This window comes from Miniopterus schreibersii (genome assembly GCF_964146895.1).
Source record: "Miniopterus schreibersii genome assembly, chromosome: 11".
NCBI lineage: Eukaryota > Metazoa > Chordata > Mammalia > Chiroptera > Miniopteridae > Miniopterus > Miniopterus schreibersii.
In genome coordinates, this window is record NC_138111.1 from 29207983 (window position 1) to 29352161 (window position 144179).

General features: G+C 42.0%; 1 pseudogene across 1 annotated transcript; it reads left to right on the top strand.

Annotated features, from left to right (window-relative positions):
• The first annotated feature begins 18111 nt into the window (after positions 1-18111).
• LOC308564076 (alpha-ketoglutarate dehydrogenase component 4 pseudogene) lies at positions 18112-18415 on the top strand (annotated as a pseudogene). The gene has a single exon. The product of its transcript is annotated as an alpha-ketoglutarate dehydrogenase component 4 pseudogene (transcript).
• The last annotated feature ends 125764 nt before the right edge of the window (positions 18416-144179 follow it).

Consider the following 144179-nt stretch of genomic DNA (forward strand, 5'->3'; position numbering starts at 1 on the left):
ATTCCATTTCACCCTCAAGCTACCTAGACAATGTCCTTTCTGTGAGCATATGACTCTCTTGTATTTAATGTGATCTGCTCTTCCCTTTTCATTGTTCCCTTTCTTCTTGGAGACTTTCCCACTACTTAAAAAAGCTAGAGCACAAAATCGCTTCTTAAGTTGGGCCACTTAAAGCTGGTTCCAGCTGGAGAGCAATCACAGGATTCCTACCAACTGTGCTCAGCAGCCCTCTATCCGTATGTGAACATTCTAAGTACAGTGCTCTGTGACAAGGTATGTTATGGTTCATTCAATCCAACCATCCTGTTTTGTGTGCCAGGCATTGTACAGTGGGTGAGGGATGCAAAGCTGAATGGGACATGACGTCCACCCTTCTGGAGGTAAATTGCTCCAATGCCATGAGGTAATCTGGTGACAGTAAGTGGGAAATGGTACAACAGGGGTCCTGGAATTACTTAGCAGCAGACTTGGAGGAGTCACTTGGTAATGGATATTGAGAGTTGGCCTTTCTCTGCCAAAAAAACACACCTATATACACTTGGCTGTGTGGCCCCTGGAGCTCCAAGGTGTCTGCCTTCTGAGAATGCACCAGGATAAGACAGGAGGCTGGGGCAAAATCAATGCACACATCTTCCCGTGGAACCACGATCCCCATAGTTCTCTCTGGATCCCTCTGGGTTTTGTAATGTAAGAAGTTTCCTGCAATGTTCTAGGCATTTACCATGGCAAAAAGAGCATAGTCTTTGCTCCCAAGGCATGCTACAATTTAGAGAAAATGGGAAACATCTCAAACAAAGGCCTGGGAAGAGGCAGAATGTGCTGGAAGTGCTGAGAAATGGGAGGCAGGGCGCTGAGAACCAGTGAGAGCAGCCTGGGGACCTGCAGGAGCAGAGAGGCAGCCTGTAATTTTTTTTAGGTTGGGAAAAGGAATCGAGCTATTTCTTGGTTTGTGAGCTTTGCTATCTTTTGAATTTGCCCTTACAGGGCTGATGGTGTGGGTGGACGGTATTGTTTGATTGTAAAATGGGGCAGCTTTTGGTGAGTGGTTAATTTAAGGGGGAAGTGTTGGTCTGACAGAACGACCCGTGTGTCCTCTCCCATCTGTGGGAGGAGGAAAGGGAGCCAGCACTGCATTTACTATTTACTTATTTATTTACGCCTCACTAGAGGATAGATTTTCCATTGCTTTTCAGAGAGAGTGGAAGAGAGAGAGAGGGAGAGGGAGAGAGAGAGAGATTGATGTGAAAGAGACACATCAGTTGGTTGCCCTCCCGCATGCGCCCCTGACCAGGGCCTGGATCGAACTTGCAACTGAGGTATGTGTCCTTGACTGGAATCGAACCCAAGGTTCTTCAGTCTGCAGGCTGACACTCTAACCACTGAGCCAAACTGGCAAGGGCTGCATTTACTGTTTAAATGACTCCATGTAGCAGGTATTAGTAGCTCTATTTGGCAGATGACATAGATTTAGAGGGTTTGAAACAACAGAAGTTAAACTGAGGGCAGAGTTGGGATTTGAATTAAGCTTGGGTAGTGCACCTTCCACCAAAGAATGGGTTTTATTTTATTTATTATTATTATTTTTTAATGCTAAAGAGAAGAAACTCAATGGTGTCCAACGGGGGGGGGGGCACGGTAGATCAAAGTGAACCTGAGGCCCCGCAGCAGTGGGGTCTGTGACTGGGCCTAGGTTTCCCAGGGTCAGCCTCCTCCCTTGCCCTGGGTCCACTCCTTTCTGATGTATGGCTGGAGCAGAAGACTCCATGCTGGACCGCCTTTAGGGTGTCCGAGGCTCACAAAGGGTGTCTGGCCTTCTCAGAGGCTTTCCTCAGGGTAGGGAAGGCCGTGTGGAAAGATATTCAGTGGGCCTGGAATAACTATTGTTTGAGGACTATGCAGACAGGGTGTGAAAATTACAATTTCTGAGACATTGTCAAAGCAGTGGGATCCTCTTCCAAAGTATTAGCTGAGGGTGCCCCTGAGAGTCCCTGTTACCATATGCCCCTTCCCCACTGCTGCTTAATTTGAGAAATAGCCAGGGGCACCTCTACTCATCAACGCAAGGAAAAGTGAGGCAGCAGCAAGAGGGAAACTAGGAGATTCTTTTCCCTTGGTTTTATGTTTTAAAAGAGTAGGCTCTTGGAGTGACACAAAATGTAAAATTGAAAGCACTCTTCTGTATCTTAGACAATAAAATAGATAAGGAGGGCAATGCAAATAATATGAGAACAAAGCTTTCCTCCCCTTCTTTTGACTAGAAAAAACTTCCTGGACCAAAGGAGTGTGGGGAAAGACAGGGAGGAACGGTAAAGGGGCAGAGGCTTGTAAGGTTCTACATGAGAGCATGGGGCCCCAGGGGGTCCAAAGAGGAGGAGTGTGGTCAGTACTCAGAGATCACTAGCCTGCCCTGGACCCAGCACCATCAGTTACCAGCATCCAGGGCCCATGTGGGAGGCACCTGACACATCTGTGCCGGGGGATAGCACGATCACTCTTCCCGTCGGCTTCATTTTGACAGCATTCACCGCTCGTTTTGACATCAGTCCAACAGGAGTGTTATCTGTTTGGGCTCTGGGTCTTTTCTCAGTCTTCATTTCACTTAACGCACATGTAAAATCCCTTCTTCTGTTTCCCCCCGATGGAGAGTGGGTCCTAGAAACCTAGAGGGGGTCGTGGTGGAGGAAGTAAGAGCCCCTCTCTGGGATTTGGATGAGCTGAGAGACACCAAGTTCAAAGGTCAGTCAGCCTCACTCCCAGGCCCTGTGTCACCTGCCTCAGCACGGAGTTTCCGTGGGTGCTTGCTAAGGAGCCATGTTTCTCCAGGTACGAGAAAAGACAGACATTTGTCTTGCTGAGACGTCGGCTCATTTATCCCCGTTGCCCTCCCAGGACTAGCCGAAGTCTACTGTTAAAGCTGGCTTTGGGGCGCAAGTGCTCCAGTGTTTGATGTACTTAAAATTCCATCTGCGCAAGTTCAGATATAACCTGGGTGCCTGTCAGTTCAGGTTCAGCTCAGCTCTCTCAGGTCTCAGATTCGGAAGAATGAAACTTTCTTCCCTGTCCCCTCATATATTAACCCTGCTGAACTAGCAGGTTGACCAGCCCCTGGCCATGTAGCCTGGGACTCATTGCTGACAACCTTGGGTGATTTTGTTATCCCCACCCAGTATTTACTGAGATGAGTCAGGAGATGCTGAAGGAGCCCTGCTGGCCTCTGGGAAAAGATGGCCTCTGGAAGCTCTAAGAAAAGGCCAAGTGTAAAAGTCTGAAGATGTCCTTGGTACCTTAATAAAAGGTCTCATCTCCTGTAGTGGGAAGGCAATGAAAGCTGAGGCTGGGGCCCAGGATTTGGTCATCAGAGTCCAGAGCTCCAAAGAAGTTAAATTCCAATGGAGGCAGCCCTGCTCTGCCAAGGTCAGGGTCCTGGCTGGGAAAGAATGGGACCCTGACACATGGGATGGGACATCTGGGTTTATGCTCTTGAAAATCTTGAATTTGCAGATTCTCTCAAAACTCCTGAGCCTGGAAAGGGGAGTTATCCCTCCTTGAAGAGCCAGCACCACTATTCTAGCTTGTCCATCAACACAGGGTCAACTGTAACATTGTCAAACTGGGGGACACACTTTACATCAAAGGAGATGCAGGAGCAGGCCCATGACCGTGGGGTCCACTGGTGATGTCATACACCCACCGCCCAAAGTTGTTGGCATGGTTGAGGATTACACAGCAGCAGCACCAACTTTGAGGCAATACTCTCTGAGGATGAGGTGTCCTCTTCCAGCTGCTGTACATGCCTTGAATCAAAGACCTTATGTGATTCTGCATCTCCAGTAAGAAGAGCACATGGGTCCATGAACCAAGGAGTGGAAGCAGGGTGTCCTGATTCCATCATGCCCAGTGACTCCCTGAGAAAAGTATGTTTCCCATCCTACAGCTCTGAGCAGGCCAGAGTTAGATGCGTTCGTCCCAAAGGGAAAACTCTTCTGCCAGGGGAGGGGACACAGCAGCAAGATTCTCATTGAACTGTGGGGGAGCTAAAAAAAAAAAATTATACTTTTTCTCCTACCATCTAAGTTCTTCTAGCTGGGTTAATCATCACATTAACAGAGACAGATTAACAGGAGAAAATAAAAAATTTAATCCGTGAACAAGAGGAATTCACATTAAGCATGAAAAGTCCAAAACAATGAGGCAACGTTGGGTATATATGAGATTTTTGGACAAAGAAGAAAGGCAGAGGTGTGTGTGTGTGGGGGGGGGGGGGAAGGACAGAGTATTAGATTTCAGAAGTGACAAGGGGCCATTTACAGGTAGCTGAGGGAGAGGGGAACATCCATGGCAGGCACATTCTTGGTAGGCAACCCAGAAACAATGGGACACGGGATATGGAGCTAACAGGCTTGGAGGCTTCCTGACTAATGCCAGCGTGAAGATTCTTCAGGTGATTTAGCTAAGCTCCCTCCTACCGCAGGTTTCTCTGTCTGAATCTCTTGGGCAGGAAAGGGGGGTGAGGGTTAAAGTTTCTTTAAATCTTGCTTCTTAATAAACAGCTTAAAATCAATATCAAGGTGGTAAAACTTTGGCTCCCTTCAAACTGTAAGCTTGAGCTGCTCGCTGAGCTCTACGGGCCCCTTGTGTTCAGAGACCAGTGGGCGAGAAGAGGACTTGGTGTCTTGGCAGAGGGGACTGGCTGTGGCCACCAGTTAGCAAGGCTGCTGTTATCAGCCGGGCAGGCAGGAACCGTGGTGAGAGGGCACTGGTGAGGCCAGAGAGGAGACAGGTCACCCAAAGCGTGGCCGAGGAGGAGCAGGAGGAGGGCCGCGAGGACTGCGCATGGGTGGAGGTGGGGCTGGAGGGCCTAAGCTATGCTCATGGTGGCCCCAAAGGTCCAGACCTGCAAAAGGTCAGCCATGTCCTCGGCACACCCTCTCCCCTGAGCTCTGCCTGCTGCCTGCGTTTGCTGCCTCGGGCTGCTTTCCAAATAACCTCATGCCTACTCTTTTCTCCACTTTCTCAGAGTCCTGTGACCAGGATTCATCCTCTTGTGCCCAGGCCTTCACCTTCTGCTCTTTTCTATGCACTTATTCCTTGGGGGCTCTGAGGCAGCCTGGAGGAGTCCCATCCCAGTCCCCCACCTGCATACCTACTGTCACCCTTACTCCTGGTCTGCATTTCTAACTGTATAGACACACTGCAGCTCAGACCGCCAGCGTCTCAAAATCAAATTCACCTTTTTCTCTAAAATGAACCTTCAGACCCTCATGATCCCATTTTTTCCCCAGTCTTTCAAGCTAGAAGCCTTGGTCTTCCCTTTTTCCCCCCGTGTCTTATCCAAACTGTTACAAAAATCCTATGGCTTCTTCTTTAGAGGTGTTTTGGGGATGTTTTTTCATTTCCTTTTATACTGGACACACCAGGGCCCAGGTCGCCTGCCCCAAACACAGTCTCCCTCCCCATTTCCTCAGAATCTCAGGGAGTGGATCCAGGAATCTCTATTTCCAATAACTTTCCAGGTAATTAGTTTGCCTTGCATGGAAGCAGGACGAACACCCCTGTTGCAGAGGGAATACGAGCATATAGTCAGGATAGATTAGGTTCTGCTCTTGTAACAAATTAATCCTGAAATCCCAGTGTCTTGACATTATATTTGCTTCTTACACAAATTCCGATATGGTAGGGCAGCCTCTTCTTTTTATAGTTATACCATCTGAAACATGTGGTCCCAATATGTTGAGACCAGGGAGGACAGACTTGAAGGGATACTTCTGAGGGACAGGCCTGGAATTGGCTAGAACTTAGTTACATGGTCCTGCACTGAGCTGCAAGGGAGTCTGGGAAGTACCCGTGAAGTTCCCAGGAGGAGGAAAGAGTCTTGGCCATAGCTGGTCTCCAGGAGTTATTTCTTTTCCATGAGCGTGGTTGTTGCCAAGTCCCTGTCAGCCCAGGTGGTGGAAACGACCCCGTTTACACAGGTGTCCTTCAGTGCTTTCAGCCACCTGCACCAACTCTAATATGTCCCTGTTCTTAAAGCTAAAAGGGGGGGACCCAGCTGCACCCGGGCCTGGCTGCACCCACTTTGCATTTGCTTATTAGAGTAGTCTCCTGGTTCTCTGTTTCAGCTACTTTTATTGCAGGATGCTCAGGATTTCCTCCCAGTTCCAAGTTCTCTGGAATTTGTAGCTGAGCAAAGAATAGAACTTTTTAGGAGTTCCCTGAAGGGAAGATCGTCCTACACCAACTTCAGTGTTGGAAGATAAATTGAGACGAAACGAAGAGGAGCTTAGCAATATTGAGGCATAAACAATTATTTCTGAACTGTGTTCTCCACCTTGGCTGTTAAAATGAAACAATCTCTAAATATCCAGAAACATTATTCATGCTCTTCAGGAAAGCAGTTCGACGTATGGGTTAGGATGGGGGTGGGGGGTTTCTGTAAATAAGATCTCCTGGGTTTGAATCTCCGGCTGCTTCTTTCTAGGGGTGAGTCTTGGGTAAGTCACTTCACCTCGCTGAGCCTCAGTGTTCTTGCCTGTAAAAGGGGGAACATATTCATTTTCATACTCATCTCCTTAAATGTGGTGACTGTTGAATGCAGCGGTCTCTGTGCCTGGCTAATTGTGGGGCAATGAAAGGAAGCTCTAACACATATTGTTATTAACTCTGTTTATTTTTGATATGTTGTAGATTTCAACAACAGATTTAGGACATTTACCCTAACAAATGCACATTATTATGAAACTTCTACCACAAAGGAATATGTTTACTGCAGACAAGAAGGAGACCTGCACGGCTGGTGGGAGAATGTGACACTGTCCAAGGCCTAAAGTGCTTATGTGAGGGGACTCTGTTTCGCAGATTGTCCTCTGCTTCTGCTTGATTCAGGGATCAGGGCCTAGACCCGCTGCCGCCTCTGCTTTTGAGAAACAGACGGGAAGTAATTGAGGGGGTGGGAGGTGGAGCACTCCAGGGATCCAGTCCTTGTTGCTGTGCCAGTTCGCTTTCTTCCTTTCTTCTCTGAGACCCCAGGTATTGGGAACAGGAAAGGTGGAATTAAGAAAATTAAGGTGCGTGTACCAGATCTGTAAAGTTCATTGCTTGACAGCGGGGCTCCCAGTCCTTGCAGGGCACGGTGGGGCTTTTCTTTCAGGCTTTGTTTGTATATAAAGGTAATGTGGGCAGAGGGTGGAAGTGGGGGTGTCATACATGGGCCATAAAGAAAGAGAACTGGAGATTGGGTGCAGCAATGGGGAGGATCATGAGTAGATTTTTGCTATAAAACAAAGAAAACACTGGCTCAATTATTTTCCTTCCAAGGGCTAGAATAGAACATGGTATGCAAAGATGCTTCTGATGGGCCCTTAAAACAATCTTTTCAGATCACTAGCTCATTTTTTCTCTTAATTTTTTTGATGTTGTTGTTAATCAAAGGTGTTCTAAGACTTTATTTGTGAATTAACTTTCCAGTTGTACAACTCACATTTCTTAATATTTGAAAATTAAAGTTAGCCTAGGACAGTTCTGCATTTAGAAATAGCAGAATTTACAAGCTTAATTCAACTACACCTAATTCCAAATAGCTGCAGTTATATTTTCCCCTTTCAATTATGATTTCCTCTCCATCCTGATTATTGCAAGTTATGCAAATCAAGCTAGAGAAGAGATTTAATTTAATCAGTGGTGGGTTTGCTTGCACCAATTTGAATATTAGCTGTCGTCTATATGTAAATGATTAGAGAGAAGAAAACTTGCTGCTATGCACTGTGACCAATTCTTGACACCATTCTTACTGGCTAACCATGAGTCAGATCTCAAGGTCAGGCTCAAAGTCAAATTGGTTGTGGGAGGTTGTTTGTAGACCCTGGAGGAAGACACTCCACCTCCCAGGTCTGTGCTTTGGGCGATTCTAAAAACCAGCTGTTTTTTGTTTGTTTTTAAATAAGATCTCCATCTTGCCTGTTATTTACAATTTATGAGGGAAAGCTGGGAGGAGAGACAGAGAGAGACGGATTGTTTCTCTTTACCAAGAATTCTCAATTCACTCAAACGAAGGGGCATTCTTTGCATTGCAGGCCTAGGAAGTCAGCTAAGGTATCTATCCCCTGAGGAAAAATAGGGGTCTAGGCTATTTGGAGCTGTTAGTAATCTAGGAGGAGAGAGCAACTGTTCCTCCAAATCATCCAAGAACAGAGAAATTACCAGCACAGGGTGAATTCTTAGCCAAGGGGGGAGCAGAGGACAACTAAGAAAGCAGCTTTCTCAGGAACCACCCTTCTAGCTGCCCACAAACACAGCGCTCACCTCTTTGAAGTGCTAACATTATTTTGGATGGAGGGGGGAGGAGGAAGGAGAGGGGAAGACAGAGTTGTAAACTCACCATCTCTTTCTCCTGAAGGCGCAAGGCCAGTTTCCAGGCTCCGACGTGTTGCCTTAGAAAGCGAGAGATGCATTTTTCATAGGAAAGCTGACCGATTCCTAAAATTGATCCCCTTCCCCCCCCACTAAACTGGGTCAGGGAGTTTCATATTTTTGTTGTTGTTACCCTGCCAGCTCAGAAGTAAGATGATTGGCTGAGACTTCGAGCTTCACGATTAGTGTTAAATACAGGCAGCTGGCTGTGTTTTGATTAAAAGCCACAATCAAGAAATCTGGCAATCTGGAATTTTGTGATGGCTGAAGCCTGCCTTTTTTTTTTTTAACCCCATTTGCACAGTTGCTAGTCTTTCAGGGCCTTTTCCTTTATTGTCACTACATTTTTTTATGTTTAAAAAATCGGCAGAAATCCTTCGAACTCATGCAAGGTCCGGTGGTTTCTGAAGAGCCCAGGTTTGCCGTGTTGCTGCCCACGTGGTTTGTTTCCACTCCCTGAAGACGCCAATCGGTTTGTTTAATTATTCTTTCCCCCTACTCAATTAACGGCTCGGGAATGGGAATGGGAAAGAAAAATCAACTCCCTTCAGTGGCAGGGCTGTTCTGGAGGCTGTATTTTGTTGCTTTCAGGGCCACCTTGTGGACGACAACTGTATTTAGAATTTGGAAATCAAGGATGAATTCGTTTGGAAAGTGTCATATGTCAATGCAACTTGAGTCTTTTTGGTAATAAAATCGAAGTGTAGTGACCACTACTTAGTTTCCATTAGGGAAACATTTCAGAACATACGCGGTAATAGGAAAAGCCAAGTATGATGCGTATGGAAATTTACGCACCGCTATGAAATGTATGAGGGAAAGCCAGATTTTGTACTTATATGCATCACCTGCATCTCTGCAAGTCCCCAAGTGTTGGGGTTTGGGAAAGACAAGGGCGACCTTAGTTTACAGACTGTCTCAGTATTTCAGATTTCTTCTCCCTGCTGCCACCTGGATGGCATCTGGCTGTATAAGAGAGCTACTGTGCAGCTGGGTGGTGGGGAGAGAGAACTTGTGACCCTGGGCACCGGCGCCTTATACACTAGTTGCCCTGGGCTGGGCCATTCTCTGGGCCTCTGTGTGGAGTTTGCCATGGAGCTGGTCCCTTCTGGGTGTCATGCTGGAGATGCGTCATGACTCACCATGCTCATGGCCCCTGTTTGTGACCTTTGACTGGTACAGGTCCTTTCATAACTTCTGAGTTTCTCTATTGAAGAAGGGACAAGATTCTGGATCTTCTATAGACCAGGCATGGGCTCTGGGACACCAGTAATATGTTCTCAGGCTACCTACACAAACATACATCCACCAGTGTTAGTCCTGCCATATTGGATGTGGTACCACACTGATGGCCACTCCATAAAGGCCTGCCTGGGTATTGTCAGGTTTCCCACATCTGTCCATCCAGGTTGGGAGTGAAGGCTAGACATTGAGAACACAGGCAATTGACCCCTTCACTCTTTTTAATCTCTTCCTCTCCATGTTCCATCAAGGCTAGAAGAAGAAGGGTCTTCCCCTTTCTGCATATCAGGACCATTGAATCAGGTGTGACTCTTGCGGAGGAGACAGAACTCACTTTTCTAGAACCTCCCAATCATTTTTTCCTTGTGAGTCATCCCACACTGAAGGCATATTAATCCTTGCTGTTCTCACAACTGACATTTTACTCTCTATCTCCTGAGAACCCAGTGCAAGAAAAATGCATGTGATGTTTCCTTCTGTTGGGCAGCGAATCTTGGTGAAAAGTTGTAAAAATAGGGATTAAGGCATGAAGCAGAGTCTTACTTTAGCATCCATGTGCAATATAAGGAGTCACCACAGCATTCCTTTTTTTTTTTTTAATTGTTATGAATTCTCCAGCTGATTATGATCTGGATACTGGAACACCAATGAGGAGTGTAGTCCTCCCTAAAGAGAGAAAAGGGAGGAATTTTCCCCACTAATTTTATTTTAGTGGATGCCTGTTTTGTTTTGTTTTTCAACACAGCTTAACATGCTATAAAAATTCAAACAGTTCAGAATGACATAAAATAGAAAAAGTCTCTCGCTTATGCCTCACCTCCTTCAAAAACTCCACACCACCCTCCGGGGTCAATCAACAGTTTCTGGTGTCAGATCCTCTGGTGGCTGCCATTGGAAATTAATCTAACACATTTATACCTCTCTTTCTTGATTGGTTAATTTAAATAGTATATACTGTGTCCTCATTAGAAAGCAGTTGTTCCCAAATTTTAGCATCTATCAGAAACGTTTTGAGGGTTTCTTAAAATACCCCCAGAGTTTCTGATTCAGCAGGTGGGGGTGGGGCCTGAGAATCCGCATTTCTAGCAAGTTCCTAGGTGACGTGGATGCTTTTGTCAAGGACCATATTCTGAGAACCACTGTTAAGAAGAATAAAAAGTTACTTTTGACTTTACAATTTGGTTACATTATAAGTGGTGTCTTTTGGGAAAATTGCAGTTACCCGTTTGGTGCTGTTACAGAGAAAGGCGTTTATGTTGCGATCGTGTTTTATAGCCAGGGCCCTGCTAATCCTTCAGTAGGTCCAATGCCCTGGTAAGGTGTTGGTGCCCGCGGCTCTCATTCGTTCCTGTGGTCTAAAGCTTCGTTTTCTGATTAAGCGGCACTGCAATGCATTCTCACGCTGCTGGACACTAAACCACCCCCTCTTCTTTGCTGTGACATAACGCACCCACACAAGTTTGGTCGGGTGCCTTTGCGGACACGTGCAATTTCTCTTTTCCAAGATATTCCAGGGAGTGGAACTACTGGGTCGTGGAGACTCAGGTTCCACTTATGCACAATTCATTGCCTGTCGCCCTGACCTGTTTTTCCTGGGATTGCCATGGCAACCAGCTCTTGGGCGCTGGGGTGGCTGAGCGCGGGGGTCCCCTTGCGCCGGTGCAGCGGGGACCAGGCAGGGGCCCCGCAGAGCCTGCTCAGGGTCAGGGGCCCGCGTGCAGAACCGCGAGGTGCGGGCCTTGGTGTCCGGTGGACCAAACCTTTGGCGCTGGGTAGCGGGTCCCCTTACTCCCCCTGGACTCTGGCCCGTGGTGCAGTTTGTCTCTCCTCTTGGAGCAGCCAGCAGCGCCCCCTGCTGGTGCGTCCTCCCTGGCGCACTCTGGTCACTTCTAAGAGACCCTTGTCCCCTGGGGATGGGTGGGTTAGGGGGAAGGAAGTGGGGCGCGGGTGGCTTCATCGCCCTGCCCCTAGGCTGCTCTGAAGCATTCCTACCTAAGCGGGTGGGAGGCACGTGAGAGGCTGTGCAGGGACGACTGGTAATCGGTTGAGGGTTAAATGACACACCGTCGATGCCGTGGAGGGACTGCACGCACAGCTGGGCTGCAGCCCTGGGCTGGGACCCCACAACGCTGGTGCTCTTGGGGGTCCTGCTTTAGGGGTTGGTTTAGAGCACTGAAAATCAACCAGGGTATATGATTGTCTAACCACTATGCTGTATGCCTGAAACTAAAACAAAATAATATTGAATGCAAACTGTAATTGAACAAAAAGATGATGGCAGTTACTTTTTAAAAGTAATAAAACTTACAAATTGTTAAAAAAAAAAAATCAACCAGGGATTTCGCTGTATATTCAGCATCAGGAGGTTGAAATGGATGTGACTTTGATGCCCATTACCAGCTTGGAACAGTAAACAGTGTCGGGGCAGCTGGCTTAACAAGCCCTGATTCTGCCCACTTCACAGTTGACATAATTTGCTGATTGAATGGTTGCATTATAGTCTATGACATGATCATTTATGGTACAAATATTTATTGAGAACCTACTGTTGCAAGATATTGTTCTAAGTGCTTTAAACTATTAGGTAATTTGACCCTTATATCAACACTCTAAGTAAGAAGTATTATTACCCATGTCGTAGATGGGAAATTAAGGCACAGAGAGGCCCAATAATGTTCCTCAAGTCCCACAGTGGTTGAGCCCCATTTGAACCCAGGAAGCCTACATTCAGACCCATCCGTGCTCCTAGCCACTTTGCTACACTGGTTCTCTTGTCAGTGAGTTTCCCTCCCTCTCTTTTTCTCATTTTTCCTTCCTTCCATCTGTCTTTTCTTCCTTTTTCTTTCCTGGTCATATTTGTTGAAGTATAATTAGCACATGGTTATATTATATTATTGTATAATTAAAAAATGATTAATTATAACATAATCAAGATACAGACATTTTCATCACTCCAAGAAGTTCATTGTGTCTTATCTCCACCCCCGAGCTCTGGCAACCATTGATCTGTCTTCCTGAGCTTTTGCTCTTTGGAGAATGTCACACGAGTAGAATCATAGAGTGTGTAGCCTTTTGAGTAGTCTCCTTTCACTGAGCATAACGCAAATGAAATTCATCCATGCAGTTGCATGTGTTGGTAGTTTGTTTCTGTTTATGATTGAGGGGTATTCCGTTGTAAGAATGTTTAATAGCTTATATGTATACCACTTGATGGATGTTTCTTAGTTTTTGGTGATTATGAATAAAGCAGCTATAAGTATTTGCCTACAGGTATTGGTATGAACATATATTTTCATTTTCTTGGGTAAATACGTAGGTGCAGGATTGCTGGGTCATATAATAAGCAAATATTAAACAATATAAGAAAGATCCAAACTGCTTTTTTCAAAAAGGCTGTACCATTTTGTATTTTCACCAGCAATGTGTGATCTTGTCAATTGCTCTGTGTCTTTTTCAGCACTTGGTAGAGTCAGGTTTAAAAATTTTTTAGCCAATCTAATAGACATGTAGTAGTATCTCATTGTGGTTTAACACGCATTTCCCTCATGACTAATGACGCCGAGCATGTTTTCATGGGCTTATTTTATAACTGTATGTCTTCTTTGGAATGCTTTCCTAAAATTAAAATTTTATTTTTATTAACCATATGCTTATTAACAAATATCATTAATTCCAACACTAAAAATGGATGTTCACATAAAATTTAAATGTCGAGGCTGCAAGATAGTGTAGTAGTCAGGGTCAGGAACAGCTTAGTAACTTACTAGCCACATGCTCTTGGGCAGATTGTTGTGAAATGCTGGCTGTTTTCTCATCTGTAAAATAAGGATACTAGGAATATCTACTGTAAAGAGTTTTTGTGAGGATAAATGAGATGACTCATGTGATGTATGCAACACAACCCCTGACACATAGTAAGTGCTCTACACGTATCAGCTATCATCACCTCCATCACCATCATCATCTCCATCACCATCATCATCTTCATCATCATCATCATTATCATCATCTGGTCCATGACTACATTCCATAAAAGTATACATCACCTAACACACATTTAGAAAATTCATTCATTTCTATCTAATTCCAGAACTGTAAAGGGATTAGTCCACTCCTCAAATATCACAAAAGAAGATGAAGAGACCAGCAATTGGAAGACCCTGCAAATATTTATGAAATACCAGTTCAAATATGGAAAATCTCAGTAATTTCCAGACCTGCTTTGACATCTTTTGAGATGCCAAACTAGTATAATAGCTAGTTCTTCTTTGTTCCTCCAGATTTCCTAGCAGTCAATAGACCCATCCTACCAGAACTCAGCTCTTTCTTGAAGGGCCAAGACTGATGTTTAAAACATGCACAGAATTAAACAAGTGTGTAAACTACTTTGCAACTTGCAAACACCTTTAGGTGAATAGACATCATTTTAATTAGGTAGCAATATGTCTTTACCTTTTGTTGATACAGCTCAATACCGACTCTCTTCTCTGACATTGTAATGTTATGAAATTGTAATGGGGTTTTGGTTGGTTAAATGAATCTTTGGGAAAATAAATTTAAACCCAATTTAATTTAATGCTTTGAAATGGCTTTAGCTATTGATGCCTTGAGCACCAAAGCAGGACTCCTGTTTTTAAATGTGAGGGCAGGATACTATGTGATAACTCAGTGAGTCCACTAAGGGGAGCCATTTCCATAGCAAAGATAGCGATGGGACATGGAGATTGAGTTCGGCAGCCAACATCAACTTTAGAGGCTATAGATAAAATCACTTATGCACAAGGTCTTCAGATTCCTAAAAGCTCTGTAATTTTTATATCAATCAGACAGAACCATGTTCAAAAAGGCAATACAAACATTTAGCTGCACTGATTTGAAATAAAAATCCCAGGGTAGGTAAAGAACATCCCCCCCTCCCCAACACTCCCTTCAGAAATATCCAGCACAAAATAAAAGTTCATTGTAGGTGACAGTAGCTTTAGGTGTTCATTAAAGACATGCTATGTGTTAAGTCTGTCACAAGTATTGGCTCATTTATGCTCACAGTGCTCCGACAAGCTGGAAATAGCTGTCACCGTCCTTGTTTCGTAGTTGGGAAACGGAGGCATGGAGCAAAGGGAACTGCCCAAGGGCGCAGGGCTGGTAGGAGGCAGGCAGCCTGGCTGTGGAAGCCACCGCACACGCCCCGCCACGCTGCCTTTCACCAGGACAGGCCACAGCCTTAGCTGAGTGAGCCACGAGCGACCGAAGGAGAAAGCGAGGGCGCGAGGCGGGGACACGGCCTGGGCAGTGGTTCCAGTGGTCACAATGAGTAGCATTTCCACTTGAGGCCCAGGGAGGAAGGTCAAAGTAGAGAGTGGCATGAATATAGCACTAATGTCAAAATAAAATAGATGAGCTTGTTTTAAATTTATTTTAACATTGGAAACTTGGTCAGAAGTCCTTAAGCCTAATGACTTTGAGGCTGTAGAGGGAGGTTTTGACCCAGATGAAGTGAACACGGGCATCAGAAACGCAGTTTCAATGAAAAACATGCTGTGTTGTATAAAACTGAACTTTATTATGGTTTCATTTCTCCATGTTTTATTAGCAGTTCCAAACTTGCCTCATCTTCCTGGCCTGTCTTTAAAAGTTTTTGTCCCCTCTTTTATTTCTGCCTTTGCAGCTGTTTTCAAATACTCTGACTTGGCCATATTTTCTTGGCTTTGATGATATGTGAACCCCAATTTGCCTGGTGTTAAAAGAGCTCTTACAGAGAAATCCAAAAAGAGAAAAGTTAAGCCAGTTTTCCCTGATTTAAAATGATTTCGGCCACGCTATATTCAATGCATGAGGTATCAAAGATGGAAAAAAATAAGCGAATCATTTATAATCCAAAAGAGAGAGGGGGAAATCTCTTAAAAATATCTAACATGGAGACTGAGAGATGTGTTCCGTGGTCGTTGGAGGAGCTCATGACCCATAGCTGTGTTCACGTTCACATTATTTTCTTGGCTAAAACCCAACAACATGGTAATTTAGAAAAATTGACTTACAGAGACCATTTGCTTTGCCAGGGGAGTGAGAGAACCCTATTCTAGTATCCTTGTGAGTCATCTCTTTTCCTTGGTTCTGTAAAGATTGTTACATATTTGATGAAACTCATCAAATATTCCTCAGGAATAAAACAAATGTTTGTGGTTCATTTATAAAGTGGAAATTAATTTGCACAATTAAACATAATTTTAACTTCAAGGTGCTATAAAAAAGACATTTGCCATTGGAGATCTGCCTATTTGGAGGTATCAATTGTTTGCCTAGAAGCCTTTCTGGGCCCTCTTATGTGCTTCATTTTAGCTCAGAATAAGTAAGAGAGACAGTTTTGGAATTACGGTCAACTACTTGGCCATCTGGCTGAATGGTGCAAAGAAAGTGACTTTTCTTTTATCCCAGTTTGACTTAACCTCATGAAGGGCTTGAGTAGCCAGAAAGGAATCCCAGGCCAGTGGGAGTCTAGGAGAGTAGGGGGAAACCAGAGCTCAGTGAGGTCCCAGAGAGGGTGGGGTTTCAGCCACAGAGTGCCAAGCATCATAACTGGAGAACCCACATCTGTCACTAAGTTCCAAAGGAACTGGGAATCTCGGAGGGTGAGAGAAGCCACCCAGAGCAGGGTCAGTGCAGCCACAAGCACAGAACGTGGGCTGGAGAGCACAGGCAAGAGCAAAGAATAAGAAACTGCCTCCGATGGCTGGAGGGCCACTGCTTGGAGAGTCATGTACTTGCCACATGTCCCACGGAGAGGTCAGATCCATTAAAGTACATGGTTGGCTTGAAACCACAAAGGCAAGGGAAAAGAACCACATCTAACTATGTTAAAAAAAAAAAGTCTGCCTGGTAAATGGCATTTTAAGAAAAAATTAAGACTCTCTTTAAGGAGTTTGACCCTTGGTCTATGGGTGAAGAGAAAGGGGCTAGGCAGGGAGTAGTTTGGGCTGTGAAGTCTCACTCCTATTTGCTCTCTCACCAGGAACTCTCCCTCAGGGCCCCTATGGTTTTTCCCTTGACCTTCCTTCTTTACTTTCTTCACCCCAACCATTTTGATGGGTGCTGGTGGTGACATAGCACCAAGGTTTCCCAAGGCCCATGACTGGGTAGGTAGCTGGGAGGAAGGGTTGGGAAAACCCATACATGGAAGCAGGAGCTAAACTTCTTTATTTATTTCTTCAACTCCAGTTTACATTCAATATTATTCTGTATTAGTTTCAGAGGAACCATGTTTCTCTTGTACTGTTACACCCGGGGCTTATGATGGCTCCCACAGGTTTCTGTGTCAACTTGGCTGGGCCATGTTGCCAAGGTATTTGGTCAAAGAGTGTTCTGGATGTTTCTGTACAGGTGTTCTTTGGGTGAGATTAACATTAAAATCGGTTGGTCTTAGGTAAATGTGTTTCCCAAAAAAACATATTTTGGTAGAAAATGCCCCCAAATGTGTTTCTTTGGGGAACCCAACACCTGGATGTACACCCTGACACTGACCCATATTCCTTCCTTTCCTAGGAGAAAAATCCTATAATTTTTAATACATTTTGATGGAACTCCCTTTTCCAAAAAAAAGCTTAAGATGTATATCTTAGAAATTATATGAACTGCACTGTGCTCATTACACTGGGCACTTGAGGAAGATGCATGACATGTGTGACAGGATACAACTGTTTATGGAGCAGAGAACTCACTCACTGTTCTTTGTCCTGGGCACTTGACATAGCTGCACTCATTTACTACTCACCGCAGCCCATGGGATGGGTAATACCCACTTACAGATGAGGACACCCGGAGAGCTAGTAGTGCCAGGCTGGCTCTGAGCTCCGCTGTCTTAACCACTCTAATGCCTGTCTCTGAAAATGGAAAAGCAATTCATTTGTTTTCCCTCCTTTGTTTTTGCATTAGGAGATGGAATGCAATATCTTTCTTGCTGCAAACCTCCTGGAAAATTTGTATATTAAATCTTCTAGACTCTCCAGGAAAAGGAAACTGGTTTTGCTTTGGGGGAAGTTTCTGGGTCTTAATGGATCATGTACTCCAGTATGAAAGAGCTAGATGAAAAGGGAGCTTGAGATACAGATGCTTTGGATATAGGATGAGATCTCCAAGACAAAATGAGGTCAGAGGATGGGGGAGAGGAGAAGGGGAATTGTGGAGTTGATCTGAGAGAAGTTGCCCAAGGAATAAGAGTTCTCACCCCGGAAAAACTTGCATGGATATATACACTTAGCCAAAGACCATCGTGAGTGATGGAGTATGTTGTCACTTTTGTGACTCCCAATGGAGCATGCCTCCCCGTATTCACACACTTGTATTGTCTCTTCCTCTTGAATCTGATCTGGGCTTGTGAGTTGCTTTAACCAGTAGAATAATGTAACGGTGCCACAGTGCCAGCTGTGGACTTCAGTTTTAAGAAGGTCTGGACCCTTCTCAGGGATCCTGATGGGTAGCAAGATGGCATCTGCTAGTAGGGTCATTCAGGTAGTCAAGCCACATACTCCATTAATAAGGTTCCCTGACAGAAGAGACGGTCCTAAACCCACTGGGTCAGAAGTTTTGAGATCAGCAGAACCATTTCACTCTCCTTCGATTTCACAGATTCTAAGGGAGGTAAATTGCCAGATTGGCTGATGCATTAGGGTCCTCCAGACACCACAGAAATAATAAAAACATTGCCTCAGGAATAGAGAAGGAAACCTGTGTCTCAGAAGAAATGGAGTTTATGCAATGTGGAGGTCCAGGATAATCACGGACACTGCGGGTGCTGTTTGTTTCCAGACAAAAGAATGTCTTTACAATAAAGGACTTCCAAAATGACAAATGAGAAATTGTGCATTAAACAACTTTAATAAATATTCTGTAAAAAAATAAATATAGAAAATTTAGATGGAAACTTGTATCTCCTAATTTATGTATGTCAGTCAGCTTTCCCACAAGCTTACCTAATTGTTTATATATTTTATACTTATTAAGGTACACATTAAAAAAAAGGTCTGATAGTTATGATTATGTGTTTTTGGGATCTTTGAGCCACTGTATAATAAATCTGAATATCCTGCTGTAGAGACCACATGAAGAGGCCATGTGGAGAGGCTGTGTGGAGAGGGACAAGCTCTGGGACTACATGAAGAAGACCAAAGAACCCAGCTGACAGTGTGTGTGTTTATGAGCCTGTTGGTTCTGTTTCTCTGGAGAACCCAGACCATCAAAGATTATAAGGTTTGCTGCAGATATTCATGTTGTTGGATAGACTAAGCTCAGGGCCTTCTGAGCTGGAACAGTAGTGAATGACCCCTTGTTACATGCATTAAAGCAATTATTGGATTGAGAATTTGGAGCCGCGTGTTAGGCTTCTGGCTCTGCCCCTCTGTGACCTTGGGGAAACCAATCAACCTTCCTGGGCCTCAGTTTCATTATGGCCACAGCTCTCAAAAATTTCTGTAATTTAAATATGGTTATTAGGATAAAAAAGAAACAATGGAGTCATTGTTACTGCAATAATGAGTGCTTAATCATGGACCAGGTGGGGACCATATAATAAGCTTTTTTTAAAAAGAGCTCTAAAAAGTGGGCGTATTTTGCACTTCCTACTTTCTGCAGTTTAAGTTGTGTGAGCTGAATAGAGGCAGCTTCTTGGGAGTTACCATACTTAATCAATTACCCAGAGACATTAACTGGCACACCTGTTCACATTTACCCCTTTATTACTTGGCCTCAGAGCCAATAAAATTATAGTTTGCCCAATTCATTTTCATAATGCATTGATTGCCATTCATCATACAGTTTTTCTCAAGTGTCTGAGTGGGTTGGGGAGAACAGCCATATAAGTGTCAAGGTCCATCACTTAAAGTGGGACCCAAACAGATTCTCTTTGACTTAAGAGGCCTGATCTAGGAGGTGTGCACACTGGGCCCAGGTTGTTTGCTGTCTGGTTTTAGTGTATGTTTGCCAGAACAGTTGCAGGCCTATGTAAGCATGGTAGCCCCAGACCCTGGTGGACTGTTAAGGAGGACTTGGATGGTTCTGTGCATTCCCAGAGCAGCATCTCACATCACTAAGTGCTCACTGTCTCAGGACACTTTTATGATAAAACATCTGTGATCCAGGGCTTGTAAACAGAGCACTTCTCTGACTTGCTGTGGACACAGACCACAGAGGTGAAATGACTGCAGTTTGCGCCTCTTAAATGCTTTCTGCCTCCTGGGAAGACCTTCTCTGTCTTGCTGTCTGGCACCAGGTCTCTGGACAGATCTGGTCTCTGGTGGGTTGGTTGCTACTGTCTCATATGGAGTTCTAGAACCACAGAGACTTAAGACTGAAGGTGGCTTAGAGATGGTGGGTTTAGTGGTTTTCAAACTTAATTTTAGCTATAGAGCCTTTTGTTTAAAAGAAATGTGTTAACAGAAGGGCAATGTGGAAAGCTGATGGAAGGGGGCACGTTAGGTTAAAGCTGTCAAGGCAGGGCATGTGGGCTAATATTTCCCGGGGCTGCACCCTCAGCCCTCACAAGGACCCCAAGGGGGAGCCTCTGATTCTGTTTTGACCACAGCAATGTGGTCCAATTTTTTGCTCTTACATAGGGAGGGAACTGAGGCCCAGGGATGTGAAAGGCCTTCCCAAAAGCATCTGCAAGTGAGCGAACAGTGAGTGTTTCTTTCAGAAACTTCTCCCTCAAGTCATTCCCCACACCACCACACTGCTTTTGCCCATGACTTGCAATGATGAAGTAGTTTGTTTTCCCTTTATAAATCATGATGGGTTGCTTTCTGTGATCTCCTGGAAAAATTTCTGCTGTCACATTTTGCTTGGGGATGCTTTGGTGAAGGGGTAGAGCCCCACCCTAGGAGCTGGAGGCCCTATTTTCTAGCCTTGATGCCCTACTGTCTAGCTTCCCGATGATGGGGGAAGTTGTTTTCTTTCACTGGGCCATACTCTTCTAATAGGGAAAATGAAAATCATAATAACCAGGGGACTAGTCATATTAGCTTCCTGTGGCTGCTGCTACAAGTCACCACACACTTGGTGGCTTAAAACAGCAGATATTTATTCTCTCACAATTGTGGAGGCTGGAAGTCTAAAATTAGTGTCATTGGGCTGAAATCAAGGTATACTCCCTCTGGAGTCTCTATAGGAGTATCAGATCCTTGCCTCTTTCAGCTCCTGGAGGCTGCTGTCATTCCTTGGCTCATGGCCCCATCACTCCAGTCTCAGCCCCGATGGTCACATTGCCTCCTCCTCTTCTGTGTGTGTCAAATCTCCCTCTGCCTTCCTCTCATAAGGATACTAGTGATTACGTTTAGGGCTCACCTAACAATCCTGGATAAACTCCCTTATCTCAAGACCCTTAACATCTGCAGTTTTTGCCTTATGAGGTAATATTTATAGGCTCTGAAGGTTACGTCTTTATCTTTCAGGGCCATTATTTAGCACTCAGGGAGATGATATATGCAAAAATGCTTTCTTCACGATGAGCAAATATATTAAGTATTACTTTCTTAAGTGATAGCTAATGTATTAAAGTATTTTTATTGTAATGATGATAATATATTCTGTCTCAATAGCAGAAGGTACATTAAAGTAACATAACAGAGTAAAATGTTAACAACAATAGAGGTCTGATGTGAGGTAAGTTGGGGACAGCATTCATTGTACAAATATTGATTGAGTACCTACTGTGTGCCAGGACTCTTCTAAGCACTTGAGATCCATTAGTAAATAAAGTAGATAAAGATCCCTGGCAGCATGGAACTTACATTCTAGCAGCTGGGGCTGGAGGGGGCAGAGAATAAACAATAGATGTAGTAATAATAAATTCACATTAATATAAATAATATAATACACTTATTGAGTACACAAAAAAGTTAGACAGTGATTGCTGTGGAGAAAGCTGTGGAGGGGCTGGGGGTTGGCAGTTGGTGGTTGGCCTCATTGAATGAAAATATTTGGGCAGACTTGCAGGCGGTGAGGGCGCGCACCCTGAAGGCGTGTGGAGGAACAGTGGTCCAAGTTGACTGTGGCTGTGAAAGGCTGAGGTGGATACTTGGGTAAATTGTCAGTGCTCAATTTTTTTTCAACACAGTTTCACCTTTGTCTGTTTCAGGGAATGTGAACAAAGAGGAGAACGGAGGGCAGGCACATCAGTGAGGCAGGCCTGGGGAAGACAACTGGAAGGATAGAGGTGGCAGAGAGGGTCTCACCCACCAGGACAGCCCCAGCACTCTAGCAGGATGACACCAGTGAGTATGGAGTGGTCAGCTTTTTAGAGAAGCTAGAGATACAGAATTTTCATGTGAAATTTCCAATTTAAAAGTGTCAATAGCTGTCAGATCTTATTCATTCGTATTTATTCTGTAAACATAATCCCTGCCTTTTTTTTCTTCTTATATTCATCTTTTGATTGGCTCAACTTTATGCTCAAATAGCTTCTCTTTTTTTCTCCCTTCCTTCCTTTCTTCATTCGAGAAAGATGGTGTTTGTGGTGTGGGAGAGTGACTCAGCACAGGGATCCTGGTGGCTGTCTCTTCAGCTCTCTCCCCAGAGCCACAAACTCCAGTCTTTCCTCACATAACTCTAGTCTGCTCTGCCCTCCTTCAGTAGGAGCCCAGTCTCTCTCTAGTGGACAGAATCCCTGCTGATTCTGTCACCCCAGTGACAGAATTCCTGCTGATTTTCACAGCCAGATGTTATGTGGGTGCCTCTTCCCGGCTCTGGTGCTCTGGGCTGGGAAGTCCAGCTTGGGGTTGAGACCCCACACTTCTCAAAGGAAACCTTTGCAGCTGAGATATCCCTCTATAGTCTCAGCCACTGCCTGGGGCCAGGCCTTTTTGCATCTCCATCCTTCCTACCAGTCTCAATGTGGCTTCTTCTGTAAATCCTTGGTTATAAGACTTTTCTTCAGCTAGTGTCAGTTGGTTATTCAGATTGATTGCTCTATATTTTAGTTGTAATTCCAGTTTGGTCCTAGGAAGAGGTAAATGTAGCATCCACATACTCTGCTGCCATCTTGGATCCCTCCTCTCTAAAGACTTCTCTCTAATTTAAAAAGTCCATATAGTTGTAAGCATAGCACATCCTAATGCAATTTTTAAAAATTAAGAGGTATGGGAGGGGAGGTGGGAGAATATATGAGTGGTAACTCTCTTTCAAAACCCCTCTAAAATTGAAATATGTTTCAAGAAATAAAATACACAATGATCCTAAAAAATAATTTTGATGAAAATTCATTTAATAAAATGGTGGGCCAAACTAAATATATCCCTGGGCCAGATTCAGCTCAGCCACATCCCTTTTCAACTTCTAGTTTATGGGATACATTAATCAAACTTCAGAATGTCTGCCTAGCCAAGGGTGGGTCACGGTTTCCCCAGGGTCAGCATGAGGAGGGCAGAGTGGAGAAAACCGATGTCCACACTCCATCCTTGAGGTGACTGGGGTCACCCTGAACTGTGGTTTCAAGTTTCCCTCCTGTGAAGCTCATGTTGAACCCACACTGATCACTCTTCCCCTCAAACCCTTTTATACTTAGATTCAGCACTTGCTCTAACCCTTGGTGTTTATTTCATAGCGTGTAAGATTCTGAAGGAAAGGAACACTCAAAAACTTTTCTGGAAGCTTTTCACATTGCTTGATAGAGCTCATATATATGCAAATGGTGTGTAAATTGTAAAGCACTCTATAAATGTTAATGATTTTCATTGTGGTTGCCAGTAGATGTCTTGCTACTATTGCCTGCATGAATGGTGGGTTAAGCCTAGAGGCCTAAAGACCAGTTGCAATCTTTTATTTATTTTTTTGGTATTTTCTTTTATTAGTGAAAGACCAAGGGAGCACTACTAGAAAGTTACCACCTCCCTTTTGGAATCGCTGCACTGCTTAGTTATTATTGATGAGCAAAGTGGCAGATGTGGCTAGTTTTCATCAAGGCCTGATTTACCTCTGTTCCAGACACCTGCAAGGATTGTACATCCTGTCCTCTTGGAGTTAGACATGAAGCATGACTTGCTTCAACCAGTGAAATATGAATGGGAGTGCCATGTGTCACTTCCCAGAGGACACCGTTAATGAGTAGTGCTCAACTCTCCAGCTTCTTTTTCCTGCCTCAGAAAATATGGAAATATTTACTGATACGGAGAGGTGATGGTGAGTCATCACATGGAGGACAGCTGCCTGCAGAGTGGCCCTGACCCCTAAGATGTATTTCATGCCACCAAGATTTGGTTTAGGGATTGTTTCCATAGGTTAATCTCAGATTATTTTGACTGATATAATATATATACATACATATCTATGCTATATGTTATATAACAGATATATGATGTTACATATATGTGTTATATATACTTATTATATACACACATATATATTAGACTATTATATATATAATTATTTAACAGGCCATTATATATTTAATAAACTTTTTAATAAGCCATTTTATGTTAGATGTATAGTATCCCTTATATATGTGTACTATATATATGTATTAGGCCATTACTTAACAAAAAGTTACACTATGCTATGGAAGAGCACAGGCTTTAAAGTTGACCTCCAAGCCTCAGTTTCTGCATTTTTGGGATGTAGAACAGTGACTAGGATCAACTTCTTTTGGCTGAGTGAAACTGAGGAACTGAGGTTTTCAGTGTGTGTATAAAATATGAATCCATTCAGCAGGGTGAGGCAGGCAAGGTGCCTAGGGCACAAAATGCAAAGAGGGACCTACTATCAGGCCCTTGCCAGAATGGACACATGCCTGTTGAACTATCTGTCACTCCCTGGGCAGGAGATCAGAAGCTTCTTGCTGGTCAGAGCTGTGTTGGCTTCATCTTCCTCCAGGGCCTCGTCCCTTGAGTGGTACGTAACATGGTTCTCATTTATAGAGAGACAGACCAGCACTGTTTTTTCCTGCAATCAGAGCGAGAACTGATACTTCAACAAAAATTCCACTGCTAGTCCTGGACCACCAACTTCTTTAGAAAGTTGCTGTAGCTTTTGCCTCTCAGTGTGTTAGCTGTGATGCTTTGAAACAGAGGGGCTCTTGGGGTCAGGGGTCAGGCTGGGTTATCAGGGGTGTTCGGTGATGTCTTTTGAGTTCAGATCCACTGTTGTTGGCAAGCTCTCAATCCACTTTGGACTGTTGTCAATGGAAGAGCTGGAGGCAATATTTACCCCAACCAGGCACAATTCCAAATTATTGGATAAACTAGACTAAACTAAGACTCATGGAAAAAAACTTGCCAGTGCCTTTTAATAGCTGAGTCAGTTTAGAGGTTTGGAGGCAAAACTATTAGTGTTCTGCTACCAAGCAAAATAGAGACAGACTCATAGATAGAGAGCAGGCAGACAGCTCTGGGGGGCAGGGTGGGGAGTGGGTGGAGGGACTGAGCAAAACAGAAAAAAAGAGAAAACTCGTGGACATAGACTACAGTGTGGTGACTGCAGCAGTGAAAGGGGATGGGTGGAGGTGGTAGAGGGCATAGAGGGGATAAAAGGTGATGGGGAAAATTAAATTAAATTTAAAACCCCCCCAAAACTATTAATGTTCTAGACATTGCACTTAGAAACATTCCAAACTCATCAGGTTAACATGTAATATAGATCACTGGTTTTGCTCCTTCTCTGTCCTTTCTTCCCCAGCACTTGACCAATTCTCTTGGCAAAAAAAGGGAGCGAGAACATTTCATCCATTTGTTTTGCCTTCTGTCACCTGACCAAATACATGTGCACTAAGAAGTGAACTTGGGGAAAGGCATCTGGCTTACTTAGTTAATGTAGAGGCTCAGCATGTCAAGCTAAACAGTCCAACCAATGTTATGGATTCTCTACACCAAGATTACTATCATCCTAGATAAGTAGGCAAATATCATTCCATTTCATAGACACATGTTTCTGCTGTCATGTGATACTTGAACTTCAAAGAATGTTGAATTCTGCAAAATCAAGCAACTAAAAGAATAGGGCTTATCTTTACCTTTGCATCTTTGTAACTAGACAGCACAACACAATCATCATAAAAATGCTAACACATTAAAAAAAGACATTAAGTTTCTAAAAAATAAAAAATATGACTAAAATATTGGACTTTATCTCTAAAACAAAGATGAAAGTAGCTCGATTGAAGGGGATCCAAGGCAAGGAGGGCTTGCTGGGTTCTGGAGACAAGAGGCAATGCACCAAGTTTGAGGAGAACCAAGCAAGATGCTTTTGCTATACACAGCACATGGCTGAGCGGAGCAAAGGGGAAGAATTGGGCTGAGTGGGCATCTCGTACAGTGCTGATTCCTTCGTGGCTACAGCTTTCTGTCTTCTTAGTGTACTTGCTGTTCAGTGATGCTCAGCTCTAACATACTGGGACAAATCATGTATGAGCTCATGTCACTCCTACTTACATTATCCCATTATTTATTAATCACACATGAAATAGTTTATGTTCTAGAAATATGCATTATGGCAGACCTGACTAGACTGTGTTTATATTCAGACATGAACTGTTATGATTGAGATCAAGGGAATTTTCAAGGAGCACGAACAAGTTGAATATTGACCAAAGGGACTCATACAGTCTCTATTCAACTTTTTGCATATAATTTTCTCTTACGCAGAAGGGAAACTTACACGACCTTTTTGTATTGACTTGTATAGTATTATTTCATTAAAAAAACCTCTCGCTCTCTCTTTTTAAAGCATTAAATTTATGAAACAAATGAGTTAAAATAGTTTAAATAAGGTTAATGAACATTTTTAGAGTAGATGGATTCAGATTTGAATAAGGGAAGGAGGTTTGGCTTCTCAATTTCTCTTATTTTAGTCACCATTGGTAGAAAAAATGGTTATCCTGAGGCATCTAGATATTTTAGGAAAAACAAGATCCTAAGCTTTTTTTTTAAAGCTATTTTGATTCCTGGCAAAATCCCATATATGTTTGCTGTTTTTGGTTTAGTTTTTGCTGAACACTTTGCCTATTAACTTCAAAATTGAAGTGTAGTTCAAGGGAGATTTAATCAGCACAATATGTTTCTGATTATTTATATATAACTCAGCAGAATGGTGTTTGGTCAGTTATTTATTTATTTGTTTTTCATTTCTAATTTTCATGGAACCTCATGAATTTTTTTCCCCATTTCCTCTCTTTGGCTTTCATTTCATGAATGTCCTTTTCATGAACAAAAACATTTGCATTTTGAGAGGCTCAGATTTTGTCGGAACATCAATATTCCCAAAGTGGGACACGATGAATTTCCCATAAGGAATGTTGGGGTTGTTTACAAGCTGGAGGCGGGGCTTGGAAATCTTTTACTGCTTCTCCTGTTTCTTGACTTGCCCTTTTGTTGGTGGTTCTTAAAGCTAATATGGTTGCTTTGGTATTAGGAATAATGGCTTTAGACACAAAAACAACAGTAAAAGCAATGCTCCCATTTCTATTAACCCCCTGTTCCCTGCACAAACACTGAAACTCAATATCTCGTCATTGCTTTATAAAAAAGAGTAGCTCCAAAGTAACACAATGAAAGAATCTGAAGTATTTTGCATGGACTAAAAAAGTAAAAAGAGTACTTATGATCTGTCAACTTTGAGGTAGTATTAAGATCTGCTGGGCAGTTTAACTTAGTTTCCTCCCTTAATTCTTCCAAAAGTCTTCTTTTATCTAATTCTCCTGTCATTCTGACTTCCTAAGTGAACTAACTCAGCTCTTCCAGATTTTGTGACTTTGACAAGTGTCAGGAGCTCTTTGCTTCCAGGCTGCTGGATTGGAGTGCTGTTCTCAGCAGGAACCCTAGGAGGACAGCTGGTCTCCGAGAGACTCTGGTGGGTCTATGGCTCTTCAGAGAGGCTCAGGCCCCCGCTAACAGCCTTCATGTGCAGCAGACAGGACTCTGGAGCTTGCACTTGTCCATCAGCTGTCTCAAACAGCTTCTCCAGAGGCTTACAGAATGCTGGTGAATTCAGGTGGGAATTGGGATCTGAGGGGGGTGGGGTGGGGCAAACTCAAGAGGGCAAAATATGGAGATGTAGCATTTATTCTTTGCTTAAAATGATCCAGCTTTGCCCACAAAATGTAGGCTCATTTTTTCCCCCACCCATGAAATGCATTTTCTCAGATAACACCCACTCACAAGCTGAAATCTTGAATCATTGCTGGTTTTATTTACATGTACTTCCTAGCTTTGATTTATGATATGGTTTACTTGGGTGTAAACTGTATTTCCTTCAGCCTTCAGCAATGCACATTATTTCAACTAAATAAAATTAATAACTTGTTTCATTTCCAGATTCACTGCCTGGGGTGGGTTGGAAGGTTGAAAAAAACAGAAGGAATGCAATTATATAAAACCCAATTCAAGAATAGGATTATATATATATATATATTTAAATTTATTATTATTATTATTATTTTAAATATATCTTTATTGATTTCAGAGAGAGGAAAGGAGAGGGAGAGAGGGAGAGAGATAGAAACATTAATGATGAGAGTGTCACCGATTGGCCACCTCCTGCACGCCCCCGACTGGGGATAGAGCCCGAAACCTGGGCATGTGCCCTGATCAGGAATTGAACCCCGATCGCTTGGATCCTAGGTCGACGCTCAAACGCTGAGCCATGCCCGGCTGGGCTATTTTTATTGTTGAAAGTATTACAGGTGTCTCATTTCCCCCCCAATTGACCCCCTCCACCTCACTCCCACCCCCTCAGGCCTTTACCCCATTATTGCCTGTGTCCATGGGTTATGCATATATGCATATAACTTCTTTGGTTAATCTCTTCCCACCCTCCACCCCCCTTCCCTCTTCCCTCTGAAATATGATCGTCTGTTGCATGAGTCAGTGTCTCTGGATCTATTTCGTTTGTCAGGTTCTTTTGTTCATTAGCTTCTTCTTAAAGAAGACCCCTCAACTTTTCCTGTCGTGCTGGTTTGGTGGTGATGAACTCCTTTAGCTTTTCCTGTCTGAGAAGCTCTTTATCTGACCTTCAATTCTAAACAATAGCTTTGCTGGGTAGAGTCATCTTGGTTGTAGGTTCTTGCTTTTCATCACTTTGAATATTTCTTGCCACTCCTTCTGGCCTGCAAGGTTTCTGTTGAGAAATCAGCTGAGAGTCGTATGGATGCTCCCTTGTAGGTAACTAACTGGTTTTCTCTTGCTCCTTTTAACGTTCTCTCTTTGTCTTTAACTTTTGGCATTTTAATGATGATGTGTCTTGCTGTGGGCCTCTTTGGGTTCCTCTTGTTTGGGACTCTCTGTGCTTCCTGGACTTGTAAGTCTATTTCTTTCCTCAGGTAGGGGAAGTTTTCTGTAATTAATTTTTCAAATAGGTTTTCAATTCCTTGCTCTCTTTCTTCTCCTCCTGGCACCCCAATAATATGAATGTTGGGCTGTTTGAAGTTTTCCCAGAGACTCCTTATACTATTTTCATATTTCTGGATTCTTTTTTCTTTCTGCTCTTCTGGTGGGGTGTTTTTTGTTTCCTCATGTTCCAAATTGCTGATTTGATCCTCATTGTCCTCTACCCTACTGTTGATTCCCTGTAAATTATTCTTCATTTCAGTTCATGTAGCCTTCATTTCTGATTGGTACTTTATTAGGTCATCGATGGTCTCACTTGTTTTTGTAATAGTCTTACTAATATCCTTGAGCATCCTTATAACCGTAATTCTGAACTCTGTGTCTAGTAGCTTGCTTGGTTCTATTTCATTTAGTTCCTTTTCTGGAGATTTCTTTTGTTCTTTCCTTTGTGACATATTTTTTTGTCTCTACATTTTGGCTGCTTCCAGGTGTTTGTTTTTATGTATTAGGCAGAGCTGCTATGTCTCCTGGAATTTGTAGAGTGGCTTTGTGTAGTAGGTGACCTGTAGGATCCAGTGGCTCAGCCTCCCCAGTCACTTGAGCTGAGCCTTTTAGGTGCTCCCCTGTGTGGGCTGTGAGCACTGTTCTGTTGTAGTTGAGCCCTGGTTGCTGTTGGTGTCATTGGGAGAAATTGACCCCCAGGCCAATTGGCTGTGAGGACCAGCTGCAACTACAGCCAAAGAGCTGCTATGCTGGAGACACCCCTATGGAGCAGGATTTACTTCAGTGGATCTTTGGTGTTCACCAAGTGTGCCCCTTGAGTGTCACTCGTGGATGTGGTAGGGATGTAATCCAGCGTGGTTGAGTCTGACCACCAGGTGCACTGTCTCTAGGGCCTCCCGGGAGGTGCAAAGTCAGCCTGTGCCAGTGCCTTGCCCAGGGCCACCCAGCATGAGTTACTCAGCAAACTGTAGTTGGCTGCCTCTTGTGCTGGGCTTGGAGGTGTCCAGGAGAGGCTAAGCTATGAGCCAATGCAGGCTGCCGCTAGTGCCAGGCCTGGGGCCACTTATCAAGCTGTATGGGGCAGCTGCTGCTTGTTTGAGAGATTTTAGGAAAGTCCTAAGCATGGGGCTCGAGAGGCCACTTGCACAGAAAAGCCCCTGGAAATGGCCTGGATGAGCTGCAGGTGGGGAGGGGCGGGGCCTCCGGGAATCACGGGGCGGGGCCACAGGTGGGAGTCAGGCGCTGGCGATTCAAACATGGTGCCTGCCTGCGGGCTGTGTGCGGGGAGGACTCGCCACAGGAGCCATGGCCTCCGCCAGCCCTTCTGCCTGGGAGGAAGCCGCCCCTCCACCTCTCGCCCGGATCTCAGGCAGGTTAGTTCCTCCCTGAGTGTCCCGGGTCCTTTCAGGCTGCTGCCCGGCGCTGGGCTCAGAGGGAGCGTCCGAGTGAGTCCGTGCCGGGCCCTTTAGAGGAGCTGCTGGGGCTCCCGCAGCCTCCGCGACCCTCAGCCACAGTCCCCGCTGGTTTCACAGCCCAGAGTTGTGGGGATGTCTCTTCCCGGCCCTGGAGCCCTGGGCTGGGGGCCTGCTGTGGGGCTGGGCCCCCTCACTCTTTCAGGAAACCCCCGCCGCTGAGATTCCCTCCTGGGTTTACCCCGCGGCACAGGGTGTGGGCCCGTGGCCGCATCTCCGGGATTCAGCCCCGATCCCCCGAGTCTCCGCCCCTCCTCTGGGTCTCGGTGCTGCTTCAGGTCCCTGGTTGTAGGGCTTCTGTGCAGCCGGATCTCAGGGGCTCTGAGTGACGGTGGTTCTGTATTTTAGTTGTGATTTTGATGTGGTTGCGGGAGGCGGCGGGTACAGCTGTAACCTGCCCGCCGTCTTATTTCTCCCAGCTAATATTTTAAAATAACAGGTTTAGTGAGATATATTTCACATACCACAACAATTCAGTAATTTTTAGTGTATTCATGAAGTTGCGCAACCATCACCACTATCTAATTTCAGAACATTTTCATTGTCCTAGAAAGAAACCTGGTACGTTTTAGCAGTCACTCCACATTCACCTCTCCCTCTAGACCCCTATTTTTGTCCCTATGGATTTGCCTATTGTGGACACATTATATGAATAAAGTTATACAATATTTGTGTTTTTTGAGTGTGACTGACTTCTTTCACTTAACATGTTTTTAAGCTTCATCCATGTTGTAGCATGAATCAGTACTTCACTCCTTTTTTTGTTGCTGAATTATACTTCATTTTCAGTATACACACATACATATACATACACATTTTACTTATGCATTTATCAGTTAATAGATATTTCAAGACATTTTTGGTTATGACGAATAATGCTGCTATAAACATTCATGTACAAGTTCTTGTGTGAACAAATGTTTTCAATTCTCTTGGTGTATATAAACTAGGGGTGGAATTGCTGGGTCATGCGGTAACTCTGTGTTTAACCTTTGGAGGAACTGATTGTTTTCTAAAGTAGCTGCACCATTTTATATTCCTACCTACAGTGTAGGAGGGTTCTAATTTATCTACATCCTTGCAAACACTTGTTATTGTCTTTCTTTTTAATTTTAGCCATTCTAGTGGGTATGAACTGGTACCTTATTGTGATTTTGATTTGCATTTCCCTAATAGCTAATGATGTTGAGCATCTTTTCATGTACTAGTTCGCTATTTGTATTTCTTCAGATAAGTGTCTATTCAAACCTCTTACACATTTTTAAATTGAGTCATTTGTCTTTTAATTGTTGAGTTGTAAGAGTTCTTTATTATAATAAGAGATAAGTCCCTTATATCTGATTTGCAAATATTTTCTCCCATTCTGTGGACTGTGTTTTCACTTTCTTCGTGGTTTCTTCTAAAGCACAAAAGTTTTTAATTTTGATGAAGTCCAATTGATTTATTTTTCCTTTTGTCACTTGTGTTTTTGGTGATTTATCTAAGAAATGATTGCCTAATCCAAAGCCGTGAATATTTACTCCTATGCTTTATTTTAAGAATTTATAGTTTTAGATCTTACATTTAATCTTGGATCCATTTTGCTTTAATTTTTGTATATGGTGCAAAGTAGGGCTCCACCTTCTTTCTTTTGCAGTAAACATCCAGGTGTCCCAGCACTATTTGCTGAATAGACTATTCTTTCCCATTAAATTGCCTTGGCATCTTTGTTGAAAATCAAGGTTATATCTGGACTCTCAATTCCATTCCACCGATCTATGGGTCTGTCATGCCAGCACCACACCATCTTGATTGTTATAGTTTTATTGTAAGTCTGAAGTTGAGAAGTATGAAGTCCTTCAACTTCTTTTTCAAGATAGTTTTGATTATTCTGAATTTGTTGCACTTCTATATGAATTTTAGATCAGCTGGTCAATTTTTGCAAAAATGGCAGCAGAAATTTTGATTTGTTTTTTAAAAAAGAGATCATGCCCAGCTAGTGTGGCTCAGTGGTTGAGCGTCGACCTATGAACCAAGAGGTCACGATTTGATTCCCAGTCAGGGCTTGCAGGATCAATCCCCAGCAGGGGGCTTGCAGGAGGCAGCTGATCAATGACTCTCTCATCATTGATGTTTCTGTCTCTCCCTTCCTCTCTCTAAAATCAATAAAAACATATTTTAAAAAAAGAGAGAGATCATGACTCAACCACTACCATTACAGTTATCTTAAAATACAAGAAAACAAACTGATTGTGAAGTGTGTGCGTAGGGACCTAGAGAGGAAGAATAAATTGTAGTGCATGTTTGGAATCAGGGAAGTCTGGGCTCCTTCTAGGTGCACCAATTACTAATATGATTTTGCATAAGTTATTTAACTTTTCTGTTTCCTCATAAAAATTATAAAGTTGGAGTAAAAATGGGTGCATTGTAGGGTGATTATAAGCATCAAGTCAGGTAACCTGTTTTTTTATGCTCCTGGCAGAGTGCCCAGTATATAACAGCAATTATTATTGTTATTGGACATTTATCACTTCTGTTAAGAAGAGAATTAAGAGACATGAGACAAATTATAGACTTAATTACACAGATAAGAAATAAAAGAGAATTCTTGGCACCAACTTGTAAATAGCTTGTTAAAATAAGACTTGGCTTCCTTACCTGATGGAATCCAAATGATCAAGAAGCCACAGTGTGGGGCATTTAAAAGTACACTATTGCTTGAAAAAAGGAGAAAATAATATACCAGAAAAAAATAATATAATCTGAGGTCTGTGCAGGTCCAAGCTATAATACCAAGGTGTTGTCACAGTGGAACTTTCTAGAAGCCAGATGATGTGTGATGTCATTGCTCTGATGGCTAATTGTGGGCTTCTGTATTCTTGGGTTTAGATTTTTTTTGTTTTAATAGCAAATATAGTAAATATCAAAAGACATACCCCTTATGAACCAAAGTTCTTTGAGGTCCTCCATAATTTTTTAAAGCTGAAAGGGGTTCTGAGATCAAAAACTTTGAGAACTGCTATAATAGACAAACTCTTGGATAACAACACAACATACTTTTTGAACACCTTCTAAATGCCCAACACTGTGCTAAGTACTTTCCTTGCATCATCTCATTGAAGCCGGACGACAAGCCATTGTTGTACCTCATTTTAGTGAAGAGAAAACTGACCCTGAGAGGGATTAAGTAACTTGTTGAGGCTCACATGGCTGATCAGTAGCAGAAGTAGGATCTGAAACCATTGCATTTTCTTTCTTGGGCTCTGTTTAAAGATGCTGTAGCCTTGGAGATTCAAAGAATATTTAACTTCACAGTGAACCTCTGCTCTGGGATCTGAGGAGATGAAAGTCTGAGGTATGTACTGAGCACACTTTTATATGCCAATTTTGGATTATGAATCTCTAGCTAGTTGATTGGAAGAAAAAGCTGAGGCCAGGATTGTGTCCATAATATTCCCAGAGATCTTGCCTTGACACTCCCAGCTCTTTCAGAGAGGGGTTTGTTGGCTGCCCTCTGTCTTTACCTCTGTAGATTTATGAGCTTTTGACTGCAGCTGAGGAGGGCTGGCCAGCACCGCGAGCCCTGCTGTGGGGGCTGATTAATCATGAACTTCCAAGAGAAACTTGGGGGAGAGAGTAGGACAGCCAGGGAGGTTAGGACAGGGCTGCGTCCCAGCACGTCAGCTCCTTTTGGCACCAATGTCTCCACTTTTGGCATTTCAGAAACAAAAAGGGAGTAGGGATAGCAAAGTTGGGTGGAGGACTATTACAGCCACTGTAGAAAAAGAAGGAAGGAAGGAAGGAAGGAAGGAAAGGAAGGAAAGGAAGGAAAGGAAGGAAAGGAAGGAAAGGAAGGAAAGGAAGGAAAGGAAGGGAAAAAATCCTTAGATTTTTGTTGTGAATTTTTTTTTTTAATATATCTTTACTGATTTCAGAAAGAGGAAAGGAGAGGGAGAGAGAGAGAGAAACATCAATGATGAGAGAGTCATTGATTGGCTGCCTCCTGCACACTCCTGACTGGGGATTGAACCCGCAACCTGGGCATGTGCCCTGACTGGGAATCGAACCTCGATCGCCTGGATCCTAGGTCGATGCTCAATCGCTGAGCCATGCCCGGCCTGGCAAGTTGCTCTTATTTTAGAATCTTTGAACATTTTTTTTTTTTTAATCCTCACTTGAGGATATTTTTTCCATTGCTTTTCAGAGAGAGTGGAGGGGCGGGGGAGAGAGACAGAGAGAGAGAGAGAGAGAGAAACACTGATGTGAGAGAGACACATCGATTGGTTACCTCCTGACCAGAACTGGGGATCGAGCCTGCAACCAAGGTATGTGCCCTTGGCCCAAATCGAACCCAGGACCCTTCAGTCCATAGGCCAATGCTCTAGCCACTGAGCCAAACTGGCTAGGGCTATGAACACTTTTTTAAAGAGTAGCTACTAAGCATGTATATTGTACAAATGGCAAACAACAATAAAGTCTCATTAGCCACTAGAAGAAAACTGAACATTTATGAACAGTTTCTATCATACCAAAACTTAAGTTTTAAAACCTAAAACTGAAGGAACAAAATCTGCTCCAGTAATTTAATAGGATTCTGCCTCCAACTTTAATTTTTGTTCATGTATAAGACATAAGCCTTCAGAGTCATTAAATTCCCATTTTAACTGGTTGCCAGCTGTAAGTTAATACACAGACTTATTTCGCTTCTCTCCCTCGATGCTTATGCACAATGCTTTGAATGTTCTGTGTTTCCTTGCCTTTGATTGCCATTCCATCCCAGGATTCTCATTTCCCCCTCTCCTGAGTTTTGGCCGGAATAATTTTGGAGCTGGAAAAAAAGAAAAGAAAAAAAAGCATCTTCTGTCTTTTTCTCATAGCCTTCATTTGCATTTTAGTCTATTTTGGACTTTTTCTGCAATGTCTTCAATGTGCTTGATTTCCTGTTTTCATTAGCTTAATATAATTTAAGAAAAATGTGATCTAAGACGTGTCTGGGTTAGAGGTTATTATTTTTTAACTGTAATATGGAATATACTGACCTGCATAGTGTACACTGAGCATGGCTATTTATAGAGTTGACACTGACTCTAAAGAGGTAATTTTCCAGGGCCCTGCACCTTGGTGAGCTGGGAAGGCAGACTAATTGTCATATGCAGACAATTAATATATATGTCCCACACCCCCTCTCATTTCCAAGGAAAAATGAATGAAATCGTTTCTATTCTCCTTCCATTAGCCCATTTCCTTATTTTTCACATTAACAGTATTTTATTATGTTTAGTAAAGTGGATAAATCATTGTGTTATATACTCCGATTGAAAAATAAAATAATGCCATCATCCTAGAAAGTTACTGCATACTTTTTTTCTAGTCATTTCTTATTCTACAGCTCCATCTCTAGAGAACCACGGGTCTGCTTTCTGTCACTATCAATTAGTTTTCTACGTTTAGAAACTTTGTATAAATGGAATCATATGTATGTGTTCTTTGGTTTATGCACCATTTCACTTAGCATATTTTTTTTGAGACTCATCTCTGTTGTGTGTATCAGTAGTTTGTTCTTTGCTTTTGCTCAGTATTATTCCACTGTATGGACATACCACAATCTGCTTATGGATTTTTCTATTGATGAACACCTGGACTGTTTCCAGTTATTGCTTTTTATACATGAAGCTGCTATTTTTTTTTTTTTTTTTTTATGAGCAAATACATTTGTTTACAAGTATTATTGCTAGGTCATAGGGTAGGTGAATACTTACATTTATCAGACAGTGACAATTTATTTCCAAAGTGATTGTGCAATTTTAAACTCCCACCAGCAATGAATGAAAGTTCTAGTTGCTCCACATCCTTGTCAATGCTTAGTAGAGTTTGTTTTAATTTAACCATTCTAGGACTGTGTAAAGTTATCTCATTGTGGTTTTACTTTTCATTTCCTTGGTGACTAATGATGTTGAGTGCCTTTTCATATGCTTATTGATTTTCTTAGTCCATTCCAGATGCTGTAACAAGAATGCCATAGAGTGGGTGGCTTAACCCCAAACATTTATTTTTCATAGTTCTGAAGACTGGGAAGGCAGTACCTGGTGAGGACTGGTTCCTGGCTTGTAGACAGCCATTTTCTTGCTATATTCATTCATGCCAGAGAGAGAGGGAGGGAGGGAGGGAGGAAAGGGTGGGGGGAGAGAGAGAGAGAGAGAAGAGCTCTGTTCCTATGTCTAGTCTTATAAGGGGCACTAATCCCATTCATGAAGGCTCTACCCTCATGACCTAATCAACCTCTCAAAGGTCCCACCTCCAAATACCATCACATTGGAGGATTTAAACATACACACACATACACACACACACACACATATAATTATATATAAATATAATATATATAATAAATATACATTTATTATATATAAAGATACATAATAAAGATATAAATATATAATATATTTAATAAATATAAATATATAAAAATATATAATATATATTATTAAATTATATATAACTTAATAATTATATATAAAAATTATATGTAATTTTTTGGGGGGAGGGGGGATTGACACAAACATTCAGCCCGGAATGTTGAACATTTGAATATCTTCTTTTTGTGAAGTATTTGTTTAAGTCTTAAATAAATTTTTTATTGGGTTAGTTTTATTTTAATAGTTTATTTCCTTTTGAAGAGTTTAAATGATTAATATTCTTTATTCAAGAGCCAACTAGATGCCTGGATTGCCAAAGGCTTTCAGATTTAGTATCTTAATTATCAATATCTGAATATATTGACCTTTGAGGTCAATGTATTATTCCCATTTTGCAGAATAGGAAACTGAGCCTCAGGCAGATTGAAAACCTTTAACATTGAAGCTTTCTGACTTGAAATATAAGGCCTTTCATATTCAGTTTCACCAGATTTCGCTTGAGAGAAAGGTGAGAGGGGGAAAAAATCACTATCCTTGAAATTGGTTGTGGTTTTTAATTTTTTTAATAGTTAAAAAGTCTTTTATTTTTAGAGTAGTTATATATTTATAGAAAAGTTGGAAAGGTAATGCAAATAATTCCCATATATCTAGCTTGTCCTTTATTTTTAAACAACTTTATTGAAATATAATTCATATACTATACAATTCACCTTTTACAATTAAATGGTTTTTAGTATATTCACATATATGTGATGTGCAACCATCACCACAGTCAATTTTGAAACATTTTTATCACCTCCAAAATAACCCTGAACACTTCAGTTATCACCCCTCTACTCCCCTCCAGCCCTTCCCACCCCAGAGCAACCACTAATCTACTTCTGTCTTTATAGATCAACCTGTCCTGGATATTTCATATGAATTGAATCATGTAATATGTGGTCTTTTGTTTCTGGCTTCTTTTTGTCCTGGCTGTTTTGAGGCTGCTGTGGTCACCACCATTCCTGCCCTGTTCTGCCTGAGCACTCTGCAAACTCCGTTACCGGTCCCTTGCCGTCAGGTGTGGCATGTGGCTGAGTTCCGGGCAAAGGGGTGCAAGCAGAAGTGATGTTGTGTGCCGTTTCTAGGCTTGGTTCTTTGAAAGCTAAACCAAACCAAGTATCTTAGCACTCTTTCCCTCCCCCACTCTTTTCTCACATTTGGGCTGAATGAGGAGAATTCCCAAGACCTAGGAGAATGTGAAAGCATGAGATAAGAGAAGCCCAGGACGCGGAATGAGGAACAAAACCTGTTGGACCATCTGTGCTCTGGGCTCTCAACAAAACCAGCCACTGCAATTTAGGAGTTGTCTACTACAGCAGTGTCTTATCTCCCTTCCCTACTAAAACATTCTTTGAAAGCCCATAACTATGTGTACTTCTAATGTATCAAGAACTCTGATCATGGTTGTTTTTTTCTTAAGGTGTCTTAGATTTGGCCATTCACCCAAAGAATTGTGATTCCTTTAAGATGGTCCCCTGCCTGTGGTCCTGGCACAGATTTTTGTTACTCTCAAGCTATCTTAAAAACAGATATTTTCCTGAAAGTATTTGTTGTATTTAGTTAGAAAGAGTCAGAGAAGGCAGTCATATGGAATAAATCACATTTATCCAAAAACATTTATCAACATCCTTATAACAAAATCTTCAAGCTTAGTATTTATTTCATTGTCTTTGCTCCATAATCTGCCAGCACATAGGGAGGATGCTGCATAGGAAACATGAGGAACAGAGCTCTGGGCAGTGCAGGGACTTTCATGAATTATAAAAATCTGTGCAGCTCTAGAGATCAAAACTTCCACCCATCTGGGCTAGATAAATCCTATGCATAGAATTTATGAGGCGGGTTATCTTGAATTATGTGTTGGGTGTTGGGTTTGGCACATAATAAATATAAGTGATTCTCACAGGACAGTAGATTAACATCTAGGGAGGAAAAAAAATCAGGCATCTGTGGAATTTCAGTGGGAAGATGCCCTGCTCTTCTCAGAGAGAAAGGGGCTACCAATCCCCAGGAGACAGAACTATATGATCCTTGTTCTTGATCATAGCTAATATTTGCATGCGATCCACAAATCAGTGAATGCTTACAGCATCCCTGCTACATGCAAAACTGTACTGAGATTATGTGTAGCTTCAGAAGAACAAAGCATTTTTGAGTCTTCTTAAGCAGATTGAAACTCCTTGAAAGAAGGGACACTCTCATGAAAGGCAAAAACAGTCAAAGATGGCATATAAATAAGGCCTATGTGATGTGGAAGAGACTGCGGTTCCGGCAGAATTCAGAGATATGGGATGCTGTTGTAGACTGGAATATTTCTGAAGGTCGAGTTTGGCCCTGCAGATGACTGTAACACTTGGATTTGTGTAAGTTTATACACAAAGAGACAAAAAAAGTTTTAAAAAATTTACTCAGCTTGTGTGGTTTCAGTATTCCAGTAGTTATGTCCCATCCCTTCTACATTTTCCCCTCCTAGTTGTGGTTTCTCCATAGCATATAAGGATGATATATTCGAATACACAAAGCAAGTCTAAGGACTTCAAGTTGATGCATATTTGTGTTTAAAAATAATGATCCGTATCTTTGAAATATACACAGCATATCGATGTCAAGGGCATGTGAACAGGAATAATGTAAGAGGTGACATGATTGTCAGTCTTCCTTGTCTTTACACTTTTCATTACATGTTTTTTTCTATATACTTCTCCACCTATTTCCGTTCTGAATGTGTCACTCTTTAGAGGAGTGTGTAAGTCAATACTTTCTAGGACATCATCACAAATCAGACAAGAGTGAACATAGCCTGGAAGCAAGTGGTAAGAATGGATGTGAACAATACATGTGAACACAAGGATGGAATTGTGCAAGCTCTTGTTCCTGAGGTGGCTGTTGCCCTTTGGTTCACCAACATCTGAGTGGCTTTATGGGTGGACCACACCACTCCTGGTTCTAATTTCCATTGGTCGCCTGAGTGTTGGCCAACATCTGCTCAGCCAACCATATGGCCAAAATACACCCTTAAAAAGCACATTGAACTAATCTAACATTATAAAAAGTGGTGCAGTATCTTCAAGAACAATGCCCCAATAGTGTCACTGGGAGTGGGGCACCTTCCTCAGGGTTGAAAGTGAGCCTTCTGTGGGAAGTTCTGGGAGTTAGACCCTGCCCCCTACTGATTAGCCTGCATCCACCATCCATATAGCCAGCCTTTCATCTCCACATTGTGTTTACCTTCACTCCGAAGAGATGGAGTTGGATTGGGAGGCACTGGCTTTGAGCACCTTTAAGACTCATTCTGATGTAGAGAACCCCAGATTCTTGCCGATGATACAGGTGCTCGGTTCAGAGCCCCTCTAACCTCTGGCAAAGGTCATTCCCAGGAGCTCTCTGAGATGGGCCCTGAGGGAGGAGAAAAGGGAATCTTTGGTTCTCCTGTGTGTGGTAGTGTCTCTCTCTAGTGTCTCTCCTTAGCCATAAGATTAGGAACACGTGCTTTTAGGTTTATTGGGGAATATGAAAGGAAAATGCAAACCTCATAGACCTACACTTCAGAGACTTTGAAGCCAAGGGTATTTAATGGCTCACTGATATTCTTGATAAACTCATGCTTTCTTTTCATTTAAATTGACTTTTTAAGAAAGGAGGTAACTTTTAACTTCTATTATCCAACATTTGAGGTCACAGGCTGTAATATGGCTTTGTTATACTCCAAAGAAGCAAGGATTTTATCTTTAACACACCACTCAATCCTTCCAAGTGTCTAGTTTCGTGTAACTAAAAGATACTCATTAAATGCCAGATGTTTAAATGATGTGTCAGGCATTTGTGCCAGACCTGGCAGTTGTTTATCTAATATTGTCTTTGTTTTCTTACCTAGAGAATAAAATTTTGTTGGATTGGCAGTGTACCTACCTTACATATGTATGTTTTCTAACCCCTCTTGAATGTGATATAGTTATAGTCAAAGAGATGTTCATAGATATCACTGGATGGGGCTCCTGGAAAAGGAAATTTAAAGGGAAAGTTTAAAGTCTCAAATGACATACACTTTTTTGCTCTTGGCCTTTTCATCTTCCTTTTGCCTGGAATGGCTATTGTAATTGTTGGTGCTCCAGCAGCCATTTTGGGGTCCTGAAGGCACTATGAGATTGAAAACTATGTGCTAAGGATAGAAGGAGCCTGCTTCTTAATAACATTGTAGAAATGTCATGTCAGCCATCAGTTTCTCATCTCTACACTTCTTGTAAGTCACTGCAACATGTGCTTTGATAAAACAGAAAAATAAATGTTTGGTGTGAAAACATTCTCTACCCAAAAGAGTTTTGGTGAAATTCTAACTTTAAACATTGAGGATGGAGCATGTCCTAACTCTCTACAAATCCTATATAGCATTGAGGAGGCCTAGTTTACACACACACACACACACACACACACACACACACACACACACACACACTAACATCCTTGCAAGTTTAATTTAGCCTGAGGAAAAACCCCTTTGCTTTGACTTAGTTGTCACTGAATACTTGTAAACCTATGTTAGTTGAAGTTTCATAGAAGGGGGCAGGTAGTGTAGTGGAAATTGTGGGGGCTGTGGCATCTGGCAGAATTGAATTTGAATCTTGACACCACTACAAACAGGCTATGCAATTTTAAACCCACTATTGTATCTTTCCCAGCCTTAGTTTTCTAACCTATAAAATGAGGCCTCAGGTTGAAAAGAAAGAATCTGCAATATTGAAGAGACCCAGTGAAAAACCTAGTACCATATGTGATTGTTTCCTTTCATTTGTGTCTTGTTTCTCATTCTTTCACTCAAGAGATGCTTATTCAACATCTACTATGTGCCAAGACTGCTGGGCATTTAATTCTTTGACTCTGAATTTTCATTAGATAGAATTATGGCTTCAGGGTTGAACCTCTGAAGGATTAAAGTTTGACCCATTCAGCTCACCAGCTTTAATGAGGGGGGGTGGTGGGGTTTCAGAGCTTCATCACAAGGTTTCAGTTAAGGAACCAAATTACCAAGTTGAAATTTTAGTGAAATGAGGAGGTTTGGCGATTACCATCCAAAACCAGATGCAAGGGCTAGAGATGGATCTGGGGACACATTCAGTATTTGGGAGCTAGAACAAAACTTTGAAATTCCATCTGGAAAAAATTGTACCTCTCCAGGAAACAGAATGGATTTGGGTATACAGAGCCTGAAAAACTGAAGCGAAATGGGCCTCAGTTTCATGTGTCCTACAGATGTGAGACCAAGTACTTGAAAATATTTAAAGTCAATAAATTATTTCAAACAAGAAAGCACGTATTTCACCCAAGCCAGACCCTGAACCTTTTCAGTACATCTTTCCTCAGTTACCTCTTGATGAACTTGGTCAACTGTGAGAATTCTTAAATGGTCAGCAGATTTGAGGTTGTTCAGTATATATTATTTGTGGATCATGACATAAAATAAATATTTAGAAGAAAGACTTTGAGTAGAGAGAGGTGAAAAAGTACAGAAAATTTACCTTATGAAAAATTATCATTCACTTTTCTCCCTTTATTCCTTAAGACCCTGGGCTTAAGGGACTTATAATTATAAAGACTAACTAGCCCAGCCGGCATGGCTCAGCGGTTGAGCATTGACTTAGGATCCAGGAGATTGCAGTTTGATTCCAGGTCAGGGCACATGCCTGGATTGTGGGTTGGATTTCCAGCAGGGGGTGTGCAGGAGGCAGCTGATCAATGACTCTCTCATCATTAATGTTTCTCTCTCTCTCTCCCTCTCCCTTCTTCTTGCTCTGAAATCAATTAAAAAAAAAAAAAAGAATAACGATAATAGTGGCTCGAATCTGCTAACCATATTTCAAGTGCTGGAAATTTATGCGGCTTATTATTACCTTTCGTTCTGACCATTAATAGCTGTCTTGCACGAATACAAAACTTGACGCTGTCTCCTCGGATAGCAGCGCGCCGTACTGGAAAGAATAGGGTCGTTGTCAGTAGTAAGACTTGAGCCTGAATTCTGACTCTGTAACTTCGAGCACATTATTGAACGTCTCTCAACCACAGTTAATTATTCTCCATTGTTTTCCCCATTTTTCAAACGAGTCAACTGGATCTGAATGGAGTTGGGCCACCTGCCCAAGGTTACACAGAAAGTCCATAAGAAGAGCTATAGATATAGGTGGATAGTTAATGCTGTCAGTGGAAGCTGTTCTTTCCCACATGCTCCCATACCGTCCAGATGTTAGGGACCCCACAGATCACAGAGGGACAGGAAGCACCCTCCTTCCACACATGAGAAAGCAGGGGTGCATAGGGGTGCACTGGATATAGTTATGACAGGCATCCGAACTCCAACCCAGGTGTCCACCTCCACAGAGGACAGGACGGGGGCATGCATGGAAGGGAACAGACAGTTCACCAATATTTCACCTTCATTTCTTTTCATTTTCGGGCTCTGGAATGGAACATAAGTCAGGATAAGATCTGGATTAGGTCCATCCCCTGGTTTCCAATGTATCACTTTTCTACATGATTTATGGACGTGTTCTCCTGGGCTGGAAGAAATGCTGGTGGATTATTAGGTTGTGTTTACATTTCCCCCTTATCTTGGCAGCATCATTTGGGCCTCCAGCTTCACGGTCTGCTCTCACACATCAGCTTTTGCCATTTGACTCTTTTCTTTGCATACTATTTTCCCCTCACCTTCTCTGTCCCCCTCTCATTTTCTTTGTTATCAGTTACCTGTGTTCTGCCAGAAGGGCTATCTGTGTAACTCTGCTTTTTGTTTTCTGGCTAGTGCAGCAATTATCTCCTAAATAGTTGTGCACACTGGAGATCAGGTCTGAGACCCTTATCTTTCCCTGAAAGGAATGCCTCTTTAGCTAGGCTCTCATCCCGAGCTCGCTTGGTCCTTTCTCTCCCATCAGCAAATGTTTTCCTGGAGTTTTGAGTTTTCAGCAGTTTTGAGGAACATTTCTGGTAGATCCTCTATAATGCAGAAAACATTTTTGCTTCGAGCCTCAGAACTGAATTTTGTGGAATTTTCTTTTTAAAAACAGAACAAAGAGCAGTTGCAACTGCCAGTTCCTTGGTTTTAGTTGTTTCCTTTTAGGCCCGAAATGGTAACCAGACACTGATTCAAATTCCGTGGCCCCCATGGCCACCCTCCCCTTTTCCCCTTTTCCTCTTGAGGTTCATTATTTCCTCCAAATTAAAACGTTCTGGTTGGAATGAGTGAGTATAAAGGGACGGGGCAGCAGGGAGCTCTGACTGTACAGAGGGATTATGTCTTGGGGAGGCCTTCCTCGCTGTTCTCTGATATGATTAATCGGCCGAAAGGAGCATGGCTTTGGAGCTGGAGGAGATCGGTTTTGAAAGGAAGTCTGCTCTTGTATCCCAAGACAGTTGGGTTTTAGAAACAATTTCTTAGAATATTTGAGACAATACAGAGGCTTTGGCTTTATCCAAGCACAAAGCTGTTAGTCATTCATTTGCTTGCTCACTCATTCATTTATTCTGCAAATGTTGATTGTGTGGCTACTATGCGTCAGGCACTGAGCTGGGCTCTGAGGATGCCAGAGGAAGCAAAAGCAGACTGGGCCCTGCTGTCTCAGATCTTACACGAAGTGGTGGTGACAAATATTAAGTAAATAATCACATGCGTAAGTGAACATTTGTAAACTGAGATAGGTGTGCCGAAGGAGAGGAGGGTCATTCCAGGGCAGATAACAGAGTCCCATCTTGGCCAGGGTGTGTGAAGTTGTGTGTGTATCAGGCAGGCGCTCTCCTGAAGAAGAGTCTCGAGAGCTCAGATGTGAAAGGTGACAGAGAGTTCACTGGGCGATGGTTGGGAGGCAGGTTTGGGTATGCTTTCAGGGCCACGTTCCTGACGAAGGCCAGAGGGAGGAATGAGCATAGTGCATAAGAAGAAATGAACCTAGGCCAGAGAGGCTGGGTTTCTGAGTGTGAGAGGGAGAGTGGAGCAACAGGGACCTGAGGGGTCCCCGGAGCCCAGTCACAGGCCAGGATGAGAGATTTAGTTTCTAACCTTAGAGTCACTGAAGGGTTCTATGCTGGGAAATGACATGATTAAATTTGCACTCTGAGAAGATCACTTCTGTTTCAGTGTAGAGAACAGATGTTCAGAATGCCAGAGTGGATCCATTCAATCATTCATTCATGAAATGTTTCCTGCATTCCAAACAGGCCCAGGACCTGGGATATTATGGTGAGAGAGAAAGAGATGGTCCCTTTTCTGTCAGGAATTATAGTTTAGTGGGTGAGGAAAGATAAACGGACACATGGATTAAGAGAAATGATACTTTCAATAGTATTAAGTGCAGCGAGAAAAAATCAACCAAGGGCAATTGGGTCGACAGAGCAGGGGTGCCGGCGTCAGGGGGCGCCACCATCGCCTGTCTACTGAGTGTTCAGGGAAGACCCCTCTGAGGAGGTGGAACCTGTGTCCCGAGGTGCATGCCTCTCTTTTACTGAGTCGCGGTTTGCCTAGAGCAGAGCCGATCACCTTACCAGGCCTTTAAGAGCTTGTCCTTAGGTGCTGACTTTGTAAATGGACTCCTGGACGCCCCCCCCCCCCCCAAGTTTTCCTGCCATCATGGAGTACATGAGCTTGAAGGAACTCTCAAGACCATCTGATTCAACTCTCATTTTCCAGGCAACCAGGCAGAAGCCCAGAGAGGTACTGTTAAGGGGTTAACAACCCCTGAACCCTATCCTAGAATCCAGGCCGTCTGGGCCTAGCAACAGTGCCTCCCACCCCTCCATCGGTCTTCTTGGTAAACGTGGGGTGCAGCTGTGCACTCTGAGGCCATGCAGCCTGTTTCTAAAGCACTTTTCATCCTTGGGTGCGTAGGAGACTCCAAATACCTGCAGAAAGTGATTAATGGTCCTTTTTTGTCCCCTGGCAGCTCCTCATGCAAGAGTTTTCTTGGACAGCAACCAATTTAATTTAGACTCCAGAAAGTGCTACTTTTTTTTTTCCAACCTGGCTTATATTAATGATATTTTTTAAATGCCCCAAAGCTCTGAAGCATATTTAAGGCCATGAAATAGCCATAAGGCCATAACAAAGCGCTTGCCATTTGCAGAGTTGCATGGAATGCAAAGTCCAAAAAGAAAAAAAGAATCCTCTCTTTCCCTTTGGTTTCCTTAAAATTTCAAACTCAATAAAGCATTTCTTATTTAAGATGTATAAAAATAAATATATTTTTTTCCATATTGAGTCTTACTGGTTAAGGTTTAATCTAGAACACAGTTTTCCATGGCTGAGTTGAAAATTCCTTTGGGAGTCATGGAATAACCTAATGTGAAATAATGCTTCCTGAGCTGGTTATAATTAAAGTTCTTTTATATTAGGTCTCTTACTTAGGAAATTCCTCTCGTTTTTTTAGGCATTGTTCTGGGAGAAAATCCCTGTGTTTCTTAATCCATCAGATACAGTCAAAGCCATGGGCACTGAAGAAAGAATTAGGTGACAATATTTATCCTAGTGGAAAATATTTTATTGATGAATTTCAGATATATCCTACTGCTAGGGAAGCTTTATTTATTTTTTAAAATTTATTTTTATTTATTTATTTATTTTAATGGGATAGGTGTTATATGATCTCCATTTTCAGATGACAAAACTGAGATCTGGAAAAAAATTGTGACCAAATTCACACAGCTAAACCCAAATCGTTCTGACCTTCAAGTGGCATGAAGACATCTCGTGCAGCATTTCGGTTTAGATGAGAGAGACGAGCTCAGTGGAGGGTGTACTTCATTGAGAGTCAATAGTTGAGCTTGAAAATTCATGTTTGAATATCCATTTGGGACTTTTGTTTCTATAAATTTATTCTCAAAGGGCAGAATGACACAGGAGATGCCAAATTGCCTGCGTCAGCTAAGGGGGGAACAAGTCAGACCATCCTCAGAAAAGTCATAGAAATTAGTGTGCTGGGGTGCGCGTGGGTGCACAAGTCACAGCAGTGACCTGTATAAAGCTGCAGGGCCTGAAGGTCTGACCCAGGTAACTGAGTGTATTAGTTTCCCATGGTTGCTGTAACAACAGAAATTCATTCTCTCACAGTTTTGGAGGCTAGAAGTCTGAAATCAGTTTCATTGAACTGAAATCAAGGTGTTGGTGAGGCACTGCTCCCTCCGAAGACTCTAGGGGATAATTTATTTCTTGCCCTTCTATCTTCCGGTGGCTGCCAGAATTCCTTGGCTTGTAGCTGCATTACTCCAGTCTCTGCTTCTGTGGCCACATTGCCATCTCCTTTTCTGTTTGTCAAATTTCCCTTCACCTTCTCATTAGGAAGGACACATGTGATTGCATTTAGGACCCACTCAGATAATCCAGGATAATGTCCTTTCATCATCATTCTTAATTTAATCACATTGGCAAAGACACTTTTCCTTATAAGGTGATACTTACATGTTCAAGGGGTTAGGACACAGTCTGTGGGGCCATTATTGAACCTACCATACTGAGCCTGGATCGATCATGCTGACATCATATATTTATGGCAGACAGTGGGAAAAGCTACAGGCAAGAGGTCAGCAGAAGGGAGCCTTCCTGCTCTCCAGACTTGGGGTGAAATGTCATAATCAGTGTCTGGTGGAACAAAAGACCGAGGGAAAGAGCTTAAGCAATACAAAGCTCCAGAGTGACCACACTAGCATGATTACTGCTGAGTTTGTTTGTGAGAGGAAAGAAAGCAGCCATGTTGGAAGCCTCGGGTGGTTTTCATATCCTGGAAGTTATGTAGAAATAGCTGGAGAGGAATGCATTATTCAGGAGTGTAAAACGATTTCTTGTTCAAACAGACCACAAGGCTTCGTGGTTAAAAAAAAAAAAATCCTCCAAGAGAGTAGAAATGTAAAACGCGCTTCAAAGGTTATTAATGTGGCCTGCTGGGGACAAAGGGACACATCATCCCAAATGTCTTGTTGCTTTTACCCCATGGAGGCTGGTTGTTGGGGAGGAGCAATGAAATGGAAGCATCTGGCTGCGGTAACTGAAGGTTGTGGTGAGGAGAGCTTCTCCTCCTGGCTTCATTCAGACGCCAGGAGCCGAGGGGAACGGAGCTGCCCCTCAGTGGAAATTATACATTCTTGCTCATTTACTGCTTTCTATGAAAGAACATACCACGATACCGCTCCTTCCGCAAGCAAGTAAGTAACATTAGCCAAACTGGATCTTCTCTCATAAAATGCTCAAGCATCTGTGGCCATGGGCAGCAGAGAAGCTTCCAGGCCATTGACTTCAACACCTGAGAAACAGGGATGAGAGTTCCCATTGAGACTTTTCAAATGCCAGTCATGAGCATTTCTGAGTTTCCCTTGGGACTTGGTGGTGATTTTTAGGATAGAAAACACTGCTTTTTCATAATGACCACCTATCGTCTCAAAGTTCAGGGACTCCCTGAAGGCCCAAATGTCTTACCCCTTCGCTCGTCTTTCTGTCTTCCTCCCTGACCATCAAAAATAATTCCTATGATCAAGTATGTTCCAGAAATGATGTTCAGATAAAAATTCTTACTCAGCCCCAGTTATCCAACCCAGCCCTGAAAGTTGATGATTCTACAATAGAGACATTCAAATTTAGGTTGGTCATCTATTTGGCAATATTGTGTCTTAAAATGAATGGCTGAACTAGAAGCTGTTTACAAGGTTTCTTGAGGCGCTTCCAACTCAGTGAGTTAGCACTTCCATCCTGTGTCCTGTGGGACACCAAACACTCCCTATCCCCTGCTGATTCCTTTCAGAGAAATAAATAACAACAACCTTGGTGCTTCTTGTCAAAGGCCTACACAGTGGGGCCATCTGTTTTATTAAACTGTTTGAAAATGCCAATGTGTAAAGCATTTTTTTTTTTTTCCTTTGGCAAAGGAAACTCTGTTTAGGACAGCTCCATTCCAGGGCACAACAATAACAAACTGAGCAGTCCTATGGCTTCCTGCCCTGTCAGTGACAGTTTTGGACATGACCAATCTCAAGGACCTGGTGGGTTTGGACCCTTTGTCTTTCAAAGGCTGCACTGTGGAAATATTGTTGCTGTCCTGCCACATAAGTGCCTTTTCAATTCAGCCCTTTCAAAGCCCAGTTTTCCACAGATCACCAAGAAATTGAAGTGCAGTGTCTCCCACATTGTGTAGGTTATTATTACTTTTCTTGATTATATTTCTATTAGACTTGGTGTAGTTGATTTAGTAATGGGGCCTAGGCCATTGTAGTTGGATTTGTCCAGTGGTTAGTCATTGATAGGAAACTCATTGAAACCTTCTAAATTTTTCCCATTTTTCTAGACCCTACCCAGACCCTACATTTGGAATGGGGCCAACCCTTAAACTCAACTTAAAAGGCCATGAAGTGACCTTTACCTCTCTGAGCTCCTCTTGCTCATTGGTGCAGAGGCCCTGCACAGCCTGCTTTCTCTATCATAGCGCACTGACCCAGAGTATGTCAGAGTTTCCAACATGCAGTGATTTTCAATTCAACCAATTCAGCAGGGACACATATACAACTCTTGGGAGAAATAGTGGTATCTCTGAAAGGTAAAAAGTATGTTCAATATAATTATTTTTCCACAATACAGACTTCAAGAAAAAGGCTACACTTTCCTGACTGATGAGCTAGGACATCTTCTAGATAGATGGAAAATTGTGGGTAAACAGAAAATAGAGATAATATTATATGGGCATGAGTTAAATATAGGATGACTGTATGTCCAGTTTTCTCAGTTCTGTCCCAGTTTATACTTACTGTTTAGAAATAATTATGCTTAGTACTCCTTTTTTGCTTTCCATGTATCTTGGAATTAAATTATATGCTCACCCATTACATTATAGGATGACCCTGGTTAAACAAAGGTTGAGATGCACGTGTCTGATGAGACCTCCAAAGCACTTCCCAAAGTTGTTACTATATTCAAAGCACAAATCTGGGAGGAGAGTTTGAGTAGGAGGATGGCATCCCAGCAAAATAAATGTTCCTTTTGGTCATGCGTTTTTCATGAAAGGGATCAAACACTGTTGACCACTTGGTGCTTATGAGTATACTGTTTCCCATAGTTCTAACAGATACAAAGGAAAAAGGTTCACAAGGACCAAATACAGTTTTTGCAACTGAAACATTGAGATATCATTGTGAAGGGGAGTGTTGGAAGCCTTGTAGCAAAGAGGAGGTGGGAGGAAGGAAGCTTAAAAATCTATTATTAGGAGCTCTTTCTTTGGACACTCTGGATATCTACTCTTTGGTGACCCTGTTCTTTAATTATTTTTGTCTCTATGCCATATGAGTTAGACAACTTGGTCCTAGCTTCCTTCTTTTACAAGGAGAGAGGGGCATAGCTGAAGACTAAGCCTGGTTTGGACCCTACATTCAGTTGGGTCATATGATTGTTCTTCAATTGGTCGTGTGAAGGACTTGGCCCTTTCTCTTCTGGAGAAAAATCGGCTGAGTGGCTTTGCCTCACATGCGCCAACCTGGGTAGCAATATGTTATAACGTGTGTTGTAATTAGTCATTAGTTTTTAAATTCATGCATGAGAAACTATGATTTAAACAACAGCAGCAGCACTAAAACAAGATCAGTGCTTGCAGCCAAGTTGTTTGAATGACCATCGCCAGTATTTTTTTCTCTTGCTAAAATCTCATCTCTTGATTTTGATATGTTAATCCCCCCCCCATTTAGTTTGTAAGCATGGAAATAAGGTGACAACCCTCTACAGCAGCTGTCCAGAAACCACCACAGCTGGTATGAGTCTTGATGGACATCAGTTTCCTTATGGTGACTCTTCCTGGTATGTTTAGAAAAACCTGCACTTTTTTTTGTTTCAATTAGTTTTATAGATGTTTCAAGCTGGGGCCTGCATTTTTCTGTGGTAAGCTCACCCCTCAGTATTCCCCTGGAGGCTCACTAACCTTGGCCACATTCATATTTTATGGGAGCTGAGCTGCACAAGCTTGATACTGCCATTTGCTTTTTCTTGCATTGAAATAATTTGCTTTTCCTTTTCAGTGGCCCTGGGTTTTAATAACTTGAAACTGGTCTACAAACTGAGGGAAGAGAAAATTTGCTCTGGCTATCCTATCAGAGAGAGAGAGAGATATTGTATCTAAAAATGGAAAAGATTAGTGTTGTTTTTTTTTGGTCAACCCAAGCCAAGTTATCTGTCTTCCATCAACGCGGCGCAGGAGAATCTTTGGTGAATGGTTGCCCAGGAAGTTGGGTCTTATTGACAATGTTTGAAATTAAGTGCTATTTGTTTTAAAAGTAAGTTTTAAAAAAAGGTGACCAACTCCCTTTCTATTTGATGTTGTTTTCAACATCTGTCTTCATTACTCCTCTGATATATGTAGGTATTCTGCACATATTTGAACATTTTTGTGGTCTGACTCAGACAGAGAAAGTATGGCAAATAGTGAAAGAAAAATTCTTTGAAAGTTTCTCTTCTGCTTGTTCCCTGCTCTTCTGGCAAATGAATGCCTGAAAAGAGAAACTGGAGTTATCTCTATGGTTTGGTTCAAGGTAACAGAAAAGTTGCCTCAAATTAAACATTTCTATCCTATTGGCCTACCGGGCTGCTTAAAAATCCCAGTCTTTAGACCACACACTCTTAATTGTGGCATGTGGGTTTCTGGGAGTTGAAATTTTAAAAACCCACAGAAGGTTACTTAACAGCTCCAACTTTTAAGTGTGTCCTTCTTTCCTCTAAACTCAGGCCTTTTGGCCAAGAATGGTGAAAATTGGGTTAAGGCATTAAAGACCTTTACTAAATACTAATCTTGGTTGGGTGGGGAGGGAGCGAACCACCAGTGCGAGTGGCATCAGCACTTGGCCTCACTGGGACTTCACTCATTGATTAACACAGTCACTTAGGAAGGCCACGGGGTGCAGGGTAATAAAAGGAAGAGACAAAAGGATTAAGGAGAAGGACTCCGATTGTTCATCACATGATTTCTCTTACATTGTCCTAAAGAGACATGATCAGGGATCATGAAAATATGCACTTGAAAAACCATGAGTGACTTTATTATTTAAATTTTATTTTTAATTTTTAGCAGCCTTATTGAGATGTAGCTCTCACGCCACACCACTTATCCATTTATAGTTGCAAGTGCATGGTTGTTAGCGCATTCACGGAGTTGCGCAGCCGTCACTGAGGACTTTCCTCATCTTTCCAACCTGCCCTTCCCTCCTTCTGCAGTGTTATTACCCCTTCTTGTCATTCAAGTCTTTGCTTGAATGTCACCTCTAAGGAGATAAGAGCTTTCCCCTAACCTAAACTACCACCCGGGGGCCCGCTGTCCCCCCCCACTGTCCTGCCCTCCCCCCCCCCCGGCTTTATAGCCGGAGCACTCTGACATTTTCTTACCTGTTCATGGTCTGCAGTCCTCGGCTCCCTTAGGGCAGCACTACTTCCTCAGTTCCCCGCCCAGGCCATGTTAGAATTAGGGACTGGAAGGAGAGACAAGGTGGATGGTGGCCCTGTCCTCCCCCCGCCACCCTGCCATTGGTGAAGGGGAAGTGACTGGAGCAGCATCTAAAGAGGATGTCTGCTCACCCTAACTTATTACTGGACCAAACATCTCCCTGATGACTGGCCCTGGAAACAGGTGCTGCCACAGTGTCCAGGCGCTGGCCCGATATGGAGAAGGCCAAGAAAGCTGGGCCTGGGGTTATGGGAACTTCCCGTGTGACCCCAGACATTCTCCGGTCTCTGAACCTCTGTAAGATGAGAACGCTGGACTTCATTTCCCTCTAGTTCTGGCCTGGAGCTGTGAGGGAATTCTCTGACCGGGTGTTAGATGAACACAGGTCGGTGTACCTGGGAGCGCTCTGTCTTTAATAAATCCCGTCTCTGTGGCTTTGCTGGCCACGTTAAGCTGCATTTCTCTCTTCCTTCCCCTGCATTGCCAGCACACACCCCTTTGTAAGGATGGAATTTTCTAATGCTTGCTTGGGGTCGTGGACCCATATGGCAGAAGAAAGGGTGAAATAAAACTTGGGCTTTGGAAGTGCTATTTGAGCCGGAGCTAAATTTGAGTAGAAGCTTTGTCTGTGAGTTTACAAACATACAATTAAGGCTCTTACAGTTATCTAAATCCACTTTCTTGCCTTATAATTTTATGGTTAGAAGCATTACAGTTGTTTTTAGATTTTCATTCTAACTGCAGTAGCCACAGACGGAACCAAATAGTGTTTGTTTATTTGTGTAACAAATTATGCCCCTCAGCCAGCTCCACTGTGTAATTTGCATTGGGTGTGCATTTCGCAAAAAAGTCTGCCTTGGTCTGAGGGTCTTCTCCCCCTTCTCTTCTATCTTCCCAGAGCGGCACTGACAATAGGAAGTCAGGGAATAAAATGCACGTACGGGAATTTTTTAATGAATGCACTACACGTCATTTTAGTGTGCACCACACACATTTTACGTGTGTACTGCGGACAGATGGACTAGTAGAAAGAGACTGAACAAAGATCTGAATTCGAATTGCTTCCCCAGGGTCACAGCTGGGTAGACTTGGGGAAGTCAGCTTACTTCGCTGAGCTTTTCTTCACATTTAGCTCTGGCCACAAAGCACAGGCAGAGCACGCTCTTGATAAATTACAGATATTTTGTGAATAACCCGAATAATAGTCCTCTTGAGTCGCTCTGGAGCTCAAGCAAGGTTGTTCCAGAAACCCCGTTGCAAATCTTGAAGTGCTTTCTAAGCACATGACAGAGGAGAATAGGATGAGAGGAAATGAGCACTATCCCTCACATCAGGTTAAACCTGTTCCAAGGGAGCGTTATCTTTAATATGCATGTGTGGAATCTGGGTCTCAGAATGAGTTGGGATCAACTTCTTTTCATTTGCCCACCGTGTATGAGCAGCTGTCAATCTGGCTGACTATTTAGGGTCCTGCAAAACAAAACTGAGGAGGCTCCTCATGATGGAGGTGCCCCCCTTTTGTATCCTTTTCTGGTTCTTCTCAGCAATCAACACATTTCAACTGAGGCGTCATCGTCTGTGGGTGTGTGGCGATTTTGTCCATAGATGTTTTTATCCTTAAATGTTACTTTTCTTGGGTATCATGGAACCATCTGTGGCAAGTGGCAGAAATTTCTGAGGCATTTGTAAAGCTGAGCTTATTAAAAAGGAAGGAGAATATGTAATATATTTAAACAATTTGAATTGATTAGCAACTTGGGTGGGAGTAATGTTTTAGTTCAGTATTGACATAGGAGTTCTAGATAAATGATCAGTTCCTTATACAGGGTGGAGCAAGAGTAGGCTTACAGTTTTTCGTATGGGAAATAACACAAGAATTAATAAAGTATAATACAAGAATAAACTCTGTGTTTTGCATACTTACGACTATAACCTGCTTTTGCCCCACCCTGTATTAAGCCTATTCCATCTTGGATTCCTGCTAAGATAAAATAATCACAAACTTATAACTAAAGAATAGTGTGAATGCCTTACATCAAAATACTGCTCTATGGTCCATATATGTGGATAAAAAATGGACTCTGTAATAAATCTAACTGAGAGCAACCTACAGTGCAATTGGATCATAAATTCCTAACTGGGCAGGTCATGGTGGGCAGTCACACCTCAGGCCTGTAACTTCCCTAGTAAAAGGTTATCTTTGCCTTAAGCAAGCCCAGTCCATTATTTTTGTGCATCTAGGTTAACACACCTTTGAAATGCCTCTTTTTCAGACCCCTTGGAAGCATGACCACCCCTCCAGAGAGCTCATAATCTTGTTACTACCGTGTAACCGCATTCCCACCGTGTTTTCTCCTATTTATGCAGTCTTCCTTATGCTCCCTCCTTAATTCCAACTATATAAAAGAAACTGCAAACTGTCATTCTGGGAAGCATTTTTCTCAGTCTGTTGAGATCTTGCTTCCAGGCATGTCCTTTGTTTGACTTAAATAAATTCTAATAAACTCCTATAAAATTTTTCTACAGGTTTAGACACTGTAACATTGACATATAACACACTGAGATAAATCATATTATGAGAGATCTTGTCTCTTGTAGATCTTTTTATGTCCTTGGCCGTGGGTCCTCAGTTCTCTCTGCTGGGTCCTCAATTCCTCTTGTTCCCTCTCCCACCAGGGTGGGAAGAGTGGCCTGGGGTCATCCTTACAGCAAAGCTCCCCCTAGCTCAAAAAATTCACCACCCTGGCAACTTCTACTTTTTTCTCTCTGCTCTATAGATTAGAAATCAAAGAAATGGTGAATCTCTTGTGATTGGGTAGAATGACTTTTTAGTGATTTTTAAGAGAAAAATATTAATTCTTTCCTTCCTTCATTCCACGGATCTGCCTTGGTCTTCTGCTTTGTGTCAGATACTTTCTAATGTTGAAGATACATTTTTCTAATGCTTTCTTATACAGGAGTGAATGAGGCCACTGCCCTGTCCTTCCAGAGGGGAGTGTGGTGGCCCACCATCCTGGGCTTCCTGATAAAACAGGGAAGGTCCTGGGCAAACTGGGACCGGATGGTCACACCATGTGGGGGAGGCTGAACACAAACGAATTACAAAAAAATAGGTGAATGAGGTGATTTCAGATAGTGACAAATATTATTCAGCAAATTCTCAGGATGATGCTACAGAAAGCACGTGTGATTTTTAGTGAACTGAGACTTCAGGATGGGTGGTCTCTGAGGAGATCACATTAACACTCAGGTGGATACAGAAGGATGCAGACCTGTGGGTAGCAGGGGGAATTGTGTTCCAGGCAGCAGGAATAGTAAGTGCAGGGGGCCTGAGGGAGAAAAGATCCTGGCCTATTTGAGAAATAGAATGGTGGCCAGCACAGAGTGTTGTGGAGGGACGGGGGCAGGGTAGGGCTTTGTGGGCCGTGGTAAGGAAATCAGACAATGATAACAACAGGTGACGTTATATCCTGGGCAATCACTCGTTTCATCACATCACTCTGCCCAGCCACCCATTTCACTGATAAGGCTAATTGTGGCAGAGACTTTAATAAGCAAGGCGTCTCCAGGCACGCAGCTTGCTGACGGAGTAAAAATTCAAACCCCAATGCATGATGCCGAACCCACACTTGTCGTCACTACCCTTAACTGAGGGGGACCCCTTGGCCGACGTGAAGGTGTGTCCATCCTTCCGAGCTCTCCATGCGCACTGGTACCCACAATCACCCAGGAATAAGGACAATCTTTGTCATCCACGTGCCCCCTCCCCCAGCCAGTTGCAGTTTGTGCTTTGCCAGTAACCGGCGCTGGAGGAGGCCTCCGCTGCTTTGTGGATTTGCTCCAGCAGTGAATGGGGGCAGTTATGAGATGGCTCAGAGAGAGTCACTCAGTGTGTAATCAGGTCACTTCACTGGGAAAACATTTTTGTTTCAGCTTCCTTCCTTCCCTGGGTCTTATCCAGGGAACAGTGTCTCTGACCTTCTAAGCCACAAAGGCCAGAGATAATGGGGCACAGCAGGTCTACGTAGTCAAAAGAGAGGAGAGTCTGTGGTGAGAGGACACACACACACACACACACACACACACACACGAGAAAATTGTGTCACCAGCCAGGGTATTACATTGTAAATATGCTTAGAAAAATATGGCTAGGAGATAGATGAAAACTCCCCTAGTGTATAATTCTTCTCGTTTGTTTGTTTGAAATCTCCCTTCTGCTCAGAAGAGAGAAGGAAGGACACGTTCTGCTCCGAGCAAGTGCAAAGACTCACACGGCCGTTTCCTCCCCACGGCCAGGAGCCCCAGTGAGCGCCAGCCTGGCCTTTGCGGTTTGAATTCACTCTGATCGCCTCACCAGATGTGTAGACAGCAGCGAGGGATGGGATTTCACACTTTCTTTTAAGACTGCTTTTCCTATATCGGAAAAATAATTTCTTGTAATTAATCAGAGCCACAGATGAAAAATAAAGGCTACATGAAAAATTCAAAAGATTGGCGTTTTTATTTAAAAATTTTAAATTAATATGTAAGGGAGTGAATGAATTCCTTAGGCCCCAAATAAGAAACCTGAAAAGATATTTTTCACAACCACCCTTATTTTGGTCACAATACGTGTAATAGTGGCTTAAGATGTGGGAATCGGGAGAAAAATGCAGAAAGAACACCGTACGTTTTTGTAAAAAAATTTGCTACCATTATTTGGTTTTGACATTCAGATCTCTCCTTTCTTTGTAAATTCCTGACTTCCCCCTGGCCTAATCATGATTCTTTGACTTTTACAAACCTCCTGAATAGAAATCCTGTTTAATTATAGCATGACTCACTCGTACTGAAGAGTTATATTAATAACTAAAAGGATGTTGTTTAGAAACCAAAGGTAGATTTTGTGAAGAAAGAGAGAGGTGAGGAAAGGTTTGGGGTTCAGTTAGGAGAGGTAGGCTTCTTTCCTTGTCTTCTCCTCACTGTTGCAGCTGCAGGTTTTCCCAAGCTCCTGTGACCAGGGACACCTCCTTGTCACTGCAGAGGATGTGGGGAAAGTGGATGCTCTCTCTCTCCTGGTGACATCTTTGCTTTCCTCCATGTCCCTGCTGGATGCTCACGTTAGCGTCTCAGTTAGTGCTGAGGGGTTGGTGTGACACCCTGAAGAACGCTGACTTGAAGCTGCTCTGTATTCCGGTTCCCTCTTGTATTAGCTGTGTGATCTTAGGCACGTTGCTTAACCTCTCTGAGCCTCACTGTTCTTATTATAAAAGGATGTAATAACAGCCTCATAAGGTTGTTAAGATTAGCTCAGATATTTTGTGTAAAAGGCAGGCACCCAGTGTTTTTTATTATTATTACCATTTTAAATCTTGAGTGTTGGGTCAAAGTCAGGAGTAAAGAAAGTGGAGCACCAGGGGCAAGTTGGGAATTTATGCCTCTTGGTGCGGGGCTCGGTGTGGCGGGCAGCTGGGGATGGGCGTGCACCCGGCTCCGCCCTGCCCCCCCTCCTTTGCCCTGTGTTGGCGTGTGTCGGGCTGTGCATGCAGTCAGGCTCTATTAGGCTTTTGGTTCCTCTGTCAGGAGGCACATCTAGTTCTGGCCTGGGGCAAATCTTGAAGGAAGTCTCCGTGTCCCTGGGGAAAGAGCACTCAACTCCAAAGCAGAATCGGATTCTAGCCCCACTCACGGATCACCTTGGCTGAGCCGTGGTCCCTCTGATAGAAAGTTAACATCCTCCACGGTGCCTCTCGTGGTGTCAGAGGGGAGATCAAATAAGATACTGTGTGGGAAACACTTTGCTACTCCAATAATAATATCGGTATTGATAATGGTAAATAGAGTTTCTTTTTGGCTTTCCAGGGCCCAGAGTTCTCCTCCTGTCCTTCCCAGAGTCCTCTTTTCAAACCTATTAAATATTCAAGCTTTTTTTCTTTCCGATTTCTCTTTCTCAGACTCCACTTTTAATCTACACACACAATCTGCCACACACACACATTCAACGCGGCCCGTAATCTGTAGGATCTTGCTCTATTTGTTATCCTGACGTCATTTTCAGAGCTGTTGACGGGTCAAGGTAACATAAAGCTGCTTTTGGTAGAAAGTACCAGATGAGGGGTCAGCCACCTTTTTCTGTGAAGGCCCAGTTAGTAAATATTTTCGGGTTTACAGTCCATATAGTCTCTGTTGCAACAACGGAACTCTGCCATTGTAACAGGAAAGCAACCACAGGCAATGCAGAAATGAATGGGTGTGGCTGTGTTCCAATAAAGCTTTATTTGTAAAACTAGGTAATGGGCTTGATTTGGTCTGTGAGATGTAGTTTGCTGACCCCTGCCACAGACATAAGCTTGGTGGTGATGGTGGCAATCCCAGATGTTGTGGCAGGTTACAGGGAAAGAGCTTTAGAGCAGAGGGCTTTGAGATCCCCTCCCTTCTACCCTTCCCTGCCCGGCTGTCTGAACCCGAGGTGCAGGCAGGGCTGTGCAGAGACTCTCACCCCGAAACCCAGAGCTTGTTCAGCCGTTGACTGGCCTGTGATGGTTTGAAGGATGGAAATTTACAAGTCGGCTGAGAGCCATCTCTGCAAAGGACTGATTCAGAGTTCAGGGATTAAGCCTCTGGCTTGGGGATTAAACTGGAATTTCACATGCACAGACCCCACTGGCACCAGACGCTGGGCTGGGTCTGGTGCAGCACGTGCTGTTGGCTCCGAGAAGGTCCTCAACCCTGCTGTGGGCATAAAACTAAAAAAAAAAAAAAAAGAGAGAGAGAGAGTCTGGATTTCTGCTTTCAGCCTCGATTTTTTAATATTTCTACTGAATCTGAGATGAGAACATACTTTGGAAACAACCAAGGAGCATGAAGGAATTTTTTCCCTAGGCCAAGAGTGACTAAACTGCTGAGTGTTAAGTTCTCAGTAGGGACGCAGAGAAGCGTGGGCACAGAACTCACATTTCATCCCGGCGGCTTTGCTTTGCTCGGCTGGCTCCATCCTGCTGCTTCCTGTGGGTCTGGAAAATGACCCCAACTTTCCAGGAGCTCAATGTGCATGTGCCAGCAGACAGATCTATTTCAAAAGGAGCTTTTTGTTACCCATGGTCATTTTTGCACCTCCTGTTGTTGTCAGTCATCCAGTAAACAGGGCTGTTGGGGGAGCCCTGGAAGGGTAGAGGCTGAAGAAGATGCCTCGGGCTGGTGCACCCTTTTGTTTTTCACACGAGGAGCTGGAGAGCCAGAGAGGGAGGTGAGCTGATCTGTCATAAGGCTAATTTCCGGTGAATTGAGGACTAGAATCCAGTTCTCTGGGCTTCTATTCCAGTGGTGCATTCAGGAGAGAACTAAACTGCTGCTCTGTGATGACAAGGGTGATAGGGTTACAGGCACCAATAGTCCATTTGAAGCCATATCTCAGAACTAAAGACTCTTTGACTTTTGAGACGTAAAGTTTCTGCTTCACTCCATAGATTCAATCTCATCAAATCATATAAAAACAAACTTTGTTTGCTTTCATGGAGGTGATCTTTGTATATTTGTGTATCAGTCAGGATAAACTGAGTTATGTTGTGGTGACAAATGGCCCCCAAAGCTCAGAGGCTTACAAAAACAAAGTTGTTTTTCTCACTTACGCTACATGCCTATTGTCAGTTGCTGTGTTTCTGCTCCTCATCTCCTTACTTGAGGACTGAGGCTGATAGAGCTGACTCTGTCTCAGGGGTGGGAAACTGTGGGTCATGGGCTAAACCCAGCCTAACACCTGTTTTTGTAAACAAAGTTTTATTGAAACATAGACCTGGTCAATCATTTACGTATTATTTACGAGTGCATTACAACAGAATCGAGTAGTTGAAACAGGGACATATGGCTCACTAAGCAAAATCTTCACTTCTGGTCCTTTACAGAACAAGTTGGCTTGACCCCTGGCCTGTCTGAAACATCAATGATCTGTCCCCTCTGGCAGAAGGAAAAGAGACAGAGCAAATTATGGACTGGTTCTTGAAACTTCTCCCAAGAAGTGGCACGTGGTCATTTCTGCTCACATTTCCTTCATTCAAGCAAGACATGTGGCCACTCTTGAGTTCAACAGAGGGGGATAGAAATCAATCTTCCAACATGATTTGTATTTTATTTGTGCAGGAGTGGACTTTCTTTAACTAAAACAGAAGAAAGATTTATGGGAAGATTATTGGGTAATCACACGATTGATAGGAAGGCTGCAGAACAAGGCTCCAGAAGGAGAGGGGAGACACAACCACAGTCCCACCACAGGCATGGCCTCTGCCAGCTGTGCCCTCTGGCAGCACCAGCACTCCATTCCCTGTGCCCCTGCCTACTTCCCTGAAGCCACTGTGAGTAATTTTAATTGGACCTTAGCCTGTAATGTCACTCCCTCAAGATTTAAAGTGCTGGGTGGGTGCCATTTACTGACCACATTTAAGTCGTGTGGCCATGTCCTAGCTGCTGAGAGGGCTGGGAAAATGAATATAAAGGTTTTTCATCTTTGGAAGGGGGGAGGGGCCCTTACTTACAAAGACTTACAAAGGGAGGAATTTCATCAACATAAGAAACCATGCTGGGAAGCTTGGAAAGCCAGAGCATTATCCTCTCTAATATTCAAGGGCTAGTAGTTGGAGGCTGGATGGAAAGTCTGGCTAAGTTTGGCATTGCTTTGGGTTCAACTTGTTATTGACAATTTGTAGCCTCATCTTTCAGAATGCTTTCAGCAGGCAGCCTAGAAGGATCAGAAAAAGGTGGGAGAGCTTCCTCCCTCCTGGATGTCCAGAAGCCAGAATGACCCTTCTTACCTGAACTTTTCATATTCTCTCCTTCATCATCCATTGTTCCATTCCCACAAAAGACCTCCATTATTTAGGAAAAAATAAGTCAGAAATCTAGTCATGGACAGAATGAGAGAGGGTGGGGAATGCATATGGAAATCAAATTGAATACATTTTGTATTATCACTCCCTCTAGGTACTTCTGCTGGTGCTAATCATTGGGGTTGGAGTGTGTCTAAGCACCTTCAACCTCACAGGGTACAGGGCAGGGGTAGTTTGACAAGGTGAGGTGGGGCTTGATTTGGAAGGGGTGAGCTCAAAAGATACAGAACTCATCTGTAAGTGGGGAGTAGGAAGGCCACTCCAACCAGGGCTCATTTTCACCACGGGCCTCCCATTTGTACCTTTGAGTTCACATCTAAATGAATTTATGTGTAATGTAAAAGGTTGAATGGAAATAATTTAAAACTTTGTATCCCATTACCAGACCAAGCTCTCTACAAACTAATATTTCTAACTAATCTGTGTTGTGAGTAGCATAATTATCTTGCATTTTACTTTTTGCATTAAAAAGTATTAACTTGTTTGGTGCAAATATTTAACCCTAGTTTTTAACTTTATTTTGCTATTCTTTCATTTCTTGAAGCCTCAGAGCATGGATGTGGCCTGAAAAATTCTTGACCTTTAATGCTTTCCTATCTGAGATGACTAATGTAGGCAGATCTGGATTCTCTAAAAGACATGAAGGCCCAAAGCAGGAAGAGCTGATATGAAAATCCAGAAGGTCTAGGATGACTTAGAACTTGGAGTCACTGAGCTAAGGACTTGGAACTCTAGTTGTCAGGATTGAGTGTGGCTGTGAGTGTGTCCTGAGTAATTGCCTTGGAAGTGATTAATGATCAATGACTTCCTAGAAATGTGAGATATACGCAGGATGGTTCGTTACTGCACTCATTTGGAAATACCTAATGGAAATTGTCTGAAGTAGGTTCAGATCTCTATTGGTGATGTCAAATGTGTTTTCAAAAATGACTAAAAAACTAGTACACCCAGAATTGGGATTTGTCAGCAGATCCCTCTCTTGTCTAGATCCCGCAGTATTTGTTAAGATGTTGGCTGGGGGCTGGAGGCAGAACAATATCCAAGGGTCAACAAGAATGCAGTAGCTTTCCTATGGCTCTGTAGCATGTAATGAGTAGGGAAAGGTGAAGATTAAGCTCAGGTCAACTAAATGAGAGCTCAGGCCCCCAGCTCGGAGTAGGACAGTAAATAGGTAATAAAGACAAGTGTCTAAAGGAGGAGAAGCTTGGGGGAAGGAAGAGGGGCAGGACAGACTTTTTTTTCCTCGTTAAGGTTTGATACCACCATCAGGTTCTCTGCTGGGAAAACTTTGATTTAGCAGGCCCTGTCCCACCTATCTGTCACTGGAGAGTAGACTGGGTTCAAAGTTGGCAATCCAGTTTCTTGCTGGCACCAGCATCCTGAAACCATGGCTAGATTCCTTGAATCCTGACCCTTACCCCCATACATCTGTCCCCCAGGTAGCACCCTGGGCATGAGAGTTGTTTTTCTAGAACCTATTGCTGTCAACCATTCTGACTTCTTTTATCTTTGTGTCATCTTCTCTAGCTTTACCTGCAAAAGTAGTGTCCTCAGGTACTCAAATTAAGCTCAGATATAAGTTCTGGTAATGGGTGTCTATATTGAGTTTCCCCCACTTTTCCTCCCTCTTTCTTTTCTTTTTAGAGGAGCTTGACCAGGACAGGAGGCTGAGGGCTGCTTCTATCACCAAGGACCTCTCTTAGGTCAGGCTGAGGGCTCCAAGGGTGGTGGTTCTACCAGATGGCTCTCTGAAATTATTAGGAGATGATGTGGGGTATGGAAGAGCGTGGCCACACTTCTGATGACTTTGCTCTCCGTTTTCATGTTAGCTGCTGCTTGCTACTGGGAATGGTTTCAAACCTCTAGAGTCAGAAAGTAAGTTGACTTTACCAGCTAGCCCAAGTTTCACTTTTATAGGAATACTTTCATGCTCAATTCTTTAAAAGAGAAAGCAAAACCCATCTTAATCTCTATTCTATGTATTATACACGATTTGAACTTTTCCCCTTCATTCCCACTCTACAAGTAATTATTCTTATTGATGACAAATGTGATATTTTGGTTTCACATTATCTGCTTCACAAAAAAGACAACAGTATTAGTCAAATTCAGTTTATAATTTTACTTTTTAATGACCCAAATTCAGTATAATAGAATCATAGTATTTCAACATAGTATTCCAATCAGTATTTCAGTAGCTTAGGGACCATCCAATCTAACCCCTAATTTTACAGATGGAGAAACTAAGACACAGAGAGGAAAAAGAATTTTTCCAACATCACTCCAAAGCATTCCTTCACAAATGCTCTTCCCTCTTCTTGGTCCAGTGCTTTTTCTACAAATTACTTTTCCCTTAGTGATCTTGTCAATTCTTCCCGTGGACTGCTTTTAGTTAAAAAATAATTAAATGATCATATTTTTAAAGCCTGAGTAAATATGTTCCAATTACACAAGTTGAAGGATGAGCGAGAGAGCGGAATCATGATGTGGGCATCAGAAGGCCTGCTAGCTCCGCCCACTTGCACGGGTCTCTTAATGCTTTTGGTGCTTCTTGGCCTTGGAGTCAGAAAATCCAGGGCAGGGCTGAGAGACTGCTGAGAAACCCAAGAAGCATGGTGCAATAGGAGACAGCTTAGTTGTGATGGACAGGAGGGCGATGAAGCCACGTGGAGCCTGAGCAGGCATTGGGCTGGGGGACTGCCCAAGTTACATTTGAAATAAATAGTGCTTTTCCATTTGGTGTTTACCAATTCATAGTTGTGGCTGTTTGGGGGAGGCTCAAGAAAATGTTTTCACAGCCCTTGGGAATTGTGTAATGAGAATCATGTGTACACTGAACATTGAGGGAGCTGCACCTGGGACACATTTGACCCATGGCAGAGACGTGGGAAAAGAGCCAATGTTTTTTGGACCCGGCCCGTTTTATGAAGAGATGCCTATCAAAACAAACATAAGTACACAAACAAAGCAACAACACCAAATACCACAGGGTCTAAGATTTAGGGAGAGTTTTCTGAACAAAAGACTCAGCAACGCTTATACTTAGAAGGACAACTAGGGAAGGAAAATGCTGCCGCCTGAAGGAAAAGGCTGTTTCACTGCTGCCTCATAGGCATCCCCGCAGGGACTATCGTGTTACCTTCCTAATGAAAAGCAGGCACTTCAGAAATGACTTCATACCAAATGAAAAATGATTCTAAGCTGAGTATGGCTTGTTGGGGGCTGAGCATGGGACCTGCATGAGGATATGCGTGGCTCCTCTCCTCTCCTGGGTCCAGGGTTACCTGGGAAGTAGAGATGAGAGAAAGGATACAGCTGATGTGAACAAAATGCCATACCAGAGAGTCTCTTCAGGCTCTGCACTCTTCATGTATTTTGTTCCCTTTTCTCCTGGGATGTGAAAAAGCAAAGCCATGTCTCGCTGGCCTTGATTCAAGGATCCCAGAGTTCTAGATTTTATTCTGTAGCAAGTGGGGAGCCACAGAAGGCTTCCCCCGGCAAATGCTGTCATTGACTTGGCAGAAAGGTCCCTTTAGGATGAGGTGTTCGTTTCCTCTTGCACTGTGTTCCACTCTTGCATGGGAGCTCAGTTGACCAAATCCAGTTCACTGAATGCCCCAACGTTTTTGATATTGCTGTGTCTTTGCTAATACTCTTCTCTCTTGCAATGCCATCCCTTCCCCATTTGCTTGGCTTATGCCTGCTCAAAAACCCCTTGGTCCTGATTGCCTTTCTCCATCTCAGCCTGGGGTGGGTGCCAGTTTCATTGCCGCCAGCTCATCTCTACAGACATCAGTCATACCCTATTATAGTTGTGGAGGAAATTGTCTGCATTATTCATGGACTCTAAGCCTTGGATGAAAGAAAGGTGCTCATTTATCTTTGAATCTCCAGTGCCCAGTAACTAGTACAGCATCTAGTATTAAGTAGCTGCTCAATAAATAGCATTGATTGAGTGAATCAAAGAATCTCAGGCTCATGGGCTCATAAGGCTCCACCTATTTGCCAACTTTGGACAAAGATATTGAAAAACTGGCCCACTGACAATCTAGCTGAGGTAACTGAATTCAAGGAAGAGAATTCTGGGTTCTCCTTCTGTGGTCCATGGTGTCTCTGGAAGTTACTGGAAACAGAAGACTTGACAAAAAAAATATTTTTCTTTTTACCTTTACCTCTACAATCCTATCCACTTCTAGTTGATCGCAAGCCCCACACATCCAAGAAGTTTTAACTACCTTCCTATGTTTGAGTTACTGCTCTTCACAGAACTCCAAGGGAGATGACCTAAAAGGAGTGGAGTGGCTTAGACTATGAAACTTCATGGTGGACTTTTCTTTTTTTGTTCAATGTGGTTTGGGTTATACCCTTGGGGTGCTTACCATCTAATTGTGAATATTACCAAGTAAATGAAAATGATAGTTGTCAAACTACAAAGACCTCTTGGGCTGATTGCTTGGAACACATTTGCAAATTTACAGCTTTATCTCCTGCATTAATGCAAAGGAATAAGTAATGTGAAATGTTATGCACTGTGAAAAGATCTGTGGGTAACATAGGACTCTTTTGGTTGTAAATAAAAACTGAACCTTGACAGGGTTAAGCAGGGACAAGGGAATTCATTTACTCACAGAGTTGAAAATCCAGAGGAAATCTGGCTTCCAGCATGGGTTAATTCAGGGCTCCAGTGAACTCATCAAAGCAATTTTTTCCTGGGCTCAGATCTATCCTTCCCTGTATTTGCTTCATTCCCAGGTGCAGGGCATATTAAATGTAAAAGAAGAGAATGTTTCCTTCTGGAATCACCTGTTCTAGTCCTGGGACTCATCCTGGGATCAGATCATCTTGAGTCAGGCGCCCTCCCTCACCCATCCCTGTGGTTCTGTGGGTTGGATGCCCTGCTGGTCCAGGCTGTGACACTTGTTCTATTTTGGATACTGGGGGTGGGGTAGGGCCCCACCCAAGTCACTTCCAGAAGAGGGTGAATGATTCTAATCACCAAATAAGGGAGGATTAGTATTAGTAGCCAAAATCAATTAATGTTCATTCCATGGAGATAAAGATGGAAACACAGCTAGATTTTCCCAGAGCCTGTCAAAGCACAGATGCCATATGCTGACCATGGTCCAGGCCAGCTCTGTACAAAATATTCCTTTTTCACTCAGTACTTCAAGTTTGGGAGATGGCCCTGCTATACAGGGCAAAATAAGAATAGGTCCTTGATTGGAGTAAAGGGTGAAGATACTTTCCATATGCATGTGAGAGGCATTCTTTTTGAGCATCCTTTATAACCCCTGACTATAGTAATACAAAGAGGATGTGTTCTAATGACTGCTTCTTTGTCAGAACTTCTTGGTTGGAAGCCAAGCAAGGAAACAGGAGAAGGGCTGAAGCCAGGGGCTCTGCAGCCCTGGGCAGGAGTGGGGAGCACCCAGATGTAGAAGGAGCTGAAATGAAGGGACGGACAAGCCTCTCTGCCCCAGTGGCCTCTGCAATTGCATCTGTGAGAGGGTCGTTCATTTGTTCATTCATTCATTCATTCATTCATGCACCAGTCAACATTTCCCGAGTACCCCGTATGTACTGGGAATGCATTATAGTACCCAGCAAACTGTACGTTCTCAGTAAGTGTTTGTTGGATAAATACAACCTGGGGAAACAGCTTTTCATTTCACAATTAGAGATATAAGGGTTGAATATGAAAATACATCATACACTAGTGTCAATGAGCTTCTGCCTTGGTGCAAGTACTGGTTAACAGATCCTTCTCATTGCGTAGTGAGATAAGGGTGACCAGTAAAAAGAATAACATTACTAATGGTTAAAATTGGAGTTCCCTAGATGCTTCCTATGCCAATTTTCTTTGCACCCATTAACCCATTTAATCCCTTATAACAACTCTATGTGACTTGTCACAATTTATTATCCTTATCTTACAGAAGAGGGAATAAGGGCAATGAGAGCTTAACCAACCTGCCCATGATCACATGGCTGATAGTTGATGAGCCAGGGCCTTCCTAGAGGCTTCCTAGAGGCTTTAAGAGTCTAAACCCCAGTGCCGGAGGGGCTGGGTGTAAAAGGAGGGAGCTGGGGGCAGAAGGACAAAGTCACAGATTTATTAACGTTGTCTACTAGAAAACCAGATTACATTCAACAGAATCAGCAGCTTCTAATGAGGGTTTCTGTGGTCTTTCTCTCTTTTTTTTATGCCACAAAGCTGAACACATGAGGGTGTCACTGTATTTTAAACTGTTAGTGTTGATTTCCAAGTGGATCAGTGCCAGGTGGACACCAAGCAGAGGTGACTGGAGATGAGAGTGATGGGAGGAGAAGAGAAGTGGAAAATGGGTTTTCCTCTAACCCTAGAGTCTTCCTACTTCTTTCTTCTTGTGGGTCTGAAGTTTCCTTTGCCTTCAAGAAGAGACTGAGGAATTCTCAACACAGATATTTCTTTTTAAATTTTGCTTTCACTAAAGCAAGCTGGTGAGTGGGGTCACTCAAGTTCTATCATGTGCTTCGCTTATGTGAGCAAAGGACTAAATAAGGAATCAAGCTGGGACTTTGGAGAACACTACTCTTCAGAAAGTTTTGACATTTGCCAGTATACAAATGGGAAGCTTTGGAATGGCAGTTTCTCTTTCCTGCTATTTCTGCTGACATCTGCCAGAAGGTCGTTAAGAGAAAATTCACATCAAACACAGTGTGATAACTATGGGTCTTTCTCTGTTTATTAAAAACAAATTATGTAAGAGAGTTCTGGTCTGGAAGCAAGTTGTGTTTGTAGTTCTCATAGCTGTAGTGTTGCTAATATAAGACCCAGTGCTCATCAAGACTCGACTTGGGCCTGGCCGGGTGTGGCTCAGCGGTTGAGCGTTGACCTAGGATTCAGGAGATCATGGTTTGATTCCCGGTCAGGGCACATGCCTGGGTTGCAGGCTCAATCCCCAGTCAGGGGTGTTCAGGAGGCAGCCGGTCAATGAGAACTCACTCATCATTGATTTTTCTATCTTTTTCTCTCCTTCTCCCTTCCTCTCTCTGAAATCAATAAAGATATATTAAAAAAAAAAAAAAAAGACTTGACTTGGTTGAATTGTCTTGAAGGCTGCTAGCTGCTGCCACTCACACTTGGTCATCGTTGGGAGGTAGACTGAAGAGTTGTCCTGTGTTGTTAAAATTGCTTTTCCTGGAGCTGTTAGGTTTCCATGTAAATTCCAAAATAATATGTAGCATTTCACTGCTGGGAAAGAGCTTGGAGTCCTTGGTGTGGATGGGTGTGACCCTAAATGCCCCCAGCACTTGGTTGATGACAGAGCTGGGCCTAGAATTGATGCTTCCTCTCAACACGTGCTTGGCCCTGCACACAAGGGTCCACCCTTTCAAGAGGAAGGGCATTTCTCTGGCAAGAGCCCCTGCCACATCATTATGATCCTCAGACAGCTTCATTCAAAGGATCCCCTGCATACTATGCTGAGCACTCAATGGCTGTTGCCATGCCTGGACTCCTTCCCATTCAGAAGCACTCTCTTGGGCTTATTTTTAGTTCTTTCAGGCTGCAGAGGACATACAACAAGTGTTCAACACACACCTAACTGGAACTGAGCAAAAAGACTCATCAGGAAAAGTGGTCATATCTTGTCACCTGAGTCTTCTGTTGCTCTTTATATTCTTATTTATTTCTTTAAATTTAATGGAATCTCATTAAGAGAAGTGCTGTGTAAAGGGAAGTCTCTATGGGGTGCAGTTGCTTGGGTCTGAATCCAAGCTCAGCTACTTTCCAGCTGTGTAACCTCAGGCAAGTTACTGAGTCTCTCTGTGCCTCACATTTCTTCATCTATAAATCAGGATTGTAATGGGAACTACCTTAAAGAAACCCCCTGTGTGTAAAATAAGGTAAACATATGTAAGCACTTAGAGCAGTGCCTGGCATATAGTAAGCATTCAACTTATATTAATTATTATTATGGAAATTATATAGAATATATATAGAACACAGATGTTTGGACCTCTTTCCTGGCATGAATTTGGTTATTTATTTGGCTATAGCATAAATGTCCAGACATATTATTAATCAATAAATACCAGGTATCTGAGACCATGTCTTATAATTGGATTCAATAATTCATTTATTCATTCATTCACACAGCACACACTCTGTGGCAGGCACTATTCTAGGCTTTGAGTCTGGGAAAGAGCAGGGTAAATGCTTCCATGCACTCCAAGTTTATAGTACAAAGGGGCAGATACTCATTAAGTACTTGGATAATTCCTATCAATGGGGAGCATTAAAAAGTCGTGAGAGTGGTAAAGCCTTCGGACCTGCTTCAGCCTGAGTGTTCAGGAAGGTGCTGGTGGTTAGCTTGTCTCTGCCTCCTTTCATGGTGGGGCGGGAGATGTATATCACATTTATCCACGGACCAGTCAGCAGCGGCCAAGTCTGGAGCTGTCTAGCTTTGAAGGAGTTTGGGAGGGAGCTTAAACTAGCTCCCGTGGGAGGGAGCTTCCTTTCTTTTAAAGGATGAGATTGCATGAATCCATCATTTTCTGTGTATTTACTGAGCATTTACTGAGGTAAAGCACCATGCTTGGGTGTGGGATAGGCAGAGTGGGACCTGGGGGTAAAAAATAAGACAAATAAAGAGAACGTCTGCTCTCAAGGAACTTAAAATTTTTGTTGGGAAAGCAAAGTAGATACAAATGACAAGACAATGGCTGGTCATCCCTGACTTAAGTAAAAATTTATATCTACCCCTATCATTAGAAAGGCTCCACTAGATAGCATAGGAACATCCATCCCCTCTGAGGTGTTCAGACCTGTCAGTTCTCCCTGCCTGGGATGTGGCATGGCCTTTGTGGAGAGCAGGAGTTCCCTTCAATTTTTCAGGTTGTGCATACTCAGGTAGCTTTGATGGTCGTTTCCAACCTCCCACGTCTTCTCTCTTTCAATTCTCTGGCCCTGGCAGGATGAATCACTGCCTCTCTGTGTGCCCACAGTAGGCGGTGTAGACCTAGCATCCCTATCATTGTATTTTCCACGTGACCTGAGAGTGGCTTATGGGTCTCTGCTAGTAGCCACTATGGATTGGGTTATGTCTTCTGTTTCAGTTATCTATTGCTGACTCACAAACCACTCCAGAACTTAATGCCTTAAAACCACAGCCATTGAATTGCCCACGATTCTGGGGAGAGGAATTTAGGTGAGGTTGCTCAGCTGGGGTTGAGCATCTACCATGGCCTCCCTCACATGTCTGGGACCTTGGTCCTGGCTGTTGGCTGGGGTATCTCAGTTTTCTTCCATGTAGCTTTTCTCTCCAGAGGTCTGCCATCGTTCAACAGTCCAGCTGGAGCCTTCTTACATGGCAGCTGGTTCCCAAGAGCGAGAAATGGAAGGTGCCATGTCTCTTAAGTCCCACTCCAGAAGTCACACAGCAGCACTTCAGTCAAAGCGAGGCACAGGGATGCCCAGACTGATGGGAGGGGAAATAAACTCCACCCTTTGATGGCAGGATCAGCAAAGTCATGCTGCAGAAGATGAGGGGATTGATGTGGCCATTTTTGGTAACCACCTATTTATTCTCAACACTTAGCATGTGCCTGGAGCATTGTAGTTGCTCAACAGTAATATGAGCTGGCATTTAATAAGCTTCACTTATGTAAATATTTACATGTATCATCTTGTTTAAACCTCACGACTCTTTGAGGTATTATTATCCCCATTTTGCTGAGCAAATTGAGGCTTGGAGGTGTTAGGAAAATTGCCCAAGATTATTAGCTAGTAAAATGTGGAACTGGAATTCCGACTCAGCAGTCTGGCTCCAGAGGTGGAGCACAGAACACTCTCCTGAAAGATGGAAAGATGGGGTTTTTAGTGATTCATTCTTCTGTGGAATCATTTGTCACCACTGCAGCCCTGTGGCTGTTTCTATTGTGATCTTGTTCAGACATGAAGGATTAGATGACACCCAGTAGGTGGATTCCCTTTGAAACCAGGAGGGACACAAGCATGTCAATAGGGCTGAGCTCTAGCATTGAACCTACTCCCACTCCTTTGGCTCTCCCCTGGAGGAAACACCTCTGGCAGCTGAAGTCCCCCAAACAATCGGTTTCCAAAAGCTTCTCTGTGATATGATGCCTGTTGGTGGTGGAATGTTCACATTTTGGTGAGATTTTCATAAAGTTTATATTTATTCACTTTTAAAATTATGAGACATTGTCTTTCCTACTTTTTTGGAATTAATATTTCATTTTATGAAATAGATTGTAGACGTTTCCAAATGGAGACACTTGGCAACAACAATGCTGGCAGACCTATGTTCATTACCAAAACATGCCAATTTTAACATTCCTCTGCACTCCCAAGTGTGGGAACCTTTACTCCAGCAGAAGAAACAGGCCTGAAGGTCGCGCTGACTCCCACCACTGACTTGAGAAGGCTGAGATTGTCACTTTGTCTTTCTTCTGACTATTCCTTAGCCTCACTATTGCCTCAGCAAGGTGGATTTGGGATTATTGTGATAATTTGATGGCATTATTTGAAGAGAATGCTGTCTTTGAAGACGGTCTGGTATATAGTAATGCCCAATAAATGTGAGAGAGTATTGCTATTATGATCCTGCGACATTCCATATACAATGGTGATTGACATTCTTGTAACTCTTTCCCCCGAACTGGCCCTGGCAATTAACATTCCCAAACCAACTCCATGAGGACAGAGATGTGGAGATGCAGAAACATTAGTGACTAGCTGAGAGCCCGATAGATTCCTGAAACAGAATCAGCTATCAGAATAAAAGGTCTTTTGTCCCCAACTCCTCAAGCCAACTGAAGAATTATCTCTTGGTTCTCAAGAGTCCTGGCTGAAAGATTTGAGTTGCAGCCAAATGCTACTCTTTAAAGGAGATAAGCGAACAATGACATTTTATCAGAAAGAATTTAAAGATTCTTAAAATTGCATCCAGTGAAGGAGATTCTGGGAAGTTGGCAGTGAGGGAGGACTTCTGATGCCCTTCTTGTGCAGCTCCTCTTGATGAACTACCAGCTGTCCCAGATGCACAGCTGCTGGGCTTACTAGTGGGCAGGATGGGAAGCCTGTGACCCTCGGGCTCTGCCTGGGGCCAGAGGAGGCCGAACAGGTGCAGGACTTTGCACCTCTGAATGAGGGTGGTAGAATTGCATGGCTCCTCAGAGACCTGTGGCCCCCAGAGTGTGTGCATGTCATCTTAAGGGAACCTCTGCACTGCCCAGGTTCGGGAAATGTGGAAGAAGATAACAGTGTACTGACCTTCTGCCTTCCCCTGAGGCTGGCTGAAGGCAGGACTCTCTACTGAGCATTCCTAGGGGAGAAGACATTCTCTCCTGGTGCCTCACACAAGTCAGTCGCTTTGCCAGCAGGAACCTGTGCTTCCGACTACTCATAAGGTCGCTGCTGCTCAAGGTTCCCATTAAACTGACTTGAGCCGCAGGATGAAGAGAAACAGGAGCAGGCAAAGAAAATCTCCAAGGTAACCCCAGAGAGGGAGAGCAAGGTGAGCTCACAGAACAGGTGGCTGGCTGAAGGACACACAGGCATCACAAATCGCACAATAAAAATAACACAAAACCAGATATTTTGGAATAAGAAAGCTAATTTTAAAAAATTAATTATTCAGTAGTTGAGTGAAAGAAGGACATTGCTGTTAAAAACTAAAAGTGTTGCCTGAAAGATCAAATGGAAGAAAGATTTTAAAACAAAGAACAAAGAACAGAAAGTAATTATTTTTCATTTATTTATTTATTTATTTATTTATTTTTCAATTACAGTTGACATTCAACATTATATTAGTTTCAGGTGTACAATACAGTGGTTAGACATTACATGTAACTTACAAAGTAATACCCTTGATTTTTCCAGTACCCACCTGCCACCATACATAGTTATTACAGTATTTTTTACTATATTCCTTAAGCTGTACTATACATCCTTGTGACTATGCTGTGACAATTTGTACTTCTTAGTCCCTTCACTGTTTTTACCCAGTACCCCACCCCACTCCCATCTGGCAACCATCAATTTGTTCTCTGTATCTATGAGTTTGTTTCTGTTTTGTTTACTCATTTATTTTGTTTTTCTGGATTCCACATATAAGTGAGATCATATGGTATTTGTCTTTCTCTGTCTGACTTATTTCACTTAGCATAATACCCTCTAGGTCCATCCATGTTGTCCTAGGTAGTAAGATTTCATTCTTCTTCATGGCTCAGGGACAGAAAGTAATCTTAATAAAAGAGAGGTGGTTGATAAATTAGCAATGAAAATGTAATTGATCATGAATGTAGAGGAAATAATGCCTTATTAGGCCTGAATTGATGGGATTGGGTAAGTAGTAGGTTGTTCAGCAGACTTCCTGAGAACTCTGAAGATACTGCAGTCCTGGATGTAGCTCAGATGTCACAGAGCAAGAATGTGTCAATCACTCTGCACCAGAAAAGGCAGGAGACAGGCATGCAAAGGTATTAGTCCTCCTCATGTTTGATCTTGCTGTTCTTTTTATTGGCATGGCAAACTGTGTCCACTGATAGACATGAGCAAAATGTTTTGGCTTGAAGCCAAGAAGAGGGAAGCATTGGCTAGGTATTAAAGAACCTTTCAAACAATCAGAATAGTTGAAAAACTAGAATGTATCATCTCAGGTGCTGGCTGAGATATCATCCCTTTCACTGTTCAAAGGAAGAATTGAATATGGTATTAAGTATAGTCATTGGCTTCAGAATGCCAGCTGACAGAGTCATGGCTTTTCTTGCTTGCATAATAAACTCCTGCAATGTGACTTTGGCAGTTTTCTTAACATTTTATTGGGCTCACTGCAAAGTTTATCAGCACATCATTAGCCACTTGATTTGATGATGGATTCTCAAAAAATTTAATCTTTGAAATGGTTGCTATAACAGATAGATTTCTGGGAGGTATTGAGTGTTACCTATGTGTGGGAAGAAGGTGCATGTGAATATAGCAGAGGAGACCACTAGCTGTCTACCAAAATTATTGACTGTAGCTCCCATTATCCCTTGCAGTTAAGTGTGAGTAGAAGTTCTCCACGCAATGGAAACAGAACAAATGTGTGTCATCTCTAAGCCATACAATTTTTGTATTCATGCCCCTTCAAGTCTTTCCCTTGAAAATGACTCTAAAGTCTTAAGGGAAGGCAGAACTTTAGACAGAAGGAGCTGAGTATCTTAGTCTCCAGGTGGGTGAAGAGTTGCCTATTCACCAGAACGACCTACTATGTCTGTAAGAACAAACTTTATTACATCAGTCATTGAAATATTGGTGCTTATTTGTTACAGCAGCTGGAAATATTCTAACTAAGATAGGGGCCACAGAACTGGCCACTGTTTGTGCTCCACGGAAATTCTGCTTTGAAATATTTAAAAGTATTTTCCAAAGACACATCAATTAGGAATTTTCTAAAAGCATGCTGTGTCTCCCTCCTTCCCCTAGTGTATCTTTGCATTCCCACACTCTTGTCCCATCCCAAGACTTCATTGAACCAAATAATTAGTTGGAAAGGAACCTTTGGCATACTTTGTTTAATCAGTGATGTTTAGATACCTGCCACATGAGATAAATTCCCTCAATAGGGGATGAATGTAATGGATACTGAGGAGTCACACCCAGTGTTTGTTACCACCGGTCTGACAGTGATGTGAAGGATAGATGGTAGGGGGCAAGGCTGGAGAAACCACTCAAAAGAGCATGGGTGTCTCCCTGCCAGGCATGTTCTTGCTCCCCATCATGTCTACATCTTTTCCATCCTAGAAAACCTGGCTTTCGATCCACTTTCTCAGTAAAATCTTGTCAAACTACTGCAGCTTGCACTGCTTCTACTTTCTCTGAATTCTTGCTGTTTGTTATCTGAGCCATGCCATTTGAGTATGTCTAAGTCCTAGCCATTTAAGGTTTATATTTTATTTTACTGTAAGAAATGTGATGGCAGCAATCGTGTTATAAACTTTTGTGCTTCCTACAGAACTGGATCAGGCTTTCTTGGTTAGGCTGACTCATTCTGGTGAATTATCTCTCTTGATACTGTCAGAATGTCAGAAACTTGAGATGTTTGAAATACTTTGTTTGAGGACTGGGGTGGGGGTGGGGACAAAGGAAGAATGAGCTCCTCTAGGTAGCTCACTAAAGAGTGAATATTGTTGTGAATAAGTTGGTTCTTGGAGTTTTAACAACATAAAGTCTCTCCTGCCTTACTTTTTTTTGGTCACAGTTGCTACCAAGTGAAACCTCCCCTCTTATTCTGGAAGATGAGTGTTCCATCTATCCATCTGACAGGGATAAGGGTTGAAGAACATTGGGAAGTACAATTATAGATACTCACTAACTAAGAGTTTTGAAGGAAGCATAGGAGCCATAACATATTGAATTTCAGCTTCTATGAGATGAGAAAATAGGTCTGTGCAATAGTTTTTAGTGGGACCTGAAATCTCAACATAAATACGCTACCTAAAGTAAGATCTGTATCGACTCTACCAGGAAAAATTTCTACTAAGAAACATTTTGAAAGTTAGTTAGAATAGATATGCCCTGCACATGTTAGCAATATGTCACTGGGTCATCTACTTCAATATGCTGAAATTCCAAATCCTAACTGAAAACTTGGTATTCAGAGAATTAATGATTTCCCTCCTGAAGAGCTATAATCAGATCTCGTTTGCACTTATATGTTAACTAAAGTCCAACTTCCCCCCTTCTAATCCTTTTCAGCTTTTGCTTTGATCAAAGTAAGCTAAGATGAATTCTGTAGGAAGGAAAAAATGCCTTAATTGCTTATCATTTAAAGGGACTATCTATTAATCCTCAGGGTTCCTTAGCTTGCAGCTGCCTGACTCCATTCTCTGCATCCTCACATGGTTTTTTCCTTCACATCATCTTCTTATATGGACACCACTCATATTGGATTAAGGGCCCACCTTACTCCACTATGATCTCATCTTGACTAATTACATCTGCAACAATCTTATTTCCAAATAAAGCCACATTCTGAGGTACTAGTGGTTAGGACTTCAACACAGTTTTTTGGGGGTAACACAATTCAATACATAATAAGAGTCATACCATATAATGAATAAACATATGTTATGTTTATGGGGATCTATCACAAATATATGAATTGTTGTTCAATGAAATTGTTGTTCAATGAAATTCCAATAAAAATTCTAACACAGCTGACTTTAGAATTTATATGAAAGAAAATAACCAAGAATAGCCAAGATAATCTTTATGGAGAATAACTTGGTAGAAGGACTCATTTTACCACATGTCAAGACTTATTATGAAGCTATAAAAACTAAGACAATGGGACAGAATTAAATGAATGAAATAGAGAACCCAGAATCGCACCCATGCAAATATGGAAATCTTATTTTTGACAAAGTAGCACTGCAAATCGATGGAGAAAAATTAAAATATTCAAAAAATGATCCTAGGAAAATATATGCATATAGAAGAAAATTGAAAGTGGATTCCTACCTCATACCATATCAAAAATCAAGTTCACATAAATTAAGCATTTAAAAGTGAAGTACAAATTCTTAAACATATTGGAAGAAACTAGAGAAGAATTTCTTTATTACCCTTGGAATAAGAAAGAAACAATTAAGGTCTGTGTTTACAGCCACTGCCACTGTCCACACACCCGCAGGGCCTCTGCACAGGATCTGTGAGTTTCCATGAGGCTAGAAGGGTTGACTGAGAGAAATTTTGGACTAGGGTGGCTGGAGGATGGGAAAGCACATTGTACACATGGAAGTGGGGGCACTTGTGGTGGCTGTTGTTTTAACATGTTCCTTGTTAGCACAGCTCCTTTTCATTCACTGTTATTTTTTCTCTTCTCTATCCATTGTCAACAGGGTTTCAGCCAGGGGTCCTTTCTATGAACTGCCTCTGATTAGCGTTGGCTCAGATGTGCTTTGTCTGTTGTGATTCCAGCTACAAGTGATCACTGATTGAAGGCCAATGGCTTAGACATGGGTGGCCAATATAAACAATTACAAAACACAGCAATGTCACTTCATTTCCTTTGTGTATGTCTATGAGCACACAGGTGTCTCTGCCTTTCTCTGAATGTCCTGTGATACATATCCTAGAAGTGTGATCATTGCTTCTGTTTTGCCAGGACTTTCCACTTAGCCATTACACTCAGTCCAAAAATCAGTCAGCTCATCTGTGACCAATCCAAGCCTCCATGCGGCCTTCCAAAGAAGTCACTCTACATACGAAGAGCGATATAGGGTACAAGGTCATTGCCAGTTCAACTGCAAGAGGAAACTAGAATTGACTGTTTTTGTTTTGTTACTCATAGTAACTCATATTTGTATATGCACATTACAATTTGCAAAGCATTTTAACACAGATTATTTCATTCACTTCTCTTAAAAGCTTCATGAAGAGTAATTAAGAATTTGTTAATAATGATTTTTCTCTAGGGAGGCAGGAAAATTACAGTTATTTAAATAATTATACAAATAATTTTGTTTTTCCAATGCAAGTGCATTATGTTTGCATCTGAAAAAGAATAAAAGATACAAAAATACATGTATAGAGAAACTATGATTAAAAAATGGTAAAAATGTAAGCAATTCATGAATCTGTCTAATGACATTTGGAATTCTTTGTAGTACTCATATGACTTTTCTGTAAATTTGAAATCATACCAGAATAAAATGTTACAATAATGGCATAAACAAATTAAAGGCATGTAAGTAATTCTTGGGCAATGTTTGAAAAGGGTAATTCCAATAAATTTGCTTGGAATTTCCCTAGGAAGCCCAACAACGTCTAGATTATAGGCTTTGCTTAAAACCATAGATTTAAAATATAATAGAGATAGTGCAGGCTGAGGGAGAAGTTATTGTACAGTGGAAGCACGATGGGACTGCATGTTCAGGTCATGGCTTTACCGAAATATAAAGCACGCTGAGCAAATTCTTTGAATTTTCTTTGAATGCAGGTGTGCAATTGTGGGAGACTGCTTTTTTCTGAACATAGTATATCCCATACATTAGAAAAGGTGATAATTACCTTGTTAGATACCTATTGTATTTTTTACATACCATAAAATCTGCTTTTTAAGTGTATAATTCAACTACTTTTACTAAGTTTATGGAGCTGTTCAACCATCACCATGATTCAGTTTTAAAATGTTTCCATCACCCCAAAGGGATCCCTTGGGCCCATTTACAGTAAATCTCTGTTCCCACCCCCTAGACCCAGGCAAATGCACTCTCTGTCTTTATAGATTTGCCTGTTCTGGACATTTTATGGAAGGGGGATCATACAATATGTGGCGTTTCCTCTCTGGCTTCTTTCACTTAGCAGAATGCCTGTGAGGTCTGCCACCCCTGTCTGTTCTGGGAATTTTCCTTTGGCATAAGAAGTTACTCTGAGAAGGCGCAAGTGCCCTAAGCTTACTCCTGGGAGTGGAGAAAGCAATACACTAATGCACACTAGCTGGTTTCTCATCACTGAGCTGCATTGGCAAGAACTCAGCCTAACATTTTTTTTTCTGGTCCAGAGGCATGCTCTTCTGGGGAAAAAAAAAGTTGCTTGACTGTCTTGGATATCTACAGTTATCTGTCTGGCAACAGAATTAGCTGTATAGGACCTTTCTTTTGAAATAGTTAATTTTAAAAATCATACCAGCATCACTAATTTATGATTGTATGTGACCCATAGTGTCAGTATCAGAGGTCTGGCTGCAAATTGACCAGCAGGTGATGCCTGGATAATCCAGGATTTTAGATATCTAAATAAAAGCTATTTTACCAAATCTTATTTTTGTTTATTTGTTTTTCTTGGACACTCTAATTTAGGATAGCAAAAGTTTCAAATAAAAATTTAACAGGATTTTCCTCCATAATCTAATTGTATAAATTTCAGGAATGAAAATATACTAGTCGTCATCTCACAAGATTAGATTTCTGGGCTGAAGATCAGAAGTTATAATAAATCAATATCTGAAGTTACAAGTCAATGAGAACAGCAAAGGCATGTTCAGTCCAACTTCAAACCCAACCACTGGGACATCATCTTCATTGGTTCCACTCATGATAAAATCCACATGGTTAGAGGGGAGGAGCAGACGTGGCACTGATGGTGGTCTTCTGCTTCACGCCAGTGACTGGTGCCCCAAGAGGGTGAAAAGACACCACAATGGATTATTCTGTCATCACCATGAAAACTGGACTCCCTTCCCCAAAGAAACAGTCCACTAAAGCTACACAAACATGAACAAAGCTGGAGTTAATTGCTGTAGAGGAATGAGTGATCTAAGGGACCTTGGGGGTAGGCAAACAATCCCAGTCCCTTTAGGCATCTTAGGGAATGAGAAATAATGTTATAAAAGGTCTAAAATTGAGACTAGAAGTTTGAGGTGTTAGAACTTCTGGCACTGAATCTAGAATCTCCTGTACACATGGAGTACCTGGACATGGTTTGGGCCTTCATTCCCTCCTGAGACTTTCCATCCAACTTGGCATGAGGCCCTAAAAGAGTGGGACGTAGCTCTTGGTCCCAATCTTGCAATGGGGCTTAGAATCTTCCTTCCATCTGAAGTTTTATAATTTTTAGTTTGAGTGTCCCTGCCTTACTCCCCTTCTCCCTGTTTATATTTAATTGCCAGCCATTCCTCTATTTAAAAAATGTAGAGGATTGTACAGAGGGATGTACCATCATTATCATCACCAGCAGCATTAAAGTCATGATTGTCGTTGTCCTTGTTACTACAGGGTGACAAGAAAGAGCATGTGAACAGCAATCACTGCAGAAGTACTTAAGCTTTTAGAAGAGTAAACTTGCAAGCACCCTGAGTCAACCGATGACATCTAAGAACAGATGTTTCCTCATGTACACATTTCCCCCTCACCTGTTCTCTTGGGGAAACACCCAGACAGTCAAATTATCCACACAAGCGCAGTACTTCAAACAGGACCCAGCATTTCCATGGGAATGCAGCTGTTACAGCGAGCTCAAACAGCATCAGCCCTCCTGGAGATTCAGAGATGACATAATTTCCTCAAATTTCTCTGGGGTCGATATTCATTCTGAATTGGAGGATTGATAGCATTTATTACAAATCAGCATGTGCATGAAGAGAGAGGAATTATGACAGTCACTTTGGGAAACAACATCATTTTCTTCAGCATGACAGGAAAACTCTGGCTTGAAAGGAGTGTAAGTTTTCTGCCTTCTTCATTAAGTATGAAGTGAAGAAATGTTAAATAACATTTTAGAAGCGATTTGTCTAAGTAATAATCTTATTTTCAACAATCTCCTCTTTTATGTGATGAGTATTATGCCAAGGAATACTAATAATAGGTATGATTTATTGGATTTTACTATGATCCAGGTCTTGATTTCACATATCAGCTTCAATGACTTGACAGTGGCTGCCTGAAGCATAGTGTTGAGATGGATTCTGAGACCATGTCTGGGTTTAGTAAGAGTGTCAAGACTGATTAATGATGTAAATGATGTCTTCTTTGGACACATAGAGGAAGAAAGGTGGTGTACATGATATCCCATGGTTTGTTATTATCAATAAAGACAGAATGTGACAAAGCACATTGAGGGAGATACAGAGTGGTGTGATGTTCAGAGCAGAGATTCAGGAAAAGCATTAATGTGGATGTAAAACTTGACCTTAGCTTTGATAAAGGTTCAGACGTTGTTGGGTGAAGTTGAGAGAATGACTATTGAAGCAACAGGAATAATTTGAACAAGACATCGAGGCAGAAGATGTAGCCACTAGTTGGGCACCTCTGGTACTTATAGGGATAGTGAGAACTTAGCTGGGCATTAGCATGGAGAAAAAGTAGAGAGGGCTTTAATGTGACTGAAAATGGTTAGAAATTGAGAACTGCTAAAGTTATTTTGTTGGGTGGCCAGATATGATACGTTTCTTAGGATGTTTATTCTGAAAAGAGCACATAGAATGGATCCGAGAGAGGGACTGAAGAACACCAATGCTAATGCAACTGCAATAGTCCAGGTGAGACCTACAGGGCCTGACCAGGGTGTTGAAAACAACTGTGAGTGACATCGGAGGTAGATGAATAGCATTGATAACCAACTGGGCACTTGGGTGAGGACAGAGAGGCACACCTACCATGCATTTTTGTAAAGTTTATTTAATAGAAACAAAAAAAGCAGGAGGTTTTATGGTGATGAGCTTTGGTTTGTTCATCTTGATTTTAAAGTGTTGAAAGGAACTTTCTAGAATGCTCTAGAAAGATGATCCTTAATAAAAATCTGTAGGACTATGCCTACAAAGTTTTTGTGATGATAGCTTCCTAAGGTCATCTAAAAGCTTGTTAGGATGAAATTCTTCAACTCCTGGCCTGGTGATTTTTGTACACTTGCTTTTTCCTTTCCTTCCTCCAGTTTTCACTGGCTTTTCATATATTTGCCATATATTTCAGGTTTTTGAAACTCTGATAATGGTAGCGTGAGAAACAATCTAATAAGGAATTATCAGCACCTTCATTTTGTGGGATAGAGGTGTTAATAGTAAAGCTATTGGGTGGAAGGGGTCCATGGGGAAAAAAGGGGACATCCGTAATATTTCAAACAATAAAAAAATAAAATAAAAATTGTAAAGCTATTTTATTTTGAAAACTATACTTTTAAAATGACTAACATTTTTTGATAAAAGCATTTGCAAATAAACTCCTCATGATTCTTCTTATTTCAAGTGCATGAATCCCTTTTCCCCTTGCAGAGATCTTTGTGCAGAGTAATTTTTAGGAGTGTATATACCTTTCCCCCCCACTTTTCAGGATGGGAAAGGTACTAGAGCCACTAGTGGAATGTTCAACAGCAATTTTTGTGCTCATGGCATGGAATGGAAAGAAATAGAAATCAAACCTCTCTTCTTTCCACAAGCCACATGCAGACTGGCTCCAAGAGAGGGGTTTTCACACAGGCCGATTTCTGTACTATGAATTTACCCATGTTCCAACGATCCAGAGAGAGATTTTAGTTTCCGCGTCTGGTAGCTGAGGACATCTCTTGAGCAGAAGTGTGCCCGTGTGCCAGTTGTGGGCTGCTTTATTTGATGAGGACCACAGCCCTCTGGCAGATAGGCTCTGTTTTGATTTCCCAAACCTCCTGGAGGTAAAGGAAGGTTTGCTGACTGTGGTCAGGAAGGTCCCAATTATAAATGATTCCCTAACCAAGTGTTGAAACACTGAACTTTGTAATTAAAATGCAAAACACACACAAACTGGCAAACCTAGAAAAAAAATTTTTTTAGGAATTTTCCTTGAAAGCTTGGTTTCTCACTTACTTCAAGAGTCTTCCTTCTAAATCTACCTTTATTTCCTTTACTCTTTCATAAACAAAATGGTCCCTTCTGATCCCTTTGATTGGTACTGTGTCTCAAGCAAAATGGATATAATTTCCCCTACTAGTAAAATATATTTTAGTTATTTGCTTTTCTTCCCACGTATCTTAAATCCTACCCTCATGCTTCTGTGACAATCAACTTTGTGCTTCCAGGGAAAGAAGAAAAGACAACTCCAGAGAAAGCAATTTTCCTTTTAATCTTGTAAAATTTTGCTCTGTGTATTATAAGGCTCTGTTATTGGGTGCATACAAATTTAGGACACTCTTTTGGTGAAATGGATCAGTTATCATTATGTGGTAACCCTCTTTATTTCTAATACTGCTTTTTGTTTAAAGTCTATATTGCTTGATAGCAACATATTTATAACAAGTTTCTTTTAGTTGGTAGTATTTGTCTGTTGTATTTTTCCCCATTTTAATTTTTCAATCTTTCTTTATTGCTTCCCATGTAGCCGAATGGGAGGGGCGTAGGGCAGGAGTTAAGATTGGAGAGGGAACTGAGAAAAGTGAAAGGAAGGACAAAAGAGACTGTACTGAAATTACTCCACTTTTATGATGTTAATTATGCAAATGAATCTATGCATTTGGCTATATGTATAAAGAACATTTAAAGAAGAAAGAGGAAGAAAAATTTTATTCACCCAAAGACCCCACAGACAAAGTCAAATAACTGTCATTAAACTAGGAGAAAATAGTTTTAATATGTGTAACAGGAAAAGAATTGCTATCAGGACATATGAAGACTGCCTACAATTTAATAAGAGAATAATAAATGCTATGTAATTGATTAATTTTAATGTTGCTTAAAACATACGAGGCTTTTAAAAATTAATCTCTGAAACTCTCAGCTACCAGGACTACAGTCTAATCTTTCACTTCACAAAAGGAGAAACTGAGAACTAGAGGGGTTATCTTATCCAAGGTCACTCAGTGACCTTGGCAGTGACTCATATTCAGCAGGCACACAGTAGCTCCAAATACATGGTAAATGACCAATGTTGCCTGTCTTAGGACCTAGGCACTGCTTGGCTGCTGCTCATTGGAGGGACTGATCTAGAATTGCCTGCTTATCTCGTCATGATTCTGGAGAGTAATCAATTCTGAACTGGGCAGTTTACGTTCAGACACCCCTGCCCCTCAGCTAGAATTGTCTATTTATGGAGAACCTCAGAGGTTAGGTTATTTATCACTTACTTTACTCAGGCTGTCATGATCTTATACTATTTAAATTCTATTTTCAAATGAGATTTTTAAGCCATTATCCCTATAAATAAAAATGGAATTAAGCTACCAAAGTATAGAGATTCTAAAGTTACACATCTGTAAAATGTGGAAATTTAGAATGAAAAAACTTTTCTAATCGAATACTATTGGTAAAAATCTGTAACAAACTTGAGTTAGGAGCCCTGTTCCCACAACTCTGAAGTATCTACACACAATAAAGATGAACAAAGATAGAGTACTGATCTTTCTTTTACATATTTTGAATTTCCTGTGTTGACATGGGATTACAATATTATTTTAGATTCTCTTAAATGCACAAAACCTTTTTGTAACTGAAATAGGATCTTCTCTTCCCTTTTCCCATTTCCTTTGTTCCCCTCTCCCTTGTACACACGTGGGTTCACACACACACACACACACACACACACACACACCCCATCATCTACAAAGAACAAAATAAAAACAGAGCCTGAAAACTCAAAAACATTGTCATCTTTCTGCTGAAACTGTGCCTTGCAATGCAGAGTAGTCTTACATTTTTCCACCTTTCCTCCCCACCCTTTCTCGGCATTGTCCAGGGAGATTAATAAAGGCTGGAGACCCAGGCCAGAAGGCCCATTTATGACAGTCTGACTCCGCGAGAGTCTCAGCTGAGGACGCATCTGGATCGCATTTCCTGCCGGGGTGGACAGCGGACGCCGCGCAGCAGCCAGCGCTCAGCCGAGTCTCTCCTGTCTGGCTGGCTGCTGCCTCTCATGGCCAGAGCAGGAGAACGTGGCTGCTAGTGAAAGTGTTTATGTGTTTATGTGACCACAGGTATGTGCCCTTGGTGACAGATCTCCTGTTCCATATTGAATCTCAGTATCACAAATGGAATGTGAAATGGAGCCAGAAAGAGTGCCCCTGAGGCTGAGATGTCACTGTCAGGAGAGTGAGTCCCCCTGAGTGTGGGCTTTGGATGATCGTGACATTTTTTTCTGAATTTGGGATAGATGAGGCTTTTTGGGAATAATATCTCCTCTGATATTAAACTTAGTTATGGTTTTGTCCAATATTGGGGGTGGGAGAAATGACCTAACAGGTGACAAGTCACCAATTCCCTGCCTGCCAAATGCAGTTTCTGAGTGCACAGCCACCCCTTAGAACCAAGACCATGGTCAGGCAAAGGTGGTCTCCTCTCTGCCTGCCAGAGAGTTCTGAGCCTTGAGAAAGCCAACGAGCTTTGGGAGAAATCTTCCCACAGACCCAATGACATCTGTGCTTGGTGAAGCCCAGTAGTGGCAGGAATGTTCTTCCCCCTTTCTGAATGTTCCAGGGGGATAAGAATGGTGGAAAACTAATTGACTGGTGGTGTTAGGTGCTTATAGGGCACCTAGTGCTATGCTAGGCATTGCGAACAATACCAGAGTGATACATGTCATGGGGTTTGTGTTCTGTTGTTGTTTGTTTGTTTTTGCTTTTTATGTTGAGAAGCTTCCAGCTCAGCAGGGAGATAAGATTGAAGAATGAAGTCTTTTTCATGATCTTCCTCAGTTGTGTGTGTCTTCAGAACCCTCATCAGGCTCGTTACGGGCTTTTCCCTCTTCTTATTTTATACATTCTCCATTTTTAAGGTTCTAGCAACCCTGGTTGTATGGTCACTCCCATCTCAGGATCCTTTAGTGACAAAACTCATACGTTTGTCATTTAATGACTGTGGATATCTCCCTCTTGCCCCATCAGTGTCTGGAGGTGAAATGTGCCCTTACATGAAGAAGAAATTTGGACAAAGATATACACATAGGGTGAACACCATGTGAAGATGAAGAGAGACAGGGGTGGTGCTTTGCAAGGCAAGGAACGCCAAAGACGGCCAGCCAGCCACCAGGAGCTGGGAAAGGGCTGGGGCAGGCTCTCCCTCCCAGCCTCAGAAGTGACCAGCCCTGCACACACTGATCTCAGACTTCCAGCCTCCAGAACTTGGAGACGGTACACTTCTTTGTTTAAGTCACTCAGCTTGTGATACCTTTTTAGGGCAGCCCAAGCATGTTAATATAGTGCCCTTCCGTGTTTTGGAGTTTTAGGCAGCAAACAGACAAGAAAATATCAGAATTAAGATGGGCTGCGGAGGAGCAGGACCTGCAGGCTGCCTGCTGCCGGTGGATGGCCCGGGAGATCCCCTCGGTGGAGCCGTCGGTCAGGCCGAACCCGCAGGACAAGTGCACTACAGAGTGCAGACTCAATTAGCTTTGAGACTTTTTTCAAGTAGCAGGTTTGTTTGTGAAATGAAATATAATGAATAAATAAATAATAAAAGTAACTCAAAACTTACCCTGGAGCATGACAGACTTTTAACTGGCTGCGGTTTATAGCATGTGTGACTGGGAGAAATGCGTTCTCCTTCCATCTCATTCTGGATCCTCCTTGACACCTTGCATATGCATACACGATGAAATGGGCTCCAGAACACAGGCTAAACGTAGCACAGGACATATGATCAAGTTAAGTGAAATGAATAGCTCAGTATCAAGGGCACTGAGAGAAAAAGCAGAGCCTTTAATATCCAGTTTCATAAAGCAATGCATTGGAAAATACTTTGCAAACTGGAAAGGCAATTAAAAGGCAATCCTTTCATTTCGCTATGCCACGTGTCCCAACCTTTAAGGCTTAATGAGAGTTGCTCATTGCACCTAGGATTTAGCCAAAGACACTTGGCTTGAGCAAAAACTAAGAAAAACACTGCTAAAATGATTCTATTCCATTTAGTACCTCCAAGACTTTCAGTGATGGTGGATTATTGTGAAAGTCGGGCTTGTGGAGTCTAAGTCTTTTGCAGTATTTGACCTTGAAATGTCTATAGGAATGTGTCTGTATAAATTTTAAGAATTTATACTTTAAATAGAAATTTCTGAATATAAAAATATTTAAATATAAATATTTAAGTATAAATTTTAAGAATTTATATATTAATAGAAATTTCTGAGTATAAAAATATTGTCAATTTTCTACAAGTTAAAATAGTTTCAGCTAATAGAAGCCAATATTATATTGCTCTTCATTCAAAACAAAGTAGTTGCACATAAATAAGAGATATATATTTTATCACAGAATTGTACAATTATCCTATATGCCCGATATAGTAGAGATATAAACTTATTTATAGTTTTATCAATGTACATGAAGTTGACAATTTGTAAATCAAAATATGAACACTACTTTTTGTGTAAGTTTTTCTAAATGCTTTCTTGGTGTCTTTTAACAATGCAGAGAATATTACCAAAATACTTAGTGTACACCTCTTTGTCATTTATGCCATTCTTTGGGATAAGTAAAGCAATCTTGCCCATTCAGCAAGATACTCACATGGTGGCCTAAAGAAGCATTAACTATTTTGTCCAGCTGAGCTGTTTGAAAGGAATGATCAGCTTTGTCATTGTGTGACACCATTGAGGGGGTAACCGGAGCCAGCCCACAAAGGAACCCCACTCCACGGTAACAGTTTTCTGTGTGCGAGGTCTTTACTGAAAGCACTTTGTTTGCCTTCCTTCATGATCACAATTAACTCTGATCAAAGCCCTTGAGCTTTTTAATTTTTTTATTAATGTGTTTAAAGATTCCACAGGAGCTCACCACCCTGTCTCCTAGATCCAGACATTCTCAGAATCCTTAGCTTCACCTCGCTTTCTCTGGTCCCTCTGCCTGCCATGCTCTTCCACCTTTCTCATCCTTTATGCCTCAGGGAAAAACCCTCCTGCGCCTTCTGCTCACTAGCTGAGGCCCCGTGTCCCCATACCTTCTCATGACACCATTATCTCTTCTTTGCACTTCACAGCTGTCATGTCACATTGATTTGTCTGAGCATGTGGCTAATGTCTGTCTCTACTCGTGGTATGTAAGCACCATAAACACGGAGGTTTTGTTTTTTCTTGTTCACCTGATATCCAGTGGAATGCCTGACCCATAGTAGGCAATTACTAAGTACACTTAAGAAACATTGGGAAATACATGGATGAAGGACAGTGTTATGAATTAAGCATTTTTAGTTTGAAAGCATTGTGTTTAATGAATTTACTCTTGTGGAAAAAAAAGAGTGGCATTTTCCAAATATTCACTTTCTCTAGCCATGCTTGACTCTCCGTCACAGCTGGACTGTTAGTAGCTCCTTCAGCCACATGACCGCCTCCCTGTCTCCTAATAACCCCTCAGAATAGCTCACGCTTTTCTTGCTGTCAAGAACTCCCTCTCATTTCTCCTCTGCCCATCCGGTTGCTACCCGCTCCTTTCACGGACTGGACCGAGCTCACCAGCCCAGCGGCCAGTGCCTTGAGGATTGAGGCTTCGGAAAGGGAAGACAGAAGGGAGCTGGCGTTATTGAGGACCAAGGGATGGTACATTTGACACCTCAATGCATCCTCATACCCACCTCGAAATAGGTGTTATCCCCTCATTTGATTTATGAGAAAGCCGAGGCTCAGCAAGGCTAAGTAACTTGGGCAAGGTCACCTGCTACTAACAGCTAGTTTCAGATTCAAATCCACATCTGGCCAGTACTTCCTGCTGCCTCCCTGCCTATAGGAGGCCTGCAGCTACTCTTTAATGATGATATAAGAAAACAAGCATTTATTTACCCATAGAGCTTGAGAGAACTTCAAACCCTTCGCAGCCTCCGATAGCTAATCCGAGGCTGTTAGTGTCTTTGTAAACATTTGGCAGTATTATGTGCCTGAACGTGATACTAAGGCAGTTTTCATTATTTAAAAATAAGGTTAAAGGATTTGTGATTATTTTTCTAAAATGATATAATGTAAGAATGGTTAATTTTGTTCATATTTAAACCTACTAATGAGTTGTTAGGGTTTACTTCAAATGATCTGGCAGTCACAGTTCAGAGAAGTAATTCCACATAATTTTATTACCAATGTCATTTTCTTAGCCTTTAATGGGCTACGCCTGAGTTTTAAAGTATGTCTATTTTAGGGCCTCCGTTGGCACCAGCAGCTAGTACTTCCTTCACAATGGAGTGAAACTGGCCCCTTGGAAGCAGGTGGGTTGCAGCTGTGTCTCCCGCTGAGGTCTGGGAGGCAGGAGAGCCAGCCCTACAGGCTGCCTGCTGGAAACGAGTCATTTCAGGCCTTCTGGAGAAACTAAACTCACACCAGGCTGCACCCGCGCCAGACAAGAAGTTACCAAACCCTGCCCCTGTGTCAGACATACTCTGAGATCTTTACCCACCGTGGTTAAGGTTGTTTTTTTCTTTTAAGCTGCCTGAGGTGATGATGACTCATTGCAAGGTTAATGCATTTCACCTTTCACCAAAGCTACAGCCAAAATATTTTTCCACCTTTATGACTCACCCTTTTCCCAGGCCTGTTAAATTAATAGGAGTTTAAAGAAAATATACAGGGGAGGCTGAGGCAGGGCCCATCGTCTGCCTGATGAGCACAGATACGTCCCAGCAGTAACCTGGAGCTTCCCTTGTTTTCCAGGTTCAGATTTAACTTAGACTTCAGGACTCTAAAGAGTTCCAATAGAAAATGCACTATCACTTTTAGAAAACTGCATTTTCAGTTCTAAAGTTATAGAATTTCTCTAGTTACTTTGAAACAAGAGCCTACTTGATAAAAAAGAGTACCCATTATGAATCAACCAGGGATTATTTGTGTGGTAGATCAATAAATTCAAATCTTTAGTGGCCTTGCAATGTCCCCTCTAATCTAGCTTGGCTCTGCCTCCACAAACTTGTCTCCTACCAGTTCCCTACGTTTATTCTTTTTATTACTTAGCTTGTGATTGATGTCTTTCATTAGTTCTAGAAAATTCTCAATCTTCATTTCCTTGAGAAAATTTTTTCTCTCTTTTATCTTTTTCCATTACTTCTCTCCTCGGGACTCCTATTAGATATGTATTGGACCTTCTCATAATCCTACCAACTCTCCCTCTCTTTCATATTTTCCATCTCTTTTTATTCTACATTCTGTGTAATTTCTTTGAATCTATATTACAATTGTGACAATGTCTAATCTGCTATTTAAATTTCTCACTGAATTTTTTAAAACAACTTTATTGACATATAATTTACACATATAATTTACATACATGCATATAATTTGCATATATAAATTCAACCATTTTAAATTTATAGTTCAATGACTTATAGTAAATTTATCCATTTGTGCAACCATCACCATAATCCAGTTTTAGAACATTTCTATCTCCCCATAAAGTGGCTCATGACCCTCTGATTTGCTAGCTGGGAGGTGGAGGTCTTATTATAGTTAAATCTCTATTCCCACACTCAGCCCTAGGAAATCACTAATCTATTTCTGCCTCTATAGATTTGTCTTTTATAGACATCTCATATAAACGGAATTAACAGTATGTGGTCTTTGTGTTTGGTTTCTTTTACTTAGTATAATGTTTTTGAGGTTCATTTATGTCGTAGCATATTTCAGTAGTTTGTTCATTTTTATTGTTGAATAGTAAATAGTATTCCATTCATGGATGTACCACTGTTGTTTATCCATTCATCTGATATCCACTGAGTTTTCAATGTCAAAGACTACGTTTCTTTCAATAAGTTCTATCTGATTCTATTTCAAGTTGTATTAGACAATTATATTTGGTCTAGTTTTTTTCTTATAGTTACTTTATGATTTCACTTTAATTTTCTAGGTGGTTTCTAATAATCCCATAATGTGAAAATCTGAAGGGTCTGAATCTCATGTTTTTTGATTATGTGATTCTTGTCCATTCTGCCTGTGTTTCTGCTTACATTTGATTTTAGCTCCTATTTTATGGGAATCTTATTTAGTCTGGATTGAGGGTTTCCTGGTTGGCACCCAGGACAACCCTTTTTCAGGTTAAGTTTTTGGTTTGGAGTTTCCTGGACTCCTCTGGCAGTGCAAAAATAAAAATCAAGCCTGCAAAAGTGCCAGTCTGTGCTTAAAAATTCTCACAAAAGACTTTTTTTTCTCCTAAGTGAGAGGGCAGGAGGAGACAGATGTTTTCTTACATTCTGCCTTTTTTGGTTTGCTCACTGTTGTTGTTATTGTCTGTTTTGTTTTCCTTTTTCACCTGAGAGTGTGGTTCTTTGCGAGTCCCAGCTCCAATCACTGGCTCATACGGTCTAAATACTTCACTCCTGGTCTTGGAGACACTAAAGCTAAGACATTATTGCGTCTTCAGCATCACCAAAGTACCCATTCCCACTTGTCACTTAGGTTTCCATCTTACTCTTAATTTTTGCTTCTTTATTTTACTTGAGCCTATAATACCATGAATTTTTAAAAGTATGTTTGTTTTATTTTATGTAGAACTTCTGTGTGTTTTAGAGCATGAGGTTTTTTCAGGATATTCAATGTGCTTGGAAACACAGATGGACATAAGCAGTCAGTGGTTATCTTGCTATTTAGACTTCAGTGTGTTCAGATCTGTGGGTCTGTCTATATGCTTTTATATGTGAACTGTCTGTTGCTTTGCTAAAAATGTGAGTTAACTTATTACTACATTCAGCATTAGCACCTGAATAGAAGTAATATAGTTCTTTATAGGGATAAGCTGTATTTTAATTTTAAGAAATAGATGTTAGAGGTCACACTGAATACTTGTGGAGTCCATGGCTGTTTTGAACTTCTTGACTTGTGGTGTACACTACAATACAGTAAATTTCTAGGAAATAATACTGTAGTAATTTTTAGATTTTGTAGAATGTTTTGCCTCTTTTTTAAAATAGTTTTTGTAACAAAATTCTGTGCATTAAAATCCACAAACACTTTTTTATCTTAAGGGTGTTTGCCCAGAAGACATGTTTCTCTCCAGTTGTCTTAATGAAATGGCACAGTGGGGTCATCTTGTCTAAACGAGGGAATAGTTATGTCCTGACAATTCCTCTCATCTTAAAGTTCTGTTTTAGGAAGAACATTAAAAAAAAATCTGATCTTGGCAGGAGCCAACGAACCTATTTATTTCCCCAGATTGTCATCTCCATATAAAAACAATCTTGCCCATTAGGTGAAGACTTAAAAATACCGTCTTAGAGCCTAATTTTAAAGCTCCTGGTAGCTATCTTCGAACGTGTCTATCTTATTCCTATGAATTTCTTAAGAACTTTCTCTCCATTCTATCCATGTATTTGTTCTCTGTGGTAACCAAGTACCACAACTGGGAGGCTTAAAGCAACAGAAATATATTCTCACTCGGCTCTGGAGAGAAGACTTTAGTCTGAAATCAAAGTGTTAGCAGGGTCAGTTCTCACTAGAAGCTCTGTGTGAGAATCCCATCCATGCATCTCTCTTGGCCTCTGGTGTTATCCAGCAATCCTCAGCGTCCTTAGACTAGTAGACCCATCACTCTAATCTCTCTCTGCCTTTGTCTTCAGAGGGCATTTCCCTGAGTGCCTGTGTCTGCACACAGCCTTCTGATAAGATCACCAGTCATTGGATTAGGGCCCACCCTAGTCCAGTTTGACTTTATCTTAACAAATTACAACTGCAAAGAGCCTATATCCAATTAAGGTCACATTCTAAGGATCAAGTGGTCATGATTTATGGAGGGACACTATTCAATCCAGTTCAGTCCAGGACCGTGGGCCAGCCAGAATGAGCACAGGCTCTGGGAAGAGGTGGTCTCCATCCCAGGCACCTTGTCAACACTCATTGTATCATCTCCTAGTGGAAGTGTAAGATGTAAGGAGCAGCTTTAAAGACCCAAGAACCCCTAAATGTGAAGCCTAAACATAGAGGCCGTCAGAGAGAAACATCTTCATTGTGAAAAGCATTGGCAGTCCACAGTAGTCAGACTGCTGGCTCCGTCCATCTGTGCTGTCTCATAAGGACGCATTCCCAAAAGGCATAAAGAACAAAGCTTAACCATAAAAGAAATAGGATTGTGTCTACCAGGAGGCATTAATAAACAGAGAGACTTATTAGTTTCCAAAGCTTACAGTCACCTTTCCTAAATTTCCAGGGTGCTTAACGTTCTACTGGGCAATTATGAATGCTGCCTGCAGCCAGAATCCTCCACATCTTTCCCACTTCCCCCAGATCACACAGCTAAGGGCCTGGGGGTGTCTACAAAGATTCAGTTTCCTATAAAACACACACTCTCATCAAAACTAAACCACATTATTAGAAACAAAGGGTAAAAATATTCAGATTTCTTTAAAACCCCCGAGGACTTGGACAGTATTAACTTTTTGGTTGGCCTGATGGGAGCAGTAATGTAGTTTTCCACCAAGAAGCATTACATACCAGATCTCCATTCTTCCATCTCTCATTTTTGCCCAAAGAACACCCCCCCTTTTTTGGCATCCTTCTAGGTGCACATCTTCCATGCTACAAACCAACATTAGCTCTAACCACACAAATCCATGGTTTCCAGTGAGCTTCTTCCCAGATTGGTGTAACTTTGGGCACAAAGGGGAACTGCAGACAATGTTTGGAAGGAAAAAGAACGTTTCTTGGAATTCATAACCCTTCCTTCCTTCCTTCACTAACATTTTTTTTTGTTAGAAAGTAATGCCTGACTGCCCAGGGGGATTTTAGAGGAATTGTTGGCTACATACAAAAACTAAAAAATATGAATTAATTTTAATTCCCTAACAGATCCCTGTGGTTGCTATCTATGTTAAAGGAAGGATTAGGAGAAGGGAAATGTTTCATTCTATTCACCAGACATCATAGTTAATACTATTCTGACACGAAATCTTTGTTTACCTAGTGTATTAGGTGTAACAGATTTGTCAAACTAGTTCTTCCTACTGGAGGTCCTGATTTAAACCTCTTTAAATCAACTTCAGTTGGCTCAATAGCCTCACCCACAATGATTTTAATTCTGCAGAAATAATTACTTGGCTTTTCACTCAAGCTCTACCTTTATCTGTGGCTTTAAAAAATGTTGTCAAAGCCATTAGTATTGATACCAACCAGGCAAGAAAACTCAGAGAGAAACCAGTGTTGACTGGATGGTTCCTATTTAAGATTTAAGAATTTTTATATCAGACACCTGAAGCCATCTTCTTGAGCAACTGGGCTGGTTTGTTGTTTCCTTTTTAAACTCTGCAGCTGCTCAAAGTCAAAGGTTGAGGTAAGAGGAAGGGAGATGAGCACATTACCTAAACTCATGATGAGAAGCGATGAGGTTAATTCTTAACCTCTTCTTAGTCCGAATAATCACCTTATTCGTAATCACTTCCTAAGCTTGAAGTCTAAGCATTTTTTGGTGGACAATATGTTTTCCTACTTTTCTCTAAGTGAAAAAGGTTTTATTTTAGCTGTGGTTGTTAAGTAATATATTCAAACTGTTAAAAATTCCATCAATTATGGGGGAGTGGGGGGTGAAGGGGTACTAATATATGGAGACGGAAGATGATTTGACTTTGGGTGGTGGGCACACAGTACAATATACAGATCTTGTATCATAGCAATGTACACTTGAAACCTGTATGATCCTATCGACCAATGTCACCCTAATAAATTTAATTAAAAAAAGAAAGTTAAAAATATCCCAATGGGTCACTTTGAGATAAATATTGTTAACATTTTAGTATGTCCTCTTAGTTTTTTTCCTATGCAATATATATTAATATGTAATATGCTTATAGATTATAGTTAAAAATTTCAACATAGTATATACTATATATAGGTAGTCCTTTTTTCACTCTGTGCTAGCTGATGCATATTTTTTAAAATATCTAAATACAGATCCTCATCATCTTTTTGAAATACAAATTCTCTAGATTTTATGGATGAACTTTAACCAGTTTCCTCTTGGCAGATCTATTCTTTTTCTCTATTACAAACATGACATATTTTGTGCATATTATTTTTTTATCCACAGTTTCTATTTAGTGGGACTTGACTCAATTATTTGTTGCTTCCATCTATAGCTGCTGTGGATGGGCTGGTGTGCTCCATCCCAATGCCATTCTGCTTCTGTTTCCATCACTGGGAGTCCTAGTCAACTTTCATGCCTGAGCTGAAATACCGCTGTTGACAGGAGCCGTTTGTGGACTCCTCCAATCTTACATGAAGTTTCATTCCTCTTGTAACGCTTCTCCCTCTCTCCTTAATGACGTATAGCGCTCTGGGATTTGTACTATGTACATATTGTATATATGTCTTAGTCTTTCTACTGAACACTTTTATCTTTGAGATCTGGGACCACAGATTATCCACCTATGTATTAGTGCTAACACTCCTGTCTGTGCCTGGTGCAAGGAAGATGCTCCATAAATATTTATCAAATCATCCTGTCTGTTTTAATAGACAATCACGATATATGATTCAAGCTCACTTTTCTATTCTTTACTGCTGTGATGTGCTTGCGTCACTTTGAAATTTTGAAGCCAATAATTTCTATAAATTCTTCTTATGACTTTTTCTCTTTTTCCCATCTTCAATTCTACAAATATGACAAAGACATTCTTGAATTATATGTTATAAGAAGAAGAGAGAGGTAAACTAAACAAGTCCTTTTACGTTTCATCCTGGTTAGAAGCCAACATAAATGCTTGTGTTACAAGAACAAGCATATTTCCTGCCGTGAAGGCTTGGCTGTTTACCCCGGGACCCCTCTCTACTGCTAGCTGCCCTCGAATGACTATTAACCCCTGCTTTGAGCCAGCAAACCAGATGTGGGTTTTTTAAGCAAATTATTGGTTATTTCACCACATGTCGTTTTTGCAGTTAAGTGTTTCCAGCTTCTTGGAGCATTCCACAGGAATAACATCATAGTTTTCCTCCTACCTGTTAATTAAGATAATTATTTATCAGCTCTCAACCACAGCTTGAGTTTGTTAAGTGGCTAGCAGAGCGTATATTCACTGGATGGAGCCTAGTGGTGCCAGAGAGAACAATTCAGCAATTAAAAAGGGAAGTCTTGTGGGGGATGGGGAGCACTCTTCATTCCTCCTCTTGTTTCTGGGGCCCATTATTCTAGGCTCAGGCTACACCGCAGGTGTTGCCTGGGCCTCCCAATAACTAATCATTGAGTCAACATGTTTTTTAGAATAAAGGGTTTGTCTAGTGATCTTAAATCCCACCCAGCTCCAATATTTGAAATCTGTCTTTGTAGCTCCAAAGGATTAAACTGAAACAGGGTAAAACCCTATTTTTCCTGCCATTCTCCAAATCTCACTGGCACGTTCTTGGGATTAGCAGAGTTCCTCTCGATGTCCCTGCCCACCCTGCTCCTTCCTTGTGTTGTTTCCTTGTGTTACTGGGAAAAACAGTGACACCTTCCTTTCCCTTACAACGCTAGTTCTCAAAGTGTCTTCTGGGTGCTCAGAGAGTCCTTGAGACCCTTTCGGGAGATGTTAGGGTCAAAACTATTTTTATCAATGTGCTCACATATGACTTGTCTTCTTTCCTCTCGCTCTCTCAGTGTACAGTGGAGTTTTCCAGCAGCTACATGACACAGGATATGACAACTGATCAGATATAGAAACAGAAATGAGAATCTAGCTATTTTCTATTAAGCCAGATATTAAATTAAAGAAATTTGCAAAACTGTAAAACAATGCTACCCTTCTCACTAATTTTTTTGAAATGTACCTATTGTTTCTAAAAGTATGCTTTTTGTATTAACATATCATGTTTTGATAGTTATTTTTCAAGCAAATGAAGACAAAAATGATCCCTTTTAATTTCTAACATAGTAATTATCAATAGATAGTATTGCCCACTCAAACAAAAGTATTTTGGGAATCTTAACAATTTTAAGAATGTGAAAAAGTGCTGAAACCCAAAAGTCCGAGAACCACTGCCTTTTACAAGTCATTTTTATGAAAAGCCCTTAGGCTACTAAGCTTCCATCCATACATTAGGCAAATGGCATGTTCCTTAGAAGTCAAGCGCATCAGGCATACGTATGTGTAAGCGTTTTAACACTTTGACAAGGGCCATGACAAATGGCTCCACCTGTAAGTTATCACAGTCACCTGAGATGACCTCTCACAGCCCTGCGGCAGCTTGCTCTAGAAACCAACCACATGCATGGTTACAATCCAAATGCGACCAGCGGAAGAAACCAAAGGGCCAAGGACGAGAGGGGCTGGTAGCCGTGGGGCTAAGAACAGGAAAGAGAGGCTTGGAATGGAATTGATTCTTGGGGAAACTCTCCTGAGTAGTAACACTAGCTATCTACAAAGTGTTAAAACGCTTCAGTATTATTCCTTGAGAGCAGAAAACCCATGTTCAGAATTCGGCTACTGCCTGCATTGTGGTTTTTGTGAAGACAGTAATTAGTAGCTTGCAGTGGATTTCATGTGAAAGTCGCAGTGGCTCCAGGCTGGACCAGAGATGGATACACGTCCAAAAATTTAAGTAGAAGTTTAAATGGCTGAACCACAAGATGTTTGGATTTGGTTCCAATTCCCGTAAAGTCGACCCCATCTCAAGACTTCCTGTGACTATATGCTGCACCTCTCAGAGCTCATTGACAAAGAGTTTTTCCAGCAAAGAGTGGTTTATTAGCATGTTAGTGCTCACCCTCACCATTCCATTCTGAGAAAACCTCATGCACACACAGCCCAAAGGCATTGCCATTCTATTTGCAGAACCCAAATGATTGCTCGTTCACACCATGTTGACCAGGGTTGCAGCCTCTCTAAGAGTAGAAAGACTTGTAGCAACTATTCAATGAATCAGTTTTTATTGAACTTGTAGAGATATCACATGAGGAGGGTGAAGAGATGTTTAACCCAGCCTTTGGGTGCTGGGTTATAAGTCCCTTTATCATGAAGTTCCAGATTTCAATGACTCATTGCTCCACCCCCTCGTGCATTGCTCCAGCATCTCTCAAAATTACCTTCAATGATTTTAGGAGGCCTAAAGTGGGGATGTCTCAGTTATGCTAAGAAAAATTCCCAGTCAGCTTAGGTATTAACTCCTATGAGCATTTACTTGGTAACCGTTCAACCCAAAATAATACTGTTCCATTTTTTGATACTTTAAAATTATTTAGCATTATTTCAGCTTGCCTTTTTTATTTATATGTGTGTGAACTGACTACTTCCTTCATTAAAATTAACTTCACGGGCAGAAACTTCTCTTGCTTACGCTACATTCCTAGCACCTTGAGCAGTGTCTGGTGCGCAGCAGATTCTCAGTATTTGTTGGGAAACAGAATGAAGTTGCAATGCCCTCTCTGAAAATGCTCTTTCTCCAGGCACAGCCACTTTCCTCTAATGAGGTCTACTATGAACCTCAGAGTTTTAAGCTCTACTAACAGTTATGGTGCATCTTAGCAGGGACAGACTCGGAGGGAAGCTTGAGGCAGGGTTTCTATCACTGAATTGCCTATATTCAAATTGGGTGCTGGATCAATCAGGGTCTTGCAGGGAACAAAAATTAACCCTAACTGGGTAATTTGAGGAGAGGCTAATAAATGGACTATCTATAAAAGTGTGAGCGAGGTTTAAAGATTCTAATAAAGGAGGTTGTCGTCCACTTTGGCTAGTAATGCCAGGGAACCGTGGTCATAAGGAGAGGGCTACCTGAAAGGACCTGGGATTTTCAGGAGAGGAAACATAGTCAGTTTTGCAAAATTCTACATGAATAGAGTCAGAATTATGAAGTGGCGCTAGAGAGGTAGAAAACTGAGAAGTGAGAGAGAGGAGGGAGACTGGGGAATAAAGTCTCTTGGACCTGCATGGTGGGAAAAGAAGCGCCATGTGGAACAGTATCTCTTGGATTCAACGTGTGTCTGTGATTGCCTGATGGCCAGTGAGCACTGTTCTCAGAATGAAGACAACCTTCATTCCTGGCTCTCTCTGGAAAAAGTACCTGGAGATCCTTTGGTCTTTGGAGTATTTAAAGTACAGCATCTTCTAATATTGATTGTCTTTACAGAAAAACTTGCAGGATTATTTTTTAAAAAAACCTGCTCTCATCTGGCTAAACTCTTTATTTAATTTATCTTTCACTATTTCCCAAAGAAAAATATCTCCTTCGGCCAGGCTGGTCTATCCAGTGGCCCCCAAACACGTTCACTCTTGTCTCTGGCTCTTTGCTCATTTGTGGTAGGGAACATATCATGAGCCCTTACTGTGTGCTAGGTCTTATGCAGAAACACAATAGAGATTCCCCCATTAGATCTCTACCACAACTTGATGTGCTAAAAATTATTATTGTCTATATCTCATAGATCAAGAAACTGAGGAACCAAGAAGTTAGGGCACGTTGTCACATTTTACAGCTGGCAAGTGGCAGAACAATATGAGAACTCCTTTCTGCCTGAATACTGTCAAGAAAAACCTCCCAAACTCAGGTCCTTTCAAGGTCACACTGGAGCATTGTCTAAAAGGCCTCAACAGGGAGTACTGGAGTCTTCAGGGCAATATACCTTTATTTGACTTAAATTGACTATTGATTAGAACCCAGACTCTGTGAAGTTCTTTTAACTCAGTGAAGATTGTCAAGTTGCAAATGATTTTTATGCAGTAGACATGCAACAATTTCTGTCCAGTAGAAAAGGGAACCCCAAAAGTTATAGCTTTGTTGTCCTGTAGAGCATTAATCAGTTTTGTTTTTAATTTAGCAACTTTATTTCAGTATTCTGACTCTCATTAACAATATCTACTTTGATTTCTCCTTTGTTCTGTTGAGTCAGCTTTATTATACAACTGATTCCTTCATTAATGAGCTAAGTGGCTCTTTGAAAGGTGTATACAATATACTTTTATGGGAATCATGCTTTTAACTTTGAAAATTATACTTTGACAATACAGAGCCTACCCACTTAACTATTGTGCTTAATAACTTAATGCCCCCCAGTCCCACAATGCCTGTCCCTTACATATCCAAACTTTCAAATTTAAATGCTCACCTCTTCTCGTAAAATCTTCCCTGAATATTGCAGCCTTTGCCCGTCATTTTCTTCTTAGAACTTCTGGGACACTCATTGGTCTTAATGACATACTACTAATTTTTACCTTATTGCCTTACTCATCTTTTTATATCTATGTCTAGCTACCCATCTGTCTATTTTCTCCCCCCTTCAGGTGGATAGAGAGCGCTAAGAAATATTCCTTCAAGAAGCGTTTGAAATCATCCAGATGTTCTCCCATCCCTACTCTGCCCCCAAGTTTCTTAGAACAGCTTTGGGCACATAGTATATGTTCAATAAATACATGTTGAATAAAATGTAATTGAGCAGCTCAGAATTCTCCTGATTCACCTTTAAGTAACTCCAGACAAAGCAGAGAGGCGTTGTATCAAAGAACGAGCAGCTTTTAGGAAAGAATGAGAGCGACCAGGAAATTCTGTTATCAAGAGGAGGGGGAAAAGTCTTGTGCAAGCCCGAGGACCCCAACAGTTAACTTTAGAATTTGCTCACATAGTTAAAACTCATTCCAAATGCTATTTTTCTAAAAGCCGGCCCGGTGGCAATCTGTGCCTGGTCTTTTTCAACCACAACTCCGTTTAATTTCAAAACAAGGGAAGATGAAATATGCTAATACACGGCAAGAGTCCCATTGCTATTCATTAGGAAGCCCCTTTCGGTGGGAAAGTCCACTCTGCCGTGGATTCACAAACAAGTGATCGCCCCTGTTACTGGCGTTCCACACCCGTGATAAAACACGTGAGTGAATCAGCCTCAGCCCAACTGTGCGAGTTTTCTTCTGGAAGGTGCTGTGTTCTTCGTCTCGAATATATGGCAATGTATCTACATGCACTTGGATGTTTTAAAATAAGTGCACTTCTATCTGCGAGGACATGAATGGGAAATCCTCTGAGACTTCCTTTCAGGGGTGATGGTAGGGATGGTGATGGCAGTGGCGGGGGTGGGGTGTTTTTTGAGTTCAGAGCCTCTGCCCTTGAGCTAGGCTGCTGTGAGCGGGCGCCTGTTGCGCATGCCCTGTGGGCCACAGCCTCTGGCATCTTTCACTAGAAGAGCGAAGGGCTGGGGAAAGGGGCGCGGCGAGTGCTCGCGGCCGCGAGAGAGCAGGGCTGGAATGCCGGCTCTGACCGCAGAATGGTCCACGGAACTTGTGTTTTTCATTAGGGTTGCTGCAGTAATGCTGGTTTCTAGCATTCCAAAGGATATTCAGGCTTATATTAAATTAAATTCTCCTTTAAAAATCACTCCGTGTTGGAACAACATGAAGGATCAGACGGCAATCAAGAAAACTCAGGAAACATAAAACACGAAGGCTAGCTCTGGCCCTCGCTTATGCTGTTCGTATGAATGTACAGTGTGTGTTATCCATGATGCAGTCGGTAATCTGGAATGTATCTGAAAGACATAGTATTGCCTTGAGCTTTTGATTGACTTCTTGGCTCAAATATATATAGCCTACTTTAATAACTATAGTCTATACCAATGCAATAATTTAAATAGTCCATCACAATTTTGCTCAGTGGCTCTAGGTAGAAAAGCTAGTGTTCCAGGATTCTACTCACTTTCCTTGTTTCTCTGCAAGATGACTTTGAGTGTATAAAGAAGATTATTGGGTCTTCATGGTATGGGATTAACAGGGAGGAAGTCCCAAATCTGTGTGCTATGTTCATGTACTGTCTTCTGCTCCAGACTCCCTGTCCACCTGTCGTTGGGTGCCCTGATGCTGAAGTCTGTAAATCATGAACTTGTTTGCTATCTCAGGTGACTTAGTCATAGCCAGGGAGACTCAGGAACTAGCTGTACCTCATCTAGGCTCTCACTGGTCCCCTCTGTGTCTTCCTGCCTTCCACCTGGCCTCCTGGCACATTTCCAGCTTCTGCCAAGTCCCCAATTTGCCATGCCACAGTTGATCTCATGGCAAAACTGCTGACTGGCCAATTCAGCATCCAGGCTATGTGGGAACAGTGGGAGGCTTGGAATGCCAACCCAAGAAACAACATCCTCCAGGCTCTTATTGTGAAAGCGTAGATGCAATGAGAGAAGTTTGTCAGACTGACCCAAAAGGAGTGGGACTAGAGGGAAGTGTTTCAAGTTTAAGAAGCAAAACATGCTGAAACCTGGAGAAAGAGGTGACATTTAGCCAGTCAGTCTAAAAGAAACAATGGGCTCCTTAGAAGTGTTCATGAGGGGACAGCACCTGGATTCCACTTCTCTGAAGCCTGCAGATGGAGTGAGCTGGGATGCTCAGGGGTTGATGGGTATCTTAAGAGTGGCAGCATTGAGAGTTGTTGTAAAGGACTCCTTATGCCTTCATTTGCCCCAGAAACTTCAGGGTGTTTCTGGTCCTTAAGGGAGATACACACTGGCCAATGAGTCTGTCAGGATAGATAGGGAGCCCTCCTAGAATATTCTGGAAGGCATAAAGACTTCTAAAATCAGTTCTAATGGTGTAAGGGTATAAGAGGGAACCCAAGCATCTACTGGAATTGATTTCTCACCAGCCTAATGAGATGGGGTTCAGAACAGATTACATTAGTTTAGGGATGGAAAATAAATGTGATATTTCTCTCACTGTAGTATGTGGACTACAATTCTTACCCACATTAAGAATGTTAATGTATAAAGAGAGGTCAGGAAAAGAGGACTGGGTGGTTTTCATTGGTAACCTTTGGGGGTCGGGGAGTAAGAGAATGGTGACAGGGCCCTTTCTAGATTTTATTCTGTATTTATTTTCATTGTGTAGATCATCAGCCTCAAGACGCCATTCTGACATTACTTGTGTAATAAAGACATATAAGCAAAGAGAAAGATTGAGCCAGATGATCTCTAAGAGTTTCTGGCAGCTGTTATTCTGATGTGATAACTTTTGCTGCAAATGAGAGTGGCCGGGCCAAGCACACCCAGCACCTCCGCTCCCCAGTCATGACCCTCCACAATAGGACTGCACAGTCTTTTCATCTTATACGGGTATAAGCTCCCTATTTTCCCCTTAAAATCACCTGAGGAAGCTTTCAAAACACACCAGATACTTAGACTCCACCCTCTAGATACTCTGAGTCAGTTGGTCAAGGAAGAAACACAGGCCTCTGTAGTTTCAAAACTCTAATGGCAGCTAAATTGAGAACCATGCTAGACACTTCCTGGAGGTCAGCCTCAATGCAGCAACTGGCTCCCACCTCTGCCTGTGTCCTGCTAGACCCTCTGTCCCCACCACAGTCCCTGCTATCTCCTTTTGGTTAAAATCCTATCTACCCTGGCAGGTTCTTCCAAATCCTACCTTCTCTCTGAAGGCTTTGTTCCCTGTCTGAGATCTGTCCCTCTTAAGAACCTTCATTGGCCTTTATTCATCCTTCTCATGTGATCTGTATTTTGGCACATTTTGCACTGCAGTTAGTTGGCTGTTTGCTTATGTACAAGGCTGGAAGCTCCTTGAGGCTGGTAGCCAGGATTTAGTCATTTTTGCCAGGCTCTGTCTTCAAACAGAGGGTAGCCAAATTGCACTGGATCTTCACAGTGATTTTAACCAAACAATATCTGCGTGGACTAAATTACATAAATGTTTGTGGGAAATGGAAGGACAAATAGATCATATTAGCTTTCAGAAAAAGCACAGCTAAGTACTTCCTCCTTGAAAAAGAAGAGCCACAATCTTTGTGCACTCAGTGTGGTCACTGGAAGTCAAATGGAGAAACGGCCTGTTACTGAGACAGTGTCAACTTGAATAGAGGGTCTTGGATTTAGGAATTCTGATTTCACTGAAATGAGCTCATAATTTTCATCTCCTAACGTCCTCAGGGAAGGAAGAAAAACATCCAAATTTTTAGTCTAAAAAGTACAGAGAAAGCAAGTCCAAAGAATTTATCAGTGTCAGTTAAGTGGGGAAGGGAGAAAATACATATCCCTTCCAAAGTGTGCGCACGGCCCACGCTCATTCCTGGAAGTGACAGTGCTAACCAGCGCTTTCCCACGCGGCTACTGCTGCGCAGCCCCATCGGGCTGAAACCTGGACTGCACAAGCCTCCGGACTGAGCTGCCAAGTTACAGGAAACACAGGAGCAGATAAATATGTTAAACGACAGAACCAGGGTGTGATTACCAAAACCCAGGCTGGGAAACTTCAGTATAGATGAGCTGGTTGTGTCAACGACTAAGCTGCAAAGGGGGATAAACGAACAGGGTAAACTGCAGGTTAAAAGAGACCTTGAGAGGTTGTCCCTCCTATAGTGGGACCGCAGAGAAACCTCAGGACCAAGAGCAACAGGAATGTTTCAAAATCGGGGACAGCAGAGGGATGGGAGGCTTGGTTGGAAATTTGTATGAGAAGCAGCCAGGCATCTAGATACAACTGATATAATGCCTGATGTGTAGAACATCTGTGTAGGAGACTGGGGATGGGTTCTTAGAAATCTGAAAAAAAAAAAAAAGCTTAAAAAATTTACTCCAGGAATAGCAAAATTTTGTATAGGAATAGAACATACTTTTAGTATGGCTCAGTGTAAGTAATATTTATGTAGCCATAATAATGTAAGCAATGTAAGGTCATTTATTAAAAGACAAAACCAAATGTAATGTAGCTCTTTTGGAAGGAAGAGAGGATATGTGAGTGAGAGGGTGGGTAGAGCTAAATCCTCAACGTCCATAGCATAAAAACAACCAATATTTAAAGGTGATTGGAATCAAGAAATAGCAGTATTTCAGTTGGTTATTTTGAAATAGGAACATAAATGCCACAAGAAACATTACAGATAGTTGGAAGTGGTTGCCTCTAGAAAGCTGAAATTGAGGCTAGAAAGCATGAGGCAGAGATTGCTGCACTTCTTTCTTTTGGGGGGAGGAGGGTTATATTTGACTCTTTAAGCCATAAATATTTCACTTAGATTAAAACATTAATTTTTAAAAGGGTACGGTATTTGTGTTAGCTGGGTAATTGAACTAGTCATCAGTAAATTCTAACTTTAAGAACTTGTGACTCTCTACTGAACAGGTGCGAAGCCTCCAGCTAGCCCCTGGGGCAGAGGCGGTGCAGAGCCATTGTCAGTTCCTCAAGCTTCAGAGTCAAGCACTTTGTGCCTCTTTCGGGAATGGCTTTGTCTGTTGAGGATGTGTTTTCGCTTTTGCAGGAAAACCTGCTTTAGCCCTCCACTTTGTTCCTCCGCTTTGTGTTTGTGTGTATGTGTATCTGCGTGTTCCAACATTGTCTTTCTTTTATTTTATTGTCAGCATGGTACGTATATTTAAAAAATTTAAAGGATTAATTTAAAATATATGTATTTATTAATAACATAGTTGTATTTAATTTTAGGGTAAGTACACTATTAATTTTTTTTAACAAGGGTATAATCAAATAGCAACCAATATGCCTATTCTTTAGAAAGCTTATTTTCCATTCAGTTGGTCAATAAAAATTCTTTCTAAAAAATATTGGCAGAAAATATATAGTCTCTATCAACTTTGTATGGAAAATACATCTATTATTATAATTGCTATGCTTTTACCAAAATGTAAGCTCTATAAAGAGCCACAATTTTGGCTTCTTTTGTTTAATGCTTTACCTCTGGTGCCTGGGATGCAATAGATGCTAAGATGTTGTCAATCAAAAAGACTTTTAAAAATAATTCTGTTATTGAAGCATAACATACATATGGTAAAGTACACAACATATATATATGGTTTTAAAAAATTTATATATAAAATTATTTTAATCCAACTTTTAAGTTGTCCTCAGAGGGAGTGTTGTCCCAAAATAACATACTCAGCCATGACTAAAAGTTAAACTCTCAAAACATTTTTTTTAATGAAAAAATTTCGTGGCAAAATACACATCCCATAAAATTTACCAACGTAACCATTTTTAAGTATACAGTTCAGTGGCATTAAGTACATTCACATTGTAGATGGATGATAGTAATGGGACTCTTTTTCTCTTGCAAAACTGGAACTCTCTACCGTAAACCAACATCTCCCCTTTCTCCTTTTCCCCCGGACTCTAGCAACCATCACTGTCCTTTCTGTCTCTGTGAATTTGACTACTCTATGTACCTCCTCTAAGTGGAATCTTACAGTATTTGTCTTTTTGTGACTGGCTTATTACACTTAGTATAATGTCCTCAAGGTTCACCTGTGTTGTAGCATATGTCAGTGTTTCCTTCCTTTTTGAGGCTGAATAATATTCTGTTATACGGATGGACTATATTTTATTTACCCATTTATTTCTCAGTTGTCACTTGGGTTGCTTCCACCCTTTAGCTCTTGTGAGTAATGCTGTTATGAACATGAGTGTACAAGCTCTGCTTTCAATTTTTTTGGGTACATACCTAGAGCTGGAATTGTTACATTATAAGGTAATTTTCAGTTTACATTTTTGAGGAACCACAGTGACTGCTGTATTGCTTTCCACAGCGGCTGCACCATTTTACATTCCCACGAACAGTGCACAAGGGTTCCAGTTTCTCACATCTTCTCCAACACTTGTGATCTCTTTTTTCATAGCTCACCCTAATGGGTATGAGATGGTATCTTATCGTGGTTTTGATCAAATCACTTCTGCTGCTTATTTTTTAAATTTCCAGTTTGGACTTTATTTTACATCTGTAGATTATCTTTAGATGGAACCTGGATGTCTCCATAAATAGTGTGTAGCAGATGCTCAGCTTGAGCTGAGTTGGGAATTTTACTTGTCAGGATCTTCCAGATGAATTAAGGTGATGAACCTGCTGGGAGCCTGTATGTCTGATGGTGGCAAAGCCTCGTTTGAGGTTTAGGGCTGTTCTGGTCTAATGTTGTCTGTCACTCATTTCTGCCCCAGGCCCAGTCGGTGCCTTGGACTCCTATCTGGATCTGGAGAAAAAGCTCACATTAAGTACAAGAAAAGAAGTTGTATTTCCCTGAGCGTATCTTCTAAATTCTGACTGAGAGAGAGAGAGAGAAAGAGAGAGAGAGAGAGGGAGAGAGAGAGAGAGAGAGGGAGAGAGAAGGTGGCAGAGCCTGAGCGGAGCCTGCCCTGGGCTTGCCGGCCGCCCAAGGAAGCTGACTGCATTCGGAGGGGCAGCAGGCTTGGTAGAAATTGTGCTTTGTGTTGCAGGGGACAGCAGCGCCTGGGGGATGTCAGGAAACGTCTGACCAGACTTGTTAATAAGCTCATACGAGCCACCCTGGATTACCTCAGAAATATTTAAGGGAATGTTTTATGGAAAATTAATTTAGAGTGAGAGGCAGAGGACTGGTTTGGATGAAATACAGACTATCATTGTTAATGCGACTCCATTTGTACCCAAAGCTGGTGGAATAGCAGGAAACTTAAGATGCAGGCAGGTAAAAGTTTTGGGATCTAGTTGCTAAGTGGCTGCTGGCTGGAGCCTGCTGGGGTTAGCAGCTATTTGATGAAACCTATCTCCCTCGTCCTGCACACACATTCCTGAGATATGAATCAACCATTTCTTCTATAGCATTTCTTACTTTGTTGTACTAAAACGACAACAAAAACCCCTCACGTTCATATATTTTCAGGAAGTGATATCATATGTACATAATGGTAAAATTAGCCCAGGATTTTACGCTATCGAAACACAACAAAAGAAAGCTTTGTTACAAATTAGTTACAAACTTATTGTTGGTGTCATGTAGCTGTGCAGGCAATGATTTCAGCAGGAAAACAATAATTGGGTGAATTATGCCTAACCATGAGAACAACCCACATATTACCAATAATAATGGTGATCAAACTAGCTTACCGTTAGGCCCTTGAAAGATTTTGGTTTAGATGTAATGCCTACGTGAACTGTCTAAATACACTTTGAAATAGGCCCACTTTTTTTTTTTTTTTAAATGTGTCTTTATTGATTTCAGAGAGAGGAAGGGAGAGGGAGAGAGAAGAAACATCAATGATGAGAGAGTCACTGATCTGCTGCGTCCTGCGCGCCCCCTGCTGGGGATCGAGTCTGCAACCCGGGCATGTGCCCTGACCGGGCATCAAACTGCGGTCTCCTGGCTCATAGGTCGATGCTCATTCACTGAGCCACGCTGGCTGGGCGAAATAGGCCCACATTTTTTTTTTTAAATACATGTAATTAATTAATTTATTTTTAATATGTCTTTATTGATTTCAGAGAGAGGAAGGGAGAGGGAGAGAGAGAGAGAAACATCAATGATGTTCTGCACACCCCCTGTTGGGGATCAAGCCCGTCACCCGGGCATGTGCCCTGACTGGGAATCGAACCCCGATCGCCTGGACCCTAGGTCGACGCTCAACCACTGAGCCATTCCTGGCTGGGCAATAGGCCTACTTTTAATGCCCATTGTGACTAGAGAGGAAAGTGTGTGTTGTATGCGTGTGCGTGTGTACATGTATCCAACTTATAAGAAATACCTTTTCTATGTGGGCAAAAAACATGAACACATATTCACATGAACACACTTTTATTAAGAACTTAGACTATGGATGTATAACATGAAATCTAATTAGATATGGATGCAGTGAGTGGTGGCTGTGGGAGAATGGACCTTCTAAAGGGTTGGGGGAAAAAGTTGAATTATAACTTAAAGGGCCAGATGAGGGGGCTTCAGGTTTGATCAGGCCTGAAGGGTTAGCAACATGCCAGCACCAAAGGTTAAAGCAACAAGGTGAAAAAAACTGAAGCTGGCTAGGTTGCTAATCTGTGAGAAAAAGATCCAATTGCTTTGGCAAAGAAAATGGCCACAAGATTTCTCAGAACAAGGGAGAGAGCTGACCTTTCGAAAGTAGGCAACTGGGTTAAAATTTATGCATTAAGCTTTCTCTGTGCAATAAATTATAACTTCCTTTATTTTTCATTACTGAACTCATCTTTCTCTGGAGTCGTCCAGCTAATGTAAACTTGCCAAATTGAAAGTAACCCAATCTCTGTTGGTTTAATTCAAGTTCAATTCAAGGTTAAAGTCTTTATCAGGACAGCTCCTCTCCTTTTCCCTCCCCGCCCTGAGCTTCCAAACTGGGGGGATGTGTTCCCACTGCCTCCTGGCAAGAAGAGCTGGAAGGACCAGAAGTTGAATGATGTCTGCTAGGTCCTCAGAGGGGCCTGATGAAGAGAAAATGGTGACATCTTTTTCTGATGGGCACTGGCATTGGCAGCCGAAGCATGCCTAGGTGGGCTAAGCTGTGGGCCCTGCTCTCCTCATGGATAAGGTGCCATGATTGATTGCTCTTGAAAACTTGTCCACCTCTCTAAGTTGATCAGGCCCAGTTTGACTCTTTTGTGTTCTATAGATTTGGCAAGGTCTTGCCAAATCTACAATGTAGTCCCAAGTGTGAGCGCACCATTCTAGAGCCCCAGTGGTCTCTTTGTCCCTGGCTGTGATAGTTCTCCCTGGCAAGCTAGCCAGCCTTCCCCTCGGTCATCTTTTGTGCACTAGCTACAGCACTTTTAGAAATCACTGGAGCCCTCACCCCCCAAATGAAGTTCAGGGGGACCAGGGAATGTCATTTCAGGCTCATTTGTTTAGAAATCTGGTGCTGTCCTCACTGGAATCTGTGCCGTGCTATATTGGATTCCATGGAAGGGAGAAAGCTAATCTGGATGTTGTCAGATCCCCCTCACCCCTCTGAGATGTCCATCACATTCCTATTGTCTCACCCTCTCCCTTTGGCTGAAGCCTGGAACCGTCAAGGACCCAGGCAGCATTCTCACCCTAGACTTGCCGTCTCCCTCTCTTTACCCCCTCCACCCTTTCCCGCTCATCTTCTCCAGTGAAGGGGCCTGTTCTTTTCTCTTGGGTTGGAACTTCCTTTCCTCATACCTTCCTCCTTTTCCACCTATGTCCACATAAAAACTCTGCTTTCTGAGTAGACCAGGACTGGTATATAATGGAGATATTTATTAAATGAGAGACATAAAGATATATAAGGAGGAAATTTTTTTAAAAGTTGTTCTTAAAGAAGCTTGGCTTTTAAGAATATTGTCTTCCTGTGAATAATCAACTTTGTGAATTGAAGTGCTAGGATAATCTCTTTATTGCAGGGAAACCTACCCCTTCTTCCCCGGGACAACAATATCATGAATTATCTTCAATGGCAGATGAGTCACAAGGAATTTTTTTTTTTTACCAAAGGATAAAAAGTACATTGACAGTATTTTAAACATATCTACACATCCCCAGCTACTAACAGGATACACTTCTGAAGTTCCCTCATGCCCATCTTTTCAACCACGTTCTTCTGTGTGTCCACCTTGAGGTGGACAATAAAAAAGACAACAGATTATACCCAAGAGTATGAACAGGTACACCTGTAAGAAACCACCTGGGCGCACTATACGCATAGGCTCTCAATACACTTTACTCCACGATTCGGCTTTGATATCAAATGGTATATGTCGCCAGATTACTTTTCAAAAAGCATTGCCATGAAGTTAAACTTTTATTTCCTTCTTGAAACAATGATGCGGATGAGATAGAATCTTTTTTTTTTTTTTCCTTCTTTTTTTTGAGATAGACTCTTAACTCTATACCAAGCAAGGATCTTTCCATGTAATTATTTTTCCATCTGGAAAAATTTTAAGTAATATAAATTATCTATAGACATGAAGGAATCATTGCAGTTTAATGGATGAGTTTTAACTCCAGAATATTCTTGCCTGAAATTCTTCTTACACACTGAGTTAGGTTTGCTTTTTAAGTACAAGCCAACCAGAAGACAACTGGAATTCCAGAAATCTGCCCATAAATAACCACAGTTCCTGTAGAGTTCATGTCTCAATCCTGAGTATTTCTACACTGTCCATTAACACAGGCATAAAAAGTAAAATTTCATGGAGGTAAAAGATAATAGTTAATTGGGAATGGCAATCAGATTGTAGTGCCCTGATGTGCCTCATATTAATTTAATTCAAATATATTCAATAAATACTTATGCACCAGACATTGGGCTAGGAAGATATGCAAAGATGAGTTTATGATATTTTGAAATGACCAAGCATTAAATTATCACTTACTAATGTAATGTTACAATAAAACAAAGTATATTTATTCAGTTGCCTATGATCAATTATGGCTTCTTATGGCCTCAGGGATAAGAGCAAATAAGATGCTATTATCCTGATTCATAATTCTATTACTAATCTTATCATTTTTATTCTTCCACATACAGGTTTGCTGTGAGTCTTTTTGAAATATGATTCAGAAATATTTTAACAAAGTCAAGAATAAATCATTTGTATTTGCCAGTCAATGTTTAGTGAGAAGGACTGTGAAGGGATGGGGGCTCTTTGAAGATCTCCTTGTTATTTGTTTCAGAAGACAACTCATAGCATTTTTAGTCTCGGTAGATACCATTTTTTTTCTGCTTGCAAACATTTTAAAATTGTACAATAGAAACAAGAAGACAGAAACTATTCTGATCTTGGTGAGGAAAGAGACTTACAGCATATATTAATAATAATAACCATGCACATTTGTATAGATCTCTTTATTTCACAAGGTACATTTGCATGTATTTCATTTTATCTCACAATAAAGAACTCTGCCAACATCAAATACATTTCAAACAGGAAAGGGACCAGTGGTATGGAGCCATCAAAGTCAGAGTCAGAGTAGGGAATGGATTTCCTTTTGGTCGAAGGAATAAAGTGTCCCTTTGATTTTTTTTCCATGCCATGCTGGCCTTTTGAGCGTATGTGCCTTGTTCTTATTTAGATCATCGGAATATGTACTCTTTGAACCCATGCAAAAGGGCAGTTATAAAAAAGAAGATTTGATCCAATAAATCATAAACCTGTGAACCTCTAAGCCAGGGAGAATTTTCTTCCCACAGACCATAAGGATACATCTTAATATTCCCACATCCACAGCAAGATGTTCCTCCTGATCCCTGGGAACTTCACGATAAACTGCATTAGCTCATTACACTATAACACTGGGTGATGAAGGGACTTGGAAGAGTGTAAGTAGAAGAGAAAGGACAGGAGGACAGGAAAGAAGGAATAGAAGCGAAGGCCAACAAATTCTGTGTGGAAGCCAGGAAGGAAAACAAATCATGTGTGTGTATGGGGAGGGGCCAGGTCAGGGGTGGGGGTCCGAAGACACTTAGCTTTATTAGAAAGGATCTAATTGTTTCCTTAAAAGAGATTTTTATAATCCTATAGCCTGTACAACTTTTAAAGTGATATATCTAAATAGAAAAATTTAGAAACAAATAGGCTAAACATTAACAGTAATTAATTCTGGGTTGAAATATGAGTGACAATTATTATTTTTGTTTGCTTGCTTTTTTGTGCTTTTCAGACCAGACCAGACCAGATCAAATCAAAGTCAGACCAAATGAAACTTTATGAACTCCTTTTTGGCTTTATTAGTGATAGTTGCCAACACTATCCTTTCTCTGAAGAAATCATTTTATTTAATGCACAACAGCAATCACTCACAGCCATGACCACAAGTCAACTTAATTTGTTGAATACATACTATGTGAAACTCATGCTGAATCAAATAGAAGATTTAGGGAGCTCTTCGAAAAGCTGATTCAAATTTCTAATCTCTAAAGTGAGATTTGTTTTTCTTTTGCCAGCAAGTGCTTGTGTTCACTTCTGGTCTTTGGAAAGCAGAACGTAGAATTAGCAAATGTAGGAAAACACATTTATGCACCCTGGAAAGTTAGTGTTGATGCTGGTCATTTTCCAAATAAACAATTAAACTGAACTTTATTGAGATGAAAGAGTTATTATAGTTAACTCCCAGAATTACTTGATTCTGTCTGGGTTCTTATTTTAATTGATTTAAATACTGTATGCTATCAAATTCCTGTTTCCCAAGTTCAAAGAGAAGTGGATGATCCAGAGAGATGAATGTTAATGATAAGAAAAGAACAAATTCAATACCCCAAGATTATCCAAATAAAAACACAATATATTTTGATCCTTGGCATACTAGTGAAGGAATTTAATCTCTAGTAACATAAAGCTTTTGGCTCAAGATTTTGAGACAGGCTGAGTTGACCATTTATAAAAGAAGAGGGTTGTGAATGATTTATATTTGAAAAAATAATTTGCAACTCATTATTTATTCTTAAATAATAAACTTGGTATTTATTTAAGACCAAGTCACATGGGTAATATAGCTACAAGATTTACTTGCTTATTTAAGTGGAGTTGAAAACATTTAGTTTTATGCATTTTGCAAGCCGGGAGAGCCAGTTTCTTTAGTTTGGTACCAGTATCAAATAATACATTTCAAAGTCTCTGATCATTATTGTGTGTTTTTATGGGAGAGAAGATTATTTTTAACTTTTTAAAAATCAAATGAATGCAGCCCGGCCGGGTGTGGCTCAGCGGTTGAGCGTCGACCTAAGATCCAGGCGATCAGGGTTCGATTCCCGGTCAGGGCACATGCCCGGGTTGCGGGCTCGATCAATGACTCTCTCATCATTGATGTTTCTGTGTCTCTCTCTCCCTCGCCTTTCCTCTCTCTGAAATCAATAAAGATATATATTTTTTAAAAAAATCAAATGAATGCAGATCATTCTAATTCTGATTGGCTATCAATATAGTATGAGCACATTCTTAGAACTGAAGTGTTTAAAAGTCAGGGTTTTGGAGTTCATCTCACTTCATACTACTTGGACAAATGTCTTCCCTCTCTAAACTTCATTTCTTTTTTTTCTTGTATTATTGTGGTAAGTATTATGGGTGCACTTGGAAAGACTATGTGTGCTGCTATTGTTGGATAAAGTGTACCTCTTGATAAGATACATTGAAGAGAAAACAGAATCACTCTGTGCAAAAAAAAAAAAAGTATAAATCACGAGGAAAGAAATCCAAACTGCTTGAACTTTTCAGATATATCAAGGTCATGGCGGAGAAAGAAAGACTAAGGAAGTGTCCCAAGATGAAGGAGGCAGGTCAAGTAACAGTAGTGTGTGATTCTCAATGAGATCCTGAATGGGATTTTTATTTTATTTTTTTCTTGCTGAAAAAAGGCATTATTGGAATAATTGATAAAATTTGTAGATTAGATAATAGCGTTCTCTCAGTGTTAAGTTCCTGTTTTGTTTTTTAAATCCTGAGTGTATTTTTTCCATTGCTTTTCAGAGAGAGTGGAAGGGAGAGAGGGAGCGAGAGAGAAGAATGTGGATATGAGAGAGACGCATCACTTGGTGGCCCTCCTTACGTGCCCTGACTGGGACCAGGGATGGAGCCTGCAACTGAGGTATGTGTCCTTGGCTAGAATGGAACCTGGGACCCTTCAGTCAAGGGCCGACACTCTAACCACTGAGCCAAACAGGCCAGGGCTAAGTTTCTGGTTTTGAACATTGCACTATGATTTGTAAGAAGGTACTAGTTCATAGGGAATATGTAAGCACCGACATATTCAGATGTCAGGGAGCAGCATATCTGCAACTTACTCTCAGACAGGTCATCCAAAAATAACGTCCATGTCCTGAGAGGGACTGATAAAGCAGACATGTGAAATGATCACAGCTGGGGAACCTATGCGAAGAATACACAGGAGTTCTTTGTATTGTCCTCACAACTATTTTATAATAAAGAGGAAAAAATAAAGGGATGATTTTACTGTAATGATGACCATGATTAATAATAAGACTCTTCGCAGATATTTTGAGGGGGAAATTGTACTGAATCTGCTAGGAAATGTGACATTTTCAACAATAAGTGGTTACAAGTGCTTTTTAAAAAGAAACTTTTGTCACAGAAAGAACATTTTGGGAATGGATGCTTGAAAACAGTTCTTATAAGCATGACTCCTTAAAAACATTATGAGCGTGGTCAAGACGGAAACACAGACAAGTAGATTTCTTGTTGTACTTTCGCAGACTACATTTCACCCATTAACTTCAGTGTTGGAAAAAGAATTTTTAAAATATTTTTTTAGTTAACAAGTGAAGAGAGATTTCCTGAGGACATTTACTGTAGTTCACAGCACAAACAGAAAATCTAAGACCTCGTGCATTTTGTTCCTTTCAAATCTAATGATCAATAATAGTTTATAAAATTAAAAAAAAAACAGCTATTGATTAATCACCTCGACGGAGGAGAGTTTCCTTTTGCTACTGTAAGTCTTCCACTCGTTTCCTTGAGAAATGAAAAGGAGCAGCAGCACGGCGGATTATTAAATTCATATCGTATATTATTCCTCAGTGAGAATCACTTTTCCAAAGTCCCGAGTGTAATCGCGTCTTGATATATAACTGCACTACATGCCTCCAAGCCATTGGCAGTTCTCCAAAGAGACCAAACAGAACTTCAAATATTATTTCAGAACACTGAGGGGAAAAGGGAGAAGTGAGATTGATTTTGTTTTAAGTGACTGGAGCCGGGCTCTGCATGAACTAGCGTTTTTTGCCTGATTCCTGTGGCTTTTGTTTGCCAATTAGAAAGTATCACCTGGATCCCATGGTTGGGCTAAAGCAGGAGCTCAGCCGAACAAAGAGGGGAGGAGGCGGCCCCTCCGACAGCTGCCCGCGTGTGTCGGCCCAGGTGACAGGCGGGAGCAGCTGCGGCTGGGCTCCTGCGCGTCCCCGTGAGAAAGCCAGCCCCGCTCCAACAGGAAGAAAAACTGACGCCGTGATTTCAGAAGGGCAACTCGATCCCCTTATAGAAAGCGATGGGGTTTGCACTGGTTTATTAAGGGTCAGGGGGAGTCTGAGGGGAGACCCTCATCCTCAAGCAGTGCCGTTGGATGGGCACCCAGGGGCCCTGACAAAAACCAAGGCGCAACTTCTGAGCGGGGGAAGAAAGCCCTTCCACGTGGCAGGTGCTCGGAAGTCTGCTGCTGGGAGGTTTTGCTTCTGGTGCCTGGAAGATGAGAGGGAAGGGGAAGAGCTCCCTTGCTCTGCCCGGTTTCCATAGGAAACTGTAAATAGAGAACCAGAGAGCTGGGAGCTGGGCGAATGGTCATCATCAGCTTTATGGTATTTCCAAAAAGGAATTTTTTCATAACATGCAGGGGGACCTTGTGTGATAAAGAGAAAGCAGTGGGGGACCACAAGGGGGAAGGAGACAAGCCTCAAGCCCTCAGCAGCCCAGGCCTCGGAGAAAAAGCATTCCTAATCAAAATGCTTTCATCCTAATCAGCGCCCCTGGTGATTCAGGCTCTGCTTCCTCCTGGGATCGTGGAAGGCGTGTGACTAACAGCCTGAGATGAAACACTATCCTGGCTAATACTGAAGCCACGTTAATGGAAATACTGGATAGGTTTACTTCATCCAGACATAAAGGGACCACTACAATATAGCCCAGGGGTTGGACATTAAGGTCTACTTCTGTTCTTTGTGTGTGTGTTTTTATCGTTTTTTCCCCCCAGATAGGCAATACATTCACATGATTTAATAACCAGAACATATTAGAGGCCTACAGTAAAGACTCCCTCCCATCTTCCCCAGCACCCACTCTTCCCCATAGGCAGCCACTTATTACTGTCCTTTCAGACTTTCTTTATGTATCTACGAACACATGCAAATACAGGTGACTGTTTCTCTTTTTATTTACTCAGTGATAGCAAGTTATAGAGGGGGTTTCATTCCTTTTTTCTTTTAGCTTTATAACTTTCCTTTGTGTGGATGTGTAAGATTTAATTTAACCAGTAACCTATACCGATGAACAAACATTAAGTTGTTTCTAGTCTTTTATGATTGCCAACAATATAGCCAGGAATATCATTTTAAATATGTCATTTCACCCATTTATGAGTTTCTATATAATAAACTTTCAGAAGGGTAATTACAGAGCCAAATGGCATGTGGATTTTAGACATATGGCCAAATTGTTCTAGATACCCATAAGCAACCTATGAGAGCTTTCCACATGCTTCACCACATTGTGTATTCACACTAAGGGGCTCGGGCACTCTGACAGGTCAACACTAGTATATTAGTAGAGTTTTAATTTTTTTATTATGAGTGAGATTGAACATCTTTTTATATGTTTAAGAGTAGTTTGTATTTCTACCTTTTTTGCACCTTTGGTGCACAGTGCCTGCGCTAAGGAGATGCTCTGGGGTCTGTTGACGTGACGGTGCACACTGTGCGGCAGAGCTGAGTTTTCTCCATTGTCTGTGATTATGTTCTTTCTACATAGAACATTGCAGATCCTCTAAGGCAAAACAACAACAAAAAGAGAGTGAAGTATATGGTGGCTTTGTAAGGTGTCACTTGCCTAGATTGAACTACATTTCCCAGAATTCCCTACCCTGTATGTTTCAGGCCAGGCTGTGCTGCAAGACAGACTCTTATGGGCGATTTGGAGGCAGCAAGTGAAGGAGCAACCATGATGTAGCTCACATATTGCTGCTGATCTCCTGGCTGGCTCATCTTGTTGGTGGCACAGCAGCCGGACTTGCAGCTGCTCCTCCTTCCTCTGGGCCACCTCTGTGATGAGCGGCACCAGCTTGTCCTGCAGGACACCCCATCAAAGTCAGAGGCAGCAAGAATTGACATGCTTTTCAGTCTTTCCTTATGGGTTCCAGCTTGTCCTGTGACAAAGGTATGTACATTTACACACATACATACATGTATTACCTCCTAGAGATTCTGCTTATTTGATTGAACTATGACTAATATGGGTGAGGGGAGTTTATCTGACAAAATTTGAGACATATCAAAAATAGTAGCAAGCCATCTGGATTTTTTATTAACCATTGCTATCATAATAATACAACCCATCAGATGTCCATGGTAACTCTTCACCATCTCACAGGGAAGTATGGTGTTAGTGGTGAGCCTTTGGAGTCAGAGGCTGGATTTCAAGGCTGGCTCCACCACTTTCTAGCAATGTCATTGGGCAAACTCCAAATCTCATCTTTATGTTTAAAATAAAAGGAACAATTATATCTACCTCATGGGTTTATGAAGGATTAAGAGATAATCCACATAAAGTTCTCAGATTTGACTGGCATATAATTAATGCTCAAACCAAGTTAGCTAAATTAATTGTGTAGAATATACAACTACTTGTAGCTATCACTTTTGTCTCTAATGTATAATCCACTGACTTCCACTTATACCCATAACTTGTGAACTGCATTTACAAAGTACATGCACATTTCATAAATTGAAGTATTGAGATTATAGTGCACTGTCAACAAAATGAGTATAAATATTTTGAGACCATCCCTAGTCATTTATGGGTTAAAGAGTTTATAATAATAAAAAGTCAGAAATATTAATGAGATATAATTGAGGATTAAAATGATATAATCAGCTTGCACTGATAATATAAACTCAGAGTCATGTAACTCCTTCATTCCTTTTGCTCTTTTATAAATTTTCCTTTAGGCTTAGCGTTTAAAATTCTTTCTGCTTTAAAAACTGAATCAATCCTTGTATTTACAACTGCTTGTAAATTATAAGCCCTATATTTGGCTCTTTTTTCCGTTCTTTTTTTTTTTTTTAAAAAAATGTTTTTATTGATTTTAGAGAGAGAGGAAGGAGGAAGGAGAGAGAGAAACATAACATTGTGCCCACAACCTGGGTATGTGCCCTGACCGGGAATTGAATCAGTGACCTTTTGGTGGATGGGAGAACATTCAACCACACTGGCCAGGGCTCTGTTCAACTTTTTATGGAGTCATTTAAGAAGGTAGACAGAGAGATGGTATTCAGAGACAGCTGAAATAGTGATCCTTCTAGAAGGCTTCCATGACCTACCCAAACCTTAACAACGTGAGGAAATGAGCACATGTCTTAGAAGCCCCAGTGGCTCTCAGGGTCGAGGCTCGCGGGCATGTGCAAAACGGACTGAAGGAACTTCTTGGAATGATTTGACTTTTCTTTTTGCCTTTTGGAACATTTGAATTTTCTGAGTTCTCTTTGTTTATGAATTAAAAATGCTTTTGTTTATGAAGCTAATTAAATTATTTTAAGAACATAAACAATGCGAGATAAGGGACTCAAACATTGTGAGCCTCTCTGTCTCTCTCTGTGCTAACAAACGGCCTGTGTCATAATAAAACAAGTTTATTTCTAAATAAGGCAAAAACGACTGGGTCCTGTCTGGTGGAGCAAGACACCAAACAGCGTCCCACTGTTTCTGTTGCCCCTGCTGCTCCCTGGGAACTTCATGAAACCCAGTATTATTTAGCAGAGACCAAAGGTCAGTTCCCAGACAACAAAAGACAATGGGCTTAGATATTGCTTATCAACCCTCAGTGAGTGAGGAAGGCTCTAGATTGTGAGAACTTAAAGCAGGGCCTCCCTTGTATCTGCCTGTGGCTGTGATGATCCGAATTTATCCATGTTCTGATCTCACTAGCTTAAGACACCTTGAGAGAACACCTGGCACGTAGGAGGCATTAAACATTAATTGTAGCCAACAGAATAGAAAAACAATTTGCGATTTTTTTGGAAATAAAACTTCAGTCCAAATACAAGTTTATATAAAACTCCAATTTAAGAAATAAAACAAAGCCAGAGCATCAGCTACTCCTTTTTCTTCTCCCTAAAATGAGCTCCCTAGGAGTCCTTGGAACAGTGTCTCGAAGATAAAAGACAACACAAAAATTCTTTCATTTCCAAATGCTACTTTCTGAAAAACTCAATGTAATATTTGAGGACCCAGGAGATGGAGGAGTGTGTGGACCTTAGGCACATTCAGCTTGGTGCATCTCTGAGCATGCATGTCAATGTTGGGTACTGCACAGGACTGATGGGTCCTGAACCTGGTTTCTTATGGATTCTGAATCCCACCTGGCTACCTCCTGAAGGATGCAGGATCTCCAAGGGCAGGGCTCAGGGCCTGATGTGCTCTCTTCTCTTGGCCGCCTACCCATGTACCAGCTTCCTTCCATGGCCTGACTCACCACAGCTCCTGGGAATTCACAGGAAGCATCTTGTTTACCTGGAATCCAGGAGCACCGTGGAAGCTGGGCAAATCACCATCTTTAGGGATGTGGTGAGAACCCGTATTTAAGTTGCCACTGGGGCACATCTCCTTCTCAAATCAGAAGAAAGCGGGTACAGTTTAGCTCCAGACTCAGCTCCTGTGTGGGACCAGGAGAGCACGGCTTCCGTGTGCTTCTTTTAGGAAACCTTTCTTTCCTCTTTTGCTTTTCTTTATGAAACCAAAGTGCAACAGGGATTGGGTGAAGGGCGACACATACTTCCAGATTCATGAAGAAAGAAGGGAATACTAGTGGGAGCGGGGCTGAGGCCCCCAGAGACGGGCCTGGAAAGCCCCCTCCTTGCTCTCAGTGCCCCCTTTGGTGACAACCCTCAGAGGTCTGAGATGGCTCGATGACAGCTGCAGTTGGAAATAAGCGAGATAATGGTAAAGGAAAGGAAGCTGACACCCGAGGGAGAGAGATGGGGTGGGGGCACCTCATAGAGCATCTGCAAGGATTTCTATCCGTGGGAGACTGAATTCCGGACCCCAGCCCTTAGGAAAGCCCGTCTCTGCCGCTCGGTGTCCCTGCTAACTTTCCTGCTCAGTGCTCTGCTCCCTCCTCCATGCCCAGTCCTTGCTCTCCCTCAGTCCACCTCTCTCCAGGACAAAGGACCCTTTGGGGGACTTACATCGTGAGGCTCTTTGCAGAGAGACGGTGGGACACGAGGCCTCAGGAAAAGAACAGATTAGAGTCTTGGTTTAAAGCCCATCCCAGACCACCGCGCAGCACCACCGAGCAGGGGGAAGCGGGAGGCCCCGGAACACCGGCCCGCGCTGCGTGGGCTCCCGAGCGCCCCCTGCGTCGGCGGGGCTGCCACCTGCCTGCTTGGGGACGCGGAGCTGCGGTCTCAGGGCCGCGCCTGGGGCCCGGCTGGGGAAAGTCTGCAAAGCCTGCGCCCCGACTCGCTCTCCTGTGCCTTGGCGCTTACGGAGCTTTTCCACTGGCGCAGACGGAGCCGGAGGCCAGGCCTCCTCCTCGGATGGACGCTGGGGAGGCCATTCCCGTGCACCCCGGCTCTCCATTCTGCCCTCAGGGCCCCCGGGGGTTTAATGAGTGGCATGGTGCTAAACCTGGAGGTGGCAGCTTGGAGGCCGTCCTTGCTGCACATTCCTAGTTTGAAATGATGAATGTGCGTGTCGGGCCCTAAGCGGCCCAGGGGCCTGCCGCGGTGCCCGGCAGTGGCCGCGGGGTCTGGGCGCGCACCTGCCCCTCGCGGCTGCCCCTCGGGCGGGCTTCCCCCGCGCAGCGGGCGGGCGCGGCGGGCGCGGCCTGGCTGGGGGCTGGGCGGCTGCAGCCGCAGCTGTGATGACTTCATGACTCTCAAATGGCCGTGGGGCCGGGGAACAGGGCCCGGATTGTATTCAGGGGGTGGAAGTGGCAAGTGTGAAAGCACTGCGTCAGCCCGGACCTCCTGCCATATTATTTTTTGAAAATCACTCTTATCTGCAGCGAAAACACCCCGAGTGCCAGCGCTCAACTCCTCCAGCCTCTTTAATGGGCAGGGTCAGCGGGCCCCCCCTCCCCAGCCAGGGCGCTTTAGAGGGACTGCTCAATACGAAGCCACCTTTAGATGGGGTTTCAGGTTTTAAGAAATATTATCAGATTTTTGCATTTGAATCTGCCAATGAGCCCAGGTGAGCATTTGAGCGGGTTGGCGGGTGGAGCAGTAATGCTGAAAGACATGGCTTTAGGCCTGTTAGCTTGTTGCCGGACCCAGAGAGATTCTGACCAAGGGATGTGGCCACAAAATCCCTCAGAGCCCTGCTGCACCAAGGTCCAGACCACCTGAGAGCTGAGACTGAGCGAGGCATCCTGTGACTTGATGGTCAAGCTTCCTGACATTTCAACGTGGTGACAAGGGTCCTGGCGGTGACTGGATGGGAGGAACTTGTGCACATGATCATCGGATAGGATTATACTCATTGCAGCATTATTTGTGGTGGTGAAAAATTGGAATGACCTAAATGTCTATTAACTGGGGGATGGATGAATACAATGTGGTGTATTTAAATGATGGAATTGAATACAGCAGTTAACATAAATAACCAGGCTGGGATAGAGCTCTAAAAAGAAAAAAGTAGCCCAGCTGGCGTGGCTCAGCGGTTGAGCATCCACCTAGGATCCAGGACATCGCAGTTTGATTCCCTGTCAGGGCACATGCCCAGGTTGCTGTCTTGACCCTCAGTAGGGGACATGCAGGAGGCAGCCTATTTCTCATCATTGATATTTCTATCTCTTTTCTCTCCTTCTCCCTTCCTCTCTCTGAAATCAATAAAGATATATTTTTAAAAAGACAAAAATATAAGCAAGCTGCAGAATGATAACTAAAGTATGAAACCCTTGAAAGAGAGAGAATGATAAATGAAAAAAGAAAAACCTCCACAAAACAATGTTATTTTTCTGTTCTGTCCTGCTTGGAGGCAGTTCTATATATATGCATAGAATGTCTAGAAGCCTAACCCCAAGCCCCAAACTATCTACGGGAGGGTAAAAGTGACTGAAACTGGTACAGGTGGTCAGAAGTTCCTTTTGCCTAAACGTTCAGATGTTTAAAGGGAGAATGATTTCATTTATTTCTTATGTAATTTAATGTTCATTATAAAACAGGAGAAAATGAGGTGTTAGTGGTGTACAAACTTAATCCATCCAGATTTAGCAGATGTGGAGCTTTGCGTTTTGACTTATTGGTGGATAATTGGTGGTTCCAGTTCTTTTTTTCTTTTACTTTGCTGAGATGTAGCAAACTGATGTGATTAAAAGGGTGAGACGAGTTGGCGTGTGTGGTGTTCATAAATCAGCTGGTGACGGTGGTAACAGTCAAGAAAGTTCTTTTCCAAGTCGTTAGTCTGTCATACTGTGGCCTTGCTGAGTCACAGGGTCATCATCCTGTCATGTCAAGCATGGTGTGGGAGAGGGGTGGGCCGCATTTATTGCTCTAATTGGGCCCCTTAAAAGGGGGTAGGTCCAGGTAATCAGACCTGGTAAACAGACCTGATGTATTACATGTAGTCTTGATATTTCTCTTTGTACCTTCCACTTGGAAAATCTTGCAAATAGATGTAAGTCAGTCGTGCAGCCACCATATTGAAAATTCACCTTATTTGGGGGTTAAGTAAATAATAGAGCTAAGAATTCTGCAAACCCATAGGTGCTGATTGCTATAGTTACAGAGATTTTCAAATACAAGATGTAGCGCGTGTGTGTGAATTAACAATATAGAATTTTAAAGATGATAAAAGAAAAACATTCATAGAACATTTAAAATAGAAAAGAAATTATAATTTTATTAAGAAATGGCTTACTATGTTTTATAATTAGCACCAATAATATTAGTTGTTTTTAAAAACAATCTTCCCTAACTATAATAATTGTGTTCTCATTGTGGAAAATTTAACAGTTAAAAAAATATATAAATAAAATTAAAAGCAGACAAAAATGAAGCAGTGACTAACTCCTGATGATCTGATTATGATGTTTTCTTCTAGACTTTTCTGTTATTAATATCACAACACCTCCATCCCACTGGCGATATTGTTTTATAGCCCATTTTATCATGCGGTTATTAATATTTTATAACCATCACCCCAAAATGTTCCCTTGTACTTTCTTCCAATCAATTTCCTACCCACCCCAGGTCTTAGTGACCACCGAACTGATTTTTATTACTATATTTTGGCCTTTTTCAGATGTTATATAAGTGGAATAATATAGTGTGTGGCCTTTTGTGACTAGTTTCTTTCATTTATCATAATGCTCTTGATATTCTTCCATATGGCTGCATAAGAAGTTTCTTTCTTTTCATTGTTAAATGTAATTCCATTGTATGGGTGTATTACAACCTGTTTGTCCAATTATCATTTTGGGGATTTGCTGAGCTTTTGGAATCTGTCGGTTGAAATCTTTCATCAATTTGGAACATTCTTGGAGATTGCTTTTCAAATATTATTTCTGCCCCAATCTCAGTCTCTCCTCTCCTCTGGGACTTGAGTTGCAGCTATGCTACAGCCTTTGGTTGGGTTCCCTTATTTCTTATGCTCCGTTCCATTCTTTCCATTCTTTTTCTCTCTGTGTTAGTTTGGATGATTGTTTTTACTTCAGCTACACTGCATTTTTCACGATCGTCAGTATTTATGATGTGATTGCCATGGGGTCGTGCAAATGGACCTGAAACTCTATTCCTCTCCTTTTGCTTCGTTACCTCTTCGTCATCACCTAGACTTTGTGTCCTCAGGAAGGGCTTCTCTGGTCTATCAGATGAGGCCAGATTCCATGTGCCACATTCTCAAAGCACCACACACCCTTCCTTCTGAGAAGTCACCGAAGTTGTACTTTGCTGGCATTTTACTTAACTGGGGCACTGTTTGTCTGCCTTCTCTTCTAGATCATGAGCTCCATGGTGCAGAGGTCAGGTCTGCTGTTTATCATGGCTCCCCTATCTGTATCTGCTGCCCGAGACAGAACAGAATCTTGACATCTTTGAAATTTATGTGACATGAGTCCCTCTTCGGGTGCTTGGAAACCTGCTTCCTGAAGCTGTTCCGGCTGCCTCGTCGGAGCCCGGGGTATGTCACCCAGCCCTGCACCCAGCCTCCGCCCTCGGTGGTGGCCCAGCGTGTGTGCTGCATCAGCTGACTTCACAGGTAGGGGTCACACCACTTACGGGCACATCCGAGAACCTCCTGCCACAGCACAGGTAGAAAATCAAGTTGAAAGCAGAAAAACAGTTTGAACTTAACTGTAGCGGACAACCTTTGGACTCATGGGAAACTTCTGGCTCTTTGGCTGAATTCTTGGTTATAAGCTTCTCATTTTGTGGGTTGACCTAGCAATTCTGATTTCTGGGAAATGACTGAGCCAATTCTCTGTTCTCCTATTTGCAAAGGAGCTTGGTTGTTTGTGTGACTACCATTAAGTTTCCACACTGCCTTACTTTCAGTTCTGTGCTCTTTGGGAACAAGATCTTCCTTTCTTTCTTTCTTTCTTTCTTTCTTTCTTTCTTTCTTTCTTTCTTTCTTTCTTTCTTTCTTTCTTTCTTTCTTTCTTTCTTTCTTTCTTTCTTTCTTTCTTTCTTTCTTTCTTTCTTTCTTTCCCTTCCTTCCTTCCTTCCTTCCTTCCTTCCTTCCTTCCTTCCTTCCTTCCTTCCTTCCTCCCTCCCTCCCTCCCTCCCTCCCTCCCTCCCTCCCTCCCTCCCTTCCTTCCTCTCTCTCCCTCTCCCCCCTCCCCTCTCTCTCTCTCTCTCTCTTTCTCTTTTTCTTTCCTCTCTTTATATCTTTTTTCCTAGGGAAGACAGAAACATATAACTCCAACCAGTGAAATCAGTATTTCAGCCTAAGGAGCTCTCCAAATGCATTCTAGAAGACATAAAATTTGAAGTGGGTGAGAAAGCTGAGGTAGGATCTCCTATATAATATATCGAACTGCACAGGAAGTGGGGAACTTTCTATGTTTCTATATACATATATATGGAAATTTATGAATCTATAGGTAATACAAGTAAGGAGAAGGAGATATGAGTGTGAACAGCTAACGCTTATCACATGCATTATCTCGGAGTCCTCTCACACATCAGAACAGGAAGGCATTGCTATTATCTATTTACAGATAAGGGAATTAGACGGTCAATGAAAATCACCTGTGTAAGGCTGAGGAAGATCCTGGAGGATATGGATGGTGCTTCTTTAACTTTTAATCCTTATTTTTAGAGGAATTGCACTGTTAGCAAATTTAACTTGCCAAGGCATAGCTCTGATCAAGTCCCGCTACTGTTTAAAACCTCCCTGGGACTGCTATTTTCTAACCAAAGGCATGCAAGTTTACATGCCATGCTACTTCTCAGAGAGCTTGCTGTTCTACTGCACACTGGGGATTTTAAAAGGGGAGCGTGTCTCAACTTATTTTACCAAGGAATGCATTTTCTCCTAGAGCATCTTCCAATTTTCCAGTGACCTTGGAAATGCTAGCCTATAAAGTGAAATTTAAGTACCTAAATCTTAACTTAGGTACTTCATTAAGTAGTTAACTAAGTTAACAAAGCACCTAAGTAACTAAAGACTAAGTGACCCAGTCTTAAGTACTTTAAGTACTGAAGTTCCTCCTACCTGAGTTTATTCCTTTCTGGCTGGGGTGAAGGTTTGCAGGGACCAGGCAGGTGATGTCAGTGAAAGAAGTCAGGAGTGAAATGATAGGCAATGGCTGACATTCCCCAGGGCAGGGAGGGGTGGAGCATGACCAACTAGAAAGTATATGGCTTGTCCAAAGGAGAAAGCAGCTGCTCTCTAGCTGAATGTTGTCCCGTGACATGTAGGCTCAGCACTGCAGAGATTTTGATATTCCAAGAGAATTTGGAAAGTTGGATTTTGAAGTAAACTATTCCTATTTTTAAAGGATGGCAGCTAGTGCACATGTAAAACTCTATGTGGGTGAACACCTTGAAAGCCAAGCAAAACACACCAACAGGCTAAAGTTGGCACTTGGAACACCTGGTCTGGGACATTTTTTCCTACATAATAGGATCTTGGCTTCCTTCTTCTGCTTTTTCTCTAAAATGAACAAAATTGTTGAAAATAAACTTCTTACTTTAGGGAGTGGTATATCAATCCATTTTATTCATTTTTCAGAATTAAATATAAACAAATATTGTGCACACACATATTTGCATGTATACATATATGCAAATATAAACTTCAGTCACACCCATATTTGGCTAACATGTTTTCTAGATTCACCTCTTTACGTCTTCACATAGCTCTTCTTTTCCACATTCCCTAGGGGGGCACATGCAGTAAGTGACACTGATCAGCACTCTCCAATCACAGGCTATCCAGAGCAATGGGTGATTAATTTGAACTACTTTTCATAGGATCTATTTGAAAGTGGTATGATTGGTGGTAGTTTCTAGGTACCATATGTTGTACCTAATACCTGTAGACAGGTATTAAGGTGCAAATATTTGCAGCCATGTGGGTAAGAGCTCACTTGCAACCACATGGGTAAGAAATTGACAAGGGTGAAAAACTGGGTAGAAGGAAAGATACTTAAATTCTCCTTAAAAAGTTCTATACTTTGTAAAGTAGAGAATAAGTCATTCCCTTTAGTCCCATTGTAAGTAGAGCCCTGGTTAAAATCTTAGTGCAGAGCTCATTCTGTGAGTGTGGAAACTGCGATTGGCATGTATGGTTTTGGAGCATGGACCATGGAGGAGTCTGATGTGGCTGTTACCACAGTTGAGCTCCTGCTGAGTATATCTTGCCCACCTCCTCCCACCTGTAGTCACTCTTACCCCCCCTTTGAAGCCCCCTCTAACTGCCTCTTGCTCCCTACTTATGGAGAGTTACTCCCTTTTCTGTAGCATATATCAGGTGCAATAGGGGCACCCTATAAAAATGCTATATGAGAATCAGATCTTCTTGTCCATCCCTCTCTTTGGCATGGAACCACGAGAGCTATAGGGGCGGCGTTACCTGTGACTCTCAGGTCCTCACACGGCACCTAACACGCAGGAGATGTTCCATAAATGTAAACTGAATGGTCATTTAAACGAAACATGGAATTTTGGAATGTATCTGGTAGAATATCAATTCTAACCATCTATCCATGGTACTGGCAGCTTGATGTATGAGCCGCCATCATTTAGAGTGCTGGGGTGGAAGCTGGATCACTGCTAAGAAAGCATTTCTATATGAAATTAAGAGGGCTGTCTGAGAGCCTCTCCAGGCCCCTTCCAGCTTTCCCAGCTCTCTGCCCTGGTCCCTGGGTTGTGGATTAGTGGAGCACTATCTGCTCTATCTTGCCCCCTTCCCTAAGCCTTACCATTTGTACACACAGGCCTGACTCCCACCTGCCAGCACCTTTTACTTTTCTGCTGGGGTGTTTGGCCTCTGGAGCCCACTCTGCCAGCAGACATGCTGGAGGATTAACAGCCCCTAGAAGCATCCCTAAGCCCACCTCCCTTGTCCATCGGGTGGGACATGGCTCCCCTGGTTCCCAGTGCCCCCCAGGGAGGTCAAGCTCCAGGGTCCACAGTGGACACTAGCCTGATAACACACGCTTTACTGCCTGTCTTTCCTTGCTTGTCTCCCTTCCCCGCTCCCTCCAGGCGGTTCCTGGAGTCACCTCCCAAATAAATGACTTACACTGGAATCTTTGCCATGGGGATCTGCTTCTGGGAAACCCGAAAAGATAGCTGGAATCTCAGCATGTTCCTTCCACAGGCTAATCTGGAGGAGCCCACATTTGCTCCCCCAAAGTAGGACTCAATTCAACAAATAACAGCTCCCAGACAGAAGACTCAGAAGTCAGGGCCATGGGCCTTGGCCAGAAATGCAGCAGCAGGAATACAGCTGCCTTGTTTCAGATGCTAATTTACAGCTCCCACGCCTCAAAGCTGAGGCAATGTTTTGCACGAAAGCGAAGAGTGTGATTGAAACTCTCCACAGCGCCTGACAACTCCAGCCCGCAGTCCCTGTGTCACCCCTGCTAGCTGCTCTCATTACCTGACACGGCGCGATTTAAAAAACGGCTCGTGGCTGAATGATAACAACGATGGCTCGTTAGTCTCCAGGGATGACTGTGTGGGAACCAAGCAAGGTGACAGGTGAGAAGTAAATTAAAATTCTCGTAGATTGCCTTAAACTTGGAGCCAGTTAATATGCTGTGGCAGAGACGGCAGGTTTTATGGTTACCAAACACCCACATAACAGCAGGGGGTGAGGGTTTACAGGATCCCTCATAATGACCAAGCTATTAAACATCAAGCAGGAACTGGCTCCCCCCGCCCCCCAACTCCATCTAACCTGAGATTTCTCCAGGGAAAAAGCCTAACTATGGGCAAATACAAGATGTCATCCTCAAAGTAACTCCAGCCCTGAGAGTGGCACGTCTCGTGATTAATGCTGACTCCCAGTACCCCAACCTTGCGACGGCAACAGGAACAGCTGAGTCAGGAAACACAATATGGACAACATTTGATTAATGAGGCGGCCCAGTCTCCTGGGGAATACTGTCGCAGGGCAGGAGCCACAGCGTTCGGCCAGTGGAAAAACTCTAGCCTGGCGTGGCTCCTGCTGACAAAATCGATTACCCCAACTGGAAAGAATACATGAGTGGCAGATAAAGGGGCTCCTTTCATTCCCTTTGGTTAAGAAGGCCTATTGCTCTTCCCAAAACGGAACTGTAAGAGATTCTAATGAAGGCGTCAGTGCCACAGCTGAACATGGGGTCACTGGCACAGCGTCAGCTTGAGCAGAAGACTTCCAAGCCATGACATACCTTCGTATGCACTGGAGGAGGCTTCTCTACTTCTGCCTGGTTCTGGAAGTCCACACAACGTTAGAAGAAAGAACCAGAGGAGGAAAAGATAGTTTCAATGGCCCCATGTCTGTGTGTCTACAAGTGTCACTTGGAAAAGAGTCTATTTGTAAAAACAAAACAAGCAAACAAAAAACCCTACAAAATTTCCAATTTTATTAAAAGGCTCTAAATACAGACTTCTGCTGAGCCAGGTCAGGGTTAACTTAATGCTTGTGTTGAGTCTTTGGTTGGCGCTCACTGATTTCATGGTGTATGAGAACCCAGATGACAACAAGCAAACCTAAGTGATAGCCATACAATTCTATAGCTCCATTCCATCTATCTGGGCACTTCCCTGCTCCCTTCCCTCCCCAAGATTCTGAGTGGCAGCTATTTTTAAATTCCAAGTTGGTCTAAATAAATCCCACCTTTGGAGAAGGCTTTGCAGGTATTGCCATCTTTCTAGGGTCATTAGAGGAATCTCAAACTCTTATAAACGGGTGTCTTAAAGCTCTCAACTTGTGTCTCATTCTTCCTGTTGTCTTGGTGGAAGATAAATCAGAAATTTAGACCAGTGCTTCAGGGTGACCCCAAGTAGTGTTTTTCTCCTCAAATCCAAATCACTTGGCCTCAAGTGAAATCCTGAACTTCAAGATGAAATCCTGAACTTCAAGTTAAACTTCACAGTTTAACTCTAAACTTTGGATTATGCAGGTAACAGGATTCTGTCTTACTGTCAAGTTTCAAAAATATGACAGTTCACCTTGGACTTGGCTAACATGCTGAGCATTAACTTGATGTCACATCCATAACTTTATTAAATCTTTCATCCACGTTGTAAGGTAGCTATTGGGACTCCCTTGTTTCAGATAAAGAAACAACCTCTCTGAGGGCCTCAAGCATTTGCTCCAGTTCCCTCATCTACCCAGGGACAGATTTAGAAAGATCCACGCTGGAAACCATGCTCTAAGCCTCTAGTTCTTTCCATTACAGATGTCTGAGCAATAATTAAATTGAAATGACAGCAGAGAGGAAAATTCTAATGTACCAATAACTTCATTTTCCTGGCTGCTCTTAAAAAGCAAATGAGTATAATTTGAACAATAAATCATTTTTTAGAAAAAATATGAACATCTGAATTTTTTCCTTCCTGCCTGCGACAGACTCCTGGTCTCTTTCTCAATTAGGCTTCTCTCCTTTCTTTGCTAGACTTCTTTTTTCCTGATGTGTTTAAAGTCCCACATCCATGTGTGCTAAATGGAGGAGTATGGCAGTATTGCTTTTCAGATGTCCCCAGGAAACCCAATATTATGCATTCAGTGCTCACTGAACTGAAATGGGACTTCCAAGTGCAACACAGCACCCCGCCAGGCCCTCATCAGGCTCAGACATCTGCAACCTTTCAGATTTGAAGTGTCTGATTTTTCTTGTCTTGTGCTGGGCACTCTTCCTTTTCCTGCAAGCACTGGGAAATTTTGAATAAGGTGTTCCTAGCTGGCAAGATAAGGAATGAAGGACTTTTTTGGTGCTGGTTTAAAGTTAGGAAAAACAAATGATTACACGTCGAGGAAATGTGAACTATGACAAAGAAGTTCTTGTATTATTCACTTAGGGAAAATAGATAATTCTATTTTAGATATAGTATTTTTGTTAGAAGGTTTGGAACTGAGAATCATTTTTTTTTTTTTACATGTTATTTATTTATTTTAAATTTTTTTGTACTTCCCAGTGACCAGACATTACATAATTTAATACGTGATCATCCCAATAAATCCTACACCCATCCAGCACCACGCCTAGTTATTAGAATATTATTAACTATGTTCCCTATGCTGTACTTGACATCCCCATGACCATTTCGTAACAACCAATTTGTACTTCTTAATCAGGGTTTGGAACTCAGAGTCTTAATTCAACTTATGATCCCTGAAATCTCACAGTGGCCAGCCTTCCATCTGAGCCACATCTAATGTTCTGTGGCAGCATCCACCATTCCAAAGAAGAGCAATGAGGTGAAAGGGGTTGTCAGATCGTGGACAATGAAGACAGGGAATACACGGGGAAAGGAAATACCCTCAGGAAAAAAAGACAAGAAGGGGCTGTTTCTTTCAGCTCCCTCTACCTTTGAGGAAGAAATTACAGAAGTATAAAATAATTATCATACAGAATTAAGTTACTGTTTGGAATATTCTACAAACTCCCAGCATTTGGAGTGTGGTTAATGGATTTGTGCATAAAGCTGTGTCACATTTTGAAATTCCTTGAGAAGCTCTCCTGGGGCAGCAAAATCCAGGATGCAGTCAGCATGAATAATTTTCATCATGCAATTGGATGGGTTCTGTTATCTAAACAAACAGACTATATCTTCTGGAAGTTTATATTTTGGGTACATTTTCTTATATTTTAGAGTTATTTCTTGCCTTATTGTTATTTTTTAAGTGAAAGCAAGTTTGACACTAATGAATCCTGTAACCAGTTAGGAAATGCCCAAATAAAGGAGCCCACCGCTTCTCCAGGAAGAGATGAACACCTCACTGGGGTACTGGATTCTGTCTCTGGGTTGAACCAGCATCTCCCTGATTGGCAGGCTGTCCCTGTGCCACTTCATTCTTCCTGGGTTATAATGCGTTCGCGAACCTAACCCTATAGACGCCTACACAAAGGTAAGAGATGTCAAATGCAAACTTGATAAATTTAGCGTTTTGATCGATGCCTCTTTCTGTTTAAGATTTTGGTTGAAATCCTGCTGAATCTACCTGCAGAAGTCAAGAGGGTGGCAGGAAGCCGGGGCGGCATTCTCCACTGAACCATCTGCTTTTTGTCCCGGGAACCATGTCAGCTTCCATCTGGTGTCACTCGGCTCACCTCACACTGTCTAGCCCAGAGCCTAGGTGGAGTGATCCCTCACAAGGCCTCCTCTGTGTGTTCTCCAGCTAATGCGGCCAGTAAGTGCCTGGTAGTTAGAAATCTCCGACTCACTCCTTTCTACATGGGCTTTTACATCCACAGGCGTTTCATGGAAGATAAACCCCAGCTCGCAGCATGGGGACAGCCATCAGCAGCGGGTGGCAGGCGTTCTCGTTCTCCGCAGCCCCGGGTTCGTAGGTAGCCGAGCGTCGGTGCAACCTGGGAACTGAACCAAGTCGGGGCGCGCCTTCAGAACCCACTACAAATGCGGTTTATTTATACCCCAGACATTTAAAAGTCCCCAGAGCCACCGAAAAAAATATCACACTTTTAATTAAGGACATTTTCTTTTATGAGTTCCTGAAGGTAATGGCATCATGCGCAGGGATTTAATAGTTCTGGGGGTTTCATTTAAGTCCTAATCATTCTCTCATGTAATTGAAGCCTATTTCATGGATAAATGTCTTTGGTTTTCAGATACTTTTCATCATGACTGCCTTTCTTCTAAAGCAACATTTAAAGAAAAAAAAAATGCCGATTTGAGCGAAAGGATTATAGGTGTCTAAGGGCTGCTTCCATTCATCATTATCAATACGCATTTAACGAAATCTTAGCTGTGCTGTCCAGTGTGGTAACTACTTGCCATGTGTATCTACTTAAAATAAATTTAAACTAATTAAAATCAAATAAAACCACATTCACACTAGCCACATTTCAAGAGCCCAATAACCACATACAGCTAGTGGCTACCACATTGGACATAAGGTAGAACATTTCTGTCATTTGTACGAAGTTCTGTTAGGTGGCAGTGACTCCTAAGGATGAGGGCAGAGGGACTGCAGAGCGGGCTCTCTACAGATGTGGCAAGTTGTCAGCCCTTGGAAGGCGGGCACCATCTAGTTGAAGAGACAAACAATGAAAGGCGACGTCCAGCATGAGCAAACAGCCAAGGCGGAACAGGGGTGATACGTCAATGTCAAAAATGGAGACTTGAAGTTCAAAGCTGAACAATCCTGGGCAGGATGGTAGAACCTAGTCCATACACCACAAGCAAACTAGGGACTAAGAAATGAGTGATACCAAAGTCTACGGGGCAAGAGAGCGTAAGAGAGCTGGCCAGGCGTGGCTCAGGGGTTGAGTATCGACCTAGGATCTGGGCAGCTGTGGTTCGATTCCCGGTCAGGGCACATGCCTGGTTGCGGACTCGATCCCAAGTGGGGGGCATGCAGGAGGCAGCTGATCAATGATCTCATCATTGATGTTTCTGTCTCCTTCTCTCCCTCTCTCCCTCTCCTTTCCTCCTTCTGAAATCAATAAAGATACATTTTTTGAAAAGTGAATAAGAAAGAAAAAGAGTAAACATAAACACAATTGTGATCTAGAATTCTCAGGGAGTGTTGTATTAGCTTATTGTTGTTGTAACAAATTAACACAAACTTTCTTGCTTAAAACAACACAAATTGATTCTTAGAATTTTGGAGGTCAGAAGTCTCACTGGGCTACAATGGTGTTGGCAGGCCTATTTCTTCCGGAAGCAAAAAGAGTTTTGTTGCCTTTTCCAGCTTCTAGAGGTCATTGGCTTTGCTTGGCTCTCTGGCTCCTTCCTCCATCCTCAAATCTCTAGCTCTTATCCCTATTTTCATCATCAATTTTCTTTCTCTGACTCTCACCCTCCTGCTTCCCTTTTATAAGGAATTTTGGATTACATTGGACCCACTCAGATAATCCAGGGCAATCTTTATCACCATTTCAAGGTCCAAAACCTTAATCACAACTGCAAAGTCCCTTTTGCCATGTAAGGTGACATATCCACAGGTTTTCGGGATTAAGACATGGACATCTTTGGGGGAGGAAATATCCTGCTGACCACAAGTGCGGTAACACCAAAGGGTCTGCTTGAAGGCCTGTGATTTCACGGATATTTATAATGTAGAGGTCATCAAGCTTCCAGATCATAAGAAATTATTTATTAATTTATATTTCATCTAGTTATGGAAATGAGTTGGCTGATTATAACAACATGTATAATATAAAGTATTGTGTCAAATATAATCTGGATGAGAGAAGGAAGATGGATCAGGAAAATAATACAATGAAAGAAGGAATGAGGCTTAAAAGACATGTGTATTAATCTACACCTATCTTGGTTGGGTTGAACTATGACTTTAACCTGGTGATTTATACAACTGACAATGTTTTTAAAATGGAAAACAAGTTCTAATTAGTCTTGTCACTAAAGCAAAATGAGTCATTCTTCCTGGGGTCCTCACAAACATGACATAATGATCAGTGTCCTCAACAATGTCCTTTCTGTGAATGTTGGAGTTTTATAAGGCTTTTTTTCCCCTAATAACAACCTTTTATTTAGGCTCTTGGAATCCCCAAAGCATAATTCATTGAAAACAATTCTTCAGGGATCCAATAAAATGAAGTCTGTACACCTGGCTTCTTTCTGATCTTTCTGAGCCAGGAGGATAGTTGAGAACATCTAGATTCTAGAAGAACTTGACCCTGATCCTTCAAACAATTTTGAATACTGTTTCTGTCTACTTGACTTTTGAGTAATTATTGGGCACATGTCAACTTGACATCGTACTCCCCAGCAAACGTCTGGAGTGTATTATTTCATATTACGAACTCAGGATGACGACAGCCTTGCCAGGCCTGAATAGTGTCATTCTACCTTTGCCAGGAAGAAAGCTGAGACAGTCCCCACTGACACAGGTTTCTCGGAACATAACCATGAATCTTCTCCAGATCATAGCAAACCACTAGACAACTGAGAGCTAAAAAAGCTGCCCAATGTAACATGGTTCAAAATGCTTGCCCTGCAACTTGCTCCTTAAGACAGACTGCATCAGTCAGCACACTTGTCTCTAGCTTCCATGTGGTCAAGTGGATATTACAGACATGTCTTTGAAGGCAGATTATTAATGACAGGAGCAGTGCTTTGAAATGTGCATATCTCAAATATTTCTGTGAAGTCTATCAGCTCCCTAGAATATCATGTTTTGTGGAAGTTTAGAGACAACTATATACCAGTAAAAACAAACTCATCTTTCCACTGCCAGCCTCCCCTCCCCTCCCCCCTCCCTTCCCCTCCCCTCCTCTCCTCCCCCCCTTCTTCTTTTCTTCCATTGTTTTTCAGTTCTTTTCCCTCCCCTCCCCATATTACCTTCTTTTCCTTCCTCTTCTCTTTGCCCTTCATTTTTTCCTGTGCCCAGCACACTGACAATGAAAGAACACTTTAGAAGTTATAAAGACCAAAATATTATATCAAATTATTTTCAAAGGGAACTGTTTTATTTTATTTATTTATTTTTATTATTATTATTTTTAAAATATATTGATTTCAGAGTGAGGAAGAGAGAGGGAACTGTTTTAAAGTGATACTTCAAGAGTTCTTCAAGGTGGGTCACAGCGTGCCTTAAAATCAGAACACGTTTTAAACTCAAGTATATAAGGTAACACATCTCATCCCACATTTTATCCCTTCTGATCTGTACATAAACCATGGGATGGCTTGTAGACCACGAAGCTCAGCATTGGCTCATTCTGAAACCATTCACTGCTATAATAGGGCCATACAGCTGGATGGGATTTGTGGCAGGTTTGAAATCAGATGCTTCTAACACAAACCTAAGTGACCAAAGGGGTCCCTTTGTTCAACTCAGCTTATGACCTTCTAGTTTCAAGCATGACCCTGGCTTTTTCCCCATCCTCTCAGGACCTGGGGACAGTGTGGGTATTGCATTGATCTCATCTCATAAAATACCCTAGAAGGGGGCTATAAAATCTTCATGCACATATTTAGTTATATTTCTCAAGTCACAGGTCACAAAATATGATTTGTGAACTCAAATGGACATGGGAGGAAAAATTGGGAGAGTGCAGAGGGGGTTTGTAAGGAGAAACGAGTAGTGTTTGTATGGCTCAGGTGGAAGAAACAGTCAGGTTTCCGAGTGTGCACAGCAAGCCCTGCTAACACGGGGGGCTAAACCAGCCCAACACTTCAGGCATCTTTCCAGAAGGTTTCAGCCTTCCCCATGGCCCATGGGGAATCTTTTCTACCACTTCTCATCTCCTGAGCAATTTAAGAACAACATGCTCATTTGATTTATAATGTGAGGGCCTGGTAAAGCTGTGAATAAAGTGGCTTGAGGGGGAGAAGATAATGTTTTTCAAGTGCCTTGACTAATATGTTCAGACTTGGTTCAGACGGGTCTGTGCAATTTCGGAGCCCCCATCGTGGATTTCACAAAGGCTTCTCTGTCTGGCCAGCAGTTCAGAGGGAAGAGAGGGGTCGGAGGGGAACCCATCCAGAGGGCATGCCATGCTGCTTCCTTAGGACAGACTTTCTCAGTAGAGAGAGAAGTGTGGTGTTTGGGTACAGTGTGCTGTGTGGACACCATGCATGTGGTCACGCAGATGCAATCAGAACAAAGAGTTGGGTTTTGCTTTTTTTGGTAGGAGGCTGGCATGGTGTTTATATTTTGTGACCACTGAGCAATATGTCCTGTTGTTACTCAGTTCGTCCTAAAGGGTAAAAATAAAATGCCTTCATTCCTTCTGTGTGTGATCTCCTACTGGTTTGAGATTTAGAGAAGCAGAACTATTCACCTTTCTGGGGCAGGGAGAAGCTGCTTTCTTCTCATCTTTCAGGTTTTACCCTAAGTGTCACTTTCTGAAAAACTCCTTCTTTAGTCCCCAGCTAAGGAAGCCTCTCAGCTGACCCCCTGAGGATTTTCAGCCATAGCTTTTACTGCTTCGCAGATGAGAGGCAGCCTAGTGCCAGGCTTAGAAGTACAGGTCCTAGAGGTGAACTGACTAGTTTGAAATCCCAGCTTGCCCATTGTCTGTGCAACTGTGAGATAATTACTGAATTGTTTTCTGCTTTATTTTTTTATATGTAAAATGAGGATACTAATTGCTCCTACCTCATGGAGAAACTCTGATTATTAAACAGATTAAATTGGCATAAAAAGCCTAGTACCTCCTATAGAGAGTCCCTATGTGAATATTCACTTTTACTATTTACATATTTGCTTATTTGTTTATTGTTTCTTTCCCCCCAAAAATCATAAGCTCTATTAGGGCAGAGGTTATATATATAAATAATTTTGTTTTTATGCTGAATAAAAGGAAACACAAGATACCAATCTCCAAAAAATAAGATAAAGTACTAAATTAGAATCCTGGCCTCACACCATATACAAAGATCAAGGATAAAAGACCTGAATGTGGAAAGTATAACATTCAGTATAAAAATATAGAGACTATCCTTTTGACCTCAGGGGTCAGGAAGGATTTCTTAGGCAATAAAAAAGAACCTGTCATAAAGGAAATGATAAATGCTAAAATTCTGTATAATAACAGCCATCGAAAAAAGGGAAGAAAGTTACTTTCTTAGAAAAGGTATTTGCAACCACAGAGCTGATAGGAAATTTGACTATATAATAAGAAACTTAAATGGCTAGCAAATACAAGAAAAGAAGCTTTGCCTTATTAGTTATTAGAGAAATGTAAATCAATATCCAAATAGATAACATTTTACATCCATGATGACTTGAATTCTCTGACAATGCCAAACATTAGAAGTACGTGAAGAAATGGGAATTCTTATGCCCTGATAATGGGAATGTAAATTTATACAGGTACTTGGGGAAATAGTTCAGAAATGGTTAAGTACTGAATTTATTAAGAGTGGCTTCCCTCTGGAGAAGGCAGGAGGGGAAAGGGACTGGGTAAAAAGCATACACAGTAAGCTTCAAATAGATATGGCATAAACCAATCAAAAAGAGGGTGTAAGCAGGGTGGGAGCATTATTAAATTGGATGGTGAGCTAAAGTGTCTTCAAGGAGGTGAAATTTAAGCTGAGGTGAAGGATGAGAAGGAAGACCTGGGGGAAGTGAGTTCTAAGCAGAGGGAAGGCAAAGTTCAATGTCAGAGGCAAGAAAGAAATAAGGAAACCTAAAGGACCAGCAAATATAGCAAATATAAGTTGCCCGGTCGGGCATGGCTCAGCGGTTGAGGGTCGACCTAAGATCCAGGCAATCGGGGTTCAATTCCCGGTCAGGGCACATGTCCGATTGTGGGCTTGATCAATGATTCTCTCATCATTGATGTTTCTATCTCTCTCTGTCCCTCTCTTTTCCTCTCTCTGAAATCAATAAAGATATATTTAAAAAAAAAAAAAGAAAGAAAAAAAAAAAAGAAAAGAAGTGCAACATCTTTAGTTATTAGAAAAATAACTAATTACTAATGAGTAACCAACTAATAACTATTAGAGAGATAGTAGTGTGATTAGATCATAGTGATCAAAAAGCAGGTCAGAGAGGTAAGTGGGAATCAAACTGAGATATTCACACAGCTGACACCCTCACCTTCTCGCTTTGCCTTCTCAGGAAAGCCTGCTCTGACCTCCCTATTTAATATTGTAACTAATTTCTTCTCATTCTCACCATCTTCTAGTGCTAATAATCCTTCTTACCTGCTCTATTTTTGCTTTTATTATTTTAACATTTAAGTCTTCTAACATACTCTGTAATTTACTAGTGTATTATATTTGCTGTTTATTTCTATCTACCCTCACTAGACTAAAAAGTCCAAGGGGGCAGGAAACTTGATCTATTTTGCACACTGATCTATCCCAAGCACCTAAAATAGTGACTGCCACATAGTGAGTGCTCAATGAATATCTATTGAATGAATACATGAATTGTTGGTAGTAGTGGGACAGTAATTCATTCTGGAGGTAGGAAAGCAAATGGCTTATAAGTTTTCAGAAATCTTTATTCTTATACTTCTGGTATACAAAACTTCCTCTGGTAGGGACCTCTTTAAGGGGTAGTATTGCCTGAGATGGGCACGTGAAGAATATCTGAGATGACAGAAATGTTCAATATCTTGATATGGGTCCTGGTTATGTGAGTCTGTGAATTCAGAAGTAAAATTCATCGACTTCTACACTTAAAATTTGTGTATTTTAATATATACCAGTGATTTTCAACCGGTGTGCTGCAAAAACTTTTAAGACATGTAATGCCTGACTATTTAATCAGGGGCACTGACCTCTTTTTTCTTAGATTGCCAAATAAAAAATGACAATAGCCATCCAGTGGGAATGAATCAAAATTATGCCTATTTTTTGGCCAGATCAGCAAAAAATATGTTTTTGGTGTACCACTGAATTTTAGTAATTAGTTTATGTGTGCCATGAGATGAAAAAGGTTGAAAATCACTGATATGTGCAAATTCTCCTTCAACAAAACAAAACAAAAATCAATGTAAAGCTGAGGAATACTATGAGTTGTTCTGTCAACAATTCTCATTTTGTCACATATGGGGAACAGACATGAGGAGATACAGGTGACCTTCTGAACTCATGAATGAAAGAAGATAAGAATATTTGATCACAGCATCTCGTCTTTCTATTGGCCTTGGCATTTAAGACTTGGTTGTATTTTCTCTAAATTCCAAGTACAACTAATGATCTTCCAAATCCCTGAGTACATCCTTGGATTTTGTTTGGAGTGATTCGCTTCGACTAAATGAGACATATGCACGTTCGCGTGTATATCTGTGCGTGTACATGAGCATCTATGCTTATTCCTAGAGCATGAAGAGCAAGTCAGTTATTTTATGTTATTATCATTTCCCTGACCTCAAAATATATGAGTTTATTTAGGTTTCTAGAAATGAATTTGTCTAGTTGACATCTTATAGCTGTTGAGGTCCTTTGGGACTTGCACATTTTACAAAGGTTTGCCCTGTGTGTGAAAACTGCAGAGACGCGAAGAGCGGATACAAGAGTAAAATACAGCTAAAAGCTTGACTTTAAATTCATATCCATCTATTTCTGGAAGTCCTTTAAGTTTCCCATCAGCTTTATCTGCACAATGTCCTTGTTTTTTTAAAAAATTCTGCTTTTCCTATGTTCTTTCAACCCATCAAATATAAAAGCAAAAATAAAATCTAGTTGTGGCCACAGAGTTTATTCTGTTGTTCAATGCTGTTGCACACAACTCCGTAAAAGTTTTTCATTCTTGAGGATCATTTTCAGTTTTCTGATCTGTAGAATCAGATGCCTTAAGTGCAGGGAAAACAACTCCAGAGTAAGAAATGATTAAGTAGTGACTTGGCAATTCCTCTCACATCCTGTCCAGCCCTAGAGAACGCGGCTACCAGGAAGGAGATCAATTTCTCAGCCGAATCTGCGCTTGACGTGTGCTTGAGCTAAAACACTGCTGTGATATGGGTTCAGCCCCCTTTCTGGAGGAGAAATAATGTGCTGTTTTTCCCATCTGCTTTTGAGAATATTGTTAGTCAAATAGAGAGTAATATGTTTGAGAAAACTTAGATGTGCTTCTTGGCCATGATTTTGCCTTAACCTCTCTGAACTTGACCACAGCCCTCTCTGGCCCATTTATGAATGAAAATAAATTCGACTTCTCTCATGATAATTCATTATAGTCTTTACAGCAAAGTTTGATCTTCCCAAAGTCTTGAATAGAGAGTAAGCAGGAAGATGACTAATTATTTCCTTCACGTGGTAACTGTGTAGGGAAATGAGGTCCACACCACTGCTAGCACTCATGGGTCTGTTTTTAGCCCATGTAACAATGATTTACACACAGATTGGTTCTTAAAAAGGAGCTGAATGCCTGTTTTCCATGTACTTGCTCCTCAAAAAAAAAGAAAAGAGAGAGAGAAAAAAAAGAAAAAAAGAGAATCTTATTGCACCAAAGGCCTTTTTTTCTTCCTTCAATCTTGGCTTCATTTTGAGGCATTTTACTAGTTCTCACTCAGTATTTACTTGTTGAGCTCACTTATTTAAAATAAAAATACCTTTACAAAAATATTTTAGGTGCCGCAGAGGGAATAAAAGGGCCTATGCTTCTCCCAGATAGTTCCAGAAAACTTTTGCCTGCAGGGCCATAAACATTCACAGGCTTCCCAGTCCGGGGGCTGGTGGGTCCTGGGCAGTGAATTACTGCCCAGGCCCTGAAGGAAGAATAGCCCTGTGGGCAGAGATATTCAGGCTGCTGACATTTTCAAGGCTTTGTGGAGGGAAGATGATTTGCGAGTGTTTGGCAAACAAAAGCTCTGTGTAGCAGTGTGTCACTTTCAAAGTCAGCTCTAGACTCCTAAACCTTCCCTTTACGAAAATGAGAACGGAAAATCTTTATTTTAGCCTGATGCATATGAAGAACTAACTCCACGTTGCTCTGTGTGCAAACGTTGAGCCTCAGGACTGAGAAGTGGGGTTTTATGTTCTGTAGCTGGGAATTTCCATTGGATCCTCAGAGAAATGGGCTTAAATCTAGAGAAAAGCAGGCAGAGCCTCTTAAAGATGAAATTTACTCGGTCTCACTGTTTCGGTTGCCTTCGGGCTAGTTTCCATGGACTTGTGCTTCTGAAGCTGGGTGTTCATTGGCAGAAGTCTCAGGAGTGGACTCGCCTAGCCTTGTAAAGAAGTGGGTGAGCAGACAGTGAGAAAAAGTAGGTTCGGGACCAAAGTGTGATCAATCAATTATTTAGCACAAGACAACAGAAATCAACTGAGTAGAAAGCTCACTCAGGTCTTAGTGTCTGTGGAAATCTTGTTGTAATTACAAGGCCTTATGGAAAGCACCCCATCCTCCTCAGTTGCCAGAGTCCTGGGTTAGAATTTAAAACTACTAGAAACACACACCAGTAAATCACAGGTAAGTTAGATAAGCAGGTACTTTTTAAAAACTGATTTCACAGACTGAAAGTGTAAACAAAAAATACTGAGAAAGCCAATTCTTTCATTTTAGACAAGAGGAGACTGGGTCAGTCACTTAAGCTTTCCCAGCTCTTTTGGTGGCCAAGATAAGACAGGCCCCCAGGCATCTTAGACTCCTATTGGAGGGAGCTGCACCCAACAATCATTTGACCCAAGTCACACATAGATCTGCAAAGGGTCAGGAGGATTCCTGACACCCAGAAACTAGTTTGAGGGATGAAGAGAAATACGCTCCTGTCCACTTGCCCTTCATCTTGACCTTTGTAACCTCTTCCCCTTCAAATATTTCTTTAGAATTGGGAGGTGGTGGGGGTAGAGAGGCAAGGAGAGAAGAATTCAGAGCATTTTAGAGCTGGAAGAGAAAGTCAAGAACATCCAGTTCCCTGTTCTCCTTTATAGGTGAGCAACAAAGAGGAATGCTTCTAGAAGGAACTTTCAAATGCAGATTCTGATTGAGTAAGGTATGGGGTCGGCCTAAGATTCTGCATTTCTATCAAGCTCCTGGGTAATGTTAACCCACAAACCACTCTTTTGAGTATCAAGGGAGTAGACCAATTGGGTAGCTTCAAGTTTTACAACTGGCTAATGGTTACTCCAGTGACCATAATGAATATCAATTAATTTCATATGGTTCAGAGTTTTGCAACTCTAAGCAAGCTTCTTAAGCTGAATTATAGACTCTTCATCTATAAAAAATATAGTTTTATTGGATTTCTGAGCCCTTTGCCTAGCCAGTGGGGATAGCGTAGTCTTCAAATAGACCTTTAGTCACAAAGTAGAGCAGTGTATGGAGAGAACATTGAATTGGGAGCCAAGAGCCCCTGAGTGACCCAGCTATGTGACCAGATGAAATGCTGCAGGCCTCAGTTTTCTTCCCTGAAATGAGAGGTTGGTCTGAGAAGTTTGGTTGTTTTTTTTTTTTGCTTTCTTTTCTTTTCTACTCTAAATAGAGTTTATTGTTTACAACAGGCATTTCCTTAGACAGCTTTCTTCTGAGCGGACAGGAAAATACAGTAAGTTAACACTTGCCAGGCGCCAATCACTCTTCTAAGAGCTTGGCGTGTGGTGAGTCATTTCACCCTCACTACAACCCCTGTGAAGAGATACTGTTATCACCTCCACCTGCCAGATGAAGAGCCGAGATCCAGCTAATAAGGCTTCGCTCTGTGCTCTCACTGACTCAATGAACAGCAACAGTCTGATTATAAACCTCTCTAGTTATACCTTCACATATCTTATTTGAACCAAGGAACCATATTGTGAGTTGTTATAATCACCATGGTCACCTCCACCTTACAGGTAAGAAAAAAAGAGATTCACATGAGTGGCAAATGGAGAAGCCAGGATTTGGATGAAGCCTGTTTGGGCCCAAAGCTACGTCTTTGTCGTGTCCCTGCCCCTCAAGCCTGAAGCTCTAGCTGCGAACGCCAAGCTTACTCTGAGATGTGGGAAAGCTCGGTCTCTTCAGCTGGTCCGCCTGGCAGAGGTGGAGTCCAGTATTTCTAACAGTTTGTAGCTGGTATTAAAAATTAAAAAAATTGAGTTTGTGAATTGATTTATCGCCTATTAAATGCTGTATGTACTTGTTAAACGTACTAATAGAGATGTAGATACTTTGGGTTTCTTTAGACAATAATACTGTTTATAAATAATAAATTTTTAATTTTTTTACTTAAGAAATCCCTTCTAGTTCTAGCAGTCCTCTACTTGGAACAAGATGTTCCTAGTTTAATAAGTATAATGACCTGGAGTTCTTACCAGAATCCTTATTTCTGCAGAGTATCAATGGTCCATTTAATGCCAAGTTCTTGAGCAGGAACAGAGACCCATAATTACGCATAATTTCTCTGGGAACATGTGTCCAGCTTTCTTGCTTTACTAGAAGACAGATTTTTCCAAGAGCACAATGGGTGGGGGGGAGGGATGGAGTCTGTAGACTTATAACATCCCAGTGACTGGGAGTGCTCTGAAGTTATACCATTTTAGTTCTGTCACCCAAGCCGAGCATCCTAATTTTCGGATCATCACAGGTCCTTTAATTGCAAATTTTCCCACTGGCAACCGCGGTCATACTCAGGTGGGTCACAGTACACGGAAGTCATTGGCCATCTCACAAGGTGAAGAATCTCACAATTAACTTGTTTTTTTTCAAAATGAGGGGGGGGCAGGAAAGGACACTTAAGGCACGTCCCTGCTTCAGAAAGAATTACTAACCACCCAAGCCTGATGGGAGACTTTCCCGTACTATTTTACACACGCCTCACAAATGCCCTCTTTGCGACCGCATTTATTTCCGCCTGTCTCATTTGTCCCCACAGGCACCGGAGGCGCTCCTGCCCTCCGGGAGGGGTCACGGGGCCGCCAGTCAGGGCTGCATCCAGGCCGCCGGCTTCTCGCCTGGGGCTTTCTTCGCTCCACCGAGGCCACGATTCCCACATCCTACCAACGTCCTGTGGAAACGTCTGTATGAAACACAGGTTCTTTTCTAGGTCTGTTCACTGCTGCCTCTGGAAAGCTTTGAGACACATCAGCAGCTTCTTTTTTTTCCTTTTCTCAAGTCCCTGTGAAGAAATGACTGTCTGCAGTGCTTCTCTTCTGGGCCCTGGAAGGAATTCAAAGCTGTCACCGTGTTTCCATCTGGTACCTTTTCAAGAATCTCTTTTCTGCTCCCTATAACCTGGAGGTCGCCCTGCAGAACTCCTCGCAGCACCCTGACGGGTTGGCCATGGCAGGAACTCGGGCATCGGGACAGAAAGGGCCCGTGGGGCATGCAGGCAACC